Source organism: Prionailurus viverrinus, chromosome E3 (genome assembly GCF_022837055.1).
Source record: "Prionailurus viverrinus isolate Anna chromosome E3, UM_Priviv_1.0, whole genome shotgun sequence".
Classification (NCBI taxonomy): domain Eukaryota; kingdom Metazoa; phylum Chordata; class Mammalia; order Carnivora; family Felidae; genus Prionailurus; species Prionailurus viverrinus.
In genome coordinates this window covers 17,708,660-17,847,517 of record NC_062576.1, presented here as the reverse complement: position 1 = coordinate 17,847,517, position 138,858 = coordinate 17,708,660, and the positions used below count along the sequence as shown (strand labels likewise).

General features: G+C 47.6%; 8 protein-coding genes across 22 annotated transcripts in view; 4 read left to right on the top strand and 4 right to left on the bottom strand.

Annotated features, from left to right (window-relative positions):
* SRCAP (Snf2 related CREBBP activator protein) overlaps nt 1–13,541 on the top strand; it is a 35,915-nt gene extending 22,374 nt beyond the window's left edge. For all 3 annotated transcript variants that reach the window (XM_047837946.1, XM_047837944.1, XM_047837947.1), the window contains 9 exons: nt 2,345–2,610; nt 2,747–2,949; nt 5,337–5,506; nt 5,633–5,829; nt 5,924–6,038; nt 6,224–6,343; nt 9,907–10,101; nt 10,258–10,341; nt 10,453–13,541. In XM_047837946.1, the coding sequence (XP_047693902.1) occupies nt 2,345–2,610; nt 2,747–2,949; nt 5,337–5,506; nt 5,633–5,829; nt 5,924–6,038; nt 6,224–6,343; nt 9,907–10,101; nt 10,258–10,341; nt 10,453–13,143 (4,041 nt within the window). In that variant the 3' untranslated portion in view covers nt 13,144–13,541. The remainder of the gene's footprint in view (nt 1–2,344; nt 2,611–2,746; nt 2,950–5,336; nt 5,507–5,632; nt 5,830–5,923; nt 6,039–6,223; nt 6,344–9,906; nt 10,102–10,257; nt 10,342–10,452) is intronic.
* A 63-nt stretch (nt 13,542–13,604) lies between these two features.
* On the top strand, nt 13,605–17,316 carry TMEM265 (transmembrane protein 265). Its single transcript, XM_047837964.1, has 3 exons — nt 13,605–14,124; nt 15,163–15,333; nt 16,823–17,316. The coding sequence occupies exons 2-3, from the start codon at nt 15,166–15,168 to the stop codon at nt 16,982–16,984; spliced, it is 330 nt and encodes a 109-aa protein (XP_047693920.1). The 5' UTR covers nt 13,605–14,124; nt 15,163–15,165; the 3' UTR covers nt 16,985–17,316.
* Nucleotides 17,317–21,667: 4,351 nt separating this feature from the next.
* PHKG2 (phosphorylase kinase catalytic subunit gamma 2) lies at nt 21,668–30,700 on the top strand. 2 transcript variants are annotated; one of them, XM_047837963.1, is made up of 10 exons: nt 21,668–21,813; nt 22,215–22,327; nt 26,707–26,882; nt 27,158–27,212; nt 28,269–28,334; nt 28,426–28,589; nt 29,495–29,585; nt 29,680–29,833; nt 29,906–30,031; nt 30,133–30,700. In XM_047837963.1, exons 2-10 carry the CDS (start codon nt 22,233–22,235, stop codon nt 30,424–30,426), a joined length of 1,221 nt encoding a protein of 406 aa, XP_047693919.1. In that variant the 5' UTR covers nt 21,668–21,813; nt 22,215–22,232; the 3' UTR covers nt 30,427–30,700. The 2 variants fall into 2 exon arrangements, with proteins under 2 accessions (XP_047693919.1, XP_047693918.1); XM_047837962.1 differs by having other exon boundaries at nt 21,750–21,885.
* Nucleotides 30,701–30,823: 123 nt separating this feature from the next.
* Nucleotides 30,824–46,917, bottom strand: CFAP119 (cilia and flagella associated protein 119). 10 transcript variants are annotated; one of them, XM_047837956.1, is made up of 10 exons: nt 34,129–34,479; nt 33,774–33,805; nt 33,198–33,263; nt 32,883–33,052; nt 32,256–32,326; nt 31,938–32,054; nt 31,786–31,855; nt 31,614–31,700; nt 31,465–31,521; nt 30,824–31,002 (listed from the first exon to the last, which is right to left on the bottom strand). In XM_047837956.1, exons 1-10 carry the CDS (start codon nt 34,351–34,353, stop codon nt 30,824–30,826), a joined length of 1,074 nt encoding a protein of 357 aa, XP_047693912.1. In that variant the 5' UTR covers nt 34,354–34,479. The 10 variants fall into 10 exon arrangements, with proteins under 10 accessions (XP_047693912.1, XP_047693914.1, XP_047693911.1 ...); XM_047837958.1 differs by having other exon boundaries at nt 31,938–32,025; nt 32,887–33,052; XM_047837955.1 differs by lacking the exon at nt 34,129–34,479 and adding an exon at nt 46,836–46,915 and having other exon boundaries at nt 31,938–32,326.
* RNF40 (ring finger protein 40) lies at nt 34,777–46,678 on the top strand. The gene is made up of 20 exons (XM_047837948.1): nt 34,777–34,906; nt 35,015–35,218; nt 35,631–35,798; nt 35,934–36,075; nt 36,742–36,948; nt 37,498–37,619; nt 37,718–37,864; nt 37,957–38,031; nt 38,735–38,854; nt 38,951–39,130; nt 39,305–39,440; nt 40,278–40,399; nt 40,484–40,911; nt 40,998–41,115; nt 41,240–41,389; nt 41,568–41,780; nt 41,859–41,984; nt 43,193–43,333; nt 43,444–43,545; nt 45,440–46,678. Exons 1-20 carry the CDS (start codon nt 34,799–34,801, stop codon nt 45,614–45,616), a joined length of 3,186 nt encoding a protein of 1,061 aa, XP_047693904.1. The 5' UTR covers nt 34,777–34,798; the 3' UTR covers nt 45,617–46,678.
* A 3,087-nt stretch (nt 46,918–50,004) lies between the features above and the next one.
* On the bottom strand, nt 50,005–76,910 carry ZNF629 (zinc finger protein 629). Of its 3 annotated transcripts, none has more exons than XM_047837950.1 (3): nt 76,831–76,910; nt 56,022–56,129; nt 50,005–55,866 (listed from the first exon to the last, which is right to left on the bottom strand). In XM_047837950.1, the coding sequence occupies exons 2-3, from the start codon at nt 56,092–56,094 to the stop codon at nt 53,333–53,335; spliced, it is 2,607 nt and encodes an 868-aa protein (XP_047693906.1). In that variant the 5' UTR covers nt 56,095–56,129; nt 76,831–76,910; the 3' UTR covers nt 50,005–53,332. The 3 variants fall into 3 exon arrangements, with proteins under 3 accessions (XP_047693906.1, XP_047693907.1, XP_047693905.1); XM_047837951.1 differs by lacking the exon at nt 76,831–76,910 and adding an exon at nt 60,171–60,230; XM_047837949.1 differs by lacking the exon at nt 76,831–76,910 and adding an exon at nt 58,747–58,929.
* Nucleotides 76,911–91,984: 15,074 nt separating this feature from the next.
* LOC125154687 (SH3 domain-containing protein C23A1.17-like) lies at nt 91,985–114,320 on the bottom strand. Its single transcript, XM_047839216.1, has 3 exons — nt 114,254–114,320; nt 96,597–102,839; nt 91,985–91,995 (listed from the first exon to the last, which is right to left on the bottom strand). The coding sequence occupies exons 1-2, from the start codon at nt 114,318–114,320 to the stop codon at nt 101,866–101,868; spliced, it is 1,041 nt and encodes a 346-aa protein (XP_047695172.1). The 3' UTR covers nt 91,985–91,995; nt 96,597–101,865.
* Nucleotides 114,321–137,519: 23,199 nt separating this feature from the next.
* The window catches only part of BCL7C (BAF chromatin remodeling complex subunit BCL7C), a 3,845-nt gene continuing 2,506 nt past the window's right edge, over nt 137,520–138,858 (bottom strand). The window contains exons 5-6 of the mRNA XM_047839174.1: nt 138,264–138,349; nt 137,520–137,715 (exon numbers count right to left, since the gene is read on the bottom strand). Of these exons, the coding sequence (XP_047695130.1) occupies nt 137,590–137,715; nt 138,264–138,349 (212 nt within the window). The 3' untranslated portion in view covers nt 137,520–137,589. The remainder of the gene's footprint in view (nt 137,716–138,263; nt 138,350–138,858) is intronic.

Genomic DNA, 138,858 nt, shown 5'->3' with positions numbered 1-138,858 from the left:
AGGCACCCCTTTGATTTGTGTTTTCTTTTTTAAGCTTTTTTTTTTTTAATTTTTTTTTCAACGTTTATTTATTTTTGGGACAGAGAGAGACAGAGCATGAACGGGGGAGGGGCAGAGAGAGAGGGAGACACAGAATCGGAAACAGGCTCCAGGCTCCGAGCCATCAGCCCAGAGCCCGACGCGGGGCTCGAACTCACAGACCGCGAGATCGTGACCTGGCTGAAGTCGGACGCTTAACCGACTGTGCCACCCAGGCGCCCCTGATTTGTGTTTTCTTAATCGCTATCGCTAATGATGTTGAGCATCTTTTCAGTGGTTGGCCCTTGTGTATCTTCTTTGAAGAAATGTTAGATATTCAGATCCTTTGCATTATTATTATTTTTTTTTAATTTTTTTTTTTTAACGTTTATTTATTTTTGAGACAGAGACAGCATGAATGGGGGAGGGTCAGAGAGAGAGGGAGACACAGAATCGGAAGCAGGCTCCAGGCTCTGGGCCATCATCAGCCCAGAGCCCGACGCGGGGCTCGAACTCACGGACCGTGAGATCGTGACCTGAGCTGAAGTCGGACGCTTAACCGACCGAGCCACCCAGGCGCCCCCCTTTGCATTATTTTTAATTTTTTTTAATGTTTATTTTTGAGGGAGAGAGTGCAAACAAGAAAGAGGCAGAGAGAGGGGAAGACACAATTTGAAGCAGTCTCCAGGCTCTGAGCTGTCAGCATAGAGCCTGATGCAGGGCTCGAACTCATGAACTGCAAGATCATGACTGAGCCAAAGTTAAGCCAAAGAATGCTTAACCAACTGAGCCACCCAGGCACCCCTGATTTTTATTTTTTAAATTTTTATAATTTTTTTGAATTACTTTTTTTTTTTTTTTTAAGTAATGTCTATACTCAACGTGGTTTTGAACTCAAGACCCTGAGACCAAGTGTCACATGCCCTACTGACTGAGCCAGCCAGGCACCCCTGACCTTTTTAATTGGGTTATTTTATTTTATTTTATTTTATTTGAAAGAATTCTTTATATATTCTGAATACAAATAGCTACTCAGAAATATGATTTGCAAATGTTTTCTTCTTTGCTACTACTCTTGAGACCCTGGCCTGTTCTGCTAGGATGCTTTCCTTTTTCACTTTGATCACCAGGAGCCAAGAGGTCAAGTTTAAAGGGAATAGTCAAGAAGGGAAATTTGGCACACTACTTTTATTCAGGACTGTCTGCTAGGATCCAGCCTCCTTCATCTGTTCATTCTAATAACAACTATTTATTGACAGCCTACTAGGTGCCAGATAACAGCTGGATAGTGGGTGAGAATAGCAAAATCAAATATGTTTTGTGTTAATATGGGGCTACAGTTTCGTGGATAGAAAACATTAATCAAAGAATCATACAAATGTGGTAAGTGCTGCAGGAAAGAGTTGTGTCACAACCTGTGAAACCGAAAACACTAGTGATGGGGAAGAACTGGATCAAAGTTCTATAGATTTCCTATCTGCCAGGGCACTCCCCTTTTCTCTCTTAGGGTGATGATACCTAGATGTCTGATTAGCTGTTGCCATCCTACCCCATTCCAGTCTGGCCCTTGGCAGAAACCTGCCATGGATTTGATTAGCCCCTCTGTGTCCTGGTCAGGAATTTGAGGAAGGCTTTTTTTTTTTAATTTTTTTTAAAACTTTTTTTTTTTTTTTTTTTTTTTTTACGTTTTTTATTTATTTTTGGGACAGAGAGAGACAGAGCATGAACGGGGGAGGGGCAGAGAGAGAGGGAGACACAGAATCGGAAACAGGCTCCAGGCTCCGAGCCATCAGCCCAGAGCCTGACGCGGGGCTCGAACTCACGGACCGCGAGATCGTGACCTGGCTGAAGTCGGACGCTTAACCGACTGCGCCACCCAGGCGCCCCGAGGAAGGCTTTTAATAATTGTTTTGGATCCACTTCGAGGAAGTAAATTAACTTGAGTGTTGCAGAGTTATTTAAGAAAATTCCCAGAAATCCTCTATTTTATAAGCTTGTTGGATATGCAGGTCTTTATTTTAAATATTCAGGCATTCTGCTTTGGTAGCATACAAGGGAAGATCAGTTTTTTCTTGCAGAGAAGTTACTTCATTTAACCTTATGAGAGGTATAACATTCATTATTGACAACTTGGAAAACCACTAAAAACATAACGTAATTTTGAGTCTTACAGTTTACATCAGTTATGGTTAATTCGGGGAGGAATGGTCAGGTTTTCTGTGAGGATACTGATTACTTTTTCTGTGTGTGTGTGTGTGTGTGTGTGTGTGTGTGTGTGTGTGTGTGTGTATGTGTGTGTGTGTGTGTGTATTTTTCCTCATCCCAGGACTCTCTGGAGGAAAAGCGGAAGCGGCAGCGGTCTGAACGCCTGGAACGGATTTTCCAACTTAGTGAGGCTCATGGGGCCCTGGCACCTGTGTATGGGACTGAAGTCCTGGATTTCTGTACCCTGCCCCAACCTGTTGCCAGCCCCATCGGCCCTCGTTCTCCTGGCCCCAGCCACCCCACCTTTTGGACTTATACCGAGGCTGCCCGCCAGGCTGTACTGTTTCCCCAGCAACGACTAGACCAGCTGTCAGAAATCATTGAGAGGTTGGCAGGGCTAAGTGTTAATGGGAAGCGGGTCTTGGGGCCTCTGAGTGGATGTAGTGGTTAGGGCTGGTGAAGGTGCACTTCTGGGGCCTTTCAGAATTCCACCTTTTATACTGCTTGCCTTCTTTCTTCACAGGTTCATCTTTGTCATGCCTCCTGTGGAGGCACCTCCCCCTTCCCTGCATGCCTGCCACCCACCTCCTTGGCTGGCCCCACGTCAGGCAGCCTTCCAGGAGCAGTTGGCCTGTGAGCTCTGGCCCCGGGCTCGCCCCTTGCACCGTATTGTGTGTAACATGCGCACCCAGTTCCCTGACTTGAGGCTCATCCAGTATGATTGTGGTAAGTTCATTGTCCAGTGAGGATCCCTTGACCTCTTCCCCTCTTTTAGTAGCGATACTGCTACTTCAGAGAGCTGCTGTACATGAGTCTTTGTGAATTTCATTAAACATTAGACAGTTGTTCAGGTTATGCTTATAGGCAAGACAGAGAAATGTAGGCCTTTATGCTATCTATATTCTTGGAATTTGTGAATTTGATGAAAGTTGAAAATGTGTGCTAACTCATTTATTCATTGATTCAGTGATTATTTTGTGAATATCTGTTGTATTTTGCTAACCATTTGGGATACAGTGACAGATAAGATAGTACAACAGAGTTTTCAGATTCGTGGGGAAAGGTGTGTGGTGGTACAAGACTGCATGGTAACCAGTTTTTCTTTTGGGAAAACACAAGGAACTTTTTTCTTGGTTTTGGTTAGGATGCATTTGACTGCAAGTAAGAGAAAACCGACCAATAGTGGCTTAAACCACAAGGACATTTAGTGTTTACTTAATGAGAAATTCTGAGAATAGTGGTATATGACTGGCTCAGCTTACTGGTGTTTTCATGGACCCAGGAACCTTCTGGTCTTTCTCCATTGCTTATCATCCTTAGCTTTTATCTTTGTAGTCTCATGTTTATTTCTTAATGGTCTTACCATGGCTGCCATAACTCCAGGGAGCACAGCAATGCTTTGAGCAAGAAGCAGGGGTTGAGACAAAGACTCTAAGCAAGTTTCTCTTTTTGGGGGGGTGGAGGGCCGAGTTCTCCCCGCTGACTGTGCTTCACAACTCATTGGCTTGAATTGGGCCATTTGCCCATCCCTAGATTAATCACTAAAAAAAGGGAAATGGCAAAGAGGAACTGTGGCTCATTTAGACCAATCATGATTTATCTTTTAGGATTGGTTGGGGCTCTCTGGGATCAAGGGCTCTCTGCCAGGTGTCCACAGTGTTAAATCAGGTTCTGTTAAGCAAGAATGTCTTTTGGACACAGGAGTGAATTGTTTCTGCCACAACGCTGCAGAGATATTTCTTAATTTTATAAAAAAATGTTCATTGGGGCGCCTGGGTGGTTCAGTTGGTTAAGCGTCTGACTTCAACTCAGGTCATGATCTCATGGTTTGTGAGTTCAAGCCCTGCTCTGGGCTCTGTGCTGACAGCTTGGATCTTGGAGCCTGCTTCAGATTCTGTGTCTCCCTCTCTGCCCCTCCCCTGCTCATTCTCTCCCTCTCCCTCTCCCTCTCCCTCTCCCTCTCCCTCTCTCTCTCTCTCCCCCTCTCCCTCTCTCCCCCTCTCCCTCTCTCCCTCTATCTCTCTCTCTCAAAAATGAATAAAAGTGTTTATTCACTTTTGAGAGTGAGAGCACAAGCAGGGGGAGAGAGAGAGAGGAGAGAAAGAGAATCCCCAGCGGACTCCTCGCTGTCAGTGCAGAGCTCCACAAAATGTGAGATCACAACCTGAGCCAAATCAAGAGTTGGACGCTTAACGGACTTGAGCCACCCAGGCGCCCCTTAATATTCCTGTAGTAACGTTTTTTGGGAATTTCTTAAATGCTTTAGAACATCAGACAACAAAATTTTTATCAATGTGTACTCAAACATTTTATTTTTTTAATATTAAAAAGTTATTTTTAATGCGTGTTTTTGAGAGCGGGAGAGACAGAGCATGAGTGGGGGAGGGACAGAGAGAGAGAGAGGGAGACACAGACTTGGAAGCAGGTTCCAGGCTCCGAGCTGTCATCACAGAGCCTGACGTGGGGCTCAAACTCACAGGCTATGAGATCATGACCTGAACTTAAGATGGGTGCTTAACTGACTGAGCCACCCAGGCGCCCTTCGATAAATATTTTAGTAAAAAAAATAATTTTGTAACGTATGAACCCATTTAGAGTAGATCAATTGAAAGTCTATTAAAAGCATTCAAAATGATTAATCAGAAATGTTATAGAAGTTAACTTTTATGTTTGATGGGAGGTTTAACTAGATAACCGCATAAGATCCTCTCTCCCTAGTTCTGATCTCAGTGCTCTTCAATCCCTGTATGTTAGCCATGACTGCCAGCTGGTGTTGTTGACATTTGTCCTATAAATCTATCTGTTTCAGCTGGCATAATTCATTGTAGTACCTAAGGATTGTAGTACCACCATTGAGGATTCCTTTTTTTCCCCCATGGGTCTGTATGTTATCCTACCTCTGGTTAGACCCAGAGAAATTAGATCCAAGAAAGGAGCAGACTAAAGAGGGGACTCCTTAAGGGAAGAAAATAAAGTTAAATTTTTGATCTCCTAGGCTAATTGAAACCCTGGCCTAAAGCTTTTATTATCTTTCAACTACAACCTTTCAGTACTAAGTGTTCTCCCTATTCCAGCTTATAGCAAATTCCCTGTACCCGTTCATATTTCTTTAGGGAAGTTGCAAACATTGGCAGTGCTGTTGCGACAGCTCAAGGCAGAGGGCCACCGGGTGCTCATATTCACCCAGATGACTCGAATGCTGGATGTATTGGAACAGTTTCTTACCTACCACGGCCACCTCTACTTGCGTCTGGATGGGTCTACTAGAGTTGAACAGAGACAGGTAACCCAGGCATCTGTAGCCCTCAAAGGCTTACTTCAGCTACTGTCTCCCAGAAGGGGCCCCACTAAGCTTTGGGTCTGTTTTTGGGCCTTTGTCTCCTAATACTACCTTTTTTTTTTTCTCTAGGCTTTGATGGAACGATTCAATGCAGACAAACGCATATTCTGCTTTATCCTTTCAACTCGGAGTGGGGGCGTGGGTGTAAACCTTACAGGAGCAGACACTGTTGTTTTTTATGACAGCGACTGGAATCCCACCATGGATGCTCAGGCCCAGGATCGCTGTCACCGGATTGGCCAGACCCGAGATGTCCACATCTACAGGTATTGCCTAGTTTTCCCTCATGTTGTATCCTCTTTACTGATAGGGTTTTATTAACGTATTTGGCTATTTACACATGCCTTCATCACTCCCTAGACTCATCAGTGAACGGACAGTGGAGGAGAACATCCTAAAAAAGGCAAATCAAAAGAGAATGTTGGGAGACATGGCCATTGAGGGAGGCAACTTCACCACAGCCTATTTTAAACAGGTACTAAGATCTTCCAGCCTATGAAGGAGAGAATTACTTCTGCTTATTAAAGAGGATGCTTTGGCCTCTACCTGCCTTTTCAACTAGTGGCACTTATGACTATTTCTAAGAGCTGTTATCTCATAGTTGTAGACCAGGGCCCAGCATTCTATTGGCTGACACTTCTTCCTCTGTTCTCTCCAAAGCAGACCATCCGAGAGCTGTTTGATATGCCCCTGGAAGAGCCACCTGGCTCATCTGTACCCTCTGCCCCTGAAGAGGAGGAAGAGACTGTGGCCAGCAAGCAGACCCATATCCTAGAGCAGGTGAAAAAAGAGTGGGCAATCTATAGAGCAGAGCTAATAGTTATGATGTCTATGATTTGTCAGCCCATTGAGCTTTTGTAGGGGGAAAGGACGTTTTTGCTGCTTTCCAGATTACTGTTGACCTTTTCTTTCTTTTTTTCATTTTCATGTTTATTCATTTTTATTTTTGAGAAGAGAGAGAACATGGGCAAACAAGAGGGGTAGGTAGAGAGAGGGAGAGAGAGAATCCCAAGCAGGCTCCTTGCTGTCAGCACAGAGCCTGATGCAAGGCTTGATCTCACAAACCATGAGATCATGATCTGAGCTGAAAGCAAGAGTCGTAAGCTTAACCAACTTAGCCACTCAGGCACACCCCTACTGTTGGCCTTTGATGGTTGGGAGTAGATTGTTTATTGGTTCACAAGATTTCATAGAAAAAAGGCTTTGGACTCCTCAGTTACAGGTTTGAATTCTAACAGTACTTGTTAATAATTGTGTTTGTTAAGTCAAGTGTGTTTAATCTTATGAGTCTCACTTTCCACTTTTTGAAAGTTAATGAGAAGGAAGTAACTGAGGTTTAAATGGCATAATGGATGTAAGAAGTGCTTTCTATGTGGTGTAACCTCTTATTTTTCAAACACCAGTGCATAGTAGAATCACTTGGAAAGCTTTTTGGTTTTTAATTTTTTTTTAATAGGCTCTACACCCAACATAGGGCTTGAACTCATGACCCTGAGATCAAGAATCACACATTACACCAACTGAACCAGCCAAGTGCCCCAAAAAACTATTTTATTTTATTTACTTTTTTTAAAAATAATTTATTTTTTTATTTTTATTTTATTTTTTTACATTTATTTATTTTTGAGAGAGAGAGACAGAGCACAAGCAGGGGAGGGGCAGAGAGAGAGGGAGACACAGAATCCAAAGCAGGCTCCAGGCTCTGAGCTGTCAGCACAGAGCCCGACACGGGGCTCGAACCCACAGACCGCGAGATCATGACCTGAGCCGAAGTCAGATGCTCAACCGACTGAGCCACCCAGGCGCCCCAAAATAATTTATTTTTAAGTAGGCTCCATGCCCACTTGAATGTGGGGCTTGAGTTCATGATCTTGACATTAAGAGTCTCATGCTCTACTGACAGAACCAGGCAGGTGCCCCTGAAGAGCTTTTCATTTAAAACTGTTTTTATTATTATTTTTTAAATATTAAAAAAATGTTTTTAATGTTCATTTATTTACTTCTGAAAGATAGTGTGCTCGTGTGCAAGCGTGGGAGGGACAGACAGAATCCCAAACAGGTTCTGTGCTGTCCACACAGAGCCTGACATGGGGCACAATCTCACAAACCATGAGAACATGACCTGAGCCAAAGTCAGGAGTCAGACACCTAAGCCACTGTGCCACCCAGGCGCCCCTTAATATGTTATTTTTTTTAATGTTTTTTTTTTGTGAGAAAGACACAGAGTGTGTGTGGGGGGGGGGGGGGCGGGCAGAGAGAGTGGGAGACACAGAATCTGAAGCAGGCTCCAAGCTGTCAGCACAGAGCCTGATGTGGGGCTCCAACGCATGAACTGTGAGATCGTGACTTGAGCCAAAGTCGGACGCTTAACTGACTGAGCCACCCAGGTGCCCCAATATGTTCTTTTTTAATGTTTGTTTTTTTTTGAGAGAGTGCATGCATATAAGTAGAGGAGTGGGAGAGGGGAAGAGAGAGAAGGAAGACAGAGGATCAGAAGCAGGCTCTGTGCTGACAGCAGAGAGCCCAATGTTGGGCTTGAACTCACGAATCATGAGATTATGACCTGAGCCAAAGTCGGACACTCAACTGACTGAGCCACCCAGGTGTTCCCCCCTCGGCTCCCTGAGAGGTTTTTAAAGGATTGATTCCTGGGACCCCATCTCAGAATATACTAAGTTGTGATTTTGGGGGGCAAGGGCTGGGCATTTGTATTTTTTCAGAAGTAGTAGAGACCATGGAGATGTTTTTTCCCTACCAAGTGCCTTGCCCTCATTGCTGAGCACACTCTAGGTTGCATCTCTTGGTGACTTTGGTATGAGCTTCCTGGATATTCATTTCAAGGAAAAGACAAGATGTGGTAGTGTGTTGTCAAGATGGATCTTGAGGCAAAGAAGAATTGGGGATTTTTGTGTATTTAAAGCTTTCTGGGGGCACCTGGGTGGCTCAGTGGGTTAAGCGTCTAACTTTGGCTCACGTCACGATCTCACAGTTCACAACTTCAAGCCCCGCATCAGGCTCTGTGCTGACAGCTCAGAGCCTGGAACTTGCTTTGGATTCTGTGTCTCCCTCTCTCTGCCCCTCCCCCACTCATGCTCGCTCTCTCACTCCTCTCTCTCTCTCTCTCTCTCAGAAATAAACATTAAACAAATAAATAAATAAAAACTAAAGCTTTCTGGGACTTTTTTTTTTAAGGTTTACTTACTTTGAGAGAGTGAGAGATCACCACTGGAGGAGGGGCAGAGAGAGAATTCTAACACATCCTACACAATCAGCACAGAGCCCGATGTGGGGCTCGAACTCACAAACTGAGATAATGCATGACCTGAGCCATAATCACTTAACTGACTGAGCCACCCAGGCGCTCCTCTGGGACTGCTCTTTAAAATTATTTTTATTCTGGGGCGCCTGGGTGGCGCAGTCAGTTAAGCATCCGACTTCAGCCAGGTCACGATCTCGCGGTCTGTGAGTTCGAGCCCCGCGTCGGGCTCTGGGCTGATGGCTCGGAGCCTGGAGCCTGTTTCCGATTCTGTGTCTCCCTCTCTCTCTGCCCCTCCCCCGTTCATGCTCTGTCTCTCTCTGTACCAAAAATAAATAAAAAACGTTGAAAAAAAAAATTAAAAAAATAAATAAAATTATTTTTATTCTTATTATTCACGTATTTATCTTGAGTGAGAGTGCACATGCACAAGCAAGGGAGGGGCAGACTTAAGCAGGCTCCGTGCCCAGCGTGGAGTCCAGCTTGGGGTTCAGTCTCAAAACCATTAGATCACAACCTGAGCCAAAATCAAGTTGGACCCTTAACCACTGAGCTGCCCGGGCCGCCCTGGGACTTTTTTTTTTCTCTAGATGTTTATTTTTGAGAGGGAGAGACAGAGGGCAAGTGGGGAAGGGGCAGAGAGGGACACAGAATCCAAAGCAGGCTCCAGTCTCCAAGCTGTTGGCACAGAGTCTGGCGTAGGGCTCGAACTCATGGACCACGAGATCGTGACCTGAACTGAAGTCGGCCACTTAACTGACTGAGCTGCCCAGGCAGCCTAGGATTGTTTTTTTTGTTTTTTTTGTTTTTTTTTTAAAGGAGATCTAAGGCTGACTTGAATGGAAAAGGAAGCAGAGCTAGAGGTTTCTAAAAACAGTTCGTCACTGGTGGGCCACCAAGTCAAATCTGTGTCATCCTATGTGGAAATACTGCATTGCTTTGGTAACTCTGAGGGCCCAGAAGAGAGTTGAGTTCTGTTGTAAACCTGGTTTGCTGTAAACTTGGCTTCAGATTCTTGCCAGAATCGAACTACAGGATATAAAGTTCTTTAATTTTTGTGGTTTTTTGCTTCCCCACATCCTTGCAGGCACTGTGTCGGGCAGAGGATGAAGAGGATATCCGTGCGGCCACCCAGGCCAAAGCTGAACAGGTGGCTGAGCTTGCAGAATTCAATGAGAATGATGGATTTCCTGCTGGTGACGGAGAGGAGGCCGGCCGGCCTGGGGCTGAGGATGAAGAGATGTCCCGGGCTGAGCAGGAAATTGCTGCCCTTGTAGAACAGGTCAGTGTCGGACCCACTAGTTCTTAACCTCACCCTTCTCAGCTTCTTCCTCTGGACCTTGTGATCCTCCTCCTATCTTCCCTGGTGAAAATAATCAAGGGTGATGGGCCCTGGTTGCCAAGTCCCTATGTTCATCACTGCTTCTCCTTCCCACAGCTGACCCCCATTGAGCGTTATGCCATGAAATTCCTGGAAGCCTCACTGGAGGAGGTGAGCCGAGAGGAGCTCAAGCAGGCAGAAGTGAGTATTTCTAGGGGGTGAGGATAGAAGTGGGAAGTTGCTTCTTTCTAACCAGTCCCAGTCTGCTTGCCTCCCTCTGACCACCCACTGTTCGGGCTCTGTTGTTGGTAGGAGCAAGTGGAAGCTGCCCGCAAGGACCTGGACCAAGCCAAGGAGGAGGTGTTCCGCCTACCCCAAGAGGAGGAGGAGGGGCCAGGGGCTGGGGATGAGGTTTCCTGTGGGACTGGTGGAGGCAGTCACCGGCGCAGTAAGAAGGCCAAGGCCCCTGAAAGGCCAGGGACTCGCGTCAGTGAACGTCTTCGTGGAGCCCGGGCTGAGACTCAAGGGGCAAACCACACTCCTGTCACATCCACCCATCATACCCGCAGCACTTCCACACCCCCACGCTGCAGCCCTGCCAGGGAGAGAGTTCCCCGGCCAGCACCTAGGCCTCGACCCACTCCAGCTTCAGCTCCTGCTGTAATTCCTGCCCCAATCCCTGTTCCAATCCCTGCCCCAATCCCCATTTCAGCCCCAAATCCAATAACCATGCTTCCTGTTCATATCTTGCCTTCTCCTCCACTTCCCCCTTCACAGATTCCTCCCTCTTGTTCTTCTGCCTGTACCCCTCCTCCTGCCTGTACACCTCCGCCAGCTCATACTCCACCTCCAGCCCAAACCTCTCTCTCAACTCCTTCTTCCCCTCTCCTGCTTGGTCTACCTTCTGTGCCCGTCTCCCCCCCAGTCACCAACCTCCCCTTGGGCTTGGGGCCTGAGACAGAACTGTGTGCACAAGCATTGGCATCCACCGAGTCCCCAGAGCTGGCTGATATGGCCAGTTCCGAGACTTCCCCACTTACTCTTGTGCCCCCTAAGGATCTGTTGCCAGTTGCTGTTGAGATCCTGCCTATGTCAGAGAAGAACCTTTCTCTCGCCTCTTCTGCACCTAGCCCAACCCTGGAGGCTGACAGCGTCCCCAACGGTCAAGAGCAGGAAGTGCCAGAGCCTGCTGAGGGGACCATCCTCACAGTGCTGCCTGATGGTGAGGAGGTGCCCTCCTGTCTGAGTGAGAGCAATGGGCTGGAGCTCCCACCTTCAGCAGCATCTGATGAGCTACTTCAGGAGCCGTTGGAGGCTGACAAGAGCTCAGAAGAGCTGGTGGAGGCCCAGACCCCAACCTCCAGCCCAGAGAAGCCACAGGAACTTGTTCCAGCAGAGGTCACAGCCCCATCAACCTCATCTTCGGCCACCTCCTCACCTGAGAGTCCTTCACCTGCCCGGCCCCCTCGGCGTCGCACCAGTGCTGATGTAGAAATTAGGGGTCAGGGGGCTGGTCGGCCAGGGCAGCCTCCAGGCCCCAAAGTGCTTCGCAAGCTGCCGGGACGGCTAGTGACTGTGGTAGAGGAAAAGGAACTGGTGAGGCGACGGCGACAGCAGCGGGGAACTGCCAGCACCCTAGTGCCTGGGGTCTCTGAGACTGGTACCAGCCCGGGAAGCCCATCTGCCCGCAGCATGTCGGGGCCAGAATCCTCACCTCCCACCGGTGGGCCCTGTGAAGCTGCTCCCCCATCCACACTGCCCACCCCAACCCAGCAACCCTTCATAGCTCGCCGTCGCATTGAGCTGGGGGTAACTGGTGGGGGCAGCCCAGAGAACGGAGAAGGGGCACTTCTTGCCATCACCCCTCCTGCTGTGAAACGTCGGAGGGGGAGGCCCCCCAAGAAGAACAGGTCTCCAGCAGATGCTGGGCGAGGGGTGGATGAGGTACCTTCATCCACCTCTAAGGGAAAAACCAATGGGGCTGACCCAGTCCCTGGGGCTGAGACCCTTATTGTTGCGGAGCCTGTCCTGGGACCCCAGCCTAGTCCTGGGTCCCAGCCTCTTGGACCCCAGCCAATTCACAGACCCGAGCCCATCATCCTATCACCTGTGGAGAAAAGAAGGCGTGGGCGGCCCCCTAAGGCACGAGATTTGCCCATTCCTGGGACCATTTCCTCTCCAGGGGATGGCAACTTAGAGAGCCGGACACAGCCACTCCCGCTACCACCTCCCCTGCCACCACTCCCACCACTCCTAGCCTGTCCCACTGCTACTGTCGCCAACACTGTCACCAATCTCACCATTTCAACATCCCCACCCAAGCGGAAACGGGGTCGACCTCCCAAGAATCCACCATCACCTCGGCCCAGCCAGCTCCCTGTCTTGGACCGTGACAGCTCTTCTGTCCTCGAGAGCTGTGGATTGGGGAGGCGGCGGCAACCCCAGGGCCAGGGGGAGAGTGAGGGTAGTTCCTCTGATGAGGACGGAAGCCGCCCCCTCACCCGCCTGGCCCGCTTGCGGCTTGAAGCAGAGGGAATGCGGGGGCGAAAGAGTGAAGGGTCCATGGTGGTGGCTGTAATTCAGGATGACCTGGATTTAGCAGATAGTGGGCCAGGCGGGTTAGATTTGACACCTCCTGTGGTCTCGTTAGCTCCAAAACTGCGCTCTACCCGGCTGCGTCCAGGGTCTCTAGTTCCCCCACTAGAGACTGAGAAGGTGCCTCGCAAACGGGCAGGGGCCCCAGTTGGCGGGGGCCCTGGGCTGGCAAAGCGGGGCCGCCTACAGCCCCCGAGTCCCTTGGGACCTGAGGGTTCTGTAGAGGAGTCTGAGGCTGAAGCCTCAGGCGAGGAAGAGGAAGGGGATGGGACCCTACGTCGCCGGCCTGGCCCCCGTCGACTTGGTGGGGCCACCAACCAAGGGGACCAGCGTATCCTGCGCAGCAGTGCCCCCTCCCACCTGGCTGGCCCTACCGTTAGTCACAGAGGCCGCAAGGCCAAGACGTGAGTGGGCTGCCCCTCCACCTGGGCTTTCCGCCATGGCCCCTCTCCCTCCACAACCAGGCCTGACTCTGTTAACCACTACTTGAAGTCTTTTGAGGGGGAAAGCCTCCAGGGAGACATAGGGGCCTTCTCCCTTCTTTCCACCAAAGTAGGGGGTAGGCAACTGGTTGTCATGGAAACGGGGCTCTTCATATACCCCCTTCCCTTCCACCCCACAAGGCTGGGCAGTGTTAAGGGTGGCAAGATAGTCTCTGTCCCCACCCCCTTGTACTTGATTCCCCAGCTATCTTTCACAGCCCCCACCTTTAGGGGAAGGGGGAGGGGCTTCTTCTCTACCATGAGTTTTTTTTTTTTTTCTTTTTTTTTTAAGAAGAAAAAATAATAAACTTAGTTTCTGTATGAGCATCCGCGTAAGGAGGCTTCTGATTTTCTGGTTTGGTGGAGGGTTGGGTGGGAACTTGGGCATCGTTTTCCTCCTCTCTCTTGTTCTTGCCAAAACCCTAGTACCTGATCTCTAACCCAGAATTATGTGTCTTTGAGGTAGAAATCACCCAAGAGGAGGGAAGATTGGCAAATCTGATCTGGTAGGGTGTCTTTCCCTAAAGTTTCAGTTTTAAGTCACTCCAACTCATACTTTTTCTCTCCTCCTATTCCCTTAGTTCTGGACTTTCCCTCAGAGCCCTCTGATGCCTCAGATTTTCCCCTGCTTTTACTCCTCTTGCTCAGGTGCTTTCACTCCTTTTCCAGAAGGCAGGCATCCTACCTCCAGTTGCTCCATCCGCCTTTTGCTTCCCTCCATCTAGCCAAACTAGTTTGAGTCAGCCACACCCCATTCCGAGCTCCTGGGGCTTTTCAGGAGGTGGCTGGCCACCCAACCCCACCCCTGGGCTTGGCTTGGAGACCTGAGTCAGCTCCTTCTCCACCCAAGCCAAATCAAACCTGAGGCAGGAGCCGAAACTCACAGTCCCTCAAGGCCTATAGCCAGGTAAGAGCCCCTGTTCATTTTTACGTTTCCTTTGATCACTTCTGGACCCTCTCTTTGCATCCCCCCCCCCCCCCAATGACTACATCTGTGTTTACCTCAGCAGTTCTTTCCCCATACCCACTCTTCAGCCTTGTGGTAGAGATTCTTTGCACTCTTCTTATCTTGCCTTTCCTCTTTCCATCTATCCTTTGTTACTTGTATTCAGAGAACTGCAAATGGTTCTGTTTTGTGTAGGATGTAGGGGGATGGTTGGAGATGAGGGTGGAAAGGTGGTTTGATGCCAGAGCTCAGAGGACTTGAGAAGTTAGGGGAATGAGAAGTGATTAAGCAAGGCATCGTTATGTAGTTTTCTGTGTGGGTTATGAGGTCAGACTGGTCCTGGGTTAATTAAAATGGAGAGTAGAGGTAGCAGGGAGTCAGCATAGCAAAAGAGGCCCTGATTTACGCAGGTAAGGATTTTCTGGTGTTCAGTGTCCTCAGCTATAAAGAGAGCTTGAATGGATTAATTTTCCCCTTCCTTTCCCCCATCCCTGTGTTGTCATCCACCGTGTTTTCACATGAAATGATGGCTTTGCTTAAAGTGGGGTATAGGGCTTAGGGTGCTATTTTGTGACCCCTCAATATTCAGGGGCAGCCTCTGAGGAACTTCAGGAAATTTTAAGCCTTCTGAAATACAGTTTAAAGTCACTGACTTATATAGTCTGATTCCTAGCAGCTTTTGAGATGGTTTTTCTCCTGCTTGTCAGTGTGCTCCTGTCATTTTCCTTTCCCCTACATGTCAAAACAGCAAAACAGATAATGCGATATTCACACCAGCTTGCCTTTAAAGGCTCCAAATCTTAGGCTGAGAAAAAAGGATTCTGGCCACACATTTCCTCTCTTGGTCTATGAGTCACTGGAAGAATTCCGCATAAGGCAGCTTACCTGACAGTTGGGCTAGGTCACGAGGACCGATCAGAGAGAGGGGTGGAGTCTGAGCACGCCAGGCCAATGGCTCAGTTGTTGGGCTTACAAGTACCTTGACTGTATCGCCCACAGGTGATGGAGGACGAGGAGAAGGCAGTGGACACCTTGGTGAGCAACATGGAAGCTGCTCATTCTCCATCCCCCATCCGCTGCTGCTGGCTCCGCCTCCGCTACCTGGCAGCTACTAGCATTATCTGTGGCTGCTCTTGCCTGGGAGTCGTGGCCCTTGTGTTTGCCATCAAGGTGAGGAATGCAATTCCTATGGGAGCAGGGGGGTGGGTGTAGTTAGGCAATGGTTTGGTGTATCTGATCTATATCTACAGTGATCACGCAGTTACTAAGTACTTGTCAGAGCTTGGCTCTGGGCCTGCTGTCAAAGGGCTCACCATCTAATGAAAGAGAGAACTGCGAAAATGGATAATTATGACTGGAATGCAGGTCATCAGTACTGTGACAGGAAATACAAGGCATTTGGGGAGCTAGGGAGTGTATGTACGTGTGATTACATACATGTGTATAGTAGAGTAGGTGACAGGAAAATAACCTTAGGGGATGAGTGACTAAAGGGGAAAGGGCGTTCTAGGTAAAGGGAACAGTGTGTACCTGGACTATTAGTTCTGCATGACTGGACCACTGAGGAATAGTGACAGATGAAGCCAGAGGGCCCAGATTCCCAAGCGCTTCCAATGCTGTGCTTGGAGTTTAAACTTTATCTTCAGAGTACTGAGGAGTACTTTTTTTTTTTTTTTTAATTTTTTTTAACGTTTATTTTTGAGACAGAGACAGAGCATGAACAGGGGAGGGTCAGAGAGAGAGGGAGACACAGAATCTGAAACAGGCTCCAGGCTCTGAGCAGTCAGCACAGAGCCCGATGCGGGGCTCGAACTCCCGAACCGCGAGATCATGACCTGAGCCGAAGTCGGCCGCTTAACCGACTGAGCCACCCAGGCGCCCCCTGAGGAGTACTTTCAAGAGTTTTTGGAGAGGAGAGTGACATGGTCAGGCTTGTGTTTCAGTGAGATCTGCTCTCAAGGCCTGCATGGAAGATGGATTGGAAGGGGCAGAACTCGAGGCAGTTGAGCAGTGATTAGAGTGATCTGTAGCAGTTGGGAAGAAGCTGTGGAGTTTTGGAGAGGGCTTCACCATTTCCAAACACCCAACCAAAACTGCACATGGACCTTTTGAAAGGCCACACGGGATAATTTAAACATCATGCTGGAACTTTCTCAATCCTAGTTGGATTTTAATTATCAGAAACTGTATTCTTATCATCATGAGAATTTCTGGGTTTCATTAGGTCAAAATCATAAACAGAATCCTTAATAATGAGAGAGTTGAGACTCATGGGGCTAATACCAATGGAGTGTTGTTTGACTGGACGTGGAGGTCGGGGGGCGGGGCTAAATACTCCAAGATAGCTCCTTGTTTCTTGCCGAGGATTCCAAATTCTGAATGAACCTGGGATGAGTAGAAAAAGATAGGGAATAAAAGGATTGAAAAGTACTTTCCCATATGTGATCTTGTGAGCTAACAATGGCTACTTGGAGAAGTACACAGGGCAGAGTGGGTACTTGCTTTGCAGATGAGGCTTGAGAGATAGACATTGGAAAGGGAGGCTAGGGGTTTGGGTGTCAGGTTTTGAGCCATGACAAGGATGGAGGATTGGTGTGGGACAATGGGTACTTTGGGTCAGAAGCAGGGGGAGAACCTAACCAAAAACCTGCCCCCACAGGCGGAAGAGCGGCATAAGGCAGGCCGGTCCGAGGAGGCAGTGCACTGGGGGGCCCGGGCCCGGAACTTCATCTTGGCCAGCTTTGCCGTCTGGCTTGCTGTCCTCATTCTGGGCCCTCTGCTTCTGTGGCTGCTCTCCTACGCCATCGCCCAGGCTGAGTGACCCTGGGTGGCCTCTGCTGAGAGTCAGTGAGACCTCCTGGATCCTGCAGTGCGGCATTGCTAGGGTCTGGGGCGAGCAGTGGTCCTTCCTGGCTGGAAGGATGGTGCCTCTCTCAAAGGGCTTTGGAAGAGCTCTTCTAGACCTTTCTAAAAGGAGGCAGCAGCTGAGACTGATGAGGGGAGGCCAGCCTGCTCTGTTCTTTCAGTGCCCACCACCCCCTAATTCCCCCAGCCCATCACATCCTAGGGGCCTCAACCCAGAGGTGGGGTTGAAAACCAGGCCTGATTTTATTAGAATTTGTTTTGTAATAAAAATCTTTTTTAGTGGTGAAATGCTCCTGTCTAATTGTTGTTCCCCTACTTTCCCCGGGTTCTTGGTGAGAGCCAGACTGGACATGTGACCGATGGCAAAATCTGCATTTCCCTTTACCTAGGCACTCCGAGAGAAAGAAAGGATTTTTTTTTTTTCTTTCTTTCCACCCCCTCCCTTCTCCTGGTGGTTTCCCTTCTTGGAAACACCCCAGCTTCTCCCGTGCACATCAACAGAGACCCTGTGGCCAGATAGGAAGAGTAATAGCAGCAACCACTATTTACTGAGTGCTTACTGTGTTCCAGGCTGTGTTCTAAGCACTTTATATTTCTTAACTCCTTCAGTCCTCACAGTTAATCGATAGCAGGTACCATTATTTACATTTTATAGCTGAGGAAACAAGCACCCAATGTCACCCAGCTAGTGAGAGGCAGAGCTGGGATTGAACCCAGATAGCTTGCTTCCAGAGTCGAAAGAGGAATGGAAGGGTTGGATAGCAGTCACAGGTAAGTCTCTGCCCTGTGTGTGAAGCTTTGTAGGATTATAATGAATTTTCATATCTTGGGCCTCATGGTAATCTTAAACATATTTTATTTCAAATTTCGAAGTATACATGCAGGAAAATATCCCAAACAAATACAGAGTTTATAAATTAACGCAAAGCAAACATCTGAAAATCACCATTCAATCAAGAAATTGAACATTGCCTTTACTCCAAAATCTCCTTTATATCCCTCCCAATACCACTCCCTTCCTTTTTTCCCACAGGTAACTACCATTCTGATAAGTTTTTTTTTTTTTTTTTAAGTTTATTATTTTGAGAGAGAGAGGGCACGAATGGGGGGAATGGCAGAGAGAGGGAGAGAGAGGATCCCAAGCAGGCTTTGCACTGTCAGGGCAGAGCCCAGTGTGGGGGTCAAACTCATGAAACTGAGATTATGACTTGAGCTGAAATCAAGAGACAGATGCTTAATCGACTGAGCCACCTAGGCACCCTCCATTCTGATTTCTAACAATGGAATTTAGTCTTGCCTGCATTTAAGCATTGTATAAATGGAATCATATGTATTCTTTTCATATCTGGCTTCTTTAACATTATTGCTGAGATTCATTAATGTTTGATTCAGCTATATTTTTCATTACTGTATGGTATTCCATTATATGAATATATTACATTTTATCCATTTCCTGTTGGACTTTTGGGATGATTACAGTTTCGTGATATTATGAATCATGCTGCTGTGGACATCCTTGTACATGTCTCTTGGAGTACATGTGCTCTGGGAATTGAATTTTTGGATTATTTCACCATAATTTAGAGACCAGCAGAGCACGTAAATGAATTAGAGATATTTGTTGCACACCGAAGAGAGAAGATTAAAGAGAAGAAGAGGCACATGATGGTTGTCTTCAGTGTTCTGAAGTGCTCCAGAAAATAAAAGTGAAGAGACTCTATTGTTGGTCCCAGAGGTTAGAGTTACAGCAATGGATAGAAGCCATACCTAGGGCACTGGTGGTCAATCTTGTCTTCACAATAGAACTGTCTGGGGAGCCTTAAAAAGTACTTAATGCCTGGGCTTTTGTCCCTAGGGATTCTGATTTAATTGGTGTAAGCTGCTGCCTGCACATCAGTATAACACATTTTAGATTTCATAAAGAAACTTTTTTAAAGGTAATATTTCATTAATCATTTTCAGTTTCTAGAGGAAACTATCCCATTCCCCCAAACTGATTAAATGAGGTCTTGCTATTTTTTTTAATTTTTTTTTTTTTGATGTTTATTTTTGAGAGAGACAGAGACAGAATGCGAGTGGGTTGGGGCAGAGAGAGAGGGAGGCACAGAATCCGAAGCAGGCTCCAGGCTCCAAGCTGTCAGCACAGAACCCGACATGAGGCTCGAACTCATGAGCTGAGAGACCCAAACCAAAGTCGGACGCTCAACCGACTGAGCCACCAGGGGCCCCAAGGTCTTGCTACTTTTAAACTCAATTTTGAAAAATTTCAAGCCTACTGAACAAAAGAATAGTACAATGAAATCATGTGCTCTTCACCTAGATTTATACTTTTTTAACATTTCACATTTGTTTTATATCTTTCTAAATGCACAAACTGTTATTGTGGAACCATTTGAGAGTAAGTTGAAGGCCCTTCTTTCCTAAATACTTACAATTTTAAAAAATGCTTATTTATTTTGAAAAAGAGAAAGCAAGAGTGGGGGAGAGGCAGAGAGACAGAGAGAATCCCAGGCAGTTTCCTTGCTGTCAGTTTAGAGCCCAATTTCTTGAACTGTGGGATTATGACCTGAGGTGAAATCAAGAGTTGCTTAACTGGCTGAGCCACTCAGGAGCCAGTGTCAGTTTTAATGTAAGTATGGTCCCAGATTGTTTTTTAGTTCAATTTGTTAGATTCATTACTGTCATCCTTAAAATGTTTGGTTGAGGTATAATTTATATGAAGTAAAGTACACAGATCTTAAGTGTGCAGCTTGGTGAACACCTCATATGAAGACCTCTATATAATCACCACCTAGGTGAGTAGAACATTTCTAGCACATCAGAAGGCTCCCCCATGTTCCTCTCAGCCTCATTAATCTTTGTGTTCCTGGTTTTGACCAATGGAAATTCCTTCAACTTGGTTCTTGTGTCCTGCTATGTCTCCACATTTCTTCACTTACTTTCTGGCCCAAGCCTGGGAATTGGCCATTTCTCCCAAGGAGTCCTGGTTCCTTGAACTGAGGACTATTACTTTAAAATGACTAGAGTAGAAGTGCCTGGGTGGCTCAATCGGTTAAGTGTCTGACTTTGGCTCAGGTCGTGATCTCACGGTTTGTGAGTTGGAGCCCTATGTAAGGTTTTGTGCTGACAGCTCAGAGCCTGGAGCGTGCTTCAGGTTCTGCATCTCCCTCTCTCTGTGCCCTTCACCCACTCACTCTCTCTCTCTCTCTCTCTCTCTCTCTCTCTCTCTCAAAAATAAACATTTAAAAAAATTAAAACGACTTAGAGTAGCTGTACTCATTCTTCTGGGATGTTATTGCTTTTAGGCCCTTTTAGAGATTAGAGCTATAACACATCTAATTTTATCTGTTTTAAATCTATTTTTTAAGTCATACGATTTTAATCAGTCATAAGGTTCTTTCTCCCCTTTCACCATCCCAAATTCCAAATTCCCACAGGAAGAAACTTGGCTGCCAATTACATCAACATGTTTATTCATTTGCCCAATTTCTGAATAACTATCCCATTATGCTACCAAACAGCCTACTAAAGTTAAGTTCAAGGTTTCTTTGCGATTTTGTTCAGATTGATGGTATAAAGTCAAAGTACTCAGTTAAAAAGTTACTTGGATTCGTTTTTCTCTTCTATGGTTGTGATCCCAAAGTGACATTTCTAAGATAGTTGCTAAAGATTAAATGAATTCATTCTGTGCCTTTTTTTTTTTTGCTGGAACATAACCTCCACAAGGGTGAGGACTCCTCCCCCGCCCCCCACCACTGCTGATAGTCTAGCGTTTAGACGCTCAGCAAATACTGAATGAGTAAGTGAATGCCAGGGTTGAGCTATGCACTGAAAAGGCTTATGAAGTAAATTGCTCCGGGCAGTATCACACACAATTTGGCAGGCTTAGAACAGAGTGTGATAATCCCCTAAGGCTTTTAAGGAGGCGGTGGTGGAAGACTGGGAAATGTATAACCCCAAATGGTGAGCACGAGGGCTCTGGAGATACTGAAGAGGCGCAGCAACCAGAGGACTAGGAAGCCTCTTCTGGTTGACAGGCTCTGACTGGTCCAAGTCCTCACCCAGTGGCACGTGGGGGTCCAAGCTGCATGCTTTGAGCATTTTTTTTTAAGTGTTTACTTTTGAGAGAGCAAGTGCACAAGCGGAGGAGAGACAGAAAGAGGCGGATCCTGAGCAGCCTCTGCACTGACAGCAGAGAGCCCAATGTAGGGCTTGAACTCACAAACCCCTGAGATCATAACCTGAGCCGAAGTCAGATGCTCAACCGAGCCACCCAGGCGCCCACTCCAAGCCTTTTAAAAGCAGGGAAGTGACTTCTCAAAGCAGGCATTCCTGCTGCCAGGCTGCCAATATAAAAGTTTAAAAAAGAGCCAAATTCAGATAGTGATGCTAGAAGGAAAGGAAGGGGCCATGACCAAGTCCGGGAACCGGAGACGCAGCTAGTCCCGCGACCCAGATACCCAGAAGCCACGCTTCCGGGTAAACCTAACTTCCGGGTACCGTTGGAAGCCTCCAAGCCCTCTAGACAACGAGCTCCGCCCCCTGCTGTCCCCAGCAGATCCTGTGCACTAATTGGCTGCATCTGAAGCCCCGCCCCAGCGTCGCAGCCTTCGGTAACTCCGAGCTCCAACGCCCGCGCCAGCCTAGGGACTCCCCGCTTCCTATTGGACTACGAACTTCCAATCGGAAGGGATTTTGAAGCTCAGTCTTCAGGCGGCGCTGACCCCTCGCCGACAGGATGGGGGCGGGGCCTGAGGTCGTTGCCGGCGCCGCCCTGGGAGTAAGGTAAGGAACTGGAGGCGAACCCGGGACAGAGAGGCTTCGCGTTGACCCTGGCTTCTCTCTCATCACCCGCCGGTGAGCCTGCGCGAGACCCCACGCCCCCTCCCAGTGCCCGCCCAAGTGCGCCTGCGCAGCAACAGCCACCTGCCCGTGTTCCCCTTCCTTTCTTCCTTAGCACCTTTTCCCTTCCCCTCCCCCGTCCCCCTCCCTGCCCTGCCACCCTTCCTGCCCCCTAGGCCCTTTCGCAGGGTCTCCCTAGTCCTGATCCTTTCCCCACCCCGTCCCTATCCCCCAGGATCCTGGCGCCCCAGCCGCAAGGGCTGCGCCTCCGCGAGCCGCGATGTGTGTCCTCCCAGAGCCTGTGGGCCTCACTGCCCTCCCTACCCTCCGTTTCCTCCACACAGGCCCCCACCACCTTCAGAATGACGCTGGACGTGGGGCCGGAGGATGAGCTGCCCGACTGGGCAGCGGCCAAGGAGTTTTACCAGAAGTACGACCCTAAGGACGTCATTGGCAGGTGAGGCTTCATTCAGCCAGAGAGTTCGTTCCAGAGAGATGAGGTCCTAGCCAGAATACACGATTCCATTTGAGGGCTGGATAGTTCTAAATGGGAAGGAACAGTGGTTAGTGGAGCAACATTTGGTGACTAAACTCTTTTTCTGAGCCAACCTCCATTTTTTCCAAATTCACACATTTATGTGTTCAGCAAGCATAGTTGAAGTAACTTACTGTCGGCCATACATGAAGCTAAGCACAGGGAGGGTAGAAGAGTTGTTTGTCCTCCAGTCATGAAGTGACTGAAAGAGACACAAAAAACGTTCAAGTAGTATCAGGCTGTGTAAATAGTGTGATGGGGCTGATAAAACCACAGCTTCCCCCTAAAGGGGGATATTTGGGTCTTGAAGGATGAATAGGAGTTCAGCATGCAGAGAATAGAAGGAAGGCCTCACTTGTAGAGACAGTGCAGATACACTTACTCATCAAAGATTTCCTAAGCCCGTATAGTGTGCTGGGTGCACTGTTTGAGGCACTAGGAATACAAGACCCACAGGTTTTCTGTTTGCCTGGAGTATATGCTAGTGGTAGAGATGGAGGATAAACACAAAAACAAGATAAACGTCATCATATGCTGGGATGATGGAATGAGAGTAATTAATGGGACTGAGACTTGAAGGATGGGAATGAACAGCTTGTGAGCTGAGATAGGATATATTTGGGGCAGAAGGAACAGCACATGCAAAGGCTCAGGCTAGAAAGCGCCTGTTCAAGCAATAGATAGAAGATCATGGTGGCTAGAATGTAGTAAGAGTGGCACAAGGTGGAGGAAATTAAGTTGGAGAGGTAAATAGACATTAGATTATGTAGGGATTTATGCCATGATAAGACATTTAGATTTTATCCTAGTGAAATTGGTGGTTTCACACAGGGCAGTAACATGATCTGATTTACATATTTTTGATTTAGGGGTAGGAACTTAAACTTTCCATGCCTCAGTTTCTCCATTTAGATTGGTTTATAAAAATAGACCCTACCTTGTAGGTTGCTGTGAGGATGGAAAGAATATGATACACTTTAGAAAAAATTTTTTTTCTTTACCTTTATTTTTGAGAGACAGAGTGAGTGGGGGAGGGGCAGAGAGAGAGGGAGACACAGAATCCGAAGCAGGTGCCAGGGTCTGAGCAAGCTGTTAACACAGAGCCCGACGCAGGGCTCAAACCCACTAACCGTGAGATCATGACCTGAGCCACCGTCGGATGCTCAACCGACTGGGCCACCCAGGTGTCCTGATACACTTTTTTTAAATGTTTTATTTATTTTTGAGAGAGAGTGTGCGAACAGGGGAGGGGAAGAAAGAGAGGGGGACAAAGGATCTGTGCTGACAGCAGCAAGCCTGATGCAGGACTCGAACTCACGAACTGTGAGATGATAACCTGAGCCAAAGTCGGACACTCAACCGACTGAGCCACTCACGTGCCCCTTAGTATGATAACTCTTAGAACGCTTCCTGGCATATGGTAAGTGCTCAACACAAATGTGTTATTACATTTAAAAAAGGTTATTCTGGCTCTTGTGTAGACAATGGATAGGAAAAGGACAAGAGTAGATGTGTAGAGATCAGTTAGGAAGCTACTGATGGATTCAGGCTAGAGATGGTGATGTTTAGAATAGAGGAGCGGTGGTAGAGATGGGGAGAAGTGGATAGATTTAGGTGATGATTTGAAGAGAGACTTGATAGTTTCCTGAAAGACTGGTTACGGACCATGAGGGAAACGGAAAGAAACAAGAGTAATGTCTCAGGTTTGGATTTGAGCGCCTGAGTACTGTTTACTGAAATGAAGAAGTGTGAGAAAGATCAGATTTCTGGCAGGGGCAAGCAAGTCAGGAGTTCCATTTTGGAAATACTAAGTTTTGAGATATCTACCTGGAGCTGTAAAGTGGGTACATGTGTCTGGAATTGGAGAGAGAGCTGGGCTAGAGCAATAAAACAGAGGCGTTAGCATATAGATAGCAGTTGGTGAGAAAATAGAAACGAAAGGGGGCCTAGGCTTAGGCCCTGAGGCCTGTCACCATTAAGGGGTTATAGAAGGAGGAGTCAGTAAGGGAGACTAAGATAGAAGATAGCACCTGTGAGTTAGAAATAAAAGCACAAAAAGAATGTGCCTCTGGAAGGTTGGCATGGTCTGCTGTGACCCATGCTGCCCAGGCCAGGAAAGCAGACAGGGGTGTGGCTATTAGATTTGTTCAGACTCTTAAAATATATCACATGGAGATGTCACAAAGGCCTTTGGGATCAGGAATTCTGGAGAGGACTCAAGGTTTGAGACAGTGCAGCAGGAGCCAATTGCACAGTTGGTATTTAAGTCCCCTGGGACTGGTTGGAGGTCATCAGGGGGGAGAGTGTCTGGAAGAGAAGTGAGCTGAAATCCAAGTCCTAAGCTGACATAGGGTTTCAGGACTAGATAAGGGAGGATTCACCGAGGCTGGGAAGAACACTTAGGGAAGGACAGTGTTTCCACTGCCACAGGGTACAGAAAGACCCATTTTGGAGAAAGCAGGTCAGAGGGTAGGGCCCCTGTCATCTCATTCTGGCATTACAGTAGTAGCATCATCCCTGGTCTCCACTGTCTTTTCCCTGCATAGTAAATTACCTGCATACTTTTACTGAATGACTTTTCCCAGAGTACCAGTCTATTCATGTATAAAGGCATGAAGCTTTAAAAGAGCTTGATGCATTCTAGAAATTGATAAGTTATAAGTCACTGAAATAAAGATTGAATAGCAGAGTAATAGCCAAAGATGAGGCTGAACAGAAACTGAGACCATTTCTGAGTGATGGGTGAAGGGACTGGGATTTGACTTCTATCTTGCAGGTAATAGGGATGCAGTATGGAGAGAAAAAAATTTTAAGTGCACTCCACAGTTAACTATAAGGTTGGAATTCTTAGGTCTCATTTCAAAAGAGCACAGTTGTTCTAGGGGGTCCCACTAAGGAATGAGGGAACTGTTAGGGAATTTAAGCTGGAAAACTTCAGCAATGAATGACATGATTCTTATGACAGGACTGTCATAAGAAGCTCATTCTGGAAGCAGTGTGGTGGATGGGTTGCAGTGGCTGAGACTGGCAGCAGGGAGATCAGTGGGGAGGCTGTTAACAGCTATGGGGGTGGAGAAGTAGGAAACAGAATTGAAAAAAAACACAGAACGGAGTGGACTGGTTGCATGTGGTGGATTGTGAAGGAGAGGAAGAAGCCAAGAACTGTACCAAGATTTCTAGCTTGGGAGTCTGGTTGAATGGCATTGCCATTTAGTGGAGATCAGGAAAGTGAAACTGTGAAGTGGCCAAGAGTAAGGCAGTAGGTGTGGGGAGCACTGCGGCAGCTGGACGGGTCTTGTCCCACTTAAGATGGGAATTCATTTTGAAAAGAACAAGAATACGCTGACCAAACAGCGCACCTGGCCAGAGGGTCAATAGTTTATATCTCTTGATGGAACTAGAGATGTGGTTGACAGGCATTCTAAGCAAAGGGGGAGTTACATAAGGGCAAGGAAGCCTTGAGAGCACGGCAGTAAAGTTATGTGGAGGGCAGCCAGGGAACCAACATAGGAAATGTGGTGTGAGGGCCGATCTTGGAGAGATTTGCACTTAGCCTGAGGTACTTGTAGGGTCATATGCAATTGGTGACAGATTCCCAGCAATGAAATACCTGTCTAAGACTTTCTCTTCACCATGCCAAATGGGCTTTTCTGCTTCTATCTCCTTAATGTTTTTCAACATCTCTTCAAGATGTTTTTGGCCACGTTTCAGAGCCGGCAAAGTGGAAGCCCAGAGACCTTAGGTCATTAGGTTACATGGAGGTTAATTAGTGGCAAATTTGGGGCCTACACCAAGGTCTCCTAATTCACAACTTTGGTCTTCCAGTCAATGGTCCAATATTTATTTGGAGCCCCTTGCACTTAACGTATTTTAGGAGAACTTTGGGATTTGGGTGGGGTAATCAGCGAAGTGTGAGTAAAATTTGGAGTGAGGTTTAGGTCATTTCTTCCCACTTTCTCCTTGTGGGGTTCCAGGGCAAGCAAGAGGCAGGCTCTGGAGCTCAGTGTGGAAAAGACTTGCCTAGGCTTATCCACGGAGGGAGTGGCAGAAACTGGGTTCAAACCCAGGACCTCCACCTGCCTTCTCTGTGAGATTTGTGTTGCACCTTGCTGGGTATCCAGGTTGCTTGCTGAGGCTACTGTGAAGCTACTGTAGATCAGAGCGAGCTCCTCGGGAGGCAGCCTTGTCGCCCAGATGGATCTTCGGAATCTGGTGCAGTGGGTAAGAGGATGCCGAGGCACCACTCTGCGTGAAAATGACAGAGCAGGAGGCCTGACTCTTGTGCTGTCTTACTCTGGCAGAGGAGTGAGCTCCGTGGTGCGCCGTTGTGTTCATCGAGCTACTGGCCATGAGTTTGCGGTGAAGATCATGGAGGTGACAGCTGAGCGACTGAGCCCCGAACAGCTAGAGGAGGTGCGAGAAGCCACGCGGCGAGAGACGCACATCCTTCGCCAGGTCGCCGGCCACCCCCACATCAGTGAGGCTGCCTTCCCTGCTCCTGTTAGCTGACAGCCACCTCCTGCTGGCCCTGCCCATAGCCCCGTTCCCCCCACACTGCCTCCATGCCTCTGCTCCCTTCGTCATGGCTCTGCTCCACCTCAAAGTGTGGCCAGCCTTTGGGTCCCTACTGCCTCCTTTTGGTTCTCCTTCCTTCCCAGTAACAGCCCACTGCCACCTTGGGGTGGAAAGCCCCTGTAACATGCATCCGCTCCTTTCCATCTCCGTATTTCTACCTTTCTGCCTCTTTCCCAGTCACTCTCATCGATTCCTACGAGTCTTCTAGCTTCATGTTCCTGGTGTTTGATCTGTGAGTATCTCCCTGCCCTGATCTGAGAAGCCTCCTCCTCCCCTGCACGCGAGGCCCCAGCCTGACAGCGCAGTGGGCTAAGACTACCTTGCTCACACCTTCCTGTGCTCCTGGCTTTGGCCCCTCTCCCTGGGTGCCCTGATTGGGCAGGTTCTTCCAGGATGTTAGTGACCAGCCAATTAAAAAGGGTCTTCATGACCCAAGGGGCCACTGTCCCAGTCCCCCATGGTCGAAAGGTTAGCAGGGAAGAAAAGGCTGTTTTAAGAGCTGGCCACTTATCAGCAGGTTCTTGCTCATCTGTCTCTCGCTGTTTAACACCCTACCACCTTACATGGTGTTTGACTCTGCCCGTCAATTCGTTTTCTGGGTAGTCTGAATCTGAGTGTGAGATGTTAGAAAATATAATGTAAAGCAGTGCAAAGGTACCTCAAAAGAGAATGGTTTAAATAGCAAATATTTAAGAGAGACCCTTGGAAAAAATTCACAAAGTCTTCATACAGAAATGACCCTCTGCAAAAGTTGGGGTGGGGGGGGGGAAGGTAGGAAGTGTCTGTTACCTCATCACACAATGTTGCAAAACACTGATATGCCCCCAGTCAACTCCGGATTTCAAGGACTGATGCAGAGTTGCAGTTAATAACCTCAATTTTTAAAGACAATATAAAATAAGCAAAATTCAAAATAAAGTCCTATTCAACTTTTTACTACTGTTAACTGTAAAATTTTGGTCATGGTCTAGATTCACTTTAAAAGGTCTTCTTCGAGTTTACTCTTACATAATAAGGACCTCCTATAAAATAATTGTTGCAAGAAGGTACTTATTCTTGCTAAAATAACCCTCTCATGGCACAGTGCATACATTTCAACTACCAATCCCCTGGGCCAGGCTGCCCCGGGCATCCAGTTCACTCTTGGAGCACTCTGTCTCAAGACCCTTTGTTTGTCTAAGAGGAATCTCTTTACTGGCCTCTTCCGTGGTATTTTCTGTGAGCCACTGGCTTATTTTCTCAGCCGCTTGTAAGGTACACCTACCTCCCAATCCCTCCTATCCCTTAGGATGCGGAAGGGAGAGCTGTTTGACTATCTCACAGAGAAGGTGGCCCTCTCAGAAAAGGAAACCAGGTAATGGCTGAGCCTGCGGCCGGTGGGGTGAGCAGGGGGCGGGGTGGGGCCGGGCAGGGAGAAGCAGAGGAGGAGACTGCACCTCCCTCAGGTCCATCATGAGGTCTCTGCTGGAAGCAGTGAGCTTTCTCCATGCCAACAACATTGTGCACCGAGACCTGAAGCCTGAGAATATTCTCCTAGATGACAATATGCAGATCCGACTTTCAGATTTTGGGTTCTCCTGCCACTTGGAACCTGGCGAGAAGCTTCGAGGTGAGGGGTCTTGGTGCCCTAAAAGGCTTGGGAGGGAAGGAGACCCAGACCTGAGGCTGGTTAGCTGGGTCTGATAATTGAGTACCCAGGTAACCAAGCAAAGAGGAGAAGACAGCATTTGCCAAGTATCCTCTAGGTGCAAAGCGTTGTATGTATCTCACAGTGGGCTTCCTGATCTGGGGTGGGGATGGGTGGAGAGTCATTTTCAAATGAGGTAGGCCTAAGATATTCTGGAAGTATGCCATGGAATACAGTTTGGCAGTTGCTGGGATGAAAGAATTGGTACCTGAAGTGATAGAAGCAGCTAAAAATAATAGGATCAATAATGGGATCAAGTCGTGGAGGGCTGTGCTTTAGGAGTCTAGACTTGAGCCCGAGACCACAACGGGGAGCCAAGGAAGGGTTTTAAACAAGGGACTTACTCAGTATGTGCCTTAAGAAATCCTATATTCCCACTCGTTCTCCTTGGTTTGAGTGGTGATTCTGCCACACAGAGTAGAGTTTATAGGAGGAGGAGTCCACTTGGGCAGAAAGGAACGTAGAAAAGATTGAAGTTTTGCTTTCCATTTATGTTATACATGTAAAAATGTGGCACAAAGTTGTGTAAGGAGTGGGTAGGTTGGGTTGCAGGTGGCAAATGATATGCTTGGGGAAGACTTTGAAGTCCATCCAAAAATGAGGTTTTCCCCAGGAAGGCCACCAGGAACCTTGGTGGGTATTTGGGTTGTGCAGCAAGGTTAGGGTCTAGTACTGCCCTCAGTGGAGGGCAGGCAGGAGCAGAATGGGAACGCTTATGGTCCTGGCACCGTTGAGGCTCCAGCAGAGGTCTGGAGTTAGGGGCCCTTGAACAGGCCCTTGAGTTAGGGATCTGGTGGCATCCATCAATCTCAGCTCTCTCTCCCCAGAGTTGTGTGGGACCCCAGGGTACCTAGCACCAGAGATCCTTAAATGCTCCATGGATGAAACCCACCCCGGCTATGGCAAGGAGGTCGACCTGTGAGTGTATGGTCTCCCCCCCCTTCCTTTCTCCTTTGTGTCTTGTCCTTCAACACATTTGCCTAGCCCTGCCTGACTCTGGTCTCTTTCCCAGCTGGGCCTGTGGGGTGATTTTGTTTACACTCCTGGCTGGCTCACCACCATTCTGGCACCGACGCCAGATCCTGATGTTACGCATGATCATGGAGGGCCAGTACCAGTTTAGTTCACCTGAGTGGGATGACCGTTCGGACACCGTCAAAGACCTGGTGAGCTGGGGCCATGAGAGGGTGAGGAAGGAGGCCCAAGAGCTGCCTCTCATGCTCTGGGGTTTCCCCTAGATCTCAAAGCTGCTACAGGTAGATCCTGAGGAGCGCCTGACAGCTGAGCAAGCCCTACAGCATCCCTTCTTTGAGCGCTGTGAAGGCAGCCAACCCTGGAACCTCACCCCCCGCCAGCGGTTCCGGGTAAGCCTGAGAGTGTCAGTGTCTGGGCCTGTTCCTCTGTCCCATGATCATTCTCCTATGGTGGATGCGCCACTGGAGCTCACATTGCCTCTCCTTCCCAGGTGGCAGTGTGGACAGTGCTGGCTGCTGGACGAGTGGCCTTAAGCACCCAGCGTGTCAGGCCGCTGACCAAGAGTGCACTGTTGAGGGACCCTTACGCGCTGCGGCCGGTGCGGCGCCTCATCGACAACTGTGCCTTCCGGCTCTATGGGCACTGGGTGAAGAAGGGTGAGCAACAAAACCGAGCAGCCCTCTTCCAGCACCAGCCCCCTGGGCCTTTTCCCATCATGGGCCCTGAAGAAGAGGGGGACTCCGCTGCTATCACCGAGGACGACACCATGCTGGCACTGGGCTAGCACCTCAGCCCAGGGGAACCCCAGAAAGCAGGACTCTCCCAGAGGAGGATTTTTATCATTCCAGCCCTTACGGGCTCTGGCCTCAGGCCCCCCTGCCTGGCCATGCCGCCACTGATATATGACCATAAAGACCAGCCCTGTACACCTGTCCCCACCAGCCAGGGCTTTGGGATCAGAGCTAAGGTGGAAGGGCACTGCTGCTCGCAACACCATGCCTAGCCTTGTCAATGCTGCCTGTGCTGCACCTGCAATAAAATCTGCTGCACGCCCGAGAGAGCCAGTGCCCTATGTCTGCTGTCTGGCTTCAGCGGGGAAGCCCAGAAGGTGCTCAGGAGGGGTGGGGGGGCGGGGATGGGGCTGCTCTGCCCCAGGCCTTTATTGGGGAAAATGCTGGGGGTCACTTGGTCTTGTTCTTGCCTTTGCCAGGAGGTAGCTGGAAGGGCCGCTCTAGGATGGTCAACTTGCTGTTGAGCCTTTCCTCGCTGGCTTTGAGCCGCTCCTCTATCAGCTGTTGGAGCTGCCCCAGCTCCTTGCTCATCTGGGTCTTGATGTAGGCTCGCAGGATGGAGACCTGGCCTGCAGGGGCAAGGAAGAAGGGGCAGGTCAGCAGAGATGCCATGGGGCTGAGGGATTGGCCCTAGCTGGTCAAACACAACCTCCAAGGTGCGCCTGGGACTACACAGGTAGCAATCAGGAAAGGCTTCAGTTCAGGAAAGGTCAACTAGCCCTTCTGTGGAGAGAGGTGGGTGGACTGGTCATGCTGGACTCTCTGGATTGCTGATGAGCAGATAAGTGGCCTTACACAGGTGATTTAATCTTTGCGTATCTCTGTTTCCTCCTGTGTACAATGTAGATAGTGCTAGCACCTAGTGCCTAGGACTGAGGGAGGGTTAAATGTAAGATGCTTAACACAGGGCCTGCCTGGCACCCTGTTACTGCTAAATATGTGCTGGTTGTTACTGTCACTGGTTTTATAATTATCCTTTTCTGGAGCTCCTCTTCCGCGCCCCCCCGCCCCCGCAGCTGCACTTTTATTACCTGGTTTGTCATCTTGAATTTCTGCGTGAGGAATCATTTGGAGAAAGGACACTGTGCCTAAAACAGACCTGAAGTCCTGATGTGGTCTAACCCCTTCATTTTATACTTGCTCCAAGTCACAGGGGAACCTAACCCTTCCAGCTCCTCACTTGGCTCTTGCGCTGGCTGGACCACTGTTTCCAGCTCCTCCTCCTGTGGGGTGACTGCCTGCTCTCCCACCTCCTCGCCTTCTTTCTCTGCAGGCCAGAAGCAGGAAGAGGCTTCAGCTTCAGCTTCAGCCTCAGCCCCAGCCCCAGCCCCAGCCCCAGCCCTCTTCCTCACCTGTCTCATCCTCTGGCCAGAGCTCAGGCGGCTGTAGCCCTGTGTAAGTCAAAGATAGGTCCAGCCTCACCTGGGAAGAGGGAGGAGGAGGGAGGCTGAGAGGAGGGCATCTGCACTGAGTGAAAGGGGGAGATGAGAGGTGGCCTCTGTACCTGGGGTGTGAAGACATATTTGTAGAGCTTGAAGTGGCGGAAGTAGGTGTTGACCACATAATCTGCCAGGGCAAGCAGCTGTTCCTCCCTAAAGAGGTTGATACTGAAGGGAGGACGCTGTGGGGATGATTGGGAGTTAGGGGACTGACCACCCCCAGGAACCCTGACCTTTTCTCCAAGTGCCTGGCAGTCCAGGAGCAGGGAGAGCCCCTTACAGCCTTCAGAGAAAGATGAGGGTGATGAGTGTGGGGGAGGGCAGGAGACTGGGCTAGACTTTATCTGGGGGGAGACTGAAGATTCCATTCCAGAGGAACTGACCCTGACTCCATGGCAAAAAAGAACACTGGTGAAGTAGCGGTAACATTCCTCCACGTTGCCCAAGGGGGTTGCTGAGGGGGGAAAGCAAGATGTGACAGTGAGTCCCCTCCCTGATATTCATTCATTTCACTCACTCACCAGCTACTTATTGCACTTTAGAAGTGAGCAAATCTAGGTTTAAGTCCTGGCTTATTTCAGTAATTCACTCAACAAATACCGAGTACCCCGTGCACTGTTCTAGGGCACTGAACAAAACAAACAAGGTCCTGTCTGTAAGTGACATACAATAAAACGAGAAATATGTAATTTTACCTCTTGTTAAACATTGTGCAGAAAAACACAGTTCTGAGAATAAAGTGGGGGGGGGGGGTGGAGGAGGAGCTGTTTTATTGAGCACTGTGTGTATATTTACATCTATTACAATATTTCTCAGAATAGTCTCAGGAAGTTGGTGCTGTATATGAAGAAATGGACGGTTTCAAAGCTGAAACAACTTGTGTGTGGTCATATTGCGTGTAATGACAGAACAAAGATTCCAAGGGAACTACTGCTTCCCTTGGTCACTTTTGCCATCCCAGTCTCCTCTGTCCCCTGGGCTCAAACCCTTAGGTAGCCTGACCCTCTCACCCACACAGGCCTTGTGAAGATCTTGGAGCAGAGCACAAGCTGTTGATGTCTGTTCCAGTGAGAAGCCCTGCTGGCGGCAGAAGATGAGTGCATGGGAGAAAAGGTCCAGGATGATGGCATCCCGCAGGCTCTGCTCAGGAGAGCCTAGCCCCAACAGCTCAGCTAGCACCCTTAGGAGAGAGGAAGGAATGAGCGAGCCTCCCCACACCGATGCACCACATGCTCTGGAGTTGGGCATTCTTCCCGCCCTCCCAGCCCAGCCCTCTCAATCTCCCCAGGAGACAGCTTCTCTGCCCTTCCCTCATCCCCCCATACTCCCTCATCTCCTCAGTGTTGGTGGTCTTCTCCAGCCTGTGCATGGAATGGATGTCCAGGTACTTCCTGTTGTAAGAAAAGAGGTGAAAAGGTGTTGGTGGCCATTGTGCATTAGTCTCCTGGCAGGGCTATGATGGCTAGAGCATTGAACTGGGAATCAGGAGACCTGAGTTTGAGGATTAGCCCTTCCACTACTCTCTCTGGATCCAACTTCCTCCACCTTCAAATAAGGAATATGGCTTAAATGAACTCCTTTGGTCCTCTTCGTTTATAAAGCCAAGGATTAGGAAATTTAAGCTCTTGTCTCTGCCACTCCTCATGTGGCTTCAGTGTCCTCATTTATACAGTGCTCCACAGCAGTTGATATTCCATTTACATCCTTAGTCTTTGGCTCCCTTCTTCCCATCCTCCCTCGTTGGACTGGGGAGGCAGGAAAGCTGGAGATCTAGTCATCTTAGGTAATTGCAGTTTCCTCATCTGTAAAATGGGTAATGCTCTAGCTGTTTGACAGAACTTTTGGGGAAGAATAATGCAAATGTAAAGTGTAACTTTTCCCCCAAGGCTCTTCACACTCACCACATGCAGATCCGGGGCCGGGGCAGCGGCGGCTGCGGAGAGAAAGCGGATTGGGCAGGCAGAGCTTGTCCCTGGCCCCAATCCCTGACCTGTCGCGGATCTCCAGCTGGCCTAAGAACCCGCTAACTTGCCTTCTCATCTTAAAGATTATGTACGAGCAACGCCGGCAGGCCAGGCTTTGATAGGCCCTAAGTACCATTCATGAGCATTTAACAGTCGGAGTTACACACCCCCGCCTCTTCACCAAGGCACCCAGGAAACGTCTTGAACTTTAATAAACATAACAGCGGGTGGCGCCCTCTCGGGGAGCCCTTTTACAAACATTCATGAGCGGACCACTCTGTCCCACCCTCACCGGGAACAAGTTGGCTGCAGGATCTTCATCCGCTTCTACCGAGGCCGCGGTGCCGGACTCAGGCCGCACACCTGTTGCTATCCGCATGACGGACTCATCCAATGAAGTGAGTTCCCTCTCGGGTTCCCGCTGCAGTTCGGAGGGCTGTTCAAGCTCCGACTGCATCTTCAGTCCTAGGAATTGGCTGGACTTCTGACGGATCATCTCGTCGCTCCTCTTTGCCATGGGTCACCACTGGCTCTGTCCCGCCCAGGTCCTGGGAACGCCGGTTCTCGGGCAGCGACGGCCAAGGCCTGGCCCTCTAGCGACGCCTCAGCCAATCGGCGCCGTAGAAAGACCGGGTGCAGCCAATCCGCAGGGGGCGTCTCCCTCCGTTTCAACGGCGACCGTTGCTAAGGGAGCTCGTGGAGGGAGGGAGGAAGTGTAGGGCGCTCGCCAATCAGTAAGACGAGAATGCGCATGCGCAATAAGTTTCAAGCCCCGCCCCCGCGCCCTCCCTTCAAAGTGGCTGACCCGAGGGCGATGCCCTTAGGACTAGGGAATGTAAGTGCGGTGTCAGTTGCCACGGGAACTGTTTACTGGCCAATCACCGAGAGAAAGAGGAGGTGTTCAGAAAGAAACCAAACGGGACCCTAGAGGTGGGACAAAGCGCGACCAATAGAAACAGGAAATGAAGTTTCGCCACATCCGGCATTGCCTGCGGCGCTTGCGCTCTGGGCTGAAGAGGCCGGTGACGTCCGGTGAAGTCCAAGATGGCGCTAGGCTGATCCTGCTGCAGGTGAGGGGCCCGGGGCTGGCGGGGGCGAGATCCAGCAGGTGTGTGCGGGGGTGCTTGGGGCTGCGGAGCGCTGGCAGCCTCCACATCTATGCTCTCTGTCTTCTGCAGGTGACAGAAGTGCCACCCACGCCTGCCCGACGTCCCTCGGGAGACCCTGCGCCGCTCTTCGTCTCCGCGGCCATGTCTGGACCCGGCAACAAACGCGCCGCCGGCGACGGGGGCTCAGGGCCCCCAGAGAAGAAGCTGAGCCGTGAAGAGAAGACCACAACCACGCTCATAGAGCCCATTCGTCTTGGGGGCATCTCTTCCACGGTTCGTGGCTCCTGCCCCAGTCCTCACAACTTGCCAGACTCCCATCTCTGTTCTCCGTCCAAATCGTCCAGAATTTTACTCCCAGTTGCCCAAGCTTGGCACGGTTCACTTTACAGAAGACACTGTTGAAGGAAACGGAGGACACGATTTTTGCCTTCCTTTTACAGATAAGGGAAACATGTTCCCAGGGGGCATATGACTTGTCAAAGACTTGAGAGTTAGAAAGAGGTAGTAGCAGAACTCACAACCAAGATGCTTTCTCTGTGGGTGTCTGAGCCTCTTTAAATCCTGTTAGCGGTTAGTCTGGGGATTTTCTCTTCTCCATTCCAGTTGCTCTCCATTGTTTCTCTCTGTGATTGGTTTCTTGGGCCCTGCTTGACCCTCTCCTCGGCCCCTTTGTTTTCCTTGGTAGGAGGAGATGGACCTGAAGGTTCTGCAGTTCAAGAACAAGAAACTAGCAGAGCGGTTGGAACAGCGACAGGCTTGTGAAGATGAACTCCGAGAACGAATTGAGAAGCTGGAGAAGCGGCAGGCCACAGACGATGCCACACTTCTCATTGTCAATCGCTACTGGGCCCAGGTGGACGCCCCTCTGCTTTCCAAGACCTGGCCTTGATCCTGCTGCCAATTCTCAGACTCCTCTGCTGGGAAAAGGGGTATCATGCTGGGAAGCACCTGAGGGATTTGTAACATTTTTGGTGCTTTCTCCCTTCAGCTGGATGAAACCGTGGAAGCCCTTCTCCGACACCATGAGAGCCAGGGGGAGCTGTCTTCAGGGACAGAGGCCCCTGGGACCCAGGAGGGACTGACACGTGATGAGACCCCTGTCACAGAGCCAGGGACATCGGAGCTGAGGGGTAGGACCGGAGCCCTAGGATCTGGGGAGCTTAATTAAGCTAAGAAAGGTCCTGGAATGGAGAGGACTTTTATATTAGTCTCTCGAATTTCCCGCCGGTCTTCTCACTCGTGTGTACACACACACACACACACACACACACACACACACACACACACACACCTGATTTCATGTTTGGGTGGCAAAAGTGCAGTGGATAAGACCCCAGGCCCCGGGCTTTGGAATCTGAGTGACTTGGTTCATAGTGCGTGTCATGTTTGACACTCATTTAGTTGAAAACTATTAACATTGAGTACTGGTACAGCCTCAGAAGAAACAAAAGACAGGAAGAAACATTGGCCCTGACCTCAGGGAGGAAGTGATTTTAAGCTGTGAGTAAAAAGTACAGGGGCCCTTGAGAGGGAATCAGTGTATGCACACATGTGTGTGGTTCTAATTTAGATGGAGAAGGCTTCCCTGAAGAGTGATTTGGGAGCTCTGTGGCCTTGAGTAAGTTATCTCTCTGAAATAAAGTTGTATCACTTTGAGGATGGGGATACCAGTGTATTACAGGCATTGCGTGTGTCGATTCAGTGAGCCGTAGAGTGAAGGGCTCAGGCTGGAACATCGTATGGAGTGGTGGTAATTGCTGCTGTTATCCTCACAAAGGTCTGTCCATCCCTCGCAGAGCCTCTGCCGGTGCAGCCGCGGCCCCCTCTCAGTGAGCCAGCCTTGGCTTTTGTGGTAGCACTGGGCGCCAGCAGCAGTGAGGAGGTGGAGCTCCAGCTGCAGGGCCGGATGGAGTTCTCCAAGGCAGCTGTGTCCCGGGTCGTAGAGGCCTCAGACCGCCTACAACGCCGGGTGGAGGAACTCTGTCAGCGAGTATATAGCCGAGGTTGGTTCTTCCTTCCCCATCGCATGGGTGTCTACCCCCATTTGCATCTTGATTGTATCCCCTCAATGTCCCAAGCCCAGAGGCAGCCATAATTCTCCAAGGAATAAATCAGCCACGTTCTCAGGGAAAGGGGTGGGTTGTAGATGGGGCCCTGGCTCTGATTCCTGGGGTTGAACTCTAGAGAGATGGGTGGGAGGAGTTGTCGATGCTTATGTGGCCCCTGCCTTCCAGCTGGAGACCTCTTTGGAACACTTTGCGCAAATTTTGGTGGCAGTTGTTGATCTGCAAGGCATAGTAGCAAGTGCCTTGGCTTTGCAGGTTGACAGGCTTCTCCCAGCCCTAGTCCTGTTGTTCTAGCCTGGGCGTTCTCAGTAAATGGCTCTCTTCTCTGAGCTGGTTTCCTCCTTTGTACAGTGGGGATAAAGACTCCTGGCTTTGTCATGAGAGATTGGCAAGACAGCTGGTGGATCACATGGGCACTCACAGAATGAGTTAGTACTTTGCCCCATTGCCTTGGACTTCGCTCTTACCCGAGCCCTGCCTTCCCAGGGGACAGCGAGCCCCCCAGTGAGGTGGCTCGGGCGCGTACCCGGGAGCTGGGTCGTGAGAACCGGCGACTGCAGGACTTGGCCACCCAGCTACAGGAGAAGCACCACCGCATCTCATTGGAGGTGGGATTAAAACCGGGGCAGGATTTGGGTTAGATGGGCACCCAGGTTCTCAGGGAGCCAAGTCCCTTGCTCTAAGCATCTTCCCTATCATTGTCTAGTATTCTGAGCTCCAGGATAAAGTGACGTCAGCAGAGACCAAGGTGCTAGAGATGGAGACGACGGTGGAGGACCTGCAGTGGGACATCGAGAAGCTGCGCAAGCGTGAGCAGAAGCTCAATAAGCACCTGGCGGAGGCCTTGGAGCAGGTGGGGCTAGGGTGCTGGGTCAGATGGAGCTAGGGCTAAATACTTGGAGTCTTGCTTCTCTCCTCCACTCCCATCTGTCTGTCTCTCCACAGCTCAACTCTGGCTACTATGTGTCTGGGAGCTCTTCAGGTTTCCAGGGGGGCCAGATCACACTCAGCATGCAGAAGGTGAGCAGCCGCCATTCTTGGCAGCCCCTCCCGTAACCTTTTATCTACTTTACCCATGAACGTTCCCTCAGAATTAAGGACAGACCACCCACATGGTCTCTGAGGCCCTTGCCTGTACTTATGCTGCTTTGTCTCATTCGTTTATATATTCAGTAAACACTGTTGAATGCTAAATGGTAGGGACTGCTCGGAAGCAGGCATATCAGAGGACAACATAGACAGAAATCAGAGGTTTTTTTGGAGTTTGGGTTCTGGTTGAGGGAGCAAATAAGTACGTAGTACATAAGGTGGCGATAAGTGCCTCAAAGAAAAAGCATAGAAAAGAGACCAATGGAAATATGTTGGAGCTGACTGGCGTTCTTAGCTGGGTAGCTAAAGAAGGGCCTCACTGAGCGGGCTCTATGACTTCTTGGTCGTTGCACTATTTTGTGGTGCTGTGAGGGTCACTGTTTCCTGTGAACTCTTTATTTCAGCTTTTTCTTCAGGTGTTTCAGGAAGGCTTCCCTGACTCCCTGTCAGCCTTGGTTGCCAGCACTGACCGTGCAGTATTTTCTCCCACTTACCTGGGAGCCCTTAGGAAAGTGCTTGGGTTTGGCCTGTCCTTAGGGCTTCAGAATCCATCATTGTCCCCGTGTGGTGGGGATGGGAGGGAAGCATGCATTCTGGCCTGGCCCTACCTGCCATAGTCCCTCCCGCTCCACAGTTTGAGATGCTGAATGCAGAGTTGGAAGAAAACCAGGAATTGGCCAACAGCCGGATGGCAGAGCTGGAGAAGCTACAGGCCGAGCTTCAGGGGGCTGTGCGGACCAATGAGCGCCTCAAGGTGGGCTGTATTTAGGCCTGGTAGGGCCTGAGCCTGCCAGGTAGTTGCTGGGCCCTGAATCCTCCTGCTGATCACTTTTGGGCACCTTGCTCCTAGGTAGCCCTGCGGAGCCTTCCTGAGGAGGTGGTGCGGGAAACGGGGGAGTACCGGATGTTGCAGGCCCAGTTCTCACTGCTCTATAATGAGTCTCTGCAAGTGAAGACCCAGCTTGATGAGGCCCGGGGGCTGCTGCTGGCTACCAAGAATTCCCACCTGAGACACATTGAGCACATGGAGGTATGGCCCTGGAACAGACCTTAGGGTCAGGGCCTTTGGAGGCCTTGTGTGCTACCAGGGATCCCTTGGGAATAAATTTTTCCTAAGCCACTGGGGCCTTAGGTGGGGGGGAAGAAGAGAGGGGTTTGCCAGGGGCTAAAGGGTTGTGTGGGTCCTTAACACCTCAACCTACAGAGCGATGAGCTGGGGCTACAGAAGAAGCTGCGCACAGAGGTTATCCAGCTGGAGGACACGCTGGCCCAGGTACGCAAGGAGTACGAGATGCTGCGCATCGAGTTTGAACAGAACCTGGCGGCCAACGAGCAGGCGGGTATGTGGTGAAGACGGGATGGAGGTGGGGCCTTATCTGGGATTGCTGGTCCCTGGTGGGGGGCTGCTGCTTATCCAGATGCAAGGGGTTAAGCCCCTTCCTTTTGCAGAGCCTCCTGTCCCTGGCCAAAACAGGGATCATAGCACCTGGCTCAAGGGCACAGTGAGGGTCACAACCAGCTGAGGTGGCTGATGGAGCAGGCACAGCCAGAACATGAGCTGTTGGCCCTGTCTGTGGTTCTCTGGCCTTACAGTGTCTCTCTCTTGGAGGTATTCGTTCATTTGTGGATGTATTAAATCTGGCTCTCTTTCGGGCTTTGGGATTATATTAGTAAACAAAATTCAAAGCATCTTTGCTATTGTGGCCTAGTAGCGTAGTGGGGAAAGACAACAAAGTAAAAAATAGAAGGTGTATGTTAGATAGTGGCAAATATATCAAGAGAAATAAAGCAGGGGAGAAAGATATGAAGTGTTAGAAGATTGTGGTTTTGGATGGGGAGGTCAGAGAAATGAAACTCAGAAGATGACATCTATTTAAAAATATGAAAGAATCGGACTAATTTACTTCGATGAATGTTACAGTCGTGTGCTCCTTTGAAGGAAATTTGGAAATACCAAAAAAAGTCTACATTAACAGAAATAACATAAACAGGAGGTTCGAGAGTTTTCTTCTAAGCCTAGGTTATTACTTTGATAAGGTCACACTCCGTACAGGGCCTCAGTTTCCCTCTCCTTCACAATGGGAGTGATGGCTTTGGCTCCCCTTCTCCCACCACTGAGGAGTTGGGCTCTTAGCCCAGAGGCCAGTCTAACCCCTTACTTTCCAACCCTCCCCCAGGGCCCATCAACCGTGAGATGCGCCACCTGATCAGCAGCCTCCAAAACCACAACCACCAGCTAAAGGGGGATGCCCAGCGATACAAGCGGAAGCTGCGGGAAGTGCAGGCTGAGATTGGCAAGGTGAGGAAGGGGATGCCTCGGAAAAGCCTTGGCTAGACCCCAGTAAGCATTGTCTCACCTCAGCCCTGTTCTCTATCTTTGCAGCTCCGGGCCCAGGCCAGTGGCTCAACCCACTCCATTCCGAACCTGGGCCACCCAGAGGACTCTGGCCTCAGTGCCCCAACCCCAGGGAAAGAAGAGGGTGGGCCAGGCCCTGTCAGTGCCCCTGACAGCAGAAAGGAAGTGGCTTCAGTGCCTGGTGCCACCACTGCTGCCTCCTCAGCAAAGAAAGAGGAGCTGGCCCCCTCTGAGGAAGATTCCCAGGCCTTAACTCCTGGGTCCCAGGGCCCCTCCTCCCGGAGCCGAGAACCTGAGGCCAGGCCCAAGCGGGAGCTTCGGGAGCGGGAAGGGCCTGGCCTGGGACCCCCATCTGTAGCCTCAGCTCTCTCAAGAGCTGATCGGGAGAAGGCCAAGGTGGAGGAGGCCAAGAGGAAGGAGTCAGAACTCCTTAAAGGTCTCCGAGCAGAGCTCAAGTGAGACCCTGTTTTTGTCTCCTTTCCACCCCTGCCAAAGTGACCTCCGGCCCCAGTCACCAAGCCTTCCTCCTGTGCTTCTCCAGGAAGGCCCAGGAAAGCCAGAAGGAGATGAAGCTGCTGCTGGACATGTACAAGTCAGCACCCAAGGAACAGCGGGATAAGGTGCAGCTCATGGCAGCCGAACGCAAGGCCAAGGCTGAGGTGAGGGCAGGTAGGGCCTGTGGGGCATACACAGAGGCTGCCCTGGGGGGTTCTGACTAGAGCAGGGCCCTAGGTCAGCAGGAAGCAGTGAGAAGAGCTAGCTCTTTCTTTCTGGTGGCTGTAGGTCGATGAACTACGAGGCCGCATTCGGGAATTGGAGGAGAGGGACCGAAGAGAGAGCAAGAAAATTGCTGATGAGGACGCCCTGCGGCGCATTCGGCAAGCCGAGGAACAGATCGAACACCTGCAGCGCAAGTTGGGTGCTACCAAGCAGGTATGACCCCCTTGTGGTCCCCTGCTTCTGAATATTGGGATACCCTTAACTCCTTGATGGGTACTCCTAGCAGATGTTCTGGGATCACTCTGTGGTCAGTCCTTTTTTCCTGTGGTTTGCCCACGATCATCGTGTCCATCTTCCGTTTTCCATCTTGTCCCTGTCCACCTGCTGCCAGGAAGAAGAGGCTTTGCTGTCGGAGATGGATGTGACGGGTCAGGCTTTTGAGGACATGCAGGAACAAAATGGGAGGCTGCTACAGCAGTTACGGGAGAAGGATGATGCCAACTTTAAGTTGATGTCAGAACGGATCAAGGCCAACCAGATTCACAAGCTACTGCGGGAGGAGAAGGATGAGCTGGGCGAGCAAGTTCTTGGCCTCAAGTCCCAGGTATGGCAGCCCTAGGCTGTAGGGTGGAGCTGGAGAGGCACCAGCTCCCCAGCACTGAGTCTCCACCTCTGACCTCAGGTGGATGCCCAGCTGCTGACCGTGCAGAAGCTGGAGGAAAAAGAGCGGGCCTTGCAGGGCAGCCTCGGGGGTGTAGAGAAGGAGCTGACGCTGCGCAGCCAGGCCCTGGAGCTCAACAAAAGGAAGGTGAGGCCAGGCCCGAGGGCAGAAAGCAACCTGGGATGGTGGCTCACAGCTAAAGCCCTGCTCTACCTCCTCTCCCGGCCCAGTTCACGTCTCCAATACTTACTGTGTTCTAGTTCCTGTGCTAAGGCCTGTCTATGCTGGGTTGCATTTTGGTCTTATAACAATCGTAAGATGGTATTTGTTATCTGTTTTTCATAACTTAGGAAATTGAAGCTCAGGCAGAGCAACTGACTTGCTCAAGAAAGAGTGGACCTGAAATTGGGGCCTGGATCTCCTTAGCTCCAGAACACACCTTTTTTTTTTTTTTTTTTTTAGAGAGAGCACGTGAGCAGGGGAGGGGGCAGAGGGAGAGAGACGATCTTAAGCGGGCTTCATGCTGAGCATGGAGCCTTATGTGGGGTTCGATCCCATGACCCTGGGATCGTGACCTGAGCCAAAATCAAGAGTCTGACACTCAACTGACTGAGCCACCCAGGCATCCCCAGAACTTGCATCTTGAGCACTAAGTTGGCTAGATGTAAAGTAGGGATGCTGGTTCCTGTCACATAGTTGAATTGAAGTTCTGGAATGTCTAGGTCATGGGAAAGGCTTAAGATCAATGTTAGTTTTAGTTTGTTTTCCCTACTGTGCTTCCCCCCCCCCCAACATTTAATTAATTCATTAAAGCAGTATAATTCATTCCCTTGCCATGTACCCCCGGCACTGAGTGCTAGAGAGAACCTGGAATAAGAGGGTCCTACCGGAAATGGGAACTTCAGTCTTGAGGAGGTAGATAGCCAGATATCCCACAGGTAAAATATGTTACTGCAGATTCCAGTAAATCTTGTGAAGGAAACTAAGGTGCTGTGAAAGAAAAATAGGGGGCGCCTGTCTCCAGAACCGACATGTAAGCTGAGGGCTGAGGGAGCCACTGGAAAGAAACCTGTGTGTTGGGGGTGTTGAGGGGAGAAGAGAGAAGAGCCCTGTGGAGGTTCAGAGATAGGAGAGAGAGTTATGCAGGTAGGAAGTGAGCGTGTCAGGAACTGCAGAGATAGAGGTGAAGGTGGAGAGGTCAGGAGGCAGAACTAGCTCCAGTGAAGATCCTGGACTTGATCCCAAGAGCAGGAATCACTGGAATGTTTGACACAGGCATCTGTAGACCATGGCTCCACATACCTGACTCGCCAGGCTCAGGCGAGCCCACCCTTAACCTGTTCCACCTACCCCAGGCTGTGGAAGCAGCCCAGCTGGCCGAGGACCTAAAGGTGCAGCTGGAGCACGTACAGACGCGGCTGCGAGAGATCCAGCCTTGCCTGGCAGAGAGCCGGGCCGCTCGCGAGAAAGAGAGCTTCAACCTCAAGAGGGCTCAGGTGTGTGCATGGGGTAGGGACAGGGTTGTTCAGGGTCACTGATGTGGCCTAGGGGTGGGTGGTTCAAGATGAGGACCCTTGCACTTAGCCTAGCCCTTCTCCTGCCCCAGGAGGACATCTCCCGACTGCGGCGCAAGTTGGAGAAGCAAAGGAAGGTGGAGGTTTACGCAGATGCCGATGAAATTCTCCAGGAGGAGATCAAGGAGTACAAGGTGGGGCCGTGGGGCTGAGTTGTGCCCCAACAACCCAGGAATCTTAGATGGGGAGTTGGCGAGGGCTATAGTGGATAGCCTGGGGACCCCAGAAATAAGTTAGATAGAAAAGGTGGGCAGGGCCCTAGTTATGGAGAATCAAACAGCTGACGACTGTACATGTGCTCATGCCAGGCACAGTGCTTGGCTAGATGTAGGAGGGCTAGGAACTAGCTCTAGTCTTTGATTTCTTGAAACTGACCGTCTGTTGAAGGAAGCAGCCAATATTCTCAGTGATGAGCGATGTGATGGCTAACCCCACGGCAGCTCTGGGGGTTAGCAGGTTTCCTGGAAGGAATGTCCTCCAAGGGAAACCTGAAGAATGAGGGTTGACTGTGAGTAATGAGGATGAGAGGGTTCCAGCAAAGGGAAAGGTAGAGGTCCTTCACTGAGAGCGGTGTGCTGGAGCACAGATTGCTGGACACTGTAATTGGAAGACAGAATGTAGGTTTTGTGATGAGCAGGAAAGCTGAGGGTCTTGAACAGTGTCAGATCCTGAAGGGTGTGGTGAGTCAGGTTGAGACGCTTGGCTTATCCTGTAGGTAGTATGGAGACATCAAGGGGGTTTAAACCAGAGAGTTATATGGCTGGATTTGGGCTAGAGGAGGTAAAGACTAGAGGCAGAGAAATCTCTTAAGCAGTTGCAGTCATTGAGGCAAAAACTGGTAGGGAGCTAGCCTCGGGTGTTAGAGACAAGTAGAAGAGGTGAGGAGATATTTAGGAGGCAGAAGTGCTTGGACTCAGGGATGGATTGATTCATGGAGTGAGGGAGAGGGAGATCCTGAGAGCTCCTGGGTTCCTGATTTGAGAAACTAGTGGCATGTGGTAGGATTAGGAAGACCTCAAAGGAGTAGGTGTTGGTGGACAGTGTTGTATCTCAGGGATGTTGAAAATGTGCCTTTGGGAGGCTGGCTGGGAAGGCATTCGAAGCAGAAGAACTTTCTGGATGATGAGGTTGGAGGATTGTCTGCAGGCAGAGGTAATGGTGGAAGCCAAATAGAACTGTGGTCACCCAGGGAGGGTCTGTGATATGATACGGGATGGGTCATTCTTTTCCCTTAGGAATCTTAAAGCTTAAATGATAAAGGAAGAGAAGCCTGCAGTTTGGCCTTGAAGGGGCAGGGGTAGCTGGGGGAGGCCATGGGGAGGCAGAGGAGGGTTTCTCCAGAAAAGATGGACTTTGATGAGGATGGTTTGACAGCTAAGGGAAGAGGTGATGCTGGGGTGTGGGCTGGCCTGGGCTTTCAAGCGGGGCAGAGGAAGAATGTCGGGGAATGTTGAGTTGAGGGAATTCCTGGAGTTGGACATGAGACCTGGTGGCCGGTAGATGTTTCAGGAGGTTTCACTCTTCGTAGAGAAGAGTGAGTCCAGGGACCCAGCAGGATCTCTGGGCAGCACCAGGGGTGGGCCCAGTTGAGGGTGGAGCTGGGAGATTTCTAGTGGCACTGCTATGCCCAGCAGGTGCGGATGAAGAGAAGGTAGATCGTCAGCTTCAGCCAGGGTTGGGCTTTTGCCAGAGAAGGCCAGAGCGGCAAGAGATAAAGCCCCAAGGCAGGGGAGTCCCGGCTGGGCCTTTGGGTTATTGGCTTTTGAGCAGGGCGGGGAGAACATGTTGCCCACTGGCCACCACTGCCTGGGTTAGAATCCAGATTCTGCTACTTTCTGGTTTTGAGACCTTGGCCTCTGAGCCTCAGTTTCCTCATCCGGAGAGTGCCCATCCCCATCTCTCAGGGTTATGGTGAGAGTTAGATGCAGTCTGCTGTGTGGTGGGCTTAGCCTGGACCACCTCCTGCTGTCAGCTTGGGGTCTGGGGGCCATCAGGACTGTCCCGAGCTGATGCCTTTGCCTGGCCCAGGCGCGGTTGACCTGCCCCTGCTGTAACACCCGCAAGAAGGATGCAGTCCTTACCAAGTGCTTCCACGTTTTCTGCTTCGAGTGCGTGCGGGGCCGCTATGAGGCCCGCCAGAGGAAGTGCCCCAAGTGCAACGCAGCCTTTGGTGCCCACGACTTCCACCGTGTCTACATCAGCTGAACCCGTAACTCAGGGGACTTTGGAACACCCATGGACCCTGGGGGCTGTGCCTCCAGTCCCTCCCCTCCCCACATTCAGTGGCCCTTACCCTCCATTCCGGAACTTGGGGGCCCAGCCCCTCTCCACCTAGTTGGTTTGGGGGTCCCAGTGCATGCTAGTGGGAGTGAGATCTGGCAAGCTCAGTTATACCTTTTCCACACAGAGCTACAGCCTAAGGGGCATCTGCCCTGCAGGAAGGGTCAGCTGTGAGAGGCCTGAGGGTCCAGAGCATTCAACTGAGCTTCCTGGAAGCTGACCTTAATCCTTCTCCAGCTGTCTCCCTGGGCCCATCCCTGTCCAAAGGGTGAAATCCCCCAGGCTGTGACCTCCCACTCAAGAGGAGGCTCACTACCTGCTTGCTTATACACCCACAAGTGAGGACCAAGGGTGGGCCAGTTTCCCCACCTCCTGAACTCTTGGCCCCACGGAGACTTTTCCACACTTGGGTGGGACTTCCCTCCTGTGGATTCACTGGGCTCTTTGGTCTGACCCTTATGCTAAGGGCTGAAGGAGGTACCCCCCTGTAAGGGGGGGGGGGGGGGCGGGAGCACTGTCCTCTTCTGGGAAACTCTGGCAGTTGCAGTCACCTTGCCCTCATCTCAGGGGTGCTGAACCAAGATCATCAGTCTTTATTCTAATCAGCCTCCCCCCACCCATCTGTTTCTCTCCCAAACCCACTTACCCCCACCTCATGCTTCCCAAACTCTGACCCTGCTTTCATCCTGGTGGCCTTAACTTCATGGAGGCATTATGTCCCAGGAGGGGAAGGGACAGACTAGCGGCTGGGCCAACTTCCGATCATTCCAGGTAGAGGAGCTTCATCTAACACCCTGTGACTGAGCCTGTCCCCATGATGCTACCTGTGCTGTCTGCCCAAGCAAACTCCCATGGTTGTGAAGGCAGCAGGCAGGGGCCTGGAAGATGGAGCTGCTGACAGGTGCAAGGGTCCATTCAGACCCACAGGCCCTGCTCTGGAGATGTCTTGTATAGGCTGTTAATGTTATGAATAAACATCCAACCCTCGGCCTGCAGTCCAAGTAGCCAGGCTTCCTGCCCTAAACGTGGTCCCAGATTTTAGCTGCTACACTTCCGGCGCTGTCCTGCCTGGCAGGTAACCCCCCCCCCCCCCCCAAGGGCCTGCACAGCAACCTCGCGTTTCCCACCCCCAGCATCTAGTTACATTTGGATTGCCGTCGTGGATCCTAAACTGGGCTCGTGGGAGGAGCATGTCTGCAGGGAGAGAGCATCGTTCTCCATTGTCACCGGCCTGCCCCTCCTGCTGCTACGGGGGAGGGCTGACACTCCCACGATCCCGGCGTCTCTGCCGCCCTGTCTGCACGCTCTCGCCACGCCCCTCTCAATAATTGGTCGCTGGGATGCCGGGGGTCTCGTACTGAATTCTGGGAAATGTAGTCCCTTAATCATCAGGTAACAAGGTCCTCCGTGGAGACAGCCGGTTCTAGGGTTGTACCGGCCAAAGGCAGACCTGGACGCAATCTGCGGGCTATCGCTCCCCAGCGGCTTCACTCGCCCCTCCCCTCAGGCGGACAGAGGAGAGCAGCGCAGCGGATGACTTCCTTCATTGTAACTTTTTCTGGCTGCTGGCCGTGTTCTCGGGAACCGTGTGTCGATTGGCATCTGTGGGTTCAACTTGCTGTGAGGTCTGCGGCTGGGGCTATCGCTGCGGCTGGGGCGGGGCTCGCGCCGGGGCCAGTGCCGACTGGGCTGGGTGCCGGAGTTGGGCGCGGGGTGACGGTAGTGGCCGCAGGCTTGGCAGCAGTCCCGCCTTCGCGGGGGCTCGCGGCCTTTTCAGCCTTTGGGCCCCACCTGGCGTCCAGCGTCTCGGTGGGGCTGCAGTGGCTGGACCAGGTCGGACTGGAGACGGAGACGCGGGCCACAGTGACTTCCGGTGCTGGGCTGGCCGCGGTGGGCACGCTGGCGGAGACCCGGGCCGCGGCGGGGGATGGCATTGGGCCTTCCAGGAAGTGTCCGTCGCCTAAGGGCAGCGGACGCCAGGATGGGAAAAACGCAGCATATTGCATCATAGAGACGCGGGCCGGCTCTCAGAGGGCTGTGCCCGGGAGAGGTCGGGGTCAGCCAATCCTCTGTGAGCACTACTCGCTTTTCTCAGGAGTCCCCTCCACACGGGCTTTTTAAGTAAATAACAAGCTAACTACACATCACTTTCTGAAAAGTCTCTTCTTGACCAGTCTCCATACCCTGAGAAGTAAAAACTGTGAGTCTTTAATAAAGTAGGTACCAAACCACTTGCTCAAGCCCAATGTGTGGGATAAACGTGCCAGAATTTCAGTGGCAGGATCAAGCACTAATGTGGTGGGAGGAAAAGAGTATTCCCCATGAATGTTGGTTTGCAATCAGTCTGCCCAGTGCTGGGAAGCTCTGTCTTTGGGGTTGGTCAGGTCTCTCCACTCAGGAAGTTTGACCCCTTACAACTCCCAGTAGCCCCAAGTGGCTTCAGTGGCGTGAAACCCTGGGCCCCTGGGATGGGCAGGCCAAAGTTCCTCCTGAACCAACACTGACCTTAGCTGGCCTCTTAGGGGTGAGCAGATATTGGCCTCAGTGGGGAAGGTGCCTATTTTAACCAGAATTGGGGCTACTGTGTGATTGGCTACAGGGTCCAATGGAGCATTTGACACTAATCACTCTCTTTAATCTTGGACTTGTGGTGCTAACTGTCCTGACTGTCCTTATACTTACTGTCTTCTGTTGGTCCTGTTCCTCCACCCCTAAGCTACATCCTCTCCTCTCTCTGCCACTCTTCCTGTGTGTTCGTCCATGGTTTTGGCTACAGCTAAGCTGCTAAGACCCAATCCTCCAGCCCAATTCTCTTTCCTGAGCTCCAGACCTAGAAAAACACCACCAGTTGTTGGGGAGCAGGAGGGGGGTGAGGTCATGTCACTCTCCTTAAAATCTCCTTAAAGATCCCAGTGGTGCTCTACCCCCAAGTTCTTCAGGCAAGATGCTCTATACTCTGGCCTGTGTTCTCTACCTTACCTTAATCTCTACCCCCTCTGTGATCTAACCGCCCACTCCCTGCCACATAACTGCTATATACTCTCTAACCCCCACCCCACCCACCCCTGGCCCCTGTTCTCATGCCTCAGGTCACTTCCTCCAGCCAGTTTCCTGACCCTCTGTTGTGGCGGGCACCACGTCTGGGTCCACAGCCCCTTCTGCTAAGTCTCTGAACCAATCACTGTGCTCCAGTGCCTGTTCTTTCCCCCGAAATCCCCTCACTTTACTGAAGACCTCTGCACTGGAACCAGGGCAGGGAACACAGAATCCAGGAGAGCCTTCATTGCTCACCTCACCCTCCTCCCTTACCTACTACTCTACTCCTCGTTTTCTACATGGGGAAAGGGAAGGCGAGACAGTAAGCCTGCCTTGCGAGTCAGGGTCAGAGAGGCATGGAGAAAGTGGAGAGAAAGCTTCTTGGCTGGGGCAGGAGGCTCCCTGCAGGCTGGGACAGAGGCTGGCTACAGGTTAGAGCAAGTGCTGACCTCAGGTGGCTGCTCGGGGAGCCATGGCCAGGCCTAGGCCCAGGAGATAGCACTGAGGCAAGCCTGGCATTGAGGATTCATTAGAGCAGCCCCACCTGGCCAGACAATGTGGAGCCCAGGCCAGGCCCAGGCAGGCCCAGCGCTGGGGGAGGAGAGGCTTTGTTGGGTGCAGAGCCTGCTCCCGGTCATTCTGGTTTCCCTCACTGCCGTCCTGTGGATCTTGGGCAAGTGGCTGCCCTTCTCTGAGCCTCTTCACACAGTGAGGGCTTATGGGCTACCTCCTGGGGATGAGAGGACAAGCCAGGTCTCCATCCAGGTCTCTTCAGGGTCTAGGAGGCTCTGGCCCAGAGGAGGGCTGACCGGGCCCCAGGTGAACCAGGGGAGGTGGCTGCCAGCTTTTGGAACCAGAGCTTAGGAGCTTTCCCTTGTGGCAGTCTTGGGAGGAGCGTGGTTGCCATGGTCAGAGAGGCCCCCCTGGGGCTGCATGGCTGGATGGGAGCCCACCAGTGCCGGACGCACCAGGCAGCCACCCAGGAGTCAGCATGTCATGCTGGTGCCAAAGCCAGGCACCAAGACCTGCTTGGTTCTGCCACCATCTCAGCACATTCCTCCCCCTTTCTCCCAAGGATATGGATTTTTGAAATCCACAAACCCTCAGGCTCCTATCTGCAAGCACCAGATAGGGATTTGAGGGCATCTGAATGAAGGGTGCAAGGGTGGCCTGGGCTGGGCTGAGCTTTTGAGGTTACAAACGGACCCGGGCTCTGGGAGAGGACAGGCTCCTTCAGCTCTTTCCAGGCTCGAAAGGGAAGACAGAAAACACCCGGGAAATCTTATTCCCTTTATTCTCTTCAACTAATCAACATGACCACCGGTGACACAACACTGTTATTGACACACAACACTCAAAAGTGGGGCCTCTCTTCACTCCACGGAGACAAGTCAGGTGAGTGGGGCTTCCCTAATGGGGGCAAAAGAGTCTGGGGGCTGCTCACCTGAGGAGCGGGTGTCATGGGATCCCACCTCTTGGTCGTGATGGTTTCAAGTTTCCCCACCATTCAGGATTCATGCCTGCTTCTGTTGAGTTCCCATGTGACCTCCGTAGCCATAGCAGTTCCAAGTTGTACCCTAAGCTCAGATCGATGTCCCCTCTCCCCCCTTGCTTTCACCAGTGACTCTGTGACCCTGTCTGTTGGGCTCCTCCCCCAGGGCACTTCTGAAGTCAGGCCTGCATGGAGCTGGACAGAAGGGTTTGGGGACACCACGCCTTCCGGACTAAGTTCTGGTGGCAAGTGCCACGACCGACCCCTGGACCTTTGCCTACTCTGGTCAGAGAGACTCTGGACGCTGCCACCTCCCCAAGCCAGCTCCCTGCTTAGTTCCTCCTAAGATGTAGCTCACTCTGGGAGGGAAGCACCTGGGTAAAGGCGTTTGGGGAGGTGGGCAAGAGAGAACAGGTTACCCCCCAGAGGTCTCCGATTCTGCCCCTTTCCTGCTACGAAACCCCAGACCCCACCTAATCGTGTCCACGTCATCCATTCAGTACCGGAGCCAAGACCGCTGGCCCTCACCCATCCCTACAACATGCGAGCATCCTACTACGTGTGCTACACCCTAGTCCTCAATAGGCCTACAGTTGGCCTTTGACCATACTGACCACCTCCCCTCCCCCCCGGGACCGGCCCCTGAGCCCCAAAGGCTGCTCTCCAGGACTCTCCTGGAGACAGATTCCTCAGACCTGTTTCCGAGGGGCGCTGCTTCTAGCTTTACAAGGGGTTTGTCTCTACAACTGAAGTTTCTTTCTACTATCATCTTAACAAAAAATCTTTGACTTGGAGAATGGTCTCCTCTTCCTCAGTCTCATAGGGACACCCCCTTTGTTGATGCTTCTGTCAGTAGAGATTCGGCAGGCAGGCTCCTTCTCCCCTCTCAGTAGTGCTTTCTGACCTGGCACTTGGGTGGGGTGGGGCTTTACACAAATGGCATAAGGGTCTCCCCACAATCATCCAAGACCTGCCTTTTCCTTCTCCCCAGCAGGCCTGGGTTTTTCCTCTTGCGGTGTTCTAGATTTTGATCCTTTGAATTCAAGGTCATCCCTTTGGGGGCAGGAGAGATGAAGGGTGAAGGGCTTTCACCTTTTGAGCTTTTGGGTAATGGAATTAGAGGTCTCTTCCACAGCTTTGAGGAGTCCAGTCGCCCTCTCCAGGGATGCGACTCCTGAAGGGCCCCCTCACCCGGCATCTCAGTTCTGACTCCAGGACCACAGTGCGTTAGTGGTACCAGCGTGGGTCAGTGGGCACTTCTTTTAGACCCAGCACTGGACAGAGTCCTCGCTTTCCTTAAGGGTCTCCAGGGTGACGCTGTGGGGTTCTTGTTACAGATGTTTGAAGAGTTTTCACTCAACCATTTTATAGGGCAGCAGTCTCTCTCCCCTGCCACACACACTCAGTCACATTAGCGGGTCTGGTGGCGTAATGAAAGAGTGGAACTGTGTGGTGTGTGAAGACAGGAGATGGGTCGGGCCAGGGAATGTGTTTCTCATCCTCCCATTTCCCTCTGAAGGTTGCTGGCTGAGGAGGAGAGGAGCCAAGTGGGTGGGATCTGTCCCCATCCAAGACCACGATCAGGCCGGGGCATCACGACTTCAGAGAGCTCCAAGTACCAGGGGGAGGAAGGTGGCCAGGCCTCCATATGCTCTTCAGGGACCCATGGCCCAGTCTGGGAGGGTGTTTGGACCCCCACCACTACGTGCAGGCTGGCTCATCCCGCCAGCAGCCTCGCGAGCAGCTCAGATGAATAAGTGAGGTTTAAAAGCAGGTTGCTGGGTAATGAGCGCTCTATTCCATCGACTTGCTGTCCCTTGTTGCCACAGAGAACCCACACATGACTCTCACTGACTTGGAAGAGAGACGTCTAGGGAGGATTTAACCACACACAGGCCTTGAGTCTCTGAAGGGCTTTATTCTTTGGAGGTCGACTAGCAGCGGTTCCCCCTCTCCACTAAGGACAGAATTCGAGGAAGTGAGACCTGGTGGCAGTTAGATTTCAGGAGAAACCTCCTGACAGTGAGACCTGAGAATGGGCAGGAGGGACCCTCCAGCCCCGGAGGCCTCTCAGACTAGAAGTTCCCCATCCTGCCTGGCTGGGGGGAGCCCCGGCGGCCTGAGCTGGGATCTGCTTGCACTTGTAGTTTAACAAGCTCCCGGACACAGAGAGGACTGGGCAGCCCCGAATTGGCTGGGTTCCATCCACAGCTTCACCTTGGTTTGCTTTCCTCAAAGCACGAACAGAAATCTCCCTCCTGCCCCCCAATTTTTGCGGTGGCTTCCCAGTATTCTTAAAGTTTCTATGCACCCCAAATTTCAGCCTTTAAAAAGGCTTGCCATCACTTTTTTCCTTCCCCATTTTTTGATTCTTCCTGATAAGGAATTCCATGGGCCTCTTCCTCTAACACACAATCACCTAAGATTGGCCTCATAGCCCAAGGAACCCCCAGTGCGGCGAGCTGGACTTTCTCTTCCTAGTTTCTTGGGTCGTTTCTTCTCTGTGGGTCTGGGGGCTCCGCATCACTTATTTTTCGCCTCTCCCCACACTAGTCCCCAGCTGAGCATTTTCCTCAGTGTCACTGTCCAAGTCTTCTGGGGAGAGAGGCTCCCTCCCGTACTCCAGGGGGAGAGAACACTGTGGAACAAGTTCATGGGAGGCTCTTCTACACCTTCTGAGGGTCACTCCTCTCGAGTCAATGCCATTGGATTCCCTGCACTTCCCCGACCCTATAGTTTCACAAGGATTTTGATAACAGTTTTATAGGGTTGTCTAGAGACATATTAGGACCTCTTCCTACAATTAATAGGGCTTTTATCCACTATGGTTTATAGGGTTTTTCTGCTACAGACTTAAAGGGCTTTTTTTTTTTTCCTACATATTTATAGGGTTTCTAACCCAACAGTTTTTCTCTACTGCCTCTTATAAGTGGTTCCCACCAACAATTTTATAGGGTTTCTCATTACTGATGTAAAAGCACTATTTATACCCAGGGTTCTTTATGCTCCGTTTCTCTACAATCTGATAGGGTTTTCCTCCTTTCCCCACATAACCTCTGGGGAGAGCCAGTGTTCCTCTCAGGAGAGAGAGGCCCCTGGTCTCCAGACTCATTTCACAAGGTGACCCCTGGGTGGCAGCTTCTATGGAGGAGGAGGGCCGCGACTTCTGCGAAGCCGTCTCCACACTCAGGGCACAAATAGGGCTTTTCTTCCGAGAGGGTCTTGGGGTTTTCCCCATCCCCATGGCTGCTGCTCCCTGTGGGGGTGGGGGCCTCTCCCTCATCTTCCTGGCTTGTGGGCAGGGTGGCTGGCTCTGGAAGGGGCTCCTCGGGGGTGGGGGACTTTTCTTGGGTGTGGGTCTCCTGGTGCCGGACGAGCGCCAGGCGATCGAGAAAGGAGGCCCCACAATCTGAGCAGCTGTAGGGCCTGGCCCCCAGGGGGCTCCTGAGGTGCTCCAGGAGGACAGAAGAGCTCTTCCCCAGCTCTGGACTCTTCTGGGGTTTTCCACCTGCATGCACTTTCTGGTGCAGCAGCAGCTCAGAGCTGAGGCCAAAGCTTTTTTTGCATTCAGGGCATTTAAAGGGCTTTCCACTTAGGAAGGGACTGGGCCCTGCCCCTTCCCCTAGACCAATCCTATAATCAGGAAAGAGAAAGGGCTTTTCATTGCCGTGGGTGAGCTGATGTTGGAGGAGCACAGCCCGATCCAGAAAACTTTCTCCACAGTGGGAACAAATGTAGGACTTGGAGGAGAGCAGGCCCAGCCTTTGGCCAAAGCTCTCCTGCCCTTCAGGCATTTTAAAGGGCTGTCCTGGGGGTTCGGCTCTGCCCTCCGCAGCACCCGGATAGGAATTCCCTCCGAAAGGGAGCCTGGGGGGTCGGAACTGAGGCGCCTTGGGGGCTGGGTGTGCGATGAGGCCATCTGAATTTTTGTAGGGGTTTTCTCCAATATGGATGCGCTGATGCTGCATGAAAATGCCCTCGTCGTTGAATCCCTTTCCGCAGACAAGACACTTGTGTGGTTTGGCTCCGGGGGGTGGCGTCAGCAGGGCAGGGTCGCCCAACCCCAGCAGGGTGTCGCCCTGAGCTCTCCGGGCTGGGGTCTTGCCCCTCTCGTGAACCACCCGATGCTGCTCCAGCTCGTGCGCCTCCAGGAAGGCCTTCCCGCAGTCGGAGCACACGAACAGGTTCTCATCCATGTGGGTGCGGACATGGGTGATGAGGTTGGAGCTCTGGCTGAAGCTCTTGCCGCACTCGGGGCACTTGTAGGGCTTCTCGCCCGTGTGCGTGCGTCGGTGCTGGATGAGGTGGGAGCTGCGGATGAAGCTCTTGCCACAGTCGGAGCACTTGTAGGGCTTCTCGCCCGTGTGGATGCGCTGGTGGCGGATGAGGGTGGAGCTCATGATGAAGCTCTTGCCGCAGTCGGCGCAGATGTAGGGCCGCTCGCCGCGGTGGATGCGCTGGTGGTTGATGAGGTTGGAGCTGACGCTGAAGCTCTTGCCGCACTCGGGGCACTTGTAGGGCCGCTCGCCCGTGTGCGTGCGCTGGTGCCGCAGCAGCGTGGCGCTCAGCGTGAAGGTCTTGCCGCACACCGGGCACTTGAAGGGGTCCTCGCGCAGGTGAGTCCGCTGGTGCTTGATGAGGGTGGAGCTGTGGCCGAAGCTCTTGCCGCACTCCAGGCACTCGTAGGGCTTCTCGCCGGTGTGCGTGCGCTGGTGCTGGGTCAGCTCCGAGCTCTGGATGAAGCTCTTGCCGCACTCGGTGCAGCGGTAGGGCTTCTCGCCAGCGTGGATCTTCTGGTGCTTGAGGAGGTTGTGGTTCTGGCCGAAGCGCTTGCCGCACTCGGGGCACTTGTAGGGCTTCTCGCCCGTGTGCGTGGCCTGGTGCTGAATGAGGTCCGAGCTGCGGTAGAAGGCCCGCCGGCACTCGCCGCACTTGTACGGCTTCTCGCCCGTGTGCGAGCGCTGGTGCTTGATGAGGTTGGTGCTCTGGGTGAAGGCCTTCTCGCACTCCGTGCACTTGTAGGGCTTCTCGCCCGTGTGCGTGCGCTGGTGCTGCACCAGGTTGGAGCTCCAGCTGAAGCACTTGCCGCAGTCGGGGCACTTGTAGGGCTTCTCGCCCGTGTGCGTGCGCTGGTGCTGCACCAGGTGCGAGCTCTGCGTGAAGCTCTTGCCGCACTCCGAGCAGGTGTTGGGCCGCTCGCCCGTGTGGATGCGCTGGTGGCGCAGCAGCTTGGACCACTGGCTGAAGCTCTTGCCGCACTCGTTGCAGATGTAGGGCTTCTCGGCCCCGGAGGGGCGACCCTGCACCAGCTCCCGCAGGCTGGGCTCGTTGGCCGGGACCACCGGGGGGCTGTTCCACGTGGTCAGAGTCCCCCACTGCCAGCTGGCCTCACAGGCCTTGGTCCAGTCAGACGGGGTAGGGACTACCTCGGGGGCGGGGGGGTCCAGGGGGGTCTGGTGGTCCAAAGGGTTGGGGTGACCCGGTGGGGTCGGGGGGTCCCCGGGGACTGCGGGATCCTGGGAGGGTCTCTCCAGGGGCATCTCTGATGGGTCCTTGAATTCTGGACTCTGAGCTGGATCTCCCAGGATGATCTCCTCCCCAGAACTTTCCTGCTGAGGGCTCTCCTCTTCGTTCCCACTCTCGGCACCTACAGAGAGAAAGGGAGTCTCCAGCCCCCATCTCCTTTCAGAACGCGGGGTCGGGTCTCTCTTCCCTCCCCTGGGTTTCCCCCAGAGTCTGGGCCCCTCCCTGAACTGGGGCCGCTGTCTTGTCAGGACTGCAGTCCCTTCTTGTGCCCCTCACCTCTGTGAGCATCGTTGGGGCTCTGCTCAGGACCCTGCAGATCTGGGCCCCACAGCGCCGCCTCAGGCTCCATCCCAGAGCTCAGGACTGCCCAGTGTTCCAGGGACCCTGGTGGGGGCAGGGGTGGGGGTGGGGGTGGAGAGAGGAACACACAATGGAGTTCATCTGCTTTTCTTTACTCCCCAAGTCCCCACTCCTTCACCTGCCGGCCCCAGGCCTTATTACTCCTTGTGTGAACTTCAGCTTCCCACCTCCCCATTTTTCTGGGCATCCGTTCTCACGTTCTCAGTTCTCACTGTGGGCCCCCTACCCCTGCAGGCCTAACTCCTGCTCCAGATCTTCAGCGCACAACTAAGCCAGTAGGTGAGTTTAAGAGTGTAATTAAAAGCTCATCAGCCATAACCCTTTGAACCCAGACTGGGGGCTAGAGAAGTATCTGACGCCCACAGGGGAAGAAGGCTCTCACCCAACCCCTCTGATGCCCAGAGGCGGAGAAACCTGTTATTTTGCTAATCAGAGGAAGCTCATTAAGACTCTAATTTTCCTCCTTAATGGGGCTGCTAATTGGGGCCAATAAACTTTCCTTATGAGCCCAGAGAACTGACAGTGCCTGGAACACAACACTTGAAGAGTTAAAAAAAAAAAAAAAAAAAGCAATCAGATTTCCCTGAGGGGACAGGGGCTCTCCAAAAGCACTGGGGCATTTTCCCGTTATCTGTTATCCACACAGAAAGAAGGTCAAGCAGCCGGGGAGGGGTAGAGCAGCCAGGGTGGGGAGGAGGGGTGGGGGGCGGTGGTGGCAGTTAAAAGCCATCGGGGGCGATGGGGCTTCAGCAGGAATGACCTTGAGAGGGAAGTGGAAAGGCAAAGGGAGAAGGGACAGGTGTGTGGAGGGTGCCCAGCAGCTGACACGGTGTCTGTGGTGTCCTTGTTATCTCTCCCAATCCTCCCCACAGGCCTGCTAGGGGCCCCAGGAATCAGGTTGTCCATTTTACAGATCAGGAAATCAACACGCAGGGAGATTTCTCCAAGGTCACAGACTGGGAAGTGGCAGCACTAAGACCAGAAATGCAAGGTTCTGTGTCTGGCTTGCCCTGGCCTCTGAGAGGGAGATGACCTTGGGAGTCACGTGAAACTCATAAATGTGGGCTGCTGGCAGGAGATGGTGATGAAGACAGCTCAGACAGAACCTGCTGGCCATGAGATAGAGAAATTCCCAGGACCAAGAGGTTTCCGTGACTTGCTGAATCCAGTGACTAGGCCTGACAGTCTGCACCTGTGATCTCAAAACAGTACTCCCCACCGAAGCCTGCCATTATCACGCCCATCCTGGCACCCCTTCTTCTATTTCCTTTGCTCTGTTTTGTTGGTGCCGTATCCCATGCCTAGGACGGTGCCTGACACATAAAGAGGTGCTTGCTAAGTTTTGTTGAATGAATGAAGGTGAAATGAATGAGATGCCCCTGTCCCTGGAAAACCTGGGTGGCCTAATGCCTTTAAGGGTCAATTTGCAAGGGGATGGCAGCAAAGGAACAGGAGTCCAGAGTGGCCTCCAGGTAAAACATAGGTAGCTATCACTCCAAAAAGGGTGATAGGATTCCAGGATGAGGGCATAAGGCCACGGGAGCTGAATTCTAGGTTCCCACAATGTTTAGAGCCTGAACAGAGTCCCTGGGGAGGCCCGGGGCTGTGAGTGGCTGTGTGGGATGGGCACTGCATGTATGGGGGCAGTGGTGCAAGAAGACGCGGAAAAGACTCATGAGGAGGCAGCTGGGAGACAACCAAAGTGAAGCAGGAGCTAGCCGGACCCTGCCAAACAGCAGCAGGAGGGATGGGAGTTAGATTTTGGGAAGTAAATTAATTTCTTCATCTCTGCAGCAACGTAGGCTATGAGGATGCCCCCTCCCCCATCTGTAAGTGTCTTTGGAGTGGTGGAGGCAGGGAGCCTCCGCTGAGCTGGGGGCTGGCTGCCTATTCTGAAGAGGCCTGCTGTGCTCGCCTAGGACAGGTAAGAGCTCATGTACCTTGAATGTCCCGAGAAATTCAAGCTCAGCTGTCCAGAGCAGAAGGGAAAGGGTTAAAGCCAAGGCCGCCATGGAGTAGGAAAGTGGGAACACCAAGGGAGACAAGAAGTGCTGAGAGCCCACCCAGGCCCAGACCCCAGGGCACCGGCCTTGGACCCCGCTCCAGCCGAGCTGCGGAGGGAACGAGAGAGGGAAGGAGAGAAGCAGGAGGCTGCCTCACAGAGGTGCGGAGAGCGGCCCAGGGTGACCCTGACATGGAGGCAGCTGCGGGAATGCAGCCGCCCTGGCCTCCGAACCTCCCCCCCCCCCCAACGCCCGCACCAGCCCGGACCCTGGACTTCTGCTCGTGCCGGTACCCACGACCCCGTTCCGGCTCCCGGGCCGGAGACCGACATCCCGGTCTCCCCTGCCCGCGGGGCCCCGAGGATTCCGGCGCTCCGCGGCGCCCCGGCCCGCCGGCGGCCCAATTCCCTCTTCCCAGAATGCTCACGCCCTCCCTCCCCTCCCCCACAGCCAGACCCTCGCGCTCTTCCCAGAATCCTCGGCCCCTCGCGGCCCCGGCCCGGCCCCCACCCCACCGGCGCCCGGGGCGGGGAGGGGGCGCAGGCCCGCGCGCCCCCGCCTCCCGCGCCCCATTGTTCCCGGCGGCCGTCCCGGGCCCTCCGGGCCACCCCCCAGGAACCCAGGCGTCCCCAACTCACGGCTCTGGGGTCTGGGGAAGGCCGGAAGGCAGAATCCAGCCCCAGGGGACTTAACCCCTTGAATGCCCTGCCTCGGGGGGCGGGCTGGACGCCGAGGACTCTGGGGTCCTTCTCAAGGGGTGATCCCAGGCTGAGGACCCGGGGACCAGTTCAGGGTGACTGGGACGGAGCAGGAAGTGACCCCAGCTTCCCGGGCCCCTCTAGCCTGGAGTCAGAGCATCAGCTCTATGGGATTTAACCCTTCGCCTCCCGCAGCCTGGGAAAAACAAAAAAAGAGGACGGGGAGCGGGGAGGTGGCCGAGACGACGCCCCTCTGTCTGTCTCTAGCGGGAGAATCTCGGGGGAACCCAGAGGCCAGTGGGGGTCTCCAGATTGCTGGCCACTCTCCATCTTCAAGGGACTCTGTCAGCCACTCCCAGAAAGCCCTATCTTGGATTTGGTGGCTGCTTGTCCCCTGGGCCTGCCTTTGTTGGGACTCAGACCCAGGGATGGGGCTCAGATGAGCCTGGGTTGTGGTGTGGGAGGGAACATCCTACAGACTAAAAATGGCTTAAATGAAATCATAAGTCATGGCAACGAGAATTTGGGCTGAAAGGACAAGCGCAGCCAGGAGGGATTTCTAGCATGCTTCTTTCCCCCTTAGCTGCCCTGGTGGCAGGAGGGAAGTCAATGGAGATTCCCTGACCAAGGAGGGCCTTTCATAGTTCATAGCTAGAGAGACCTTTAAAAACCTGAGAACACTAGGGGCCTCCCAAGGCCCAGGTTACCTGGGCTCCCAGGTTTTAAAGCCTTCATCTCCTCCCTCCTCACCACAGTCCATGATTATTCCCATTTTGCAGGAAAAGAAACTAAGATGTGAGAAGTGTGGTAACATGCTTAAGATCAGGTCATTATTTCACTTGCACACGTTTGTACTGTGGGGAACATAGAGGTGGAGAGATCTCAGAGCCGAACAAGAATCGGGCTTGCCACCCTCAAGAACTCAAGACGTTTGATAGTGTGTATGTTGTAGACACAAAAGATTCACAGGAGAGTGTGAACAGGGTTATCTGCCCAGGGATGTGAGGGAGCGAGCACAGGAACAAACTGTATGCCAGAAATCGCTAAAGAGGACAGCAGCTCCTCTGGGCCTACATCTGGGGTTCAGAGAATGTGGTCACCAGGAGAGAGAGCCCCACTGGGCCCTGGCCCTGCTCACTTCTCAGCGCTGACTCCTTCCCGCACCTTCCGTTCAGGCATGTCTGCATCTTATCTCTGGCTCCCATCACCTTTGACAGACACCTCACTCTCACCTCAGGGCCTTCGCCCCTCCTGGTCTCCCTTTCCCTGCTCTGTTTCTCACAGCACAGCATGCATCACCCCTGATGGAATATTTGCATGTTTGCGTCTGTCTGCACTTGTGCCTCCCTCCTGTGCGCACGCACCTTAATGTCCGTGCCACCAGGGGAGGGGCTGGCCTCTTGGACTCACTGCTGTCTCTCCAACTCCTGGAACAGTGACAGGCATGTAGTAGGTGCTCAATTCACACAACACGTGGGATGGTCATCCTCCCATCTCTTCCAGCTGTTTCTGGGTCAGATGTGGCAAAGTTGGGCAAAGCTGGGCTCTGGCCACACAATCACTTTCATATTTCAGACACCCTTGCTCTGAGACAGGTGCAGAAGAGGAGGATTTGGGATCTGAGTGGCTTGCGGGGCAGATCCAACCGTCACTACCATCTCCTCCCCTCCAAGGGCTGCAGAAGCCTGACCTGGCCTGGGGGGCGGTAAGTTTATGGGAAAGCTGTGCCCTGGAGGCTCACAGAAGAGTTTAAATTGGCCTACACCCTTTTTGTTATGTGTGCGGTTTTTAAACCAAATTAATTGCCACTTTTAGAAATTAGTACTTTTAGGGGCACCTGGGTGGCTCAGTCGGTTGAGCATCCGACTCTTGACTTCGGCTCAGGTCATGATCTCGCAATTCATGGGTTCCAGCCACTGCGTCAGTCTCTGTCTGCACTGATGGTGTGGAGCCTGCTCCGGATTCTCTCTCTCTCTCTCTCTCTCTCTCTCTCTCTCTCTCTTCCCCCCCCTTCCTCTCCCTCCCTCTCTCTGTGCTCCTCCCCAATTGCTCTCACTGTCTCTCAAAATAAATACGACTTAAAAAAAACCCAACAAGTTTAAAAATCAGTATTATTTCATATACAAATCCAAATTTCCCACTTCTTTGGAAAATCCAAAGATATGGCCACAAGACCCAAATTTTCATATGACAGCAACTGGCTGGGCAGTAGCTTCCTTCCTTACAAGGCCACTGGCTTTCTAGTTTGTCAGTCCCTGTGGCTCCTATTGTGACTCCAACCATGAAGCTGAGAGGTGGTCTCAGTTTATCAATGATCATCCATTGTGGATGCTCCAACACCCATTTGACCGTAGGTACTGATTCTGTACCCCTTGGTCTGTGTCCGCCAGGTTTAGAGTAATAAATACAAGGATGATGTCCTCTGAGTAGTTACGTTCATTGAGTATTTACTGCATGCCAGACCTATTCCAAGGGCTCCATGAAACTTCACAACAACTCTTGAAACCAGTATTATCAGCCCAAGGATAGAGGAAATCACTTGCACATAGCTTACGAGGGACAGAGCTGGTTTCACACCTAAGCCTGCTGACTCTAGGGTCACATGGCCCCTAACCACAACTCTCCGAATGGCTCAGGTGTGTCTGGAACCAATCAGCCCTGCTGTCCTCTCCCTCATCTTGCTCCAGGAGCTGAAGAGAGGAATCTGCAGGGTGGAGCATGCCTGGTCAGTCCAAGCCGTCCTCCTCCGGCAACAGTTTGCTTGTCCTGCTCCTAGGAAAGCAAAAGGTGCTCTGACTGTAGGTGACAGTATGCTGTCCTGTTACTTACAGGCAGCTGGCACAGCGGCCCGAAAGGAGACCCTCCTGGCAGGGGAACTCCTAGAAAGATGAGGATGATACCCACCCCCTTTGCCTTTCATGGACAGCCTACCGCCATGTTGTTCTCGGTCAGGGCTCAGCAGCCTTCCACATGGCCCCTGAACGCACGCCCTTGTATCCCAAGGTCCAAGTTGCTGTGAGAGCAGTGAGGTCCTAGAGGCGGACCCTGGTCCCCACCCTGCTCTGTCCTCACCGCTCATTGTGGTCTTGGGCAACTCACTTTGTCTCTTGGGGATTTGGCTTCTTCCTTAGAAAGATGGGCCTTGGTTCCCCAAGGGACGGGAGGGGTAAATGAGATGATACAAGAATTCAGAAGTGATCAACTCTAGCCAGGGCTGCCTCCTTCTTTCTGGTCAGAGCACACAGCCCTCTGCCCAGCAGGAAGGAGAATCAGGAGCCTGGAAACTGTGTCCTGAGAGACACAGGGAGTGTGTAACTTGGGACGACCCAGGGCCTTGAGCAGAGGCTCCAACCATCTGCTGTACGGAGGGGGCCACTCTCAGGCTGAGAGTGTGGAGCTGAGAAGGCTGCTCAGTAGGACGGCTGTCTAACCACAGGCAGGGGAGGCTCCAGCAGATGCCAGCAGGAAATGCTTCTTCCCTGGAGATGTGCACGCCCACAGGGTGTACTGGGGGCTGCTTTTTTAGGAGTGTGGAACTCAAATGTGGAACAAGAGCAGGGTCCCAGAGCTAGGAGATCCCTTCCACCTCTGAGATGCCAGGATCAGTCAATCCTCTGCTCAAGAACCTACAGCGGCTCCCTAAGGCTGCTCCCATCAAGTCCTACCCTCCTGGTGCCTCCTAACCACCATGTCCCTAAGGCTCAGAGCCACGACCTTCCCTTACGTTCTCTTCCTCAAAAATCTCCAGCTCAACGTGGTCAGTACCAAAAATCATTCGTGTCAGTGGCTAGCCCTGTTCCTGTCATTGCAGGCTTGTTCTTTCTCTCCATTTGCCTACCAGACCTGTCCACGTCACAGTCATCCAGATTCACCAGCTCCATTTCTCTACACGATACCTAGTCATCTGCTCCCCAAGGCCTGAAGGGCCGTCCTGTGAACCCCGTTCCTCAGTAGGTCCTCAGGCATACGGCACCCCTGCTGACTCTGCCCACTTCTTCTGTCCCCCCTGCCCCAGGCCACTGTCACCCCCTGGTTCTCATCCCTGAATTACCACAGTGACTTCTGACAGGTTCTCCAGCCTCCTGTCCCCCTGGCTTCTTCCCACCCACCTGGTCCCCCACGGTTCTTCTGAAAAGCATCACTTTGTTCACTCTCAGAATGCCTCTCCTCCGGCCTCATGATCAATAGCGGGTTTTGTTTGTTTTTTTTAATTTTTGAAAATTAAGAACTTTTATATTTTTATTTTTGTTTATGTTTTTTAGTGTTTATTTATTTTTGAGAGAGAGAGAGGCAGAGTGTGAGTGGGGAAGGGGCAGAGAGAGAGGGAGACACAGAATCTGAAGCAGGCTCCAGGCTCTGAGCTGGAGCACAGACAACACGGGGCTCAAAACCCACAGACCTCGAGATCATGACCTGAGCGAAAGTTGGACGCTTAAACAACTGAGCCACCCAGGTGCCCCAATAGATTTTTATATTTTGACAATAACTTTGATTAAGCTATAGGAAACCACATATATAGTTGGGTAAGTAAATGTAGATATATATAATTTAAATACAAATAAAAGTAAATATGGGCACCTGGCTAGCTCAGTCGGTAGAGCATGCTACTCTTGATCTCAGGGTTGTGAGTTCAAGCCCCGTGTTAGGCATGGGTCCTGCTTAAAATTTGTTTTAAATAAATAAAAAATAAAAGCACATAAATATATGTATACCGGTTTGTTACCAAGTATCTGCATGAAGGTATGAGCTGAAATAGCTCTAGTCATCACAATTCTGGGCCTCAGTTATCTCATCTGCAAAATGACACGTCAGATCAAATGTTCTCAATGGTAAGGGTATTACTCTCTGAAATACTTTGTGTATGTTTGACTATTTGGGGAGGATACATATGTGCCTATAAACGATAGTGGTTTCTGGGCAGGAGGACTGAGGATCTGGGGTAAGAGGAAGGCTTACCTTTGGATTCTTGGTTCTGTTTGATGATTTCCAATTTTTAAAAATCACTTTTTACTATTTATTTGTTTATTTATTATAATTCTTGCAGAATATATATTATTTTGTTTAAGGATGCATTTTTATTTTTTTAAGTTTATTTATTTATTTATTTTAAGTAATCTCTATACCCAACATGGGGCTTGACCCTGAGATCAAGAGTTGCACACTCTTTTGACTGAGCCAGCCAGACCGCCCTCAAAATCACTTTTTAAACGGTAAATGTTGAGTATAAGGTTGGAATGGAGATCGTGGGGTTAAAACAACACGTTGATTTCCTTTTCAGGTTTGTCCTGATCCAAGTCACGTTAAATCAAATTCAAAGGATTTCCTACCCATATGTGACACGTGGGCTAACCTTCCAGAGAGGTCTCCAGCACCCTTGGAACAGATGCTCTACTGTAGCCTAAGCATGGGAAAGGAGATTGAAGACAGATGGAGGAGAGGATTATATTGTCACACAAGGTTACAACACTTAAATCAGTAAGCTCTCAAACACTTGAAGCCTGATTCCACCATTGCCACACTCTAGGGAACCTAGACTTGTGGCTGGAAAAATGAAGCCCCAAACCCCCAGAGCGTTGGGTCCCGTCTGAAACCAGCCTTTCTGCCTCCTTTCTCAGAGCCCTCTAATGTGATCCCACCGACACACTGGGTCATAGGCTCCACCCCAGCCTTCTCTAGAATGCTTCCCCTTCTCTCTCCACACGGGCAAGTCTCACCTGTCATCAGGGTCCTGTTCAAATGCCAGCCAACGTGAGTCTCGGCCCTGATATCCACCCCCATTGACTGTTTTATAACGTATACTCTCATTCACATTAAAGAATTTGTTTCTCTTGATACAAGGCAGTTATTCTCACCCCCTTTTTTTTTTTTTTTACTCATAAGGGAACAGTCGGACTTCAGACAGGTCAGTTAACATGTTCCAGTCACAGAGCAACTGTGAGAACTTGGGATCTGTAGGTCTTGGATTTTCTGACTCCGGGTCTGGGGCTTCCCTTCTTCATCCAGCTAAATCCTACCCCTTCCTTCCTGAACTACAGTGTCTCCTAGAGAACCTCCCTCACCTTTTGTCACAATCTGACTGCAGGGATTCCTATGTTTTACCCGCCATCTTGGCCACATCCGGGTACCCCCTGCACTGTTATTTATTTGATATTTTTCCTCTGTTCAGTGCATTTTCCTTCACTGAAAGAAAAATATCTGAGAAGGAAACTCAATGTCAGTGTGATGAATAGGAAATTGCTCCTTATAAATCATAAGTGTAAAAATGAATGCAATGCAAAAGTAACTCCAGATGGTTCAAAGACCTAACACTGGAAAACTTTTAGAAGAAAACTTAGGGGTAAATCTTCATGACTTTGGATTTGACAATGGTTTCTTGATATGACACCAAAAATACAAGCAACAAAAGAAACAATAGGTAAATTGGACTTCATCAAAATTTAAACATATTGTACATTAAAGGAAACTATCAAGAAAGTGAAGACAACAACAGAATGGGAGAGGAAACGTTAGCAAACCATATATCTGATAAGGGACTTATACCCAGCATATATAAAGAACTGTAACAACTCAACAATAAAGACAAACAACTCAATTAAAAAATGGGCAAAGAACTTGCACATTCTCCAGAGAAGATCTACAGATGGCCAACAAGCACATGAACAGATGCTCAACATCACTGGCTATGAGGGAAATGCAAATCAAAACCACAATGAGATCCTACTTCGCACCCACAAGAACAGTTATAATAATAATATTTTCTAGAAACCTGAGAGTAACCGGTGTTGGTGAGGAGGTGGAGCACTTGAACCCTCATATACTGCCAGTGGGAACGGAAAATGGCACAGCCACTGTGGAAAACAATTTAGTGGTCCGCAAAAAGTTACACATAGAACTATCAGCAATTCCATGTCTGTACCCAAGAGAAATGAAAACATAGGTCCACATCAAAACTTATATACAAATGCTCATAGCAACACTATTCATAATAACCAAAAAGTGGAAACAACCCAAATGTCCAACAGATAAACAAAATGTGGTGTCTATTCATACAATGAATTAAGCCATACAAAGGAATAAATTACTGATATGTCCTACAACACGGAAGAATCTTGAAAACATTATGCTAAGTGAAAGGAACTAGATACACAAGGCTGCGTATTTTATGATTCCGTTTCTATGAAGTATCCACAACAGGCGAATCCATGGAGACACAAAGCAGATGAATGGTTGCCAGGAGTGGGGGGAAGGAGGATTGGGGAGTGGCACCTTAATGGGTACAATATTTCCTTTGCGGTGATGAGAATGTTCTGGAACTAGATAGAGGTGATGGTTGCACATCAGTGTAAATGTACTAGATGTCACTGAATTGTATACCTCAAAATGGCTGAAATTATAAATGTTATGTGAATTTTACAGTACAAAATTCAATCAATATTAAATTATGTTAATAAATACCATTGATATATTGTTGCATAATTAGGTGAAGACTCTGGGTCTAAGAGACTCAGTTTTTGCATTGTTTCTGTTTTATTTTGTAAGGTTTATTTATTTTTGAGGGGGGGAGGGGCAGAGAGAGAGAGGGAGACACAGAATCCAAAGCAGGGTCGAGGCTCTGTCAGCACAGAGCCGGGTGTGGGGCTCGGACTCACAAACTGCGGGATCATGACCTGAGCCAAAGTCAGAGAGAGACTTAACTGATGCCCCTAAGGGGTTCCTTTTGTGTGTATGTGAGAAAGTGCCAGAGTCGGAGGCACAGAGAGAGCTGAGAGGGGATAAAGGCCTAGCACCAAGATGAGACTCTCCCCTGGGTGGAATCAAAGGGGCTGAAGGAGAACAGGGAGGGCCACCTTTCTCCCGGGGCTGTCCCAGCACCTGGGCACCACCTTGCGTGCTGCCCGGGCGCTGGTACAGGTTACGTTGTACACAAAGGCGCCGGCCAGGGACAGGTATGATCGCATTTCAACCCTGGCTTCATCCAAAAGCCAAAGGCCATGTTGTAGACGCTGCATGCCCAGAGAAGGAAAATGTCAGCAGTCCGTCTGTCCCGAGGGGGCACCCGTCCGTAAATCACCGAAGGTACCATAGATTGGCAGCTGTCCTATATGGTGAGAACCCTGGTAGTGAAAGCCGAGGAACTGGAAAGCCAGTCAGACTTTGTTTCAATTCTTGTTTCTGCCACATTCAACTGTGAGACCTTGTTCTAATCACCGGACCTTCTCTGAATCTCTGTTTCCTCAGCTGTAAAATAGGGAAACGACCGCTCCAAAGAGTGTGAAGATTGAATGAAGTGTGTGTACATACTGACTGTTCGTTTTTTCCCCCAGTAGTTAGCTTTAGCTTTCACCTTTGGCTTAGATACTTTTTTTTTTTTTTTTTTTTTTGGTACTAGAAAAATAATATAGGGGCACCTGGGTGGCTCAGTCGGTTGAGCGTCTGACTTTGGTTCAGGTCATGATCTCATGGTTCTTGGGTTCGAGCCCCGCATCAGGCTCTGTGCTGACAGCTCAGAACCTGGAGCCCGCTTCGGATTCTGTGTCTCCCTCTCTCTCTGCCCCTTCCCTGCTCATGCTCTGTCTCTCTTTCTCTCTCTCAAAAATGAATAAACATTAAATAAAAAATTTTAACAAAAATAATATAACTAGGGGTGCCTGGCTGGCTCAGTCAGTAGAGCATGCAACTCTTGATCTCAGTGTCATGAGTTCGAGCCTCACATTGGGCAAGGAGCCTACTTTTAAAAAAATAATAAAATAAAAAATAACATAACCATACTAATGAACATATTAAAAAGCGAAATTGGGGCGCCTGGGTGGCTCAGTCGGTTAAGCGGCCGACTTCAGCTCAGGTCATGATCTCGCGGTCCGTGAGTTCGAGCCCCACGTCAGGCTCTGTGCTGACAGCTCAGAGCCTGGAGCCTGTTTCCGATTCTGTGTCTCCCTCTCTCTGACCCTCCCCCGTTCATGCTCTGTCTCTCTCTGTCTCAAAAATAAATAAAATTCTTTAAAAAAAAAAAAGCGAAATTACTCATTTTTCATCTGCTCCCAGTTCAATTATTTTTGCCCCTTGCTGTATTTCCTTCCTATATATTTTTTCTAAGCTTTTTAAAAAAACTTAGTTCTATGTTTTTGGTGCTTTAATGTCTTCCCAGCCAAAATTTTAATGGCTGTCTAGGGGTGCCTGGGCGGCTTAGTTGGTTAAGCATCTGACTTCGGCTCAGGTCATGATCTCACAGTCTATGAGTTTGGGCCCTGTGTCGGGCTCTGTGCTGACAGCTCAGAGCCTGCCTGGAGCCTGCTTCAGATTCTCAGATTCTGTGTCCTCTCTCTCTCTGTCCCTCCCCCTCTCACGCTCTGTCTCTCTCTGTCTCTCAAAAATGAATAAACGTTCAAAAATTAAAAAAAAATTTAATGGCTGTTTGTATTATTCCTGCTAGATACACCATATTTTTCTGAGTCATTGCCCTGTTGAATATTTACACTGCCTTTAGTTTTTGCTCTTACAAATAAAATTTGGTGAACATCTCTGAGAGTATATCTCTGAAATTTCGATCATTTTCTTAAAAGACAGTCCCAGAAAAAGAAACAGTGGGTCAAATCTATGAGCATTTCCCTGGCTTTGGTGGTCCATAATCTTGTAATTAGTTGTGACTCCAAATGCAGGATTTCCAGCCTATATCTATCTTGTCTCAAGGATGTGAGGAGAGGGCGCCTGGGTGGCGCAGTCGGTTAAGCGTCCGACTTCAGCCAGGTCACGATCTCGCGGTCCGTGAGTTCGAGCCCCGCGTCGGGCTCTGGGCTGATGGCTCGGAGCCTGGAGCCTGTTTCCGATTCTGTGTCTCCCTCTCTCTCTGCCCCTCCCCCGTTCATGCTCTGTCTCTCTCTGTCCCAAAAGTAAATAAACGTTGAAAAAAAAATTAAAAAAAAAAAAAGGATGTGAGGAGAGATTTGATTCCATGCCTTGCTGAAATCCATATAAATGAAATCTAGAAAATTTCCTTCATCTGTGAACCTAGTAACCTTATAACCATAGAAAACAATTCCTACATAATAGGGTTGGTGTGAGCATTAACACATTAACACATGACAAGCCTTAGACCAGGGCCCGGCATGAGGGAGCACTCAGTCCCTATTCTTGTTTTCACTGTGTAAAGGAGGCAAGACTATTCTGGGACTGCAGTTCTCTGTGGCCTTCTAGCCTTCCCTGCTTTCCTCACAGGCTCTTAGGGTGTGAGTTTTGTAAGGTTGTTAACACTTGACTAATGGCTTCTGATTACTAAGAGGTTTTGTTTTGCTTTGTAGATTTGTTCATTTACAAATAAAGGTCCATAAAGAGGACCATGAAGTCAAAGATGGACAGCCTTTCTCTAATATATACGGCCTCAGATATTAAAAAGATACCTTTGGGGCACCTGGGTGATTTTTTTTTTTTTAGTTTATATTTATTTATTTTGAGAGAGAGAGGGAGAGAGAATCCCAAGCAGACTCCACGCTGTCAGCACAGAGCCCAACGTGGGTCTTGATCCCACATGGAGATCGATCCCATCACCAGTGAGATCATGACCTAAGCCAGTATCAAGAGTCAGACACTTAACCAACCCAGCCTCCCAGGCACCCTTAAGCGTCTGAGATTTGATCACAACTCAGGTCCTGATCTCAGGGTCATAATTTCAAGCCTGTGTTGGGCTCCATGTGGGGCGTGAAACCCAGTTTAATTAATTCAAATTTAAAAAGACATCTTTAAGTGGCTACCATAAAGGAGATGAGGGAATCTGTTTCTTTATTTATACCTTGCTTGGTTTTGAAAAGGACCTGAGGCATTTATAGATAGCCACATATTCTATGACAGGTGCCTGGCATCTAGTAAGACTCACAGCCCCTGGGGTGCCTGGATGGCTCAGTCAGTTGGTTAAGCCTCTGACTCTTGATTTTGGCTCAGGTCATGATCTCATGGTTTGTGAGTTCGAGCTCCCCCTCAGGCTCCATACTGGCAATGAGGAATCTCCTTGGGATTCTGTCTCTCTCCTTCTCACTCTGCCCCTCCTGCACTCTCTCTCTCTCTCTCAAAAACAGAACAAAAACCTTAAAAAAAAAAGACTTAAAAAAAAAGACTCACAGCTGCTCAACATTGGCTGTGATCACTGATAGTAGCAGAAGTAGTAAATGTCATTAACAAGACAAAAAACAAACCAAAAAAAGCCAAAGGGAGTATAAAGGAGAGAATGATGACATGAATCCAGGTGGGTAAGAAAACACATGACATAAAGCTATTGCTACAAGTGTTACAGATTTGCTGAGTTTTCTAGAGATCCAAGCATATGGGTACATAGTCCATGTGAGGCTTAGGAGAAAGTTCTGTGAGTCCTCATCAAAATGACATTTTGCGATGCGGAGGACCATGTCTTCAACCCCATCCCCTAATTCTGAATCCAGTTCAACACAGAGACAGATGGGGAAACCAAGCCCCAGTGGTGTAGGAGATATTTCATGGCTGTGCTAAGTTCATAAATCCAGTCAGTCCAGCTTTTAAAGCCATTGTTAACGGGGCGCCTGGGTGGCTCAGGTCATGATCTTGCAGTTTGTAAGTTCCAGCCCCGAATCCGGCTCTGTGTTGACAGTTCAGAGCCTGGAGCCTGCTTCAGATTCTGTGTCTCCCTCTCTCTCTCCCCTCCCCCGATCCTGCTCTGTCTCTACCCCCCCCCCAAAAAAAAGAATAAACATTAAAAAAAATTAAAGGCACGGCTACAAATCACACATCCCACTTTAAGCAATCCCAGTAAAGGGATTACCTACAGCATGTATCTTTTGGCTTTAGGGGGTTGGTAGATACACAATATTATCTTCTAGCCAGCTCCAGCAGGCATTCACAAAGAATGAAACCCCGTGGCCCTAGAAATACACAACTGGCAAGAAGATGGCTCTGTTTCACATTATCGTAAGGGGAATAATACGTGGAGGTTTTGTCGTTTGTTTGGTTTTTCACCCTTGAGATCTGACCACTAGGTTTGGACAAGCCTGCTTTTTACAGGGGCGATCAAGCTCTGCCTGCTTCCAGCTGTTCTGTGTCCAGGTGATCTTCCTTATGCTCAGGGGTCTAGGGCCTGTAACCCCACAGGGCTTGGATTTGACCTTCTTCCTTCCATTTTAATGGATATCTTTTGTGTCAAGCATTTGATGTGAGTTATTTTAAACTTTTTACAATAACTCCGCCGGTGGCTATTTCTGCCTCGACTTTATGCTGATGAAATAGAAGTTCAGAGATACGTGAAATAACTTGCCCATGGTCACCCTGCTAGTAAGAGCTGTGATTTAATGCAGTCCTTAGGACTCCAGACCCTTATTCTTCCCCGCACCCTACCAATCATCTGTTTAATGGTGTGATTTAAGATTCCCGTTGAGTTAAACATCAAGTTTTCTGCTTTGGTTTGTATTATTAGTATGTTTCTCTTGTTTTGAAAACTAAGACTTCATTTGTCTCCAGATTTTGTGTCTTTTCTCCAATGGGTCACGTGGCTTAAAGCGTTCATTGGCAAATTTTCTTTTTCCTTCTCCAAGTCAGATCAGGAGATGAGGATTAATTCAAGGTGCACAGTGCTTTTTAAAAATTTTACACCTCCAGGGCACCTGGGTCGCTCAGTCGATTAAGTGTCCAACTTTGGCTCAAGTCACGATCTCATGGTTTGTGAGTTTGAACCCCACGTTGGACTCTGTGCTGACAGTGTGGAGCCTGCTTGGGGATTCTCTCTCTCTCTCCCTCTTTCTCTGTCCCTCCTCTACTCGCTCTATCAAAATAAATAAATAAACTTTAAACAATTTTTACGCCTCCAGTGGTAGGTTTCAATTCCCTCTTACCAGTGTTTGTTACAAAAGAAATCTCATAATGCAAATACAAACAACCATGAAATACTATTTTTAACCTAAGAGGCTTGCAAATATGGTTTGCTTATGGACTATGTGGAAGAAAGAGGCACTCTCAAACATTATTAGTAACAGCATATATCTGCACTGCCTCTTTGGGAAAAGGAAAATTTGGCAACCCTGATCAAAATTCAGAATGCGTACACCCTTTGACCTGACAAGTCTGCTTCTAGATCCTACAGGCATGGTGTGCACAGTGATATTCAGCAAAGTGTTGTTTCCATCACAAAAGACTGAACACAACCTACATGTCCACTAACAGGGAAGTTGACTAAATAAATTATGGCATATCTATATAACGAAATACTCAGCAGCTGTGGGGGAAAAAAATGAAGCAGATATGTACAAACTGACATGAGACATTCTCCAAGATACGTTGTTATATGAAAGAAGCAGGGGGAAAAGCAAGTGACTACAACGTGTTGTCATATTTGTGATTTTTGTTACGTATATTTATTTAGTTTGAAAGAGACAGAGACAGTGTGAGTGGGGAAGGGACAGAGAGAGAGACAGAGAGAGAGAGATAGAATCCCAAGCAGGCTCTGTGCTGCCAGTGCAGAGCCTGATGCTGGGCTCGAGTCCATGAACCCTGAGATCATGACCCGAGCCAAGATCAAGAGGCCAAGACCAAGTGTCAGATGCTTAGCGGAACCACCCAGGCGCCCCATATTTGTGTTTTTCTAAAAGGAGACACTTGCATATGCATAGACTATCTTTAGAAAGACGCACAAGAAACTGGTCACAGTGCTCAGGGGATGATGGTAGGGGCTGGGGACAAGCAGAGGCAGGAGGACAGCCTGTTTTCCTTTTTGTCGTTTTATACCATATGATTTTTTTTTTTCAGAATACAAAAAGAAGTTGAGGCGCCTGGGTGGCTCAGTTGATTAAGCATCGACTTCGGCTCAGGTCATGATCTCATGGTTCATGAGTGCGAGCTGCGTGTTGGGCTCTGTGCTGACAGCTTGGAGCCTGGGAGCCTAGTTTGGATTCTGTGTCTTCCACTGTCTCTGTCTCTCTGCCCCTCCCCAAATCGTGCTCTGTCTCTCTCAAAAAAAAAAAAAAAATTTTTTTAAAATATAAAAAGAAGTGAAAAAGAAAAACATAAAAGAAATCTGATTAGAAATCATCTACCCTGTGTTGTAAGACTGGAGGAAGCGTGTATGGTCATCAGACCAGGGTGGCCCCATACTCCTCATTCCGCCCTTGGGTTTGTTGTGTGAGACACCCAGTGCCCTGTTGTGACTAAACCACTAACTTGCAGAATGACTCTGGGAAAACTCGAAGCTTCCTTGGCATTTCTAGGGTGCAGAATACAAGATGCACAATGTCCTGCCCGCTCAAAGCTTAAACCGGGTAGAGGGAGCAGCGTGACCAAGGGCCTGGAGGTGAGAAACTCTCTGGTTCCTCATCTCCCGTGGCCGGCCAGCCCTTTTCCTCAGAGCTTCCATGCCTGCACCCCCCCCCCCCCCCTCCCGGGCTGCCTTCCTGCATGACTGTCAGAGTTGCTAAATCCCTAGGGAATGAAAGACAAGGACAGCCTGACTGTATTCTCCAGGGTTCCACCAACTCAAAAGACCTTTAGTACCAAATGCTGGAGCCCAGTAGAAACTGCCCAGAGGGACCCTGAGAGTGGAAGCAGGAAGAAATGGCCGGTCTGACCGGCCACTGAGGTTTCCACAGGTTGTGTCAAAGGTTGGGCTCTTTGGTAATTGTTTTTGCACCTGAAAACATGGTTTTGTTTTATCCTTAAACAAATAGGGACACTTGATTGGCTCAGTCAGAAGAGCATGCAACTCCTGATCTTGGGATTGTGAGTTCAAGCCCCAAGTTGGGTGTAGAGATGACTAAAAATATAAAAAAATGAATTAAATTAAAAAAAATTTGTACATACACTCAGTGCCTTTCTTTGGATGCCTGCAACTTGCTTCTTTGGAAGGTCACAAGATCCTTTTCTTTAAGCAAGGATAGCGTCTATACTGGGGCAGCACTGTTCATTATTTTTTTTTTTAAACATTTATTCATTTTTGAGAGTGAGAGAGACAGAGCATGAGCAGGAGAGGGGCAGAGAGAGAGGGAGACACAGAATTTGAAGCAGGCTCCAGGCTCCGAGCTGTCAGCCCACAGCCCGACGCGGGGCTTGAATTCACGGACTGCAAGATTATGACCTGAGCCGAAGTCAGATGCTCAACCAACTGAGCCACTCAGGCACCCCAGCACTGTTCATTATTTTCAGCCTGTTGCAGGAGTTAGGTGGTTTTGCACAGCCTCCTCAAATCTGGACTAATGGGACATCCATGTCTGACAGCACTATTGGCTTTGATGGTTTAGTTCAGAATTCCCAGAAAATGTTTCCAAAATCAGAGCTGCAGTGTGGAGAAGAAAGGCATGCACTCTGGAGTCAGAAGGGCCTTGAGTTCAAATGTGACGCTGACATCCACCCATTTCCTAATTTCATCCATAAAATGGGAATAATAGTACTGCTTTCACAGAATTGCCCTAAGGCTATAGAGATAGGTGTATAAGGAACCTAGCACAAAGAAGGCCCTCAATAAATAGTAGCTCTTAGTATCATTTCTATCATGTTCTTCATTCTCATGCCACAAAACTGACCCTCTTAATACCTGTCCGTTTTCCAAAGGTAGCAGTAAAAATCGAAACAATGACAACTAGCATTTACTGAGCACTTATTATGCGAATGGCCCTCTCCTAGGTCGTTTACATGTTCACTGAATCCTTACAGCAAACCCTTGAGGTAGTTACGGTGCTTTTTTACAGATAGGAAAGCCGAGGCTCAGAGAGGTTTAATAACCTGTCCGAGGTGGCTCAGCACCTTCGCCCAGGGCACATGAACCCAGCGAGCTGGGCGCTGTCCTCTTGATAGGGGCACGAGAATCCTCCAACCGTTGTCGGGGAGAACACAAGACAACTCAGCGCTTCGCAGGGAGAAGGGGACGGATGCCGCCAGACGCGGCTTTGGCCGGCTGGGGCCGAAGGGGTTATTCCCACTGAGACGCCGGCGCCCGGGGCTGCTAGAGCGGCCCCGCCGGGGGCGGGAGGAAAGCGCACTTCCGGCCGTGGCCGGACTCCGGGAATCCCACAGGCCGGCTCCGGGCTCGCGGCGCTCGGCCGGGGCCTCGGGGCGGAGAGGCCGGGGCGGGGACCCCAGACCGGCGCTCCTGCCCCGCGAGTTCCGGAAAGGAGCGCCGCGCGCGCTGGGCCGGGGAGGGCCGGATGCCGCAAGCCCAGGGGCGCACCGGGCTGGGAGGGGAGGAGGCGGCTCTGAACGCGGCCGCCGGGTGGCCGGTCGGGGGAGGCACGAGGCGGGCGGGCGGGCGGTTCTCCTGGAAGGGCCGGCAGCTTGGTCCCCCGAGGGACCTCGAACCTTGCAGAGCCCGGGGTAAGAAAGCACCCGCTCATTCCGCCCCTCCCGAGTGCCGGCCCGTCCGCCTTCTCCACAATCCCCACAGCCGCCCGGAGAAGCCGGAGGCATCATCCCCGTTTCGTAGGCGACTCGCTTGTAAGGCCTGTTTCATAAACCGGCTTGTTCCAGGCGCTCGACGGGCCCGGAGCGGAGCCGCACTGCGCGGTGCTGGTTAGGCCTTGCGCTCCCGACCCCTTCCGCGGCGGAGCGGAGCGTCGGGCTGGTTTCTGTAATCTCAGCAAGCTGCACCCGACCTGGCCCGCCCTTCCCTTTCTGCAGGCAGACGTGGGTCACATTGAAGCCATCTTTTCTCCTGCCACTCCCCTCCGCTGCCCGCATCCTCTCCTTTTAGACTTCATCTTTTCATTGTCCATTCTGTCCTTCCAGTCCCACTGCCACCATCTTTCAACTTCATTGTCGCAAACCCGCCTTACTGCAGTCACCTTACATCCAGAATGCTTCCTTCTTATTTCATAGGTCACTCTACACCCCACCGGTCCCCAAGGTCTTGCATCAAACCACGCCCCTGTTCCAAGAACTTTCTTGGTCAAAAACTAAAACCGTCTGTAAGCTCAAATCAAAACGCTTTAGCGCAGCATTCAAGGCCACTTAAAACTTGGCTTCAGCCCATCCTTCTAACCTGATCTCTCTCTTGGTTCCCGGACTAGAAGTTACAGACTGGTAGTTACAACTTGAAAGCGTATTTCAACTGGTGGGCAATTTCTTTCCAAAATTCGAGTTGCTATTTACCTTAAAACTGGGAAATTTCATTTAAAAAACAGTAACAACCAGATTTCTAGCTTTTGATGCATCGTCAGAGCTGGAAACAGTTGGCTTATGTTCTTAGACTAAGCAAGTGATTCAGACTGGGAAGTGGGTTCCCCTTTCAGATAGGACTGTGTCCCTGGGCTTCACTCTCCACCCCCAAGTACGCTCTGTCTCTGAGCCTGAGTACCAGCTGCCATGCTTGCATTGTTTTTCCTGTAATGGGTTCTTGTGTCTCTATCAAAAGTGCACAAATGGATCCTAAGTCAAGAGGCGTTCATGTGTAAAGACAACAGAAGAGGAAGCACCCAGCCTCCATGCATTTCCTGTTCTTTCTTGGACCCTATAGCCATTTGAACTTTCCACTCAAGAACCCTCACATACAGCCAGACTAATGACCTCAAGTCCTCTCAAATGAACCTGAGGACCATGTCTTCGCACACACTCTCCATTAGTAAATTCCATTCAGCAAGTCCTTGGCCAGATCTCCTGCTGTGTGGAACATTTCCTGACAACCAGCCAAGTAACCAGCTCCATCCACCCATGCATCTCATCAGCATGTCTGGAGGCCGCGCTCCGGGCCTGTTACACAACATACACATGGTAGGTGATCAAGAAATAGTTACCAGCTGGGTAAGTGGCATAGTCACACATGTATTATTCCCTTAGGTTATAAGAGCTTTGAGGGAGGGGTCCAAATCGTATCCATCCTTGCACTGCCCTAGCAGCTAGCACACTGCCTGGCACATAGCAGGCATTTGGTAATATCTGAGGATATACGTGCCATAAGGAAGTGCCCCAGAGAAGCAGTGGATACCGAGTTTCAGTCCAGTCCTATGTCTGGAAGCAGCACCCCCACTCCCCCAACCCTGAGTGACGCAGAGGAGTGGAGAGGCAGCCCCAGAGAACAGAGAGCAGAGTCCTTACTCAGTCCTGAAAGCCAGGAGCACTTCACAGACCCCTCGACCTGGTGGCTCTGCTCAGGATTCAGCCGAAGCTACGTCTAGGACCCAGCTGTAACCATGTGACCTTGTGAGTGAAACCCAACCTGATTCTGATTCTGAATTCCAAGCTCTAGAACAACAATGGTTAACATGTACTGAGGCACTCTCTGAGCCAAGCACTGCCAAGTGCTTCATACCCATGGCCTCCTTCCAGCCTCACAACGCTGTGGAGTCAATACTGTATCTCTTTGCAGATGACAAGGCTGAGGCTCCAATGCCCAAGTAACTTGCCTAAGGCCACATAGTAACAGGATGAGCCAGGAGTTCAAGTCCATGTGGGCTGAATCTAGGGCTCATGCTTAGCTCTGTGCTCCCTCTAAACATCTGAGGCTATATTGAACACCACTGAACTGTACATTAAAAATATTAAAACAGTAGGGGCACCTCGGTGGCTCAGTAGGTTGGGCGTCTGACATCAGTTCAGGTCATGATCTCACGGCTCGTGGGTTCGAGCCCCACATTGGGCTCTGTGCTGACAGCTAGAGCCTGTAGCCTGCTTCGGATTCTGTGTCTCCCTCTCTCTCTGTTCCTCTCCTGCCTGTGCTCTGTCTCTTAAAAATAAACATTTAAAAAAACTAAGACGGCAAATGTTATGTGTGCTTTAATTCAAATTTTAAAAAGCAAAACAAAAACAAAACTCTGAGGCCGAAGAGGGATTTGGGGCAGGACCCAGGAACTCAGCATTCCTCTTATTGGGGTTTTGGGTAATATGCCAAGTAGTGTACCTGAAGCAAATGCCAAACCCAACTACCCTTCACTAATTCTCTCTCATGTCCTTCTTTAACTGCCTCCCTAAGTAATTAAAAGTTATACTTTTAGAATTAATATATATCTTCAAAACTCTTTAAAAACCTGAAGAGAATGGGGCACCTGGATGGCTCAGTTGGTTAAGCGGCTGACTTCGGCTCAGGTCATGATCTCACAGTTCATGGGTTCAAGCTCCACATTGGGCTCTGTGCTCACAGCTCAGAGCCTGGAGCGTGCTTTGGATTCTGTGTCTCCCTCTCTCTGCTTGCGATTGGCGACTCGCTCTCTGTCTCTCTCTCTCTCTTTCAAAAATAAACATTTATAAATACACATACATGCATACATACATACCTGAAGAGAAAACTTCAGATTAAAAAGAAAAAAATTGGCAATGTAACTTTAAACTCTTGAGGAACAAGCCTGTGTTTGCAGGAAGAAAAACATCACAGGAGAGAAAAGTAGTTTCCCAAAAAAGGGCAGAGAGGGAAAACAATAATCAGATACCTGCTGCATGCCAGGGACCGACAGCCACTTTCATACTTTATCTCCCCGAATCCTTACCACTGTGAAGGTATTACCCTATTGTGCAGAAGAAGGAAGTGAAGCTTCACAATGTTACGGAATTTTGCAAACGTTAAACTGATTCTGAGAACTGGTGTTGGATCAGAAACCAGTCCTGGTAGTCAGAAAGGTGACTGGAGGGGCACCTGGCTGGCTCAGCCAGAGGGAGATGCAACTCTTGATTGCGAGGTGTGGGTTCGAGCCCCATGTTGGGTGTAGAGATTACTTTAAAAAAATAAAATAGTAGAAAAGAAAAGTGACTGGCATTCATCATCTCTGCATGGATGATCCAGTCAAAGAAACTGTTAACTTACAAGTTTTGAGTTCATCATGCTAATCCTGCACCACCCAAATGTCATCCTGCACCTCTCTCCTCCGACTCCAGAGTTGTGGTTTTTTTTTGTTGTTTTGTTTTGTTTTTAAGATGGGTCCAAATGGGAAAGAAAAAAGAAAAAAAGGCCTCTTTCTGTCTTTGCCTCAGAGCTATGAATCTGTCGGATTTACAACATACTCTTTTAAGACTTTCCCTTTTTATTACAAAAGTGCCCATGGGGCGCCTGGGTGGCTCAGTTAAGCGTCTGACTTCAGCTCAGGTCATGATCTCACAGCTTGTGAGTTCGAGCCCCGCGTTGGGCTCTGTGCTGACAGCTCAGAGCCTGGAGCCTGCTTTGGCTTCTGTGTCTCCCTCTCTCTCTCTGCCCCTCCCCTGCTCACACTCTGTCTGTCTCTCTCTCTCAAAAAATAAATAAACATTAAAAAAAAAAGTGCCCAGCAGCATGCTGTAGTTCAGTCATCAATTTATTCATTCAATAAATAAGAGTTGAGTGCTTACTCTGGGCTCTTCGAGACACTGTAGATACACTTGTGAGCAAAACAGCTAAAAACTAAAATAAAAAACCAAAAATCTCTGTCTTTATAGAGGTTAAATTCTAAGGAAGACAGGTAACAAAGACTGTAATAAAAAAAAGGGGGGGGGTTATAACAGGAAGTGTCAAGGACAAGGAAGACGAAGTTTTGGATAGGGAGGCCAAGGAAGACTTCTCTGAAAAGGTGAACTTTTAGTAAAGACTTAAAGGGAGGAGATGTGATACAATCTACTGCATGATTCTCCCTCCGAGAACTCCTCTGGGAAGAAGGCAACCAAAACCATGAGGAAAGCTACTCAAACACTATCTGCCATCTTTCGAAGTAGCCCAGGAGGGGGAAAATCACAAAGGATTCACATTCTTTTCCTGCTCAACATTCCCTTTTGTTCTTTCTGATTTTCTCTTTGTCTCAATTCTTCAATCTCCCCTGAGACACCTCTATTCTGCCATGTGTATTCTTTCCCCCTCCTTTTTTTTATTTTAAGATTTTTAAAGTAATCTTTACACCCAATGTGGGGCCTGAACTCACAACCTCAGACCAAGAGTCACATGCTCCACCGACTGAGCCAGCCAGATGCCCCATATCTTTCCCTTCTTTACCCCAATTCCATCCAGGATAGGCAGGAAATGAGGTGTCCTGTGAGCAGGGGAATCAGCATGCTTCCTTCAGTTACATGGAGCCGGGCACAGTATAAAGTGGTGGTTGGAGCAGGAGGTAGGCAACCTGGAGGGTGACACACTTTAAGACTCAGGAAGTGTCTGCAGAATTAGATACCCCAGAATAGCCGCTCAGCTCTCCTAAGAATGTGGGGATATATACACATAGAACCCAGGGAAGAAGCAAAGACACGTTTCCTCCCTCCCTCCCTCCCTCCCTTCCTTCTTTCCTTTCTGAAGCTTTTATTTTTAAGTGATCTCTACACCCAGTGTGGGCTTGAACTCACAACCCCAAGATCAAGAGTTGCATGCTCCAGCAACTGAGCCATCCAGGTGTCCCTGCTATTGCTTTCCGGTCAGTTTCTCTCTTTTTTAATGTTTATTTTTGGAAAAAAGAGCACGCGCGAGAGAGTGGGTGAGGGGGCAGAGAGACAGAGGGAGACAGAGGATCCTAAGCAGGCGCACAGAGCCTGATATGGGGCTCAAACTCACGAGCCCTGAGATCATGACCTGAGCCAAAGTCAGACGCTTAAAGGACTGAGCAACCCAGGCGTCCTGGTCAGTCTCTTTTGTTACAGCTTCATCAACATAGAATTCACATACTGTGTACACTTAAAGTGCAGTGCACAATTCAGTTATTTCTAATCTGTTTACAGAGTTGTGCGACTGTCGCCATAATTTTAGAACATTCTCATCATTCCTGGAATAAACTTCATATTTATTAGGAGTCACTTCTTGTTTGCCCTCAATCTCCACTCCTCTCCCCCCCCCCCCCCATACACACTTTAGGCAACTACTAATGTACTTTCCGTCTCTAAAGACTTACCTCATCTGGACATTTCATATAAATGTCACATTTAGTTTTTGGCTTTAGTTGGCTTTGTGTGTGTGTGGATGACCACTGAAGAATATTACAGAGGAGGTTTTGGAACATCAGAAGTTGAGAAGCTCCTCTGGGGAGATAATGGTGACAGAAAGGAAAAGCAGGAGGAGGAAATAACGTGCTTCTGTCTTATTTTTTATTGCTCTGTTTCTGCTTTGTAGGTCACCCCAAATGTAGGCAGGATACACATCTTAAGAAAATGAAAGTGGGAAGTTTCTAATTAATTGAAAAATATTGAATTAAAGTTATAAACTAAATTGTTTTTATTTCTGTGGACAATTTCTTTATCTGTTTTTACGTATTTATGCCTTCTGTTTGCCGACACTATGTGTAAAGGGGCTGATCATGCAGTCAAGTTAGAAAACCTGGGTTCTTCCTATTAGGCTGACTTAGCTACTCATAGTTTTCTCTTCTGTAAAATGAGGGGATCACAGTGTAGAGGATTATTTCATTCTCTCTTCAGCATCGCCTCTTGAACTGCAAGCTATCACCCCTTCAGTATCTGTTGACAGTCCTTATTTTATTTCTAGATGCTCTTCCAGGCTTTTCTCTTCATTCCTGGAACTTCTGGGCACAGAAAGCGAAGGTGGATGAACAGAGAGCAGAGTGAATCGCTCACAATATGGATACACGTCAAACATTAAAAAGAAACTTTACACGTGTTATCAAGGCTGCTTCATAACTAGGAAGAACAAAAAGGGACAGCAGAGGACATCTAGTCCAATCCCTTTCAGGGTGGGATGAAGGAACCAGCCTAGATATAGGATGTGACTTATGCGAGGCCACACAGCGAGTGAGTGCCAGAGCTGGGGCCAATTCTGGTTTTCCCCGATGCCTATTCATTTACACTTGGGGAAGTCGAAGTCCAGGGACTTCCGTGAAGAAAAGGACCTGTCAGACTGGGCAGGCTCCTTGGAGGTCACCTGTTGAGTCCAGTCCCCCTTTTCAACAGCGGCTTTGGCGAGGTGCCTGCCCTGCGCCGAGGTTTCTCAAGAATGTCTTGGCCCTGGATCCCGATCTCTGGGCTTACTGCGCAGCTTGAACGAGAATAACCAGGGAACCTGGGATCTCAGAGTTCCGGGGGCTGAGGCACATCTCCGCGCTCCGACCCTGGGCTATTACTCCGGGAGGGGCTCAAGAGTCGGGGCCTCTGAGGGCTCCTTGCCAAGCGGGAGCGTAGGAACTGATCGACCTACCCTAACCGCTGGGGGCGCGGCGCGAGCCCTGCGGGGGGGGGGGGGGGGGGGGGGCGGCGCGGCGCGAGCCCTGTGGGGGGCGCGGCTCGACAGTGGCTAGCCAATCCCAGGCCGCTCCATGATAGGGGCGGGATGTCCGCTTCCACACTCCGCCCATTTTCCCTCTCTGAGGGGGTACAGCTCCTCCGTGACCTAGGCAACGGCCGTAGGGCAACGCCCACCTGCTAAATTTGCTGCGTCCCGCCCCTCTTGGCACAATATTTCGGAGAGCGAAGTCCTTTAAGGGGTAGAAAGGACAGAGATTTTGATTGGATGAGTGACCCTGGCGCTGGGGGAAGGGGAACATCGCCCAGGTTGAACGCGGTGAGCCTGGGACGCACACTTTCCGGAAGCTGAGCCTTGGGTGAACTGAAAATTCAGTGTTTCCAATTAAAATGGCTCCCCTCCTGGGTGCTGGTGAAGGTAGTGGGAATCCGAGAACCCCTGGATCCCACCACCTGATACTGTTAGTCATACTTCTTAGTTGGAGTATTGCGAGGAATACAGGCATTTAAAGTTTAAATATTTTGAGTTTAAATTTATTGAGTACCTGCCACTGTGACAGACACTATGCTAAGTTCTTGGTCTCAGTGAACAAAACAGACTCTGCCTTCTTGTAGCTTCCGTTCTTTTTTTTTTTTTTAAGTATATATATATATATATACATATATATATATTTAATGTTTATTTATTTTTGAGACAGAGAGAGAGCATGAGCGGAGGAGGAGTAGAGAGAGAGGGAGACATAGAATACAAAGCAGGCTCCAGGCTCAGAGCTGTCAGCACAGAGCCCGACGCGGGGCTCGAACTCACAAACCAAGAGATCTGACCTGAGACAAAGTCGGCAGCTAAACTGACTAAACCAGCTAGGCGCCCCTGTAGTTTCCATTCTTAAACAAGGGAGACATCACACTTTATAATGTGTTAGAAGATGGAACAAGACTGGGGGGGGGGGAGGAGGGGGTGTTGGTGAAGTACAGTAGTCCCACCTTTATTTGTAGGAATATGCTCCAAGACCCCCAGTGGATGCCTGAAACCCCAGATAGTATTGAACCTTACATATGCTATATTTTTTCCTATACATACATACCTATGATAAAGTTTGACTTATAAATTAGGCACAGTAAGATATTAACAATAAGAATAGGGGCGCCTGGGTGGCGCAGTCGGTTAAGCGTCCGACTTCAGCCAGGTCACGATCTCGCGGTCCGTGAGTTCGAGCCCCGCGTCAGGCTCTGGGCTGATGGCTCGGAGCCTGGAGCCTGTTTCCGATTCTGTGTCTCCCTCTCTCTCTGCCCCTCCCCCGTTCATGCTGTGTCTCTCTCTGTCCCAAAAATAAATAAACGTTGAAAAAAAAATAAAAAAAACCCAATAAGAATAAAAAGGAATAATTATAACAATATACTGTAATAAAAGTTATATGAATGTAGCCTCTCTGTCAAAATATCTTATTGTACTGTACTCACCTTCTTGTGATGATGTGAGATGATAAAGGGCCCACATCATGAGATGAAGCAAGGGGAAGGACGTAGGCATGGTAATGTCGTGTTAGGCTACTCTTGACATTCAGAAGAATTATCTGCTTCCAGACCATCGTTGACCATGTGTGACTGAAACTGGAAAGTGAAACCACGGGTACAGGGGGCACTACTGTAGAGCAAGGTACAGGGAGCAGGTTTGGCCAGATTAGACACCCGTGAGAAAGTGAGATCCGAACAAAGAATTGGAGGAGGAAAGATGGTTAACTAATGGGCTATCTGGTGGAAGAGTGTGCCAGGTGGAGGGGACAGGTGTTTGGTGTTACTGAAAAACAACAAGGGTGTTGGTGGAGCATCGTGAATGAGGGGAGAGGGAGTGCACGTCTTGTAGGGTCTTGTATGCTTGGAGTTTGCTCTGAAATAGGGAGCCATTGCAGTGTTTTAAGCAGAAGAGTGACATCATCTAACTTGTATTTTAAAATAACCATTCTGGCTGCTAGGTTGAGAATTAACCAAAGGGACAAGGCTAGAAGCAGGCAGGCTTGCTGGAAGGTTACTGCAATAATGTGTGCCACAGTGTGTAGATGATGGTAGGGTGTCCCAGCGCGGTAATGACAGTGGTGAAAAATAGGTTCCGGACGTATTTTTTAAAGCTTTTTTTTTTTTTTAATAAATTTTATTTTGTTTTATTTTTTATTATTATTTGAAGTTTGACTTCTTTTGGAGAGAGTAGACAGCAGGAGTCGGGGAGGAGCAGAGAGAGCGGAAGACAGAGGATCTGAAGCAGGCTCTGTGCTGACAGCAGAGAGCTGGATGCGGGGCTCAAACTCACGAACTGTGATTCCATAGCCTGAGCTGAAGTCAGACGCTTAACTGAATGAGCCGCCCAGGCGTCCTCTGGATGGATTTTGAAGGTAGACCCCCAGGATTTCTCAAAAGGTTGGACATGGGTTATGAGATAAAGACACAAATTAAGAATCACTCTAAGGTTTTTGACGGGAGCAAGTGAAGGAGGAGTTACTATCAATTGAGATAGAAAAGGCTGGGGGTGGAGAAGCCTTGGGTCTCGGGAAAATAATTGTTGATAACATTTTCAAGGGGAATGCTTCAATCAGAGAAGCACAGATGTTACCAGAACACAGAACAGGGTTTGGTAACTTAGTCAAGGGTCAAGAAGTCTTCCAATGGCCTCTGTAAGGGGCAAGAGTTACCCCAGTGAGTCTCTAATGAGTGATGGGGTCATATCAGAATCATTTGGGAAATCTTTTCAATCTCAACCCATGGAGACAATCTTGTTTACTGGTTGGGGCTGGAAGGGGTGGTGGGGGCAGTGGCTGCTGCCACGTGTGCCCTCAGTCTGGCAGCGGAGACTGAGGATGATGAAGAGGGAGGAAAGGGTATCTGCTCTTTAGTAGAGGGCTCGTCGTGTGGAACAACTATTTCCCCCAAGTTGGAAATCAGCCATCAAGTGACAGGACCAGAGAGAAGCATCCTGTTCAGCCTTATCCTTTTAGTCACATTTTTATTTGTAGAGATGATGTAACAAGACATGAACGGGAGACTTCTGGTTAAATATGGTGGTCTGCAGGCACTTATCTCTAGCTTTTCCAGAAACTCCTTTAAAAGAAGAGTGAAAACATTTTTTTAACAGGTTTAAATACACAAAAACATAATTCTAGAGGAGATGAGAGCTGATAAGAGATTTTTAAAAATTTATTTATTTTATTTTTTATTAAAAAATTTTTTTACATTTTATTTATTTTTGAGAGAGAGAGAGAGAGAGACAGAGCATAAGTGGGGGAGGGGCAGAGAGAGAGAGAGAGGGAGACACAGAATCTGGCAGGCTCCAGGCTCTGAGCTGTCAGCACAGAGTGTGACGCGGGACTGGAACTCACTGACTGTGAGATCATGACCTGAGCTGAAATTGGACGCCTAACCGACTTAGCCACCCAGGTGCCCCTATTTATTTTTGAGAGAGAGAGAGAGAAAGGGAGAGTGTGAGCATGCACACACAAGTTGGGGAGGAACAGAGAAAGGAGAGAGAGGGAATCCTAAGCAGGCTCTACCCTCTCAGCGGGGAGTCTGATTACAGGTTCAAACTCAGGAACTGTGAGATCATGACCTAAGCCGAAGTCAGACGCTTAACCAATTGAGCCACCCAGGCACCCCATTTTTTTTTTTAAGCTTAAAAGCAGAGAATCCTTTATGGTAAATATAGCAGGCTATTAAGACCAATCTGCTTCCTAAAAACAATGAACATACAGGATAAAAGATATAACAATAACAATGATGATGATGATGATGATAATAAACAACTTCTTTAAAGCCCTGAAGAACAAAGAAGGAATTACCAGTCTAAAATCTAGGTGAAAATGTGAGCCCACAGAGGAACCTGAGCACTGAAACTGCCTTCATCCTGAAAGCATTTGCCAAAGTAGGTCAATGTCAGCAGGTGACACAGAACAGAAATCTAAACCCCCGCCCAGTAATTTAGAAGAAATGCCTCCTGCTGGATTTGAAAAGGAGTCAATCAGGAGTAACCTGACCCAGGCCCCCTGCCCTAGGGAATTGCAAAATAAGTCCTTGGTTCTGAGTTGTCAGCCGTGGAGTGGATATGTAGCTCCAAATCTCATCATTTGTGTGGTCAAGGGGAAAAAAAAATTCCTCAAGCTATATATTTAAAGTGAATGCAGATTGGCAGTGTTTAGGCAACTGATAGGGGCAAATACAAATTCTTTCAAATAAGTTTTCAGGGAATATACAGTCAGAAATATCCCAGCACACAGAGAAATAACAGAAAGCAGAAGCCCGGGTGCCTGGTTGGCTCAGTCAGCTGGGCATACGACTTTGGCTCAGGTCATGATCTCACAGTTCATGGGTTCGACCCCCCACATAGGGCTCTGTGCTGACAGATTGGAGTCTGAAGCCTGCTTCAGATTCTGTTTCTGCCTCTATCTCTGCTCTTCACCCACTCATGCTCTCTCTCAAAAATAAATAGACATTAAAAATTTTTTTTAAAAAGCAGAAGTCAACACCTGTAAGTATTTCATATATTGGAATTATTACACCAAAATTATAATCTCTGATTATTACGTTTATTTTTAAAGTTTATTTATTTAAGTAATCTCCACACCCAACATGGAGCTCGAACTCACAACCCCCAGATCAGGAGCCACGTGTTTTACTGACTGAGGTAACCAGGTGCCCCTGATTATTATGTTTAAAGAAATAAAACAGGAGCTCCTGGAGGGCTCAGTCAGTTGAGTGTCAGATTCTTGATTTCGGCTCAGGTCATGATCCCAGAGTCGTAGGATTGAGCCCCTCGTTGGGGTCCGTGCTGAGTGTGGAGCCTGCTTAAGATTCTTTTTCTCTCTCCCTCTGCCCCTCACCCATTCTCTCTCTCAAATTAAAAAAATAAACAAAACATACCACTACAACCACCAAATGACCTAGCAAATTTGAAAACAAACAAACAAATAGAACTTTTAGTAATTAAAAATACAATAACTGATAGGGTATCTAGGTGGGTCAATCAGTTAAGCATCTGAATCTTGATATCACTTCAGATCAGGTCAAGATCTCATGGTTTGTAGGACCAAGCCCCAAGTTGGGCTCTGCTTGGGATTCTGTCTCTCCCTGTCTGTCTGCCCCTCCCCCGAGCGCTCGCTCTCTCTCTCTCTCTCTCTCTCAAAATAAATACATAAACTTAAAAAAAATACAATAACTGAAATTAAAAACTCAGTGGAAGGGAACTTCCTCATCTCACAAAAGATATATAGAAAAAAAATCCACAGCCAAGATGATACTTAAAGGTCAAATATTGTATACTTTCACTCTAAGATTGTGAATAAGCCAAAGATGACCACTTTTACCATATCTATTCGACATTGTACTGGAGGTTCTAGCCTGTGCAATAAGACAAGAAAAAGGAAAGTCATAAGTATCAGAAGAGAAGAAGTAGTCTACGGCCATACCACCCTGAACGCGCCCGATCTTGTCTGATCTCGGAAGCTAAGCAGGGTCGGGCCTGGTTAGTACTTGGATGGGAGAAGAGAAGAAGTAAATTGCCTCCATCTGCAAGTGACACTATTTACAAGGAATCTGTAAAACAGCTGCTAGAACTGATAAATGAATTTAGCTCTGTCTAGGATACAAGGTCAAATTATAGAAATCAGTCATATTTTTTTAAGTTGTAATTTTTGTATAGCATTAGCAACATTTGGAAAATAAAATTTAAACAATGTCCATTCTCAACTCTCTTATGTAACAAAATAATGGGAATTCTAATTCATGCAAGAATAATAGGAATAATTATATTCCTATCAAAATCCCAGTCTTGACACCTGGATGGCTCAGTTGGTAAAGCTTCCAACTTGGGCTCAGGTCATGATATCATGGCTTGTGATTTCAAGCCCCATGTTAGGCTCTGTGCTGACAGCTCAGAGCCTGGAGCCTGCTTCAGATTCTGTGTCTCCCTCTCTCTCTGCCCCTTCTCTGCTCATACTCTGCCACTCTCTCTCTCTCAAAAATAAATAAATATTAAAATAATAATATATTTAAAAAATCCCAGTCTCTACAAAAAAATCATATAAGATAGAGACAAGATTATTCTAAAATTTATATTAAAAATCAAAGGAACTTGAATCACTAATACAATTTTGAAAAAAAGAAGAATAAAATGCAAGGAATTAGTGTATCAGATTTCAAGACTTATATAGCAGGAACTTGACACACAAATATCCCCAAATGATTTTTTTACAAAGGTGCAGAAGCAATGTAATGGTGGTCTAGCAATCAGACATCCATAGCACCCCCCCCCCCACCACCAAAGGACCATATACAAAAATTAGCTCAAAATGAATTATAGACATAAATATTAAATGTAAAAACTATAACACTTTTTTTGAGAAGTGTAGGAGAAAATTTTCAGAATCTGAAGTTAAACTAAGCGTTCCTAGACTCGACACCAAAAGCATGATTCAGAAAAGAAAAAGCAATAAACTGAGCATCAAATTTTAAAACTTAAAAAAATAGCTTTATCGAGTTGTGACTCAGATATCATATATTTTCACCTATTTAAAGTGTACAATTCAATACTTTTTGGATATTATTATTTTTAAAAATTTTGGTTATAACATAAAATTTACAACTTTAACCATTAAAAAAAATTTTTTTTAACGTTTATTTATTTTTGAGACAGAGAGAGAGCATGAACGGGGGAGGGTCAGAGAGAGGGAGACATAGAATCTGAAACAGGCTCCAGGCTCTGAGCTGTCAGCACAGAGCCCGACGCGGGGCTTGAACTCACGGACCGGACCGCGAGATCATGACCTGAGCCGAAGTCGGCGGCTTAACCGACTGAGCCACCCAGGCGCCCCTAACCATTTTTAAATGTACAATTCAGTGACATTAATTACATTCATGAGGGTCGTCTGCGTGGCTCAGTTCGTTGAGCAACTGACTCTTGTTTTTGACCCAGGTCATGATCTCACAGTTCGTGGGTTCTGAGCTCTGGGGAGCCGTTTTGGGATTCTCTCTCTCTTTCTCTCCTGCCCCTACCCACTTGTTCGCGCGCGCTCTCTCTCTCTCTCTCTCTCAAAATAAATAAACTTAAAAAAAAAAGTTAATTACATTCACAATGTTATGAAACCATCATTGGTATCTATTTCCAAAATGTTTTCATCACTCCAGACAGAAACTCTGTAACCATTAAGCAATAGCTGCTCATTTCTCCCTCCTCTCAGCCCCTGGTAACTTTTAGTCTACTTTCTGTGAATTTGCCTATTCTAGATACCTCATATAAGTGGAATCACACATTTGCTTTTTAGCATCTGGCTTATTTCACTTAAGATAATGTTTTCAAGGTTTATCCATGTCGCAGTATGTGTTAGATATTCATTCCTTTATATGGCTGAAAAATATTCCATTGTGTGTATACACCACAATTTTGTTTCTCCATTCATCTGTTGATGGATGTTTGGGTTTTCCACCTTTTGGCCATTGTGAGTAATGATGCAATGAACACTGGCATGCAAATACCTCCTGAGTCCTCGCTTTCAGTTTGTTTGGAAGGAAGAAATAGTTGAAGCGTATGGTAACTCTGTGTTTACCCTTTTAAAGAACCACCAAACTGTTTTCCATAGCTGAAAGTGGGGTACTGAAATCTCCAACTATTATTACTATAGAACTCTCTATTTTTCCCTTCAATTCTGTCAATGTTTGCTTCATATATTTAGAGTTTCCTTTATTAAGTGTGTATATATTTATAATCAATATGTCTTCTTTCACTGAATCTTTTATCAATATATAATGTCCTTCTTTGTCTCTTTTTTAACTTAAAGTCTATTTTGTCTAATAAATAGTCTATTTTGATAGTAATTTAGCCACCTCAGATCTGTTTTGTTTACTATTTGCATGGAATATCTTTTTCCATTCTTTTACTTTCAACCTCTTTATGTCTTTATATCTAAGGTGAGTCTCTTGTAGACAGCATACAGATAGATCCTGCTGTTTTTGTTGTTGTTTTTAAAGATTTTATTTTTTTTTTAATTTTTTTTTCAACGTTTTTTTATTTATTTTTGGGACAGAGAGAGACAGAGCATGAACGGGGGAGGGGCAGAGAGAGAGGGAGGCACAGAATCGGAAACAGGCTCCAGGCTCCAAGCCATCAGCCCAGAGCCTGATGCGGGGCTCGAACTCACGGACCGCGAGATCGTGACCTGGCTGAAGTCGGATGCTTAACCGACTGCGCCACCCAGGCGCCCCTTAAAGATTTTAAAGTAATCTCTACATGCAATGTGGGCCTCAAACTTACAACTCTGTGACCAAGAGTTACATGCTCCACTGACTGAGCCAGCCAGGTGCCCCTGTTGTTGTTGTTTTTAATTCAATATAGCCAGCTCTGTATTTTTATAGAAGGGGAGGATTTAGCCTGTTTACATTTAATGTGATTGCTGATAAAGAATTATTCCTGCCATATAGCTATTTGTTTTATGTGTGTCTTACTGTTTTTTTTTTGTTGTTGTTGTTCCTCGGTTCTTCCATTACTAATTTTTTATTCAGTTGATTTTTTATGGTGCACCATTTTTATTCCCTTCATATGTATTTTATTATTTTTTTTAGTGGTTACCATGGGGTTACAATTACCCTTTTAAACTTGTAACAATCTAGTTTGAAAAATACCAACTTAGTTTCAATACTATACAAACATTCTCCTCCCATACATCTTTGTTCCTGGCTTTTATATGGTTATTGTCACAGTTTATATCTTTATAAATGTATAAAGATATGTGCTCATTAACACAGATTTATAATTATTATTTTATGCATTTTCCTTTTAAATCATACAGGAAAAAGAGATAAGTTACAAACCAAACCAAAAGTACAAAATGCTAGCTTTTATATTTATCTATGAAATTACCTTTATTAGTGTTCTTTAAAATTTTTTTTTTGAGAGAGAGAAAGAGCACACATGCGAGGGAGGGCTAGAGAGAGAGACACACAAAGAATGTGAAACAGGCTCCAGGCTCTGAGCTGTCAGCACACAGCCCGATATGGGGCTTGAACCCACGAACTGTGACATCATGACCTTAGCCAAAGTCAGACGCTTAACTGACTGAACCACCCAGGCACTCCTCTTCAATTTTTTTCTTTTGACTTTGAGTTAATATCTAGTGTTCTTTCATTTCAACCTCAAAGACTGCCCTCAGCCCTTCTAATAGGGCAGGTCTACTAATAATGAGTTCCCTCAACTTTTGTTTATCTAGAAATGTATTAATTTTTTCTTCATTCTTGAGGATATTTTTTTTTTTTTGAGTTTACAGGCCTTTTTTCCTGACAGAATAGAAAGAAGTAGACAATTCAACAATAATAGTTTGAGCCTTCAATATCCCACAATCAATAATAGACCTACTAGACAGAAGATCAGCAAGGAAATAGACAACTTGAACAACACCATAAACCAATCAGACTTAACAGAAACCTGTAGAACATCCCATACAACAACGGCAGAATATACATTTTTATCAAGTGTGTATGGAATGTTGTCCAAGGAGAGAACAAATTTGGGTCATAAAACATGTCTCAGTAAATTTATTTATTTATTTATTTATTTATTTATTTATTATGGTCTCAGTAAATTTAAAAGGATTGAATTATACGACTTTTGTTGAGATACAATTGACATATAACATTATATTAGTTTCAGTGTACAATGTAATGATTCTGTATTTGTACACACTATGAAATGAGTCACAACTTTGACAAAAATAGAGTGATATTAGAAATCAATAACAGGAAATTTGAGAACTATACTCTTAGTCAATGGATCAAAGAAGAACTTACAATGAAAATTAGAAAACATTTTGAGATGAACGAAAATAAAAACATTACATACCAAAATATATAAGATGCAGCTTAAGCAGTGCATAGAGGGAAATTTACAGATGTAAATGCCTACATTAAGTCCAATTTGTCTATTTTTTTCTTTTGTTGTTCATGATTTTAGTATCATACATAAAACTTCGTTGCCAAATTCAAGGTCATGAAGACTTACCACTTTGGGTAGCCTGGTGGCTCAGTCAGTCAAGCATCCGATTTCGGCTCAGGTCCTGATCTCATGGTTCATGTGTTCGAGCCCCGCACAGGGCTCTGTGTTGAGAGCTCAGAGCCTGCTTCAGGTTCTGTGTCTCCCTCTCTCTCTGCCCCTCCCTCATTCATGCTCTGTCTCTCTCTCTCTCTCAAAAATAAACATTAAAAAATTTTAAACAGAAATTCTGTACCCATTAAACGATTCCCTATTCCCATTGCCATAATCCCTTGTCTATTTTCTGTCTCTGTGAATTTGCTTATTCTAGGTACCTCACATAAGTGGAATTATACAGTATTTGTCTTTTTTGTGACTGGCTTATTTCACCTAGCATAATGTCCTTCCTCCATGTTCATCCACATTGTAGCGTATGTTACAATTTCTTTCCTTTTAAAGGCCGAACAACATTCCATTGTGTGTGTATATATCACCTTTTACCAATTTGTTGATGGACATTTGAGTTGTTTCCACCTTTGGCTCTTGTGAATGGTGTTGCTGTGAACATGGGTGCACAGGTAAGCCATGCCTTTTTATGTCCACTGTTCTTTTCATCCAAGGAACTATGTGGTGAGCACCAGCCTTTTTTTCTGTCTAGCATCCCTCCCTTCTGCCACAGCCCCTCCTTCACCAATAATAGAAGAGAATCTATAGTCAGGAATCACCCCAACTGTGCTAAATATCTCTTTTGCCTTGATTGTGGCCCTTTGATCCCAAGCTGAACAAAGCAGGGCAGAGCTGAAGAAAGTGAGGTAGGACACTGTTTGCAGCCTATCAGCTATTGGAAATGCAGCTCTTAGGGAATAAAACAGACCTGAGTAAAGCATCAAGAGATTTGGGGGGAGAGAATGCCCTGGTTCCAGATGCGTCTGTGACCCAGGTGTACTCTTTTCCTTGTTGTGATGACTTGGGGTACTCCAGCATCCTTCTAACCTGCCCCCTCTTCTTGTCTAAGCCAGTACCTTCTGGAGTTATGGCTCTTGCAACCAAAGGGACAGAAACTCAAAAAAAAAAAAAAAAAAAAAAAAGGAGAAAGAAAAAAGTGACATAAGTTCACCACTATGCTCAACCCATATCTGAATTCCTCCTGTCATGAAGGAATGAAGCAGTTTGTCTTAGGTCAGATTCTCCCAGAAGCTTAACCCAGGCCAAGGATTAAAGGGCAAGTGATTTGTTAAAGAAGCGTTCCTGGGAGAAACCAGTAAGGGAGTGAAGCGGGCAGGTCAGCAAGGTAGGCATGTGACGAAGACTAGCAAGTATGTGAGCAGCTCTCAAGTATAAATAGCACCGTGGACTTTGTCCTGCTGCAGCCAAAGGAGCTGGGCCTTGGCACTAACACACCCATCACTGACTGCAAGCCGCCCTAAAGCAGGGAGGTTAAGACATAAAAGTTCCCAGGGATATATGCCTCCAGTGTCCAAGGGCAAACCTCTGAACGTTGCAGGTGTAAGCCATCGGCAGGGAGACATAGAGCATCCCGGCACACGGTGCTGGTGAAAGGGATCTGAGGATCTGAGGTGGAGGACACGGTGTTTGAAATGACATCTGGGGAAAGCGTGGGCCTCTCTCTCTTCCTCGTCTTCCCCCATGGGAAGCTGGAGCATGCCACTAACACTCACGTGCTAATGCTCGGGCTGACCCAGGGATCCTGCCATCAAAGCTGAAGGGTGTCACTTCGTGTTTGCATGCTGCGAAGCTAGCTGTTGGCTTTTTCCCCTTCCTGTTTTTCATTATGACTTCTAATGTCCTACACGAGGCATTCTGTTTACCAAATGTGTACTAGAGAAAAAGAAAGAGGTTCTCCAAGACCTTTTCTCCTTCCACAGCAGAGGCTTCGAATGCCAGCAACGGTCAGCCAGGAGGTAATAACACTGATCATAATAGCGAATTCTAGCTTTACTCAACACTTACCATGTGCCATCCTTTACGTTCATCTCCTTTAATCCAACAATTATATAAGGGAGTTACCATTGTTATCTCCATTTTCTGGATAAGGAATCCAAGCTAATAAACGGTGGAGCTGGGGTTTAAATCCAGGATGTTTTGACTCCAGAATGTGAGCTCTTAACCTCACTTTCTAAAAGATTCAATTAACAATAAAATAATTTCTCATGTGTTAAACAACAAAGATCCATGAAATAAAATATTGAATAATACTAGGAGAAACATGAGAAACAGTTTTATTGGAAATATTCTAACACATTTTCTCAACAAGTAATCCAAAAATAAATAAGGATATGGAGGATATGAACATATAAATTGTTTTAACCTGAAAACAAATAGTATACCTTCTATTCAAGTTCCGTGGACAGTGACAAAATTCAATAAATAGTAAGCTACAGAGAATGTTTTGGTAAATTTTGAAAAGTGGAAATTCTAAAAGTCAGTCTCTGATCAAAATGCAATACAACTAACAATAATATAAAACACACCACTTAGAAATGGAAAAACATCAATAGCATATCAAATCACCCTTAGGACAAGGAGTAAATCAAGAGTAAAAAACAAACTATTTAGAAAATAATTTTAAAAACAGGATACAGTCCAAGCTATCCGCAGAGGTAAAATTAACAGCATTAAGTGCTTTTAGTGTCAAGAGGAGAGAAATAAAATGAATGAATTCAGCACACAAGTTGAGATTTTGGAAAAGAGCATAAAACTAGGTACCCCCCCCAAAAAAAAAAATTGGGGAAAGGAAATATTTGAGATAGAAAACAAAAAAACAACACCAAACACCCAGAAGCCTAAGAGTAGGAGAGACGTGCCTTCCAGCCGGTGGAAAGAGAAGTATGCAGCCATGTTCCAAGTGAACTTGGTCCTCTGACCTGTCCTCAAGCTTCCCCCTTCTCACTGCACATGGTCTGCCTGGTATGCTCATCTATAGCCGAGGCTTCCGTTACCCCAGCTCCTTTCCCTATGTCAGCACCACATCTGGTACACAATGTGTAGTGTGGCATCTTCACGTGCTCTACGATAAATTCTCTCCACTTGTGACTCCTGTTCTATTAGACTTGAGGTCTTTAGAACAGGAACAATGTCCTGATCATCATTGTATCTTCAGGGCCTGGGACTAGCGAGTCGTTAATAAACGTTTGCTGAATGAAACAATGAGTGGATGGGCTCAAGTACTGATTCCTGAGTTGCATTTGGTCCCTAGTTGCTTCTGTCCCCACTGCCCAGCCACAGACCCCAGGCCAATGTCTTGAGGCCCGGAAATGAATTATTCCAACAGTAAGAGGACTAACTATAAAGTAACTGCCTAATGGGGTATTTACATAACCATTAATTGTGTGCACAATGTCAATAAAATATGAGGAAGTGGGAGCTTTGATTTTTTTTTTTCTTTCCTGCTTGAATAATCAAATATTTCCTTCGTGAAATGGAAAATAGTCCTCGCTGTCCTCAAGGCCCAGTTCAAATGCCACCTTCTCCAGAGAACCTTCCCTAATTTCTCCAACCAGAAACAATCTTGCTTTCCTGGACTTCCAGAATATCTGTCTCTCCTTCCTGTCTCTAAAAATTCTGCCTTGCTTATTTGTGTCTCCAGTGGGCTGTTGACATCCTCTAGACAGGATTGTACGGCACCACCCCTGGGAGGTGAAGGATGTGCTAGGATGTTCATCCAGACTCGAACTCGTCTTCCTCAGCACGGGTAGGGGTGTGGAGGGGACAACGTACTTTGAATGGCAGGTTGCATGGTTGACCGAGACCACACTGAACTCAAAGCATGCCAGAGCAGAGGATCACAGTGGCCAGATTCCTGCAAACCTCAGAGACCAGCTCCTGTGTACTCCCACCTACGATGCGGCTGGCTGGGAAAAGGTCCCGGAAACCATCTGTGCAGCTCCAGCTAAAACGAAGCAGGGAGATGGGGGCTGCAGTCATATTACTGGAGGCTGACAAGTGCAGCTGAGGCAGATGGATGATCATCTTTTTTGTGCCCAGGTGAACAAGGAGAGGGCATTTCAGACACAGGGATCCATCTGAGCAATCTTCAGTGGCCAGAGGATGGCAGATTTATTTTAGGAAGAACCATAGTGGCGCCTGGGTGGCTCAGTCAGTTAAGCATCCGACTTCAGCTCAGGTCATGATCTCACGGCTCCTGAGTTCGAGCCCCGTGTCAGGCTCTGTGCTGATGGCTCAGAGCCTGGAGCCTGGAGCTTGCTTTGGATTCTGTGTCTCCCTCTCTCTCTGCCCCTCCCCCAGTCACGCTTTGCCTCTCTCTGTCTCTGAAAAATGAATAAACCTTAAAAAATATTTAGGAAGAACCATAACATTAGCCATTGCCATGGCCCTCCAAATCATCTTTACTTGGCTGTCAGAACCATCTTCCTAAAACTCAGATCATACCCTGTCACTCATTCCCATACTCAGAACCCTTAATGGTTCCCCATAGCCTCAGGATTTGGCGTGACATTGTAGGCTCCGTGTGATGCGCCCCCACCCCCCACCACGACCCCATGCCTCTAAACAGTGAACTCTCTTAGGATTCCCAGTCTGGCCCCTCTCTTTCCTCACTACATATTCTCCCCTTATAGCATTTCATCCAGGACCATGGATTTCAAAATCATTCACATGTGGCAACTCCTGAATTTTCTTCTGGTCTGGATTTCTCTCCAGAGCAATATATCCAATTACTACTTGACATCTTGCCCTGGATGTCAAAGACATCTCAGACTCAGCTGCTGTCTAAAATACCCATCCCGCGCAGCCTGGGTGGCTCAGTCAATTGAGTGCCCGACTCTTGGTTTTGGCTCAGGTCATGATCCTAGGGTCATGGGACTGAGCCCTGGTTCAGGCTCCCTGCTGAGTGTGGAACCTACTCGGGATTCTCACTCTTTCTCTCTCTCTTTCTCTCTCTGTCCCTCTTCCTCACTCCAGCTCTCTCTCTCTCTCTCTTAAAAAAGTAAATAAATAAATAAAATGTCCCAACTGACGCCCTTACTCTGCTTGTCCTCCCCATATCAGTAAATATCTCTGTCATCCACCCAGCTGCTCCGGTCATTACCTCTATGACTCCTTGCACATGCCCTCCACTGCTAGTTCCTGCCAATTCTATCACCAAAGTTTCTTGAACATCCAACTTAGTTCCCTGGTCTAAGCCACATCTCCTACCTGGACTACACAAGAGCCACCTGCCAGGTGTCCTTTCTTCCTCTGTGCCCCTAGAATGCATTCTCACACACAGTCAGGGCCTAATATGCAAATCGAACAATGTCACTCCACTGACGCTGGGATAAAACCTAGCCTTCTAGTTTTTTTTTTTTTTAATGTTTATTTATTTATTTTGAGAGAGAGGGAGAGTGAGAGAGAGCAGGGGAGTGGCAGAGAGAGGGAGAGAGAGAGAATACCAAGCAGGCTCTTAGCTGTCAGCACGGAACTGGACACAGGACTGGGTCTCACCAACTGTGAGATCATGACCTGAGCAGAAATCAAGAGTCGGAAGCTTGGTAGACTGAGCCACCCAGAAGTCCCCAGCCTTCTAGTTTTAAGAGGCTCCCACTGGCCAAATCTGGGACAATTTGAGCACCAAAATAATTAAGGTTAATAACTAAAATTATTGGAAAATAGTAGAAACCCCAAAGTCCTTGCTAACAATAAATACGGAAATAAATGGGCAGAAGAATGTCAAGGGGAGAGAGAGCTGAAGTCATTTTGTAACCCTCCGGACACAGACTGATGTGCTTCAGGCAAAAAGCCTCAGTGGATGTTACATTTTATCTATTCAATAATCTCTGGAATAGGATATCTGCAGGGTTTTAACTATCTCCCTGATCACATATCAGTTACGAGGGACAAACAGTAAATTAACCAGGCAAAAATTTCAATCACCAAGGAGGAGGAGACAGTGTGTGCCTTTTGTTGTCATACCACAAAGACACAATAATATTTATGTCGTCTTCTAGCAGGAATGTGTAATGAAGAAACAGCAGACAAACCCCAAAATGAGGAAGGGGAAAACTGAATTTTCCATAATGTCAGTGTTATAAGAGACAAAGGCTAACTATTCCAGATTAAAGGAGACTAAAGAGAAATGACAACCAAATGCATTACTTCATTTCTAGACTGGACCCTGGACTAGAGGGAAAATGCTATGTAAAGGGCATTATTGAGATCATTGACAAAATGGGTGGTAAATGAGATACTGTATTGCATTAATGTTAAATTTAGTGGATTATTGTACTTGTACACATTGTACCTGTCTGGGGGTAAAGGGTGTGTGTTTGATGTGTAAAACTTATTCTCAAATAGTTCAGAATAAAAGTCACATGTAACATTCCACATATAGAAAGAATAAGTAATTTTAACAGATGAAATTAGGATAAAGGACAGACGGATCTCCACTGTACTATTCACTTTTCTGTAACTTTGAAATTATTTCCAAATAAAAAGTTGAACCAAAAAACCCAGTGTCCTTACCATGGCCTACAAGGCACCTGTCATCCCCCCTAGCCAGCCTGTCCAGTCTTAACTTGACCACTCTTATCATGGCCAGCATACTCCGCTCCATCAACATGGCTGCCTTTCAGTTTCCCCAACATACCAAGTTCCTGCCCACCTCTGGGTCTTCGTGCCTGCACTTACTATTGCCTCAATATGGAATTCTCTTCCCCCAACTCAGTTCTCAGGGGTACGATAATTATCATTTCTCAAAATGGCCTTTGACCACCCACTCCAACCATTAGGCATTATATTCTTTCATAGCTCCCTGAACTTTTCCTTCATGATACTTATCACAGTTTGCAAGAATTCATATTTTGGGAGGATTCCTAATGCCCATCTTCTCTAGTAGCCCGAAAGCTCCCTAAAGCCAGGGATCCTGCCTGTTTCACCCCTGAATGTATCCTCCACCCCTGCTACTGGACTTGGCACACTGCTGGGCACTTAGGAGCCAGTTGATTAAGTTCCACCCTCCAAGTTTACTCCCAAATTGTTGGCAGCTCTCACAGAACACACTCTACGGTCCGCCTCTAGCTCCAGGAATGGATTCATGAGGCTTTGTCTAGGAAGGCTTCTTGGCTTCTTGATTGCTACACCAGTACTTGAAACTAAGAGGCCATGGTAAGGAGGAAGGGAGACTCAGGAGGAGACTTATGTTAAATAGGAATACTATTGGGAGAGAAAGAAAGAGAGAGAGAGAGAGAGAGAGAGAGAGAGAGAGAGGTCACAGAAGGCAAGAGAGGAGGCCAGTTAGGTGCTCAACTCCATACATTTGTGTTTCCTTTTTCCTTGTTCAAGCTCGGCATCTGGCAGCTCGTGAGTTGAGGTGGCCTGGCGGGCGCTAAGGGCTTGGACTCTTGTCTGAATCTTGACTCAACAACAAATAGGCTGCATGACCTTGGGCAATGGTCTTAACTTTCCCAGACTCCAAGCCCCTGTCTGCAAAATGGGAGTACTGCTAGTATTTACTTTACGGGGCTGCTGTCAGGATTACCTGAGCTCATCTCTGGAAAGCCCTTTGATCGTGTTTGGTCTATAGTCTAGGGAGGAATGAACATCATAGGTGCACGCACAGGAGGAGCAGGATGCACCGGTTCCAGCTAATAGGATTGTTTTCTAGGTTTAGGCAATAACAGGGCTTCAGACAATAGTCAAAGAGCCCCCTCACCACTCCCTATTCCACCACGCCCCCTGCCCCTGATTCAATCCCTATTAAACAAACCTACAGTGTGCAGGCTCCATCTAACACAGTCCTTTCTCCAAGCATCTTTTGAAAATCATCTTTTCCACTGTCCCCCAAGTGTGCCCCAAGTCAGACGATGCCAGAGTTCACCTACTTGATTGCAGCTAAACCCTGTTTTCCAGGTAACCATGGTGACACCTCTTCCTCAACACCGCTACCTTCTGTGGGGATCAGTAAGTATTCCCAGGCCCCTTACTTGGAGATAGCTCTAATGTCTGCCAAGGAGCTTCTGACCATCCTATCTCTGAAGGAAAGACAAACATGTGGACACCACTTCACAGCTTGGAAAGCAACTCCACAACACGACCTCCCTTTCATCCTCACAATGGCCCTGTGAGGTAGATACAGCAGATAATAACTATACTGGCCCACGTTTATCCAGCATTTACACTGTGTGAAGCATTTACGTATGTGCTCTCATTTAAACTCACCCAAATCCTGTGAAGTGGGCTCCGTTTTTCCATTTTACAGAGGAGAAAAATGGGGTTCTGAGTGGTTAGCACTTGCCTCCAATCAAAGAGGTAGTAAGTAAATGAATTTAAACCTCAGCCCATCTGACTCTAAAGCCACACTTTTAACCTTTCTACAATACTGCCTCACAAAACACGCATTATTATTTCCAGGCACCATTCTACTCATTAAATTGAAACTCAGAGAGTTAAAGTGACTTGCCCAAAGTCTCACAGCAGTAACTGGGAGAGCTGAGATCCACAATTGGATCTTCTGGCTCTGAGGCCCCTGAAAGCAGGAAGTATCAGTGACTGGGTCTGATGATATTCTCAGTAATTATTTCTGTAACAGACTTGCCTTGCCAATCCTGTTCAGCCCGGAATAGTATATCTGGGCAGGAAGTCCTTCCTGGTGTTTTCCGGGAAATTTATGTTTTTCTGAATCCCAACAAAAATCAGTCAAGAGATTGGGAAAACAGGAAAAAGTGTTATAACTCTCTTGTGAGAATTCGTGCTTAACAATAAATACAGAGGCATTCGTGGTTTGAAGGAATCCACTGACATGAAGTAGAAAGCAAGAGAAGGAAATGCTGATAAACGGCGTCCTAGGTTAAGGGAGACATGTTGGGAACTTGGGTTAGAAGCACTAAATAGGAGAAAAGTGGTTCTGATCATTCTTTTTCATAGCCGTTGCCATATTACAAGTGTATCTGTGGCCCTGTCTGCTGTAAACAGTCATTCTCACAAATAGAATATTAATCTGTTTACATGCATCATGTATCTCATGCAAATCCTAGGAATGATGTTCCAAGAAGCAAGTTTTGGAAACAAGTCCTCAAATTGGCAATTTCAACACCTGCTTCCGTGTAATACAGTTATCTTGCTGAAGATTTAAACATTTTGTTATTCCAATACTACCCAGTTGTGTTGGGTAGTTGGTATTTTCTGGTTTTTGAATATTTGCTGTAGCCTACAGTTCTTTGTAACTACTCTTATTAAAAATATACGCAAAGTTATGAAAATACAGAATAACATGATTTCAGGAATTCCCAAGAATTCCAATTTTTCACTTCCAAATCCTGAAGATTAATATCTGTTGGGAAATCGGAAACCTTAGCCCAGGGGAACTGCATGAACTTCCCAAGCAGTTCAGTGGGATGGCAAACTATGGAGTGGCCATCTTTTGGCTTCCAGGAAGGCTCTGCCCAGGAGCAGGTCCTGGAGTAGGGCTTCCTTGGCCAACATCCCTCTAAAGGCAGAGGTCTTAGAAGAGGTTACTTCAGGATCCATGGGCAGAGCCTGAAGCATTGGCCTTAGCGTGAAAAATCTGGAGTCTCAAGTTTCATCTCAATCATTGGTGTAAATGTTAATTTCATTCCCGAGAGTATCTGCTCGTTTTAGCATAAAAAGTGTTTTATTTAATTACCATGAGAAAAAAATGGATGCTCCATAAATGGATGCCCTGTCAAACCTGCACCCTTAACTCTTGCGCCAGCAGAAGTGGTGCAGCAAGGCCGCCTGTGGAAGCAGGCAGGCAGACCTGGGTCTGTATGCTGGTCCTGCCACATACTGGCTGTGTGACTTTGGGCAGGTCCCTTAACCTCTCTGAGACTTAGTTTCTCCATCTGTAAAATGCTGATAATGAGAACACCAGTGTCACTGGGATATTGTGAGGATTAAATGTGATAATCACTGTAAATCACAATGCCTGGCACAGAGTAAGCTCTCAATAAACGCGAGACATCATTCCCTAATATGACAGGCCCAGCAGTGGAGTTGGGAGAGAAGAGCTTGGTGAAAGCCCTTGGAACCACTCACAGGGCCCATGTGCTCAGGGCCTTCTCCAGGTGGGGATTTTCCAGGGCTCTGGGCCCACCCCCCTGGCCCAGGATGCCTTTCCGCAGGCTGTAAGGCGGGCACCAGGGCAGAAAGGCCTCTGTCCCATGTGGGTTCCCAGGAGACTGGCGAGGTTGGCACTGGCTAGGAGCTCTTGAGGCATGTCCTCTGGCGCTTGAGGTAACCTTGCCGCAGGTTTGGCATCCGTGGGCCTGCCGGTGGACGGGGCTGGGGAGGTGGGGAGGTGGAGTGAAGGTGGGGGAGGTGGGGTTTGGGGTAGGGGTGGGGATAGGCCTTGGGGTAGATGGGGGTACGGTGGCGGGCGGAGGGGGTTTTAGGGTCTCCGCGCCAGCGTGGGCCTCGCGGGGCCTGGCCGGGTGTCGCGGGAGGCCAGAGGCCAGCGGACACAGGGTGGAGGCGCTGGTGCCAGAGGAGGTGGGCACTGCGCCCCCGGCGCCCACCCCGCACCCCAGCGCGGCCTGGGCCTCTGGCGGCGAAGTGTCCTCAGGTGCTGGGTGTGGTCTGAGTTGTGCCCAAGCCCGCTTGACACTTGAGGTGCCGGTGGGCTCGCTCACTGTGCGAGGGTCATTGGCGAGCAAGATGGGTGCTGTGACCTTAGGTTTGGGGCAGGCTAGGGCGGCTCGCCGCCGAAGGTCCCGCGTTGGCTGTAGGGCTGGGAGGCTCTTTCCACCCCCGGGGCACGGGGCGGCCAAGAGAGACCCAAAGGCCTCGCCTTGCCTGAGGAGCCGGCTCACCTCCCCTTCCCCTGGGGGATCGTCCTGGGTGCCCTCGGGGCCTTGCTTCCTCCCCCGGGAGCTCTGGTGTCCGGCAGCACCGTGGAACTGGGCCTGGCGTTTGTCCGGAGGCCTCTCCTGGGAAGGAGCCTCCTGAGGGGCTCGGTCTTCAGACCTTTCTCGTGGAGGGCTCTTCTGGTCATTCTCACTCCCGAATCCTGCAGGAGGAAAACAAGAATCTGGGTAGTGTTTTCTCCTCCCTCTACCCAAGACTAGGAAAACCCTGGCTTGGAATCTTAAACGGGGCAACCTGGTGGAAAATCTTTGCAAATGACAAAGTTGTGTGTTTCTGACGGCAGGTGGAGGTGGAGGCAGGGCCTTGTGGGAACTGGGCGGGTGAAATCTGACAGAGCTGGGCAGCTCTACAATTAGTTGTGGTGTGATTTTAGGCAAGTGTCATAACGTCTTGTGTCTGTTTGTTCCGCTGTAAGGTGGGGATAGTGGTAAAGGCAGCCTCAAAGGACTGTCAGTGTGATCAGGGGGTCTACAGACCATCAGGATGGCAGGGCACAGCAGTGATATGTTAAATCATCGATCAGATGTAAACTTGTGCCTTAAACAAAAATGTTTCTAACTCTGTCACTACCGGGTGAGGTCCAGCACCACCACCCCCCCCCCCGCCCCCGCCCACTAACTATCGTGGATATCCCTAACACCCAGATATTGGTGCCTTATATTATTTACCATTAAAATAACCGGAGTCCTTGGGGGTAGCTGATTCCATTTCTTAGACAATAAAAATCAGAATGGGGCTCCCAGCATCCTGTTGATGCCAGATAACAAGGATATTTTCAAGGATGTCAGGGGTAGTGTTACAAAGACAAATATGCTTTTAGTGAATGGACTACTATTGTCAAAGCTGTAAGTGTTTGAGCACCTAAAATATATAACAATCACTATGCTTCAGGGAAATGTCTGAGAAAGGCTGTGAGTCCCTAAACTACTCAAAAGTATTAAGTTAACATAAAATCTTCAAAAAGGTAGTTAGTTGTACTATAAGTATACTATACTATAGGTAGTTGTACTACAAAGGTGTGAGAATAGAGATGTAGAATTTTGATGATTGTTATAAATAAGAGAGTGTGAATGTGGTATTTTGTTACTTGCATTATTACTCTACTTTTTTTCTTTTCTCTCTCCCTCTCTCTCTTTTAGAGAGAGCAAGCACATTGGGTAGAGGGAGGAGGAGAGAGAAAGAATCTTCAGCAGGCTCCACGCCCAGTGCAGAACCCGATGTGGGGCTTGATCTCACGACAATGAGATCATGACTTGAGCTGAAATCAAGAGTTGGATGCTTAACTGAGAGAGCCACCCAGGTACCCCTATTCCTCTACTCCTATTGATAAGGCATACATATGAACTCATTTCTATCTGTGCAAGGAGGGAAGGATAGATCCAGGGAACTGTGAGCCCAGTGACCCTGGGAAAAGCAGGATTACCATGACTGAACAGCACCGATAAATACATGTAGTAGCCAGGTAGAAGGAGATGTCAGCACTGTTCTGAGATGATGATGTACCCATTTGTTGATGAGAAATACATTTATTTGTTACCTCATCTCCTAAGGAAATAGTTCTCAACCTGAGGAGCTCTAAAAAATATCAAGCTATAGGTCCCATCACAAAAGATCCCCAGATTCTATAATAAATAAGGGATTAATATTCAGAACAAAGAACTCTCACAAATTAACAACAATAAAAGTAACAAATCAACTGAAAATGGGCAAAGGACTTGAACAGACATTTCTCCAAAGAATACCAAAAATGGCTAATAAGCACATGAGGATATGCTCACCATCACTATTAGAGAAATGCAAACCAGAACCACAGTGAGAAAGCCACAAAACCACAAAAATCACACTTGTCTGGATGGGTACTATAAAAAAACAACAACACAGAAAATGACAAATGTTGGTGAAGATATGAAGATTTTGAAACCCTCGTGTGCTGTTGGTGTAAAAGTAAAATGGTGCCACTGTGGAAAACAGTATGGCAGGCCCTCGAAAAAGATGCAGCAGGGACACCTAGATGGCTCAGTTGGCCAAGTGTCCGACTCTTGATTTCGGCTCAGGTCATGATCTCACGGTGCATGAGATGGAGCCCCTCACTGGGCTCTTCGCTGACAGCCCAGTCTCATGAAGTATGAGATCATGACCTGAGCCGAAATCAAGAGTCGGATGTTTAACTGACTGAGCCCCCCAGGCAGCCCCAAAACACAATCTTAAAGAAATGTTTGAACACCTGTGTTCATAGTAGCATTATTTGCAATAGTCAAGGGATGGAAGCAACCCAGTGTCAATGGATGGATGAATGGATAAATAAACATGGGATATTATATACAATGGTACCCAGACTTAAAAAGGAAGGAAATTCGACACATGCTACAACATGGACGGACCATGAATATATTATATTACATGAAATAAGCCAGTCACAAAACAACAAGTTCTGTATGATTCCACTTATAAGAAGTACCTAGAGTAGTCAAATTCAGAGTCATAAAGTGCAGTGGTGGTGGCCAGGAGGGCTGGGGGTAAAGGGGAGAGAGGAGCTATTGTTTAATGAATACAGAGTTTCAGTTTTGCAGGATGAAAAGAGTTCTGGAGATGGATAGTGGTGATGGTTTCACAACAAGGTGAATGTACTTAATGCTACAGAACTGTCCACTTAAAAATGGTTAAATGGTAAACTTTATGTTATGTGTATTTTATCACAACCAAAAAAAAAAAAAAAAAAAAAGATTCCCAAATTCTAATGTGCAATCGGGTTTGAGATCCCTGTCAGGGGAAGGGCACAGACGGGTATTTGTGAAACTGGCCATCTTACCAATTATAAGTTAATAACGGATTTTATTAGTGCCAACAGACCAGGTCAATACATCATAATGAAAGGACAATAGCTCAGGTATTAATGGCCATACCAAAATTGAATGTACCATTTCTGAGAAAGACATCAAGGTTCAAAAATTCATATCTGTATAAAAATCAGTTACATGTATCAGATCTTATTTGGATTCTGATTCAAACTGGAAAAATTTTAGTTGGCATTTATGGGACATTTTCAAACTGAAAAATTGGAATATACTGGATAGTCAATATTAAGGAATGATTATAAAAAATTGTAGTTGTGGGATGCCTGGGTGGCTCAGTCAGTTAAGCATCCAACTCTTGATTTCAGCTCTTGTGGTTCGTGCATTAGAGCCCCACGTCAGGCTCTGCACTGACAGCCAGGAGCCTGCTTGGGATTCTCTATCTCCCTATCTCTGCCTTTCCCCCGCTCATCTTCCTTCTCTCTTTCTCTCTCTCAAAAATAAATAAATAAGCATTTAAAGAAAATTTTAGTTGTAGGGGCACCTGGGTGGCTCAGTAGATTAGGCATCAACTTCATTCAGCTCAGGTCATTATCTCATGATTTGTGGGTCCGAGCCCCACATCAGGCTCTGCTGTCAGCACAGAGCCTGCTTGGGATCCTCTGTCCCCCTCTCTCTCTGGACCCCCTCTCAAAAATAAATAAACATTAAAAAATTTCGTTGTAGGGGCACCTGGATGGCTCAGTTGGTTACGCGTCTGACTTCGGCTCAGGTCATGATCTTGTGGTTCACAAGTTCAAGCCCAGCGTTGGGCTCTGTGGATTCTGTGTCTCCCTCTCGCTCTGCCTCTCTCCTGCTCTCTCTTGCATACTCTCTCTCTCTCTCAAGAGTAAATAAACATTTAAACAATTTTTAAAAATTAATTATAATAATGATACTGTGGCTTAAAATCCTTAATCTTGGGGTGCCTGGGTGACTCAGTAAAGCATGTGATTCTTGATATTGGGGTTGTTAAGTTTGAGCCCCATGTTGGGTGTAGGGATTACTTAAAACTAAAATCTTAACAAATAATAATAAAACCCTTAGTCTTTTAGAGAATCATACAGAAATAATTCAGATGACATTCTATTATGTATGAGATTTGCTTCAAAATGACAAGGGAGGAGAGTCAGTAGCCATGAGTTGATATTGTTCAAGTTGAGTAGGGGGTTCGTGGAGATTACATATACTATATTTACTTTTGTATTTGTTTGTAATTTTCCATAATATGTTTTTCTCTAAAGCATGAAAAAGAAATAGAGAAGGAAGGAAGGAAGGAAGGAAGGAAGGAAGGAAGGAAGAGTGAGAAACAGAAAGAAAGAAACTTAAAAGCCACACAAGGTAACAAGAAAATTTTATACAAACAGGCCCAGGGGCTAATGATCAGCAGCTCAGTTTTCAGTCCTCAGAACTGTGCAACCTGATCCCATGTCTCTGGCCAGACCTGTAACCTAAGCTTATTCTGAGACAGTTTCCTTTTTCTTCTGGGTCTAGTAGGATTACAAAAACTCTAAGAAGGTATAAAAATAATAACTGGTAGAATTACTGAAACCCTAGAAAAGTAGAAAAATTAGAACCTCAGGAAGGTTGGAATAAGGACAAGGTGTTAGAATAAGGACAAGAGAAGGTTAAACCCATGGTTTTAGCACTTTTATAACCAGTTTTGATGGTGGGATTTTAGTAAATTCTGTAATTACTCTATTTGTATATGCTTAAAGCATATGAGTAGTCAAAAGGATCCTCCATATTGACTTTGTATTTACAGTTAAATTATTGAACATAATTTAATTGATCAAATTTGTAACCAAAGCCTAAGGCCCTTTTGAAAAAAATGGTTTACGGGAGCGCCTGGGTGGCTCAGTCGGTTAAGCGGCCGACTTCGGCTCAGGTCATGATCTCGAAGTTTGTGAGTTCGAGCCCCGCGTCGGGCCCTGTGCTGACGGCTCAGAGCCTGGAGCCTGCTTCGGATTCTGTGTCTCCTTCTCTCTGACCCTCCCCCGTTCATGCTCTGTCTCTCTCTGTCTCAAAAATAAATAAACGTTAAATTAAAAAAAAAAATGGTTTTCAATTTTTTCTTTTTTGTTATATAGAGTCTAATAATTTGAGCATTAAACAGAACACAGAAGGTATTCAATATTTTTCTCCAGCCCAGAAGCCTCTTAATATGAAATCACCTACTCTGGGTTCTTACTTCACCTTAAACAAGCAGATACAGGTACAGCATTTGGCACAGGGCCTGCAGCATAGGACGATCTCAAAGCCAGTGCAGATGAGCTAATTCACTGGAAAGGGAAGGGGTGATGGCAAGAGCAGACATCAGACAGGCAGAGCCACAGAGAGGGGCTCACACAGGCATGTCGTGTGTCTGGTTCATCGGGTAGCTATTCGGTCATTCAGCAACTGCTAACTGTGCACCAAGAAGGTGCCAATCGCTGGAGATATTATGGTCAAAAGGACAGGCCCTACCATTTTTCCTCCTTCCAAGTCCCACTGGCCATTCTTATCTTGAGGAAACAAACAAGTCCTGCCACACTTCTCCCTTCAGGCCATTCCCATGAATACAGCTAAGACATTCCGGGCCACTGAGGAGCAGCCCTGGCTTCTGTTCAAGAGGCAAAGAGTAAAGGTCTCCATTCAGGGCACAGGCACTTAGCTAATTTCCACCTAACTGGTTAGAAGCCTGGGCTTTGGATATAGGTTTGAGTCCTGACTCAGCTGGGTTTTTTGTTTTAGTTTTGTTTTTTGGCTAGGTGGCTCAGCCTCTTTTATCCTTGACCCTGGGCAAGTGATATAACATCACTAGGCCTGTTTTTGTTTTTTGTTTTTTGTTTTTTGTTTTTTTTTTTTGTCTACCTAGTCGGAATAATAATCCCTACTAGACAGGGTTCCTCTGAGGATTAAATGAGATTGCATATATATGTGAGCGTATGAGTGTGTGTATTACATATACAGCTCATCTATGTCTACACATGGATAGAGACATAGCCACTGAGGAACATTAGTGGCTGCTACTATTACCTTAATATTGTTGTTACTTCAGGATTTGCTCCTTGGAAGATCTTGGGTATTTGTTTATGGTTATAACCCAACAGGTTAGATTTCACTGGCAAAGAAATGTTTATTTTTTCTGAGTATTAGTTTATCACCCTGTTCAGGCCAATTGATGGCTATTCCAGTTCACATTTTCCCCCAAATCATCAGCAGATAAAAATAGATGAAGAATGTCAGAAAGAAGGTTCTGGGAAAACATGTCTCCAGAGACAACAGTGCAGGCAAGGGGTTGGAATGCAGAGGGTGTATCTGATCCCACTGGGATTGGGGCCATCGCTCACAGCTGTGCCCTTCCCCTTCCTGGGAAACAGCGATCGGTAGAGTTATTACAACAAATTTCCAACAGATGGCGGTAATTTGTTTTAAGAAAGGGGCACCTTTTTAAAATTCACACGGTCTTGCTAGGAATTTGCGAACCATTTGAAGAGTTGATTGTGGTCTCTCCAGAGGAGAGAGCTTGTAACACACTTTCTTGTTTTTTGTGCCAGGCAAGGATCTAAGAAACCTGGAGCAGGCTGGAACTGCCTTCTCTCAAGGTCTGGGGCAAAGATGAGGATTTCTTGTGTGGTAGACAGAATTTGAAAGATAACCCCCTAAAACTCCTGCCCCGTGGTTTTTCATACACTAAGGGATTCTGCAGATATAACTAAAGATGTAATTAAAGTTCCACGTCAGTTGATGTTAAGATACAGAGATTATCACTCAATCCGGTAGCCACTTAAAAACAGAGTTTTTGGGGGCGCCTGGGTGGCACAGTCGGTTAAGCGTCCGACTTCAGCCAGGTCACGATCTCGCGGTCCGTGAGTTCGAGCCCCGCGTCAGGCTCTGGGCTGATGGCTCAGAGCCTGGAGCCTGTTTCCGATTCTGTGTCTCCCTCTCTCTCTGCCCCTCGCCCGTTCATGCTCTGTCTCTCTCTGTCCCAAAAAAAATAAATAAACGTTGAAAAAAAAAAAACAACAGAGTTTTTGGGGTGCCTGGGTGGTGCAGTCGGTTAAACCTCTGACTCTTGTTTTCAGCTCAGGTCATGATCTCATGGTTCGTGAGTTCCAGCCCTGTGTCAGTCTCCGTGCTGACAGTGAGGAGCCTGCTTGGGATTATCTCTCTCTCCTCCTCCCCTGTTCTCTCTCCCTCACACACAAAATAAATAAACTTTAAAAAATAAAAAATAAAAGCAGAGTTTTCTCCAGCTGGTAGCAGAAAAAGAAGTCAGAGACTTGAAGCAAGAGGAGGATTCTGAGCTATTGGTGGCTTGAAGATGAAGGGAGCCACGTGATGAGGAACATGGTGGCCTCTAAAGAGCTGACAGCCAGCAAGGAAACTTCGAACACAACCCTACACAGCAAGGAACTGAATATGGCCAACAACCTGAATTTGTTTGGAAGTAGAATCTTCCCCCAGATTCTAGGTAAGACCCCAGCCCAGCCAACACCTTGACTTTGACCTTAAGAGACTCTAAGCTGAGAACCTAGCCAAGCCAAGACCCTGAGCTGAGAACCCAGCAAAGTCCATAGGACCTGACCTACAGAGCTATGAGACAGTGAAGGGGTGTTGTTTTAAGCTGCTAAATTTGTGGTCATTTGGTGTGGAGCAAGATAAAACTACTGTAATATGCTTGGTGTCATGAAAGAGCTCAGCTGGTAAGAACCTGGGAACCCCTTCAGGAAAAGGCTATAGCATCCCTCTTGCATAACATTGGTGGGGAGGTCACATTTTCCCACCCCTAATATTTCCTTTTATGTAAAGGGAGGACTACAGGTCTATACTCCTGCCTTTCTCCATCTCCTGACTTACTTAGGAAGGAGAAATGTATCCACATACCAGTTCCTTCCTCTGCTTTCCCCTTGAGAGTGATTTGTTGGCTAAAACTTGGGTTCTGCTCTACTCCTCCATGTTCCACGTTTTACAAGGGGAAGGTGGTCATGGTCCATTGCTGCCAGTGACCATGAATAGATAAATAATTAATTCTGGGATTTAATAACATGGCTCAGAATGCAAGAACTAGGGTAAAAATATGCCATCCCTCCCCCTCCCCTGATGTGCAACCCTGGAAGAACCTATCTAATCTGCTCACTTTTGCAGACCTGGGAGGGAGTTATACGCATAAACTGCTTACACTTGACTGCTTGATTACTGCCTGTACTTGAACCCTATAGGTGAAGCTTCCTCTTAGTGTCTTAGCAGATAATGGCCTTCAAATTTGTTCAGTATCAGTTCTTATGGGCCAAATTGTGTTCTCCCCCCACCAAAAAAGTTATATGCTAAAGTCCTAACCCCTAGTACCTCCAAATGTGACTGTATTTGGAGATCAGGTGTTTAAAGATGAAATTAAGTTAAAAATAAAGTCATTAGGGTGGGCCCTAAGCCAATATGACTGGTGTCCTTAATAAGGTGAGATTAAGACACAGACACACAGAGGGAAGATAATATGCAGACACAGGTAGAAGACAGCCATCTACAAGCCAAGACGAGAGGTCTCAGAAGAAACCAACTCTGCCGACACCTTGATTTTGGACTTCCAGCCTTTAGAACTGTGAGAAAATAAATTTCCCACAGCCACCAGTCTGTGGCACTTTGTTATGGCGGCCCTTGCAAATTAATACACTGGCCCACTAAGAGGAAAATGTTTCCCTATATCATTTGCCTGTTTGCAAGAGCCTAGTATCCTGTTCTTACTGCTAAGAGTAAATAAAATCATGGACAGTTAAAGAAAAGCTAACAGCCCATCTAAGGGGACTCAGAAACCAAGCTGGGCTCCTGAATGAAATGGCTCTAACTGAAGTAAAATTGATTGAAGAAGACTATTTTTTTTTTAAGTTCATTTATGTTTGAGAGAGAGAGAGAGCATGAGCAGGGGAGGGGCAGAGAGAGAGAGAGAGAGAGAGAGAGAGAGAGGGACACACAGAATCCAAAGAAGTCTCCAGCTGACAGCTGACAGCTCAGAGCCTGACGTGGGGCTGGAACTCGCGAACCACAAGATCATAACCTGAGTCAGACACTTAACCAACCAAGCCACCCAGGCACCCCTGAAAAGGGCTGTTGTTTTTTTTTTTTTTTAATTTTTTTTAACGTTTATTTATTTTTGAGACAGAGAGAGAGAGAGCATGAACGGGGGAGGGTCAGAGAGAGGGAGACACAGAATCTGAAACAGGCTCCAGGCTCTGAGCTGTAAGCACAGAGCCCGGCGCGGGGCTTGAACTCACGGACCACGAGATCGTGACCTGAGCCGAAGTCGGCCGCTTAACCGACTGAGCCACCCAGGCGCCCCTGAAAAGGGCTGTTTTAAAAAAAAGGTTGAAGAGCTCAAACTTCCTTGTTATCAGTCTTCTAATCCTGTTCCTTCCAAGTCCCACACCATCCAGCCAAACCATTAGCAACTGTCCATGAATTAGTATAGTTGTGTACTTCTGGCCCTTTCTGATGTCAGACAGAGTGAACAACTGTACTGCTTGAAGATCTGTCCACTGCAAGGACTTTTCTTCACCCCCATCCTTCAGGTTCACCCTAGTGGGGTCGTGGGGCTAACAGCTGTCCCTGTCAGGTCATAACTACATATCAGACAGACGCATCTATACAGGCTTGAGTTTTTTCTTCCTCAGTTGGCTGGGAATAAGGGACACTTCAGAATGTCATAGGCATTGGTTGATTGAGGGAGAGAAGACAATGCAACAGGAACCATCTGCTCATGTACATGGGTCATACCTTCTGGATATTTCCAAGCCTGGTCTCTTATATGCATTTTCACTTGATAATACACTACTGCTGTTCACGCCCAACCTTATGGTTAGGTTGGACAGACAACACCCCATTCATGATGAACATCCCAGGTGGCATGGTCACCTGAGGTCACCTAGGTAGCTGTTCAGTCCCTGCCAAGTCCCAACAGCAAACCAGAAACTGTTTCTCAAAAGTAGTATAGTTGTCTGTAGAAAATGGCCTACATTTATCAAATATCCCATGAATCTGTGCTTTAATTCTGCTATTAGTGAATACTCGTTCCCGCTAGAGGATCCATATGGCATCCCTGTTTGCCATGGACACTTTGGGTATCACTGGCTCTGCTAGATCATCAGCACCAAGTGGTAGGGCACTGCGGCCTGAACTGGCAGCAGAGTCTATTCTTGCTCTGGTCCCTACTCAAAACTGGCCCCCACACGTGACTCTATTGAGGAGTTATGTTACCTCCAAAATCCATGGACCTACAACCATTGTGCCTCCTTGGGGGTGAGTAGGTTGTATGAGGTGCAATCTGTCTTTCACCTTGAAAGAGACATCCTTATATACTTCAGACTATGGAATTTCCAGAAACTTCACTGAGGTGGCAGGCCCCTGAATTTTTTGTGGGGTTTATCTTCCACTTTCTAATTGTGTATGTCTTACTAAGGCAAGCAAAGTATTTGTTACTTCCTGCTCATTAGATCTAATAATACTGTCAATATAATGGACCAGAGTGACGTTTTGTGGAATGTTAAGATGACCAAGATCTCTGCAGATTATATTATGTCATAGCAGAACTGATACAACACTGAAGCAACCTGAAGATACATGATGGCCTTGCCAGCTAAAAGGAGACTGCTCTAGTGGACGCTGCACACTGTCCCGGAGAGAAAGCCAGGTCAATAGCTGTATGCCAAATACCATGGCATTTGTACTGTACTGACTTGCTCTGGGAAAGATACCAAATCTGGGACGGCAGCTACAATTGGAATCATCACCTGATTTAAGTTCATAACCATCCACAGCCATTCTCCAAGATCCATCTGACTTCTGCACAGGCCAGACTGTGAGTTAAGTAGGTATGTGATAGGTCTCACTGCAACTGCTTCTTTCAACTCTTTGACCATGGCATGAATCTCTGCTTTTCCCAGGGATGTATTTTTACTGGGTTGTTGTCTTTCTAGGGAGAGGATTTTCCAGAGGCTTTCGCTTTGTCCTTCCTACCACATTGGCCTCCAGGCTATGGGTGAGAGAGGAGCCTATGTGGGGATTCTGTTACTACATCAGTTTTCAAGGTATTGTCTCTTAGCTCCAAATTCACCCTCCAGTATCTGCTCTGAGATAACGGGCTGGGCTACTTACGGGTTTCTCAGTGTACGGAGCATGATGTTAAGCTTTGTCAGCAGAGGGCGCTGGAGGGCCATTTAAAGAGCAAGGAGATGCCCTTCCTGATTCTAGTCCAGTCGAGGTTTCATTTTTCTTGCTCTTGCCGCAGTTTTGCAGGGCTACTGTATGTGGGCACATCCAGTGGGCTTCTGCCTTACGTGTGTGACCAGGGTGAGGAGTTCTTTGGTGGGAGCTCATTAGATCCCAGCTTGCAACCACCTTGCTGCACCTCCTGTACCTGGACTCCAACACCACAAACCACAGACCACATGCTGCCTTTGTGGTAATTGGATTCCTTACACTTGGACTCCTTTTGCACACTCACCTACCAGTCTTCACCCTCATGCAGCTTTCTCTAGCATTGGACTTCTGCAAAGCAAGCTTCCTCTAGCACTTGACTTCTACAGTGGTCTGGTTTTCTCTAGCACTGTGCTTTACCAAGTGCACTTTCTGTTTGACTCTCTACAGTACTTGATTCCTGCACTGGCGAAGCTCTCTCCAGCACTGGGCTCCTGCAGAGTATATACTTCCTATAGTCTTAGTTCCAGCCGTGCTCAGTAATTAGCAACTTCACCTGACACTCCCAGGGCAGCTTTCCAGGAAGCTGCATTGTTGAGGCACACGGCTGAATTTTCTGCCATGCCCTTTCTTCCTTCCTTCTTTCCTTCCTTTCTAAGTTTTTTTTTTCCCCTTAAGTAATCTCTACACCCAACGTGGGGCTCAGACTTACAACCCCTAGATCAAGAGTCCAAGGCTCTTCCAACTGAGCCAGCCAGGTGCCCCTCTACCATACCCTTTCAGATGGAGCCTGGATCTTAGACCTGGTAGAAAAGGACTTTTCCTTGGGTGTTTTTTCTCAGCCCTAGGGATAGTAGCTGTTGTTTATATCTGCTACTTCGATATTCTTTAGAATTCTCTTTAGCTCTCATTAGCCTATTCCCTAATATTCCAAGCCCCTGTTAATAATTCTTTATGTTAAACTTTCCCATTGTGGCTTCTGTCTCCTGACTGGAGCTTAACTGATCTAATAATTGGTACTGGGAGTGGACCTAGGAACAAACGCACAAAGATGGGGTTTTGCAATGGATTTGATCATACTTCAGCAGTGCTGAGTTCTTTGCCAATGGGAAATGGTATGCTAGTAACCCACAGTATGCAATAGCATCACAGTTAAAGCTGTCACCTGTGGTTCATTGTGATGCAGCACATGCCTTGGGAACCCAAATGACGGCTGCCCTTGACTGCTTTTGGCAATAGTAATGACTAATGACTGTGGTGTAGCATGGATTCTTTTCAGTGCATTTGAGTGATTACAGAGAAAATGACAAGCTCAGGTCTACTAATGCCCAACACAAGTCAGTCTAAGAGCCAGGGTGTTTACATGACAGACCTAAAACCATATCTTACTTACCTAGACCCAGAGCTAATACTGCTAAAAGTCAAACACAAAATATGATTGTGTAGGTTGCTAAATTATAATAGCAGTTGATTCAGTATTATCAAATTTGTCATGAGATAACTAGGGCATTGATCAGGAAGGAATAGGATCTAGAAATCGGGAATGATGCATCTGGTTGGACCCATTTGAAGTGGACAGTATTGAACTTCCCTGCTATTTTGCATTATCCCTTGCCAGTGGAAGTAGCTTACCCTCCTGTCTGAAGAGACTAGCTTTCCTGTTTGAAAACTGTGATAACCTCACTTAGGGCAAATGCCTTGAGAAAGGGCATTCATTCCCCTTAAAATACACCACAAGTTCCCTGTTGCCAGTAAACCTTTTTTTTTTTTTTTTTGAGAGAGAGAGAGAGAGAGAGAGCGCACATGTGCAAGTAGGGGGGGGGGAGAGAGAGAGAGAGAGAGAGGGAGAATATTAAGCTCAGCATGGAGCCTGGTGTGCAGCCCAATCCCACAACCCTGGGATCATGACCTTAGTCGAAACTGAGAGTTGTACGCTCAACCCACTGAACCACCAGGTGCCCTGCCATGAGGCCTTCAACTAGGATTAAATCTCAGCATGTTCCAGGTACAGTGTGTACAAGTACACACTATGGGCCAGGAGGAAACAGTTTATATATCAAAAAGAATTGCAATATGTTGCTAATATGTTGGCAGAAACCTATGGAGTGTGTGAGAATGGACTCTAAGGGTGCTAAATCAATGAGAGTAGACTATGACACTAAAGGGCTAAATTCATAGAAATGGGTGCATTTACTAGGGAATCCAGACTTAACGGGCTAGCTCATGTACCTGAAGTTGGTTCTAAAAAGTTACGTGATTCATTGACTGAAATTTGGGTCTGGGGTACCTGGCTGGCTCATTTGGTAGAGCATGCAACTCTTGATCTTGGGGTCATGAGTTTGAGTCCCATGCTGGGTGCAGAGATCACTTAAAAACAAAAATCTTAAAAAAAAAAAAAAAAACAGAAGAAGAAGAAGAAAGAAATTTGGATTTGAGGGTGGCCTACTGTAAGCGAAGTTGAGACCCCAGAGTTTTCCTGGCATTGCATGGAAGGAATCTGAAGGCTTAGGGTAACAGACTTGGTTTATCATGTACAACCTGTCAACTGTATTCTGTGAGAGGATCCAGAAGACACTTCCTTTGCTAAGGCATTGAAGGGAGGATCTCCATCCTTGAAAAGTTCTATGGTTATTCTCCTTTGTAGGCCAGAAATGGCTGTAGACATATCATTAATAACTAATGAATACCCACATTGAGATAGGCTCCCTGATCTCAGTGGATATGATGAGATCTGACAAGGTGAACACATCAACTGTAAAGGGCATCAAGGACTATCAGGCAATCTGATTTCTTGGCTTGCAGAGGTCTTTGATAATGGGTAATTAAAAAAAATTTTTTTAATGTTTATTTTACTTTTGAGAGAGAGAGAGCGAGAGTGAGCACACACAGGGGAGGGGCAGAGAGAGAGGGAGACACAGAACCCAAAGCAGGCTCCAGGCTCTGAGCTGCGAACACAGAGCCGAATGCGGGGCTGAATTCACTAACTGTGAGATCACAACCCGAGCCAAAGTTGGACACTCAACTGACTGAGCCACCCAGGCACCCCAATAATGGGTAATTTTTAATATTTTTATTTTAGTAATCTCTACACCTAATGTGAGGCTTGAAGTCAAAACCCTGAGATCAAGAGTCACACATTCTGCAAGTTGAGCCAGCCAGGTGCCCAGGTAATGGGAAACTGATCACAGTGTCCCTAGGAATGAAATAGTTAGGCAACCTACTCTAGTATTGCTTGATCTATTTCCTTGTTGATCTTCTGTCTGGTTAGTTTATCCACTATTTAAAGTCAGGTACTGAAGTCTCCTACTATTATTGTTGAATTATCTATTTATCTTTTCAGTTCTGTCAGCTTTTGTTTCATGTATTTGGGGGCTCTTTTGTTGGGTACATATAGGTTTAGAATTATTATGTCTTCTTAATGGACTGACATTTTTATCATTATAAAATTTCTTTTGTCTCTAGTAACGACTTTTATCTTAGATTTCTTGTCTGATTTTAGTATAGCTACTCTGCATCTCTTATGGTTCTTGTTCTATCCTTTTACTTTCAATCTATTTGTGTCTGCAATTATAAAGAGCATATAGTTGGATATATTGGTTTTTAAAAAATCCATTATGCTAATTTCTGACTTTTGACTGAAATTTTTAGTCCATTTACATTTAATGTAATTACTAATAGGCTAGGATTCATGCCTATCACTTTGCTATTTTTCTAAGTGTCATCACTTTTTCCCCTATATTCCTCCATTCTTGCTTTCTTAGGTATGAAATATTTTCTAATATTCCATTTTAATTCCCTGTTTCTTTTACTTTGTTCTTTTGAATTACCTTCTCAGTGGTTTCCCTGGGTATTACAATTAATGTCTTAAAACAATCTAGTTTATGTTAATGCCAACTTAATTTCAATAGTATATAACAATTTTGCTCCTATATATCTCTGTTCCTTCACTCCTTTATGCTATTATTGCCGTATAAGTTAACATTATATAACTCCATACACAGTTTTACAATTATTGCATTTTGCAGTTGTCTTTGAACATGCAAAAGAAAAAAATTATAAGCAAAATATTTATACTGTCTTTTCTAATATATATATATATAGTTTCTTAATGTTCTTTATTTCTTAATGTGGATTTTTAAAAATGTTTATTATTTTGTTAATGTTTATTTTCTTAAAAAAATTTTTTTTAATGTTTATTTATTTTTGAGAGAGAGAGAAAGCCAGAGCATGAGCAGGGAAGGGGCAGAGCTGTCAGCACAGAGCCCGATGTGGGGCTTGAACCCACAAACCGTGAGATCATGACCTGAGCTGAAGTCAGATGCTTAACCATCTGAGCCACCCAGGCGCCCCAATGTTTATTTATTTTTGAGAGAGGGGGAGAGAGAGAGAGAGAGAGAGAGACATAGCACCAGTGGGGAAGGGATAGACAGAGAGGGAGACACAGAATCTGAAGCAGGCTCCAGGCCTGAGCTGTCAGCACAGAGCCCAAAGTGGAGCTCCAACTCACAAACCATGAGATCATGATCTTAGCCAAAGTTGGAGGCTTAACCTACTGAGCCATTCAGGTGCCCCTCTTCATGTGGATTTGAATTACTGCCTAGTCCTTTTATTTCAGCCTGAAGGACTCTATATTTCTTGTAGGATAGGTCTGCTAGGAACAAATTCTCTGTTTTTGTTTATCTTAGAATGTCTTAATTGATTCTTTTTTTTTTTTTTTTTTTTTTTTTCTTGAGAGAGGGAGAGAGCTCACATGTGAGAGCAGGGGAGGGGCAGAAGGAGAGGGAGAGAGAGAATCCTAAGCAGGCTCCATGCCCAGTGTGGAGCCCAACACAGGGCCTGATCTTATGACCATAAGATCATGACCTGAACCAAAATCAAAAGTCAGACACTCAACTTACTGAGCCACCCAAGTGCCCCTAATTCTTTAATTTTGAAGGATGGTTTTGCTGGATATACATTTCTTGGTTGATGGGTTTATTCTTTTAGCAATTTGAATATGTGATCCCACTTCTGGCCTCCATAGTTTCTGATAAGAAGTCAGATGCTAATCTTATTGAGGCTCCCTTGTGCGTGATGAATTACTTTTTCCTCTTGCTGATTCCAGTATTCTGATTTCAATATTCTTTGTCTTTCAGAGTTTGACTATGATGTGTCTAGATGTGAATCTCTTTCAGTTTATCCTATTTTGAGCTTCTTGGATATGTAGATTAATTTTTTTTTAATCAAAGTTGGGGGTGCCTGCGTGGCTTAGTTGGTTGAGGATCTGACTTTGGCTCAGGTCATGATCTCACGGTTCCTGAGTTTGAGTCCTGCATCAGGTGAGCTTGAGCCCCACTTCAGGTAAGCTCATGCCCCACTTTGCTTGAGCTCATGCCCCACTTTGGGTGAACACAAGCCCCGCTTCCAGTGAGCCTCATTTCTCTCTCTCTATCTCTCCCTGCCCCTTGTAGGATTCTCTATCCCAGTCTCTCTCCACCCTTATTCACTTGTGCCCTCTAATAAAAAATCAAAGTTGGAAGGTTTTTTTGTCTATTATTTCTTTCAGTATTCTTTCTATCTCATTCTCTCCTTTCCTCTAGGACTCTCATTATATATATATATTAGTACACTTGATGTTGTCCCACCAGTCTGTGGGGTGCTATTCATTTTTATTCATTCTTTTTTCTTTCTGTTTCTCAGACTGAATAATCTCAACTGATTTGTCTTCAAGTTTGCTGATTCTGTCTTCTTCTAGGTTAAATCTGATATGGAGCCTCTTTAATGAATCTTTCATTTCAGTTATTGTACTTTTTAAGTCCATAATTTTTATTTTTTATTTTATTTTTATTCTTTTTAAGTTTATTTATTTTGAGAGGGGGACAAGGGCAGAGAGAGATAGAGAATCCCAAGTAGGCTGCACACTGTCAGCTGCAGAGCCCGACATGGGGCTCGAACCCACGAACTGTGAGATCATGACCTGAGCTGAAGTCAGATGCTTAACCAGCTGAGCCACGCAGGCGCCCCCCCCCCCCCCCCCCCCCCGCTCAAGACATTCTTATACTCATGATTTTCACACATTTTCGTTTAATTATTTGAATATATTTATAACAGCTGACTTAAGGACTTTTTCTAGTAATTTCAATGTCTAGACTTTCTCAGGGACAGTTTCTTTTTACCGCTTTCTCCCTTTGCATGGGCCATACTTTCCTGTTTTTTTGTATGTCATAATTTTTTTGAAAGTGACATCTTAAATAGTGTAATGTGGCAACTATGCAAATCAGATTCCACCTCTCCCCAGACTTCGTTGTTGTTACTGTTTGTTTGTTTAGTGACTCTCCTAGACTAATTCTGTAAAAATTATATTCTTTACTGTGTGGCCATTGAAGTCTCTACTCAATTACCTTAGTGATCAGCTAATGGTTGGAGAGATTTCCTTAAATGCCTTCAAACAATAAGTCCCCTGTGGGCCCTATCTGTGTGTGCAATACTGCTTTGATCTTTACTTCTTGCTTGTACAGAACCTCAAGGTCAGCTAGAGGTGAGAACTTAGGATCTCCTCAGATTTTTCCTGGGTATGCACACAACCCTAAATATGCTTGTGAACATCTAGGAATTCCCAAAATATGTCAAAAGTTTTCAAAGGCCTAAGAATATCTCAGTCCCTAGTTTTTCCTTTTAAGTTTTTTTATCAGCCTCTTGTTACCACCAACTGATATTGTCACCTCCGGTAGCTGCAGTGTTAAACAATTGCCACTGATTGTTTTCAACACATGCCCTAGGGTTTTGGCTTTTAGCACAGTGACAGTTCTGACTTAGGTCAAATAAAGACAAACTCTGAGAATTGGCTTTTCAGAGAGCTAATGGGTCAAATAGTGACACTTCTTTGGGGATGGAGAAGTTGTAGAACTTCAAACCTGTTCTGCCCCCTCTGGTGGCTACTAGGGCACTGGTTTTCACAGCTTCCTTAGTTATGAGGCTTTTAGTTTTCAAGGTTTCTGCAGACCTGGGGAGAGGAGAATGGGACTGTAGCAAGTTAAAATTCCACAAAATTTACTGCTCTCAGTAGGATACAGCTATTTTTTCTTAAAATAAACATTCCTTGGATTGTAACTAACCTTTAGTTAGTTTCCAGAGTTTTGAAAAAACTTATTTGGACAATGTTTTGCCAGAAGTTCTTGTCGCTTTTATGGAGGAGGGGATTTTTGGAAGTCTTTACTATTCTGGAAGTGTTTCTCTCCTGCTTGATCTACACAATAGTACAAATCCTAGGTCTGGAAGCCAAAAAAAGTGGACAGTCACAGATTCTTATCACTTCCCATACACAATATAGACCCGAAGACCCTGAGCCCCTTGATTGAAGGTGGTGCTGAGTCTTCTAGAGGAAGGAACCTCCATCATTGCTGCAAATACTCATCATAAATCTTCCTGCAAGCCTTCTCCAAAGGGACCTATAGCCATTTAGTAGGGTATCTGTGCACTGGATAAAAGGACATACCCAGACCTTTCTGGGATTATTAGACATTGGCTGTAAATGGATTTATTCCTGTGGACCTAAAATGCCACTGTGGTCCACCATTCCAAGTAGGGGCTTACAACAATCAGGTGATAGATGGAGTCTTTAGTCCAGGCCAATTCAATGGGCCCAGATGGCTCTTGGACCCATCCTGTGGTTATTTCTTCAATGCCTGAATTTATAGTTAGAATAGATACACTTGGTAATTGGCACAGACACTAATGAGAGACTCAAAAATACTGGAAGAAACCTTACAAGACATCAAACATATAAGCGAGAGGAAATCATGCCATTAAATGTAAATTTTAAGGACAGATCCAGAAGACCTAACATGCAAATAATAGGAGTCCCAAAAGAAGAGAAAAGTGACAGATGGAAAGGGAAATCTGAGCCTGAAGATTAAAAGGACTGACATGAAGAAAGATAAGTATCTAGACATAGCCTGATGAAATTCCTGAACTTATGAAATAGGAAAAACAACAACAACAACACAAAAAACCCCTAAAAACCCACAAAAAAAGCTTCTGGACTAGGTTATTTATAAAGGAATGAGAATCAGACCAGTTTCAAGCCACGCATCTGCAATACTATAATTTAGGAGACAGTAGAATACAGACTCCAGGAGAAAAGAATGTAACCCGAGAGTCAAAAGCAGCAATTGTGTCACTTTCCAGCCAGGGCAAAAGGAGGACATCTGGCATACAAGATCCAGTGCATATATCACGTGCCCTTTCTGAGGGAAGTGCTCAAGAAATTCAGTAGTGACGGAGAGCCAATATAATGACAGACGAAGACGTGACGTAGCAAAGTGAGCAATGACTCTTGCAATCCATATTTATAGAGAGAGAGTTCAGTTTAAATGATAGCAGTAGACTGGGAACTTGGGCTTTAAGTGTTAAATAAGGATTCCTTTGCATAAGTGATTAACTTTAATGAAAAACCTAGTAATAGATTAAATTAAAAAAAACTAAGCTATCATAGTAAAACTCTAGAAGTAGGGAGAGTGAGGAAGGAGCATTCTAGAGCTATCATCTTTTGGGGGTTTGTGAAGAAGTGGGCAAGTAAAATATTTGATGAAGGAGTAGGATTATGACCATGCACAAATACAACAATTTAAGAAAAATTGTGATTGTTAGGAAAAAGAAGATAAACACTAGCAAGTTTACAAAGAGGGGGAAAGGTAATAAATAGAAACCAGACCAAACCCACAAAAGTTAAAAAAAAAAAAAAGCAAACAGGAGAATATTAATGAAAAAATAAATACTACATGTAAAATAAGGTGGAAAGAAAAAAAGTATATGGATTAACACAATAAATATGAACGGATTGAATAAGCATTATAAGACAGAACCTGTCAGACTAAGCTACTTTTAAGATCTGCTATAAGCAAAAGAAATTTTACTTATGTATTCATTTTTATAGAGAGCACAAGTGAGCAAAGGGCAGAGATAGAGAGAATCCCAGGAGGGTCAGAGAGAGAGAAAGAGAAAGAGAGACAGAGAGGGAGAGAGAGAGAGAAAGAGAAGCAGGGCTTGTGTTTTTTTACCCAAAGCGGGGCTTGTATTCACTCTAAGTGGGGCTTGTGCTTACCAATGTGGGACTTGAACTCATGAACTGTGAGACCACGACCTGAGCTGAAGTCTAGATGCTTAATGACTGAGCCACCCAGGCACCCAGCAAGAGAAAAATTAACAACAACAACAACAACAAACTTTTAATCTGCTATAAGCAATTTATAAGAAACACACATAAAATGACAAAATGTTTCAAATAAATAGATGGACAAAAAAATTTCAGGCAAATGCAAACAAAAAATATGATTAAGTGGGGGGTTTGCTGAGATTCTGGCAATGTTTATTTCTTGCTTTGGGCGATGGTGGTTAGGGTATTTTAATAATATTATGTTAAACTATTTTTCTATGAATGTTTATGCATTTGCATGATATTTCATTACTGGGATAGGCAGAATAATGGCCCTTGCTCTAATTCCTAAAATGCCCATGCCCCAACCCCCAGAACCGGTGAATGTGTTACTTTACATGGCAGAAGGGACTTTGCAGAGGTGATTAAGTTAAAGACCTTGAGATGGGGAGATTATCCTGGATTATCCAGGTGGTCCAGTGTAATCGCATGGGTCCTTAAAATCAGAGAACCTTTTCTGGCCGTGGACAGGGGGAGGTGTGACAGTGGAAGAAGGGTCACAGGGAAGTGACATTGCTGCTCTGAAGATGGGGGTAGAGGATCATGAGCCAAGGACTGTGGGTGGCTTTTGGAAGCTGGAAAAGGCAAGAGAGTGGATTCTCCCCTAGATCTTCAGAAGGAACACAGTCCTGCCCACATCTTGATTTTAGCCCAATGAAACCCATGTTGGACTTGTGACCTATAGAATTGTGAGATAATAAATCTGTGTTGTTTTAAGGCACAAAGTTGTGCTAATTTGTTACCATAATAAAATACTAATACCACAAAAAAAGAAGATTTTAAGAATTTTCCTTCCTGTTGTGACTTCTGTTTCACCTTCCTTTTCTTCTCAGTATCACTTTTAAATTAATCTATAGTTTCTTCATGGCCATAGCTTTGGGGGGGAGCAGTCATGGGGAGAGAACAAGTGGAAAGGCATTGAGCTGAAGATTAAGGGACCAGAGTTGTAGCTCTGGCTTTGCACTAACTTGCTGTGTGACTCAGCCTACTGCTTTCCCTCTCTGAGCCTATAACTTTAATTATTTTAATTGAATTTGTGATTATAATTATATATTTAATAAAATATTTAGCTCCTATATATATTTAGCTAGGCATTGCTCAGGAGTATAATCCTTCCCCATTCACAAAGTCTACTTACACAAATTTCTTAAATATGTGGGTTTACTTTTAGGCAACTGTGAGAATTTCAGACCCAGTATATACAAATCTCAAGTCATTCTTTGTCATGACCTGGGGACTTGAAGCGGTAAAATTAAAAAGACAGGAAAAGAGGTGCCTGGATGGCTCAGTCAAAAGAGTATACAACTCTTGATCTCAGGATTGTGAGTTTGAGCCCCATGTTAGGTGTAGAGATTACCAAAATAAATAAATAAATAAACTTAAAGGGGCGCCTGGGTGGCTCAGTCGGTTGAGCGTCTGACTTCAGCTCAGGTCGTGATCTCACAGTCCATGGGTTCGAGCCCCGCGATGGGCTCTGTGCTGACAGCTTGGAGCCTGAAGCCTGCTTCTGATTCTGATTCTGTGTCTCCCTCCCTCTCTGCTCCTCCCCTGTTCACACGCTGTCTCTCTCTCAAAAATAAATAAGATTAAAAAAAATTTTTTTAATGTATACAAAATAGGGGCGCCTGGGTGGCTCAGTCAGTTAAGTGTCCGACTTCGGCTCAGGTTGTGATCTCATGGTTTGTGGGTTTGAGCCCCACGTCAGGCTCTGTGCTGTCAGCTCAGAGCTTGGAGCCTGCTTCGGATTCTGTCTCCCTCGCTCTCTGCCCCTCCCCCATCCATGCTCTGTCTCTGTCTCAAAAATAAATAAACATTAAAAAAATAAAAATAAAAAAAGAGGGCATGTTACCTGTCCCAAAATAACCTGTGGAAAGAATGAATCCTAAAATATTTCAAGAAAATAAGGAAGGGTATGCAGAATACGCATTAATAGACAAAGTAGTTTTACATTATTTAAAATGTCACTTACTGCCTCTTCACTGACTTTCAATAAAAGAAAAAAACATTTACAGGATTTTTCATAGGTCTAAAAACCATCTAGCTGCTGAATGCTCATGGTAGAGTCTTACAGACACCTGGGACATTGACCATGCCCTCTGAGGCACACGGAAGTTATGGGGTCCCTAGAACCAAATTAGAAGTGATACATTCATTGACAGAACGGTGACCCCACCAGACTTCTGATATGGACTCTCATGGTTCCCTGTTTCAGTCCACTTTTTCTGGGTCTGCTTTTCAAAGTTCCCAAGAGATCAGCCAATCAGCTGGGTAGGCACAATGCAATTAAGCAGTATTTCCAGGCTCAAACACTTCACCAGGTCACCAGGTCACCCATAGGAGTCCAGTGTCATTCTGGACAGGATGTTTATTGTGTGGGCTGCCTAGTGAGTTACAAGATGATCGATCAGCATCCCTTGGCTTGGCTCCCTGCATGCCTGTAGTGTCCTGAGAAATTATGACAATCGAGTCTGCCCTCGTAACTCTCCTGATGCTCATGCCCAGGGACCACTTTCTTGTAGAAAGTTAGGAAATACAGATAAGCAAAAATAAGAGTAACACTATATTCATACCATCCTTATTGCTGACACCTGGAATTGGTCTTTTCTATCTATTCTTAGAGCTTGGCCTGGGGCCTAGCAGAGAATAGAAGCTCCGTGACTGTTAAAGGAGTGAAATGATTCTTCACCTCCAAAGTAGGAGTTAGGATGAGGTGATCTCAACAAAACTCCCATCCAAAAATCCAGAGAAGTTCGGTGGTGGATAGAATAAAAACGTGACCTCTAGCATATGTATGTGTGTGTGTGTGTGTGTGTGTGTGTGTGTGTGTGTGTGTGGAGAGACAGAGAGAGAGACAGCGAGCAAAGGAGTGCTTAGCCCAGGGTCTGGCACATTATGAAGACCCAGTAAATAGGAGCCATTGTTACCATCATGTCCTTGCTCCCCACACAGGCTCAAGTGTCCCCATCTTTTCCCCAAACTCCAAGCCCCCCAGCCCAGTTGCTGTTCTATAACCCTAGGCAGAAAATGTCTCCTTAGGGCAGACAGTATGACCCCCCCACCCAAAGAAGTGAAACTCCTTTCTTTATGAGAACACCCTCTTTTTTTATTAAAAAAAAAACCTTTTTTTAAAATGTTTTTATTTTTGAGACAGAGAGAGACAGAGCATGAGCAGGGGAGGGGCAGAGAGAGAGAGGGAGACACAGAATCCAAAGCAGGCTCCAGGCTCTGAGCTGTCAGCACAGAGCTCAATGGGGGGCTCGAACTCATGGACTGTGAGATCATACCTGAGCCGAGGTCGGACACTTAACCGACCGAGCCACCCAGGGGCCCCGAGAACACCCTCTTTACAGTGGTCTTTGAGTCTAATTTTGAAACTGAAAACAAAAACGAAAACTTTTCCCAAAATTTCATTAGGAAGTTGGGAATAGGAGGAGGGTAAAAAGAGATTTTGCAAATACGAAAATGGAGCCAGAGTGTGAGACACTCACTAGGGCACCACAGCCAGTCATTGCCTCCCAGGAACTCACTGATGTGGCCCTCAGGTCTATAAGGTCACTAAAGCGTTAACAGAGCATGAGACTCAGAGATGGGCATCCAGGTTGCAATCCTGTTGCTCCATTCACTAGCTGTGTGATCCTGGGCAAGTCACTTGGCCTTGCTAAACCTATTTGCTTGTCTGTAAAATGGGGATGATTCCTTGATGGGCTGTAGCAAAAAACAGAGAAATTATACATGTACCTAGCTCCGCATGGACACCGGACACATTAACAGTAACTTGGGGTGGCAGTTTTGGGGTAAGGGGAACAGCTATTAGTTAACTTATGTCCAGAGAAGCAGGAGCTGGGGAGGGAGAAATGTGTCCTGAGAGATCCAGGTCTGAGAGTGCTCAGACTCCTCTTTGGGAAGGAGAATCCTCAATCCTGCTTCCCAGGTAGCTACAGACTACTTTCCAATATATATAGAACACAGAAATCTTACTGTAAATGGAGGAAATAGTCTGACTTCAGAGTGTGTGCTCTGTGTTTGAGAGCACACACTCTGAAGGCAGACTATGTGGATTGAAATCTGCCTTTACATCTGTTGGGATGAGCACTGGGTGTTGTATGGAAACCAATTTGACAATAAATTTCATATTAAAAAAATGAAATCTGCCTTTGTTATTTACTAACTGTGTGGCCTTGGACAAGAAACTCAACTTCTCTGTGCCTCGGTTTTCCCATCTGTAAAATGGACACAATAATAGCACTTACCTCACAGAGTTGAAATGATTTTTGTGAGATTATGGCATGTAGAGCTCTTAGAATAATACGTGGATCAACGTTAGTTATTTTGTTTTATATGGTCAAAATTACTCTCAGATCTAAGTTGTTTGGAGTTAGGGCTGAGACTCATTCAAGCTGAGTAACAACAGATGGACCCCAATTGCCTTTGAAGGAGGACGGGTATAGTTAACTTCAAGTTTGGGTCCAAGTTGAATTGCACATCTATGAGATGAGAGGACTGAGTTACAAAGGTGATGACAACAGTGTGGTAGGATTTAGTTGTTCTGTCTTCCCCTTGCTACTTTTTGCTTAAGGTTTAAAACTTAAGCTGTCTCTCTACCTTTGAGGAAAAGGAAACTAGTTTTATTGGAAATGGGCTCTGAATTTAACGTGCTATTGAAGCCCAGAGTGAAAAAATAAGAAGTGGAGTAAGAAGGTTTTGTAAGGGAGGCAGAGGCTCTTAGTGAAGGTCCCTGGCCTGGAAAAGGGGAGAGAGAGTCCTGGTACATGCCCCATAGCCATGCTCCCGAAAGTAGCCAATCTTGAGAGCAGGTGGCTGCCTGATGTTTCAGGAAACACGGGACCCTACCTACGAGGAGTCTTGGCCAACCCAGAGATTCTGGTGCCCCACCTGTGATATAGCGCAGAAGTCACGAACTAGAAGGGAACACTGTGGGTGTAGACAGGGATACCAACATCAGTCAAGATGAACCAGAGGTTAGTCTCCCCAGCACCAACACACACCATGTGCTTGCACACACACACGCACACATACATCCTGGCTGTCCAGGCAACACCTCCTGGATTCCGGTGTGCCCTTAAGACAGGAAGAAAGCCCCATGATGACTGAAATGAGATCTCTATTTAAAGTCACAAATTATTTATAAAAATATCTGCATATTTGTTTAAAGGGGTACCGAAAGCAATGTAACCAACCTGGTCCCCACATGTTTTGCTATAGTGGCTAGAATCCTCCCTCAAGCCTGCTAGCCCATTCCTCACCTTCAATTTTATGTCCAGACTTGGTAAGTGGGTGGTCTTTGGAATTGGACAGACATAGGTTAAGTCTAGGTTCTGTCACGAGCTGTGTGACCTTGGACAGGTTACCATACTTAACTTTTTTGCACCTGTTTCTTCATCAGTAAGATGATGTGCTTCCTCACAGTAGTTGTGAAGAGAGTGAAATGGAATAGGAGGGTGGTTTTCAAGCCACATTCTGGAGAACCTCAAATCAGACAGTCTAGTGGTTTCCAAACTTCATTCATGTCCTATCTTCCCAACTTTGAGACATACTTATGTGCCATCTCTACTACTATTTACTTAATCTTGTCCTTTAGAAGTATCAACTCAGTTTTTTTATGGAAACAAATGTATTCAAAAAAGAACTTTATGTCACTACCACAAACAGGAAATACCTATCATTTGCTCTAGAGTGGTAAAAATAAATACCACAAAATCAAAACAATGCTGTTCAATTCTAGCTGGCTATGGCTTCAGGCCAAAGCTCTGAGGTCAAAGCCTGGACTTTTGTTTTAAAAACGAGATTATCTTGGGGAGCCTGGGTGGCTCAATCAGTTGAGCTTCTGACTTAGGCTCAGGTCATGATTTCACAGTTAGTAGGTTCGAGCCCCACGTCAGGCTCTGCACTGACAGTGTGGAGCCTGCTTGGGATTCTCTCTTTCCCTCTCTCTCTGCCCCTCCCCCACTCAAGCCTACACACGCTTGCTCTCTCTCAAAATAAATAAACATTTTTTAAAAAGTTAAAAAATAAAAAGATTATCTCAGTCACAAAAGGCCATGTATGGCCTTCTAGGAAATGCCCATAATAGGCAAACCGACAGAGACAGAAAGTAGATTAGTGGTAGTTTAGAGCTAGGGGGCAGCAGGAGGGTGATAAAAATGTTCTAGAGTTCACTATAGTGATAGTTGTACAACTCTATGAATTTACTAAGAACCACTGAACTGTGCATTTTAAATGGGTAAATTGCACAATATCTGAACCTTATTCTTCTTTTTTAAGTAGGCCTCACACCCAGCACAGAGCCCAATGTGGGGCTTGGAGTCAGGACCATGAGATCAAGACCTGAGCTGAGATCAAGAGCCGCTTAACCCACTGTGCCACCCAGTTGCCCCTGAATCTTATCTTAATAAAACTGTTACTAGAGAGAGGTGCTAAATCTGATTCTTTCACTTGGAGGAAAATGAAAGGACACAAAGACACTTGACCCAAGACCACTATTATTTAACTTAGCCAGGTCTGTGACATTGCCCCCATCATCTCTCAGCTTTTGCTCCTTTGTGAAAGGATTCAGTCGTAAGTGCTATTAGCTAATATTCTCAAAAACAGATCTGCTAGGCAAGTGAGACAAACCTGAGTTTATACGTCTCGCTACTCAGCACTGACCTGCATCACACCTGAAGAAAATCGCTCTGAGCCTCTCTTTTCTTACTTTTAAGTGTGGATAACAGCACCTGCCTCTGCAGGTTGTAATAAGGATGAGAGGAGATACCTGGGTACTGCTCCTGACACACACAGATGTCCTCCCCCTCCCCCTGCAGCACCGCCAGTGCAAGAATCAAGGGATATGGCCTGGAAGTAGGCCTCTGCCCCGACTAGACAAGCGAGTGGGAAAGCATGCCTTTGCTATTCCAAAGTAACTTGGCCTTCCTGAGTCTCAGTTTCCTGGACTGAACAATGGGGATACAGTGCATTCCAGGGTGCAAGTAATTTAAAGAAACCGATTGTCCTCGGCCAGTCCCGGGATCCCCACACCCGCACTACAGCAAGGGAACCCAAGGCCAGCCAGAGGGGCTCAAACGCGGCCCACCGTGGAACACTGCTAGTCCGGAATTTGGGGGAGGGGTCACGTCGGCCAGGGGCCCGGCCTAGGTGACCCCAGGACGCCGCCGCAGCGCGGGCCGAGCCTCAGAGTGGCAGTCCTCCACCCAGGCGCCCGCTGCCCAGGAACAAACCGCGACCCCGCGCGCCGTACACCCGCCCGGTTCCCTTCCCGAAGCGCCGGCGTGCCAGCCCCCGAACCCCGAGCGCCCCGCGCCGGAAGTCCGCCCGCGCCCGCTCTAGGACGGTAGCGCGGCGCTCGGTGCCCTTAACCCCTGCGGTTCCGCGGCGCGCTCGCCCGCGCTCGGGCCGTTTCGGAGGCACGCGTCCCTCCTTTGTTTCCTCGGAGCGTCACAAAAGGCTGTGTGGGAGAGGGCCTGGGGATCCCATTCTACAGATGAGGCCACTTAAGTCACAGAGCAGCTGAACCAGAGCCCAGGCATCCCTTTTGGAGCGGTTCTCATTTACCCCAACCGCCTCTCTCTGCTTCCCTCACTGTATCTTAAAAATACATACGTTAAAACCTCAACTCGGGTTGTTCCAGATTACCACGGGCTTTTACTTTTCTTTGGCACTGCATTTCCTAAATCCTAGAGAGCCTGCAATCCTACCGGTGATTCTAAAAATTAAAGGTTGGAAATAACTGTTCACTTCACAAAAATTTGGTTTACATACAGCTTCTCAGGTGCTCACTCTGCACTTGGTTCACACTGTTCCTGACATGTTTAAAGATGTTAGACCCCAAAGATGAGGAAACGATTATTGGCTCCATGTTTCAGATGAGGCAACTGAAGTCTAGGTGGGGAAGTGACTTGCCCAAGATTACACAGTTAAGACAAATCAGTTGAATCTGAAAAACCTCCATTCCTAGACTGCATCCTGACCATTGCTATACCACAACTGCCTCTCAGAGCTGACAGGAGAAACAAAGGAAGGGATTGGCAGAAAGGCCATTGCCAGCTGAAAATCAACAGATAAATGGAATAGAAAGTTAGTTATTATACTCTACCTGTGTGCCTGCTCTGTATGGGGCCCTGGGTTGCCAACCATGCACAGCCCTGCCTTCACAGGCATGCAGAGACCCAGTCAACTGATGTGGGGATTCTGTCCATTGCTGAGTATACCTATTCCAATTACGCATTATGACCTTGGGGAAACAACCGGAAAATGGGTTTGGGGACCCACTGGATTGTGAGATAGACCTGAGCTCAGTGAGATTTGGGATCTCCAAGAGAACCGAGTTGAATATTACAGTAGAAATGCAACCAGAAGAGTAGAAGTTTTGCCAGTGGAGAAAGGGACGTGTGCTTCCTTTTGTCATTAATGAACACCTACTCTTTCCCAGGCACTTCACAATCTGCCTAGACCCCAGGGGGACAGAGATGAACAACATGGCCTTATTCTAGCAAGGGAAGCGAGATGTCAGGCAAAAGAGGAAGTGCAGTGACTAACCAATGACCTGACCTAGTTTGAGGGTCAGGGAAGCTTCCTGAAGAAGGAGATGAGATCTAAGGCAAGGCCTGAAACATAAGTAGGCATTGACCAGGAAGAAAGAAAGAAAGAAGAGAGGAAGGGAAGAGTTTCCCAGGGAGAGGCAGCAAGTGCTAGGATAGGAACTAGCCTGGCAAGCCTCAGTGTGTTAGAAGTTTGGTGTGGTAGATGAACTTGGGAAAGAGGGCAGACAGAGGCTGAAGTGGCCAAAGTGAGCAAGGCCTTGTCTGTTTTCATAAGGAGTTTGGTGGGAGGACTGTGCAGGCAAAGGTGGGTATGAAAGGTACCCTGAGGCCCATGTGGCTGGAGGGCGGGAAGTGAGATGAATGTACTGGAACAGTTACGGAAGAGGCTGAGGACGTGAGAAGAAGCCAGCACCTGGAAGGCCTCAAATGCCTTGCTACAAAGCTGGGAGGTTAGCCTGTAAGCTGTGCAAATGAACATAAATGAGCAGAGAAAGAAACTATGGAGTTGTAAAGAGTTGTAACCAGAGAGCACACGTTTTGTCTCCAGGTGCAGCTGGTGCTACACACCCCCTGGTGATTACCATACTTGGAGGCACTCAGTGTCTCAGATCTTCTGCTTTGTCAAAGGTAGCCGGGAGTCTAGATTTTTATATGAAATCATTTGATTTTAAATGTTGGCAACATATTCAACACCACATAAGGGAAGCAAATCATATATCCATAGGCCAGTGGTTCCCAAACTTGGAAGCATATCAGTGTCACCTGTGGAGCTTTTAAAACTCCTAATGCCCAAGTCACATCCCATACCAATTAAAATGTCCGAGGTAGAAGCCAGGCATCAGAATTTCCCGAGCGATTCCATTGTGCAGCAAAGATTGAGAACCAGTGACATAGGTTGAGTACATCTCTTGGGTTGCCAGGTAAAGCCATGGGGAGCCCTGGGAAGTTTTAGACCAGGGAAGGAATAGATCAGTTTAGTTTACGGAAAATCAATCCTTAGGAGGAAGGGGTCAGAAAGGGCCTGGGGCCCTAGGGACAGTGTTGGGATCCTGCCAGGGCCATCAACCATCCCAGTTTTCCCAGGGTTTCCCAGGAACAGGACTTGAAGTGGTAAAACTGGGAAAGTCCTGGACAAACCAGGATGCTTGCTTGGTCACCCTACATCCTGTCCCTGATATAGTTATGTTTCCCCAGATTCTGGGGGACTGATGTCATAGACTACATCCTAGAAAGGTCCTAGGGAACAAGCTGTCTGTCTCCCTAGGATGCACTCATCCAGTGCTCTGAGCCCACAAGGCTTGACAGGCTTGTGCAGGGAGCTAGAAACAGGGAGAGGACTGTTCTCCACCCAGTAGAGTGTGCTTAGTCAAAGCCAAGTCTACGGACTATAATCTAGCAATAGAAAGGAACACACTATTGATCTAAGCAGCAATACAGATGACTCTCAAAAACATTATGCTGAGTGAAAGAAAGAAAGATGTGAAGAAGTACATACTGTATAATTCCATGCATATGAAGTTTTAGAACAGGTTAACTTAATCAAAACAAAACCAGGACAGTGATTGCCTCTGGGGGCTTGGGAAGGGTGGGAGAGGGGCACAGGAAATTTTCCAGGAGGATAATGATGTATTTGATAAGAGTTTGCATTATGCAGATGTGTGCATTTATTGAAACTCCCTGAATCATACAATTAATACCTGCGCATTTCACTATATAGATATTTGTTTCAAGGGCAAAGAAAGACAAACCTGTAAAGAAATACTGGACTCTCTGCCCCTCCCCCGTTCATGCTCTGTCTCTCTCTGTCCCAAAAATAAATAAACGTTGAAAAAAGAAAAAAGAAAAAAAAAAAAAAAAAAAAAAAAAAAAAAAAAAAGAAATACTGGACTCTAGTCAATGACCTGCATGCTTAAGGACTTAGAGGGAAATATACCAGTGTCTCCAACTTATTTTGAAATGTATCAAGAAAATAAGATAGATTGATAGATGGATGAATGGATATGGATACGTGATAAACAAATACAGTAAGATGGTACAGAATCTAGGTGGCGGGTATATATACATATATATACAATTCTTCCAACTTGCTGCATGTTTGAAACTTTTAAAGGTTTTTTTGTTTTGCTGAAGTAATCTTTACTCCCCATGCGGACTTGAATTCATGACCCAGAGATCAAGAGTCGCTTGCTCTTCCGACTGAGCCAGGCAGGCACCCAGAAACTTTTTATAATAAAATACTAGGAGGAAAAAAACCCTAAGTCTGATCATGTCACTTCTCTGCTCAGACCCCTTCAATAGCTCTTCATCTCGCCCAGAATAAAAGCCAAAGTCCTGACAATGGCCTCCAAGCAGGATTGATTTTGATTGCCATTTTATGATTGTGACCTGCCTATGAGGCCCTACAAGAGCTGACCTCACTTCCCACTGCTCTTTCCCTACTTCCCTGTGCCCCAGTCACACTGATCTCATTTCCAGGGACACTCCACCTCAGGGCCTTTGCACTGGCTATTCCTTCTGCCGGGAATGCTCTCCCCCGGGATATCTGCATGGCTCGCTCCCTCACTACTTCAAGCTTTTCTTCAAATGTCTCCTCAGTAGGGCCTCCTCTGATCTCCCTATTTAAAATTGCAATCCGCCCTTTTCCCATCTCCCTTGCTTTATTTTTTTTAGAGTGCTTATAACTTCCTACAGATGATACAATTTATTGAAGGTAAGCTCTGTGAAGGCAAAGACTTTTTTCCATTTTGTTTATGCTCTATCCCCAGGGCCTAGAATAGTGCCCACCAAACAGTACGTGTGGAATAAATACATGTTTCTAGGAATAAAGGAATTCTCCTCCCTCCTTGAGCTCAGTCTGGTGCCAAAGACCCAAGTCAACACAGATCATCACGAGGCAACACCTGATGTCCCATGAAATGGCAGAGGAGGAGGCAGGGGGCATGACAAAAGAAGTCACCAGGAAGCCAAGTTTAGAAAAAAAAAGAATGCATCTCCCAGATGAAGAGAGGATAAGAAGAGATCTGCTAGCAGCGTAAACAGCATGAGCAAAACCCTAGACTCAGAAACAGCAGAGTGATTATAAGCAGTTCTCAGGGAAGCAGTGCAGGGGTGGGGTGAAGCGGCAGGAGGTAGCCCCATCCTGCCAGGAAGGGGAACTGCAGGGTTCTCGCCAAAGGCAGTATCATGGGCAGATGTGAGTTTCTGAGACTGCCCAGCTGCTGGGTGGAGAATGGATTGCGGTGGGCAAGAGTGAAGCAGGAAACCCACCAGGAGGAACCTAGCAAACAGAAGGGCCCTAAAGAAAGGGGTAGATGGGAGAGTTATTCAGGACAGAGACTTAATGAAACATGATAGTTGATGGGACTCTGACTTCTGGGTGCTCCAGTCTGGGATTGAGGGGCCATTTCTGGGTACAGGTGATGGTAGGAACAGGGTGGGAGGAGAAGGATGCTGAGGGTCTGGACATCCCAGTGGAGATGTCATGCAGGCATCTGGCTGAGTCTAGAGGTAGGTGCAGAACCTGGATGCAGAGATTTGGGAGCCCTTGATTCAAAGGGTAGGTGGACCCAGCAGGGAGTGTGCATGAAGAGAAGAGCTAGGCCAGGGCAAGAGATATTTAAGGGATCAGAAGAGAGTGACAGAGCAGAAGAGAATGGGGGAGCACTAGAGGCCAGAACCCAAGAGTCAGGGGTGGAAGAATTTCCAAAAAGAGAGTGTAGACATCCCGAGGGGGTGGGAAGCAGGGAGGCGGGGAGGCAGGGAGAGTATTATAAGGTGACAAGTGGGGGTGTGGCTGTGGAAGAAGTGGACTTTAAACCAGGTCACAGAGTGGACCACAGAGAGGGTGGGTGCAGGCCTGGAATAGGGGACAGATGCCTGGGGTCTGGGGCCAAGAGAGGAACAAGAATGGGGGAGACTCAAACTTTAGCCTTTCAAGGCTGCTCAGATATGGACTCCTCCCCAGTCTCACGGACAGGCAAGAGGCAAGTCTCTGGCCTCTATCCCTACACCCTTGTATCCTCATCTGCAAAATGGAGTAATAGGAAAAACAGCTGTCATTTATTGAGCACTTATTATGTGTCAAGCCAAGGACACTCTCTCCATTATTTCCTCATCTAATCCTCACAACACTCTCACCAGGCTGACATTAGTATTATCGCCAGTTTACAGATGAAAAAACCGAGGCCCAGACAGGTTAAGTCACTTGGCTCAAGGCCACAAGCAAACGAATGGAGATGCTGATATTCAAGCCCAGAACCTATTTTCTGGGCTTTAACACTGTACGACTAACCCATACAAGGCATTTCACAGTTTACAGAGCACTCCCATCACCTCATGGGGTGGTCAAAGGGAATCGTGAGATGACCTCTATGCCCAAGAAAATGCTGAGATTATTACCACAGGTAGCAGGCTGAATAATGGCCCTCCGCAGATGCCCACAACCTAATCCCCAGAACCTGTGGATGTTACTTTATGTGGCCGACGAGATTTCGCAGGTGTGATTTAAGTTTAAGGGTCTTGGGAAGTGTCACCTGCATCATCCAGGTGGGCCCAATGTAGTCACAGGGGCCTTAAGAGAGGGAGGCAGGACCCGAGATGTGAAGATGGAAGAGACAGGGAGACCAGAAGGTGCCATGCTGAGGACGGAGGGAGGAACCCCAAATCATAGGACGGGTGGCATGGAGGAGCTGGAAAAGGCTGGGAAACAGATACTCCCCTGCAGCCTCTGGAAGGAACCAGCCTTGCTGGTACCTTGGCCTTAGCCCAGTGGGACTAATTTTGGACCTCTGGCCTCCAGAACGGTAAGGTAATAAATGTGTGTTTCTTTAAATCACGAAGTAAATCTGTGGTAATTTGTCGCAGCAGCAAAAAGCAGCAAATATTCCACATCACGATACACCTGGCTCCCCTGGCCAGCCTTGGCTCAACTGTCACTAGTTCAGCTGCTATCAGGAAGCATCCCTCTGTTTTTAAATAGTTCTTTAAAAGTTCCAGTGTGGTCCCTCTGAACCTCAGTCTCTTCCTTTGTTAAAAATAAAAGTAGGGCTAATACACCTGACTCTACCTCTTTTGCAGGCACAGACTGAAGGTGCCGTATATCATTTGAAGGTTCCCACAAATCACTAGGGCAGATGAGGCCTCATTGTTGTCCCCATTGCTCAGATAGACAAACTAAGGCTCAGAGAGGGGAAATGGCTTGCATACAGCCACACACCTAGTGAGTAACAGAGCCGGGGTTTGAACCAGGACCTCTGACTTCAGATCTACCACACTGAGGTTCATGTCTCACATGCCACCGCCCTGTCAGAGAAGCCTTCCCAGATACCACGGCACATTCATTTATTTGGTCACTCATCAAACAGTTGCTATAACTGCTCTATGCCCAACGTGGTGCTAGATAAGACTGGGGACCAAGTTCTGCACTCAGGAACCCACAACCTAGTGGCAAAACAGACAAACAAAACAGCCATCCTAAACAGCCTGATAAATGTCTGCTGAGACAGAGGGGAGGAGGCACAGTGGGTGATGGAAGCCCTAAAGAAGGGAAACCGAGTCAGGGGTCAGGGAAGACTTCCTGGAGGAGGTAGTGATTGGGCTGAGGACAAGCAAGACTCAATGAGAAGTGTAGGCAGGGGTTCCGGTGGAGAAATGGCTAAGCAGAGGCCGGAGATACAAGTTGTAGCTTCTTGAGGGCAAGCAATGTGTTGGGTCATTTCAGACCCCAAAGTCCCTCTGGGCTTCTGTGTTCCTATGTATGAATGGGAATCATGGGCCAGGGCTTTGGTAATTGCTGGGCCCAAGGGAGTGCTGAACAAGAAGTGGGGTCCTGGGATTCCCAGAGGAGGGCTGAAGGTCAGGAAGGGTCCAAGGTAAGGAGGACAGGGCAGGGTGGAGGGAGTTTTGGGGAGGAAGGGTCCTGGCTCAAGCTCCCATTCCATGTCTGACTCATGGTATGACTATAGGAAGATCCTCTTTGAGCCTCAGTGACTCCATCTGAGAAACAGAGCATGAGACAAAACTGTCTCCAAAGACCCTCCCCAGCCCTGACGGGGAAATGACATGACACAAAATTACAAAAGGGTCTTTATTTGTAAAAAGCCAAAGGGGCCCCTGGGGCGACAGGACAGGCAGGCCGGCTTCTCAGGGGTCAGGGGCATTTGGGCAGATGCGCTTGAGTGGGGGGGCGCCCTCCGAGTCCTCTGTGTCACCCTGGGCTGCCTCGGGGACAGGTGGCACTGGCTCAAAGACGGGGTAAGCTTCGGGGGCCTGGAGAGGAAGGGCGGACAGGCGTGAGCTCCACCCAAACCCAGGAGTACAGCCTCCTAGCCTCTGCCTTCTCCAGCGCCTCCACTCCACTCCCCTCCCGGACCTAGGAGTCTAGCCCAGGGCCAGGGACCCAGGAAGTAGATTAAGTGGGCACCGGAAACAACAACAACATCGTTTGGGGGGAAAGAAGCTGATACTTGATATTTCTGGAAAATGCATCAAGGTAGTCCTTGTGGAAAAAGTCAGAAGTCTGTCGGGGATCTCTTAAGCTAATTTTATAGTTTAAGATAAAATAAAATACTTGGAGGAGCACCACGATCTTTTCAGGCTTTTAATGGTCTTAAATCAGCCCCGATCCAGCCCACAGGACTTTGTCTTAAAACACCCTTTCCTTTTCAGCCCTAAGAACCCAGCCTCTGAGACTTGAGCTGTGTCTGAGGTCTACATTTCCTACCTGGACCTCAGCAGTGCAGCCCCCAAGCCTTTGGCTGCCCCAGAGCCCCCATTGCCTTAGAGACCCAGGAGTCCAGCCCTTTGGCTTCTCTCACCTCAGCCTCCAGCAATTCTGGAACAGGCTCCTCCTTGGTCAGCATTGGGGGTTCATCCGTGCTGCCTGCAGTTATGCCCCCAGGATCTGGAACATCAAGTTAACAGATATTCCCTGAGCAGCTGCTCCATGCCACAGCACAGACCAGGGCTGAGGGACACCGGAGAGGGAGCTGGGGACCTGGCTGCAAGCCAGGAAGAGAACACAGGAAGGACATTTAAGTGGGATCTTGACAGGTGAGTAAGATTTCATCAGGTAGACAAACGGGGAGTGGAGCACATTTTAGGCAAACAGGACATATATTTAGTGAATACAGATTCTGAGGTTGGACTCCTGGGTTCAAATCCTGACCTTGGGCAAGTGACTTAATTCCTCTGGGCCTCAGTTTCCCCATCTGTAAAGTGGGGAGAATGATAGTAATCACCACATGGACAGTTGTGAGGATTAAGTGAGATAATACAGGTAAAGCCCTTAGTAAAGCATCTGGCACATAGTAGGTGCTCAATAAATGCCTGTTATTATTTTTATGTTAGTAAAGGTGCACAAGTGCATGGCACAACCTAAACATAGCCCATAAGCCTAAGTCATGGTATTCT

What these genes read in the sequence shown, in the direction of transcription:
- ZNF629 (XM_047837950.1), bottom strand. Translation starts at nt 56,094, where the DNA reads ATGGAGCCTGAGGCGGCGCTGTGGGGCCCAGATCTGCAGGGTCCTGAG. An exon ending in CCCCAACGATGCTCACAGAG is followed by an intron (nt 55,867 to 56,021) that starts GTGAGGGGCACA and finishes TTCTCTCTGTAG; the next exon opens with GTGCCGAGAGTGGGAACGAA.
- TMEM265 (XM_047837964.1), top strand. Translation starts at nt 15,166, where the DNA reads ATGGAGGACGAGGAGAAGGCAGTGGACACCTTGGTGAGCAACATGGAA. An exon ending in CCCTTGTGTTTGCCATCAAG is followed by an intron (nt 15,334 to 16,822) that starts GTGAGGAATGCA and finishes CTGCCCCCACAG; the next exon opens with GCGGAAGAGCGGCATAAGGC.
- PHKG2 (XM_047837963.1), top strand. Translation starts at nt 22,233, where the DNA reads ATGACGCTGGACGTGGGGCCGGAGGATGAGCTGCCCGACTGGGCAGCG. An exon ending in CCTAAGGACGTCATTGGCAG is followed by an intron (nt 22,328 to 26,706) that starts GTGAGGCTTCAT and finishes TTACTCTGGCAG; the next exon opens with AGGAGTGAGCTCCGTGGTGC. An exon ending in CCCCCCGCCAGCGGTTCCGG is followed by an intron (nt 30,032 to 30,132) that starts GTAAGCCTGAGA and finishes TCTCCTTCCCAG; the next exon opens with GTGGCAGTGTGGACAGTGCT.
- CFAP119 (XM_047837952.1), bottom strand. Translation starts at nt 34,353, where the DNA reads ATGGCAAAGAGGAGCGACGAGATGATCCGTCAGAAGTCCAGCCAATTC. An exon ending in CGGCCCCGGATCTGCATGTG is followed by an intron (nt 33,264 to 33,773) that starts GTGAGTGTGAAG and finishes TTCTTACAACAG; the next exon opens with GAAGTACCTGGACATCCATT. An exon ending in AATTCAAGATGACAAACCAG is followed by an intron (nt 31,003 to 31,464) that starts GTAATAAAAGTG and finishes TTGCCCCTGCAG; the next exon opens with GCCAGGTCTCCATCCTGCGA.
- RNF40 (XM_047837948.1), top strand. Translation starts at nt 34,799, where the DNA reads ATGAAGTTTCGCCACATCCGGCATTGCCTGCGGCGCTTGCGCTCTGGG. An exon ending in TCAATCGCTACTGGGCCCAG is followed by an intron (nt 35,799 to 35,933) that starts GTGGACGCCCCT and finishes TTCTCCCTTCAG; the next exon opens with CTGGATGAAACCGTGGAAGC. An exon ending in AGGAGATCAAGGAGTACAAG is followed by an intron (nt 43,546 to 45,439) that starts GTGGGGCCGTGG and finishes TGCCTGGCCCAG; the next exon opens with GCGCGGTTGACCTGCCCCTG.
- LOC125154687 (XM_047839216.1), bottom strand. Translation starts at nt 114,320, where the DNA reads ATGGCAGAAAATTCAGCCGTGTGCCTCAACAATGCAGCTTCCTGGAAA. An exon ending in AGCTGCCCTGGGAGTGTCAG is followed by an intron (nt 102,840 to 114,253) that starts GTGAAGTTGCTA and finishes TTCCTCCTGCAG; the next exon opens with GATTCGGGAGTGAGAATGAC.